Here is a 144,179-nt window from a genome sequence, read left to right on the forward strand (position 1 = left end):
AAGCAAAAAGGAGTCAAAGTTTTCAAAATCATTCCTTTCGAGTAGATCATCAAACTTTTCTCTGAAACTAAGGTTTTTAAGTCTTCAAAACAGATGTGGGATCTGAACTTAAAACATTATATATAATTAATTGTAATGATTAGGAAGAATGAAAGTTGTTGTGAGAACCTCCAAAATATGCGATCCCCTATGTAGTGCAAGCCTCTTACATATGCAAGCCTAGATAATATGTATAAACACACGAGCCTAGGAAATATATATGTACATGCGAACTTAGGTAATTGTTTATGCAAACTATAATTATTTAATATGTGAACCATCCATGTTTAGTTAGGCGAACCCCCTTAAAGGTATGTGAACCCCTAGTAATACTAGGCAAACCTATAAGAGGATTGTATGTGCGAACCCTAGGCAAATGTATCCTTATAAGCGAACATGTATGTGCGAACCTTAGGTGAGTGAACCCCTATGGGCGAACCCTAAGTGAGCGAACCCCTATGTGTGAACCATAGGTGTGCGAACTCTTAGGTGCAAACTTACATGTGCAAACCCCAGGTTACGACATGCAAACTTATTACATGCGAACCCTAGGATTATGCTATGTGAACCTTATGGATTGTAGTATGTGAACACTGTATGTGTTAGAAGCAAACCACGATATGTGAACTCTGTAGGTGTCATATCCAGACCATGTTAAGTAAACCCTATGAATTATAGTATTATGAGAACCATACATGCATTAAATATGCGAACGCTAGATGCTATACTTGTGAATCCTGAAAAAATATGATGCGAACCTGAGAAAAATTTTATGCAAACCATATATGTTTGAACCTTACATATGAACTGGTTATGTATATGTTAGCCACACTAAGTTTGTTAAATTGCATGAAGAAGTTGTACACGAAATACTATTTTGATATGCACAAATTATGTGTATGTGTAATTGATGTGAATAAATAAATGAAAACATGCAATGAAATACTAGTATATGGTAATAAATGTGCTTGTTAAGCATGGTATCAAATGTTGATAATGAGTACGATATGATGAGTATATGTGCATAATACATTAACTCAGGACCGGAGGACGGAGGAGTTTCATAGGAGACAATGGCAATTTAAGTCTACATCGAAAGTCAATACTGCATGAAGTACGCAGGAATTTCATCCATAATGGATAAGCCGGGATGGTAGGTTAATAAACCACCAAATCGGGTCTACCGAGATGATAGTTATTCCACTAAAAAGTCCTCTAAATTGGACAAGATGATATGGTAGGTTAAAAACACCATCAAAACTGGACCAAACCGGGGTGGTAAGTTATTGTAGTAAAAGTCATCGTCATAGATGACAAGTGAATGACCATCGTCATTGGGAATTAAACTTGAGATGGTCAGTATTGTAGTGGGTTTTTGTGTGTCGAGCAATGCTTGAGGGCTGGTATGATGGACAAGTGGGTAATTAAAACATTAATTTGCATTTGCATTTACATTTACATTTGCGTTTGCATTTCATCATATAAATAAATTTCATATATGCATTGAGTTATTATTTGTTCCATATATTATTCTTAAAGTTTTATTATGCTATAAATTAATTGCCGTACTATTTGATGATTATATATAATGGTTTAAGATTAGTCTCACACTGCGATATTGTAAGTTCATTCCCCCTTTTCCTTACCTTTCAGGTAGCACAACAATAAAGGATTCGGAATGGCATAGGAAGAACCTCAGATTTACAGCTTGTTTTACTTAAAAGTTTCCACTAAATATTTCTTTAATCGTTTTGGGGTTGTAATTATAAATTATTTCTTGCTAGGAATTTTTTAGCTTATTTGTTTTAAGCATGATATTTAGTTAAACCCTGATATTTGCATGCTGTAACACCCCAAACCCGACCTAGATGTTATGGCCGAATTTGGTGATGTCACATGGAAAGATTTTGAAAACAGGTTGATTTAATTAACTGATCATTTATAAAACCCACATTCCTTCGTGTTTCATACAAAAGACATTATTTTAACAATTTATTTGCCAATTACTTATACAGCGGAAGCTTTAATCATTTATGTTTGAAAACGCAGTCGTGTTTTTAGGAAAATCATTGTTTGCATAAAACCGTTGTTTTTAATAAAATGTTTTACCAAAGTAATTAAATCAGAAATAACCAGTTAATAATCAAACAGCCCAGAGAGTCCCCAAAAATTACCACTCTCAAAACAATTACCAAATCATAGATAAACCATAAATACAATTACCAAATCATAGATAAACCATAAATAAATTATCTTAAACAGTTTTACGAATATGTGGTCACTGCTGAGTCCCTGCAGCACCGGTCTGCCTAAGACTATGGATTACCTGACAGAATAAACAAACAGACGTGAGTTTACGTAAACTCAGTTTGTAACCCAGCAGAATTAAGCATGCAAACATACAGAATTATAATCGCAGACAGAAACTGATACAGATCCGGATTCAGATATCAGATTCAGATATACAAAATCCTACCCTCATCCTCTACACACCATCTCTGACCATCCCATCACACCATATGGGGTTAAAAACACCTATCCATCCCTACACACCAGGTTGTGCCATAAAGACATATATATCAAAAAATATGCAATCAAGCTACAAGAATATGGGCGATTAACACTGTACAAAATATTTCCTCCACATATATCAATCCCACCCTAGCAGTTACAGAGCATACATACAGAATTAACAGATAAATCATGCTTAACATGCTTATATAAACAGATAACATATATTCATAACATAGACATGCTCAGAACTGTATTTTAGTCTAACAGATCACATAGTTTTAGGGTTTAGTTAGCCTTTACTGACCCTATGGTAGGCCCACAGTCGATTAGGACTACCCATGCGACCCTACAGAATATTTCAGTATAATGGGCCCACACACCCAGATTGGCCATGCCCATATGGCCCACACGGCCTGGCCCTAATTCCACATGCCCGTCTGGCCCACACGCCCAACACTCGAGCCATCACATGGTCATGCCTTCGTCAACCACACGGCCATGTACTCGTACACGGTCTACCACAAAGGTGACCACACGCCCATGTGGCGTCTACAGATTCATTTTTCGGCTTTTACTGAATCTCATTTTTCTGTGTTTTGAGTACACACCTTTTACAATTGTGATGCAAAAGTAATCCCGAGCCCTCCGAAACCTAAAAATAGAATACCCAGAACAAAATTAGCAATCGATTAACAAAATCCTCTAATCTAAACCGAATAAGGCAGACTTACTTACCGACTACACCTCCGTTTACTTGCACAAGTTCAATCTTTGCAAAAAAACTGTTGTTTCCACCGCTTCTCCTACATAAAAAGTACAGCAATGATTTAACCCTCAGAAATCAAATGACGAAAGAATGCAAACGCAAACCCACTTTCCCAATACACTAAAACCAAATGTTCAGATCGCACGAGAACAAGGATTAGGGGCAAAGTCAAGGAAATTAATTAAAAATTAACCCTTTGACAAAGAGTAAAGGAGACAAAACAAGATTGGGGATTTTTCTTTGTTTTGGAAGATGAGTAATGTCAAGAAGAAACCAGAATTTTGGGGAAAAATAAAAATAAAATCAAATATAACAGCCTATCCCCAGATTCTCTCCATCAAAACTACCCACTATTCAGAATTCTAATTCAACCGAAACTCAACCACTAAACTGAGCAAAATAATACCCACGCTCGCACAGGGATTCAAACATAGGACCTCCAACACACCAACACCCTTACCACTCAAACCAATAGGCTCATTCTGATTTGGTTTTACAGATAATTAAATATAAGCCCACTGAACAAAAGTAAGGCTTGGATCAAAAAGTAACAAAATTGAGACCTGAAACCAAGACCTCTCAGATACTCCCAAAACACTTAACCACTGAAGCAGATACATTATTGTGTCACATTTTCATAGAAACAGACATAAAATATTCAAGGCGTTACACATGCTTTTCGAATTAGAAAACCTTTACTTTAAATGTTTTTTTACTACTTTACAAAATAATATTCACATTAATAATATTGTAATTGAATGGTTAAGTGAAGCCAATTTAAGCGAATAAATGTTTTCCTAAAAACAAAAAGTGATCTTGAGTGAAAAGAACGACTTTACAGGACCACTTCAGTGATAAATGTAACGCCTTCAACTTAGCCGAAACTCCTAAGCCGGGTTGGGGTTTACATATTTAATCAATATTTTTCCTAACTAGATTTTCATGTTGCCCCATTTTCAAATTCTAATATAATATGCTCCCCATCTTCTATTTCTTTTCTTTTTCCTCTTCTTTTCTCTCATTCTTGCCCTGTAATTCCATCTTTTGTGCTGCCAAATTTTTCCCTTCATGAATCACTCACTGTTCATTGATTTCTACCTTAATTTAGATTATCGTTAGTAGAATTTGCCAAGAATCTGTAAGTACACTTTATTTCAATAACTAGATCCCATATATCCATTGTGCCAATCCCTGATATTAATCTTTTCGATTCGTTTAATCGATTTCTTTTGAATTTCTTCAAAATCCTTACTGTTGAATTTAACATATGAATTTAACATATGCAATCATTTAATCTAGGTTAATTGGATCAAAATCGATCGCGAGAAACGTTAATCGAACCCGTGGTGAAAGGCGTGTGTTCTTTACCAAGTGAATAGGAGCAAACTATGTGTAGGTTTAGGGCCACACGACCATGTGCACCTATAAATCATAAAGTACTTCATGAACCGCGCAGATTCAACCTGTTACATAGTCGTGTCCTTACTATAGGATATTTTATCATTTTCCACACAACATCAACCTACTACATGGGCTGGCCCCATAATTGTGTAACTCTTCCACACAGCCTCAAGACTTTTACATGGCCGTGTAACCTCTATTTTACAATTTTTCCTAGAAATTTATGAATTGTTCAATTTAGTCCATAGATTGTTTTTAGAAATTTTTTACACTTAATTGAGTCCCTGATATTATGTATATTTTGGAATCTGCAAACTGATTGACTGAATTATTACTGTAATATGCATGATATGTGAACGATACATGCCTACTGTCGTTGTATTTTTGATAAACTACTACTGTCACTACTGCTTCTGTCTTACTGATTGCATGTTAAGCCTGTCTGCTACTACTGTTCAACCGAATACATGTCAAAGCATATCTTTTGTCTCTGTAATGTTCTTTTTCAAGCATGACATATTACATTGCATGAGGTGGGACAATATAAATAAAGGAAGTTCTAGCAGTTTAATAATCTGGAAACACTGGTGGTTCATCTACAACTTACTGGTAGCTTACTTGCAAACTTTTTATCTGAAAATAATGGTGGTTTACCCACAACTTTTACTGGTAGTTTATCTGCAAATTACTGGTGGTTTATCCACAACTCGAAGTGTATGGATGGATGCGTTATGGGGAACTCTTACTGTAGAGTGTAAAGGTGTTGGGTAGGATCTTTTTTGATAAACTAAAATTGCATTGTCAATCATAAGCATGCATAAGCAAACTGAAAACTCTAAAATGCTATATTGATGTTGATCTGAAAAACTGATATTATGTATTGCAATAATATCATTTTTGTTCAGAGAACTGTCATTTGGTATGCTTTGTCTATTGTTTTGTACTGATTTTCTTATGATTGGACTCACAATGAACTCTTTAAGCTCACCCCCTTTAATTTTCATCTTTACAGATAACCCACAAGGTTAGAACGAGGACTCGACATTCAGAGGGCTTGTCTCGAAAATTTTCATTAAAAGTATTTAGACTTTATTTTTATAATTTTTGATATTTTGGACTGTAATGTTTTATATAAACCGTGGCATGGGATTTTAATTTGGGTTATTTGGCATGCATAACGTTTAAATTGATTTTAGGCCATTGAAGCCCGGATTTTGATTTAAATATGCGTGAAATTCTGGCTTTACATAAAAATTAAGTTTACTATTATTTAGTTTTTATTCAACATGAAAATGACCCTAACCATATGATGATTATTCCCATTATCCATTGATTGATGTGATATCATGTGTTCAATATGATTTTATGAGCTTAAATGGCTTTTTTTAATATTTTTTATGTTTTTATAATATTTTTTATAATTCATTAAAATTCATTATATTATTTATAAGAATTTTTTTAAAAATTAAAATATATTTTATTAATTTTCTAATTTTAATAATTAATTAAAATTTTATAAATTTTATAATATTTATAAGTTTTTTATTATTTTTATAATTTTTATAATTTTATATCAATTTCAATATTTTTTTAATTGTCAATGATTTTTTTCTTATTTTTAATGCTTTTTTTATAAGTTTTAAAGAATTTTTATATGGTTTTATAGAATTTTAAATATTTTTATTCACTTTAAAAATAATTTTTTCTAATTTATTATATATTTTAAATTTTTTATAATATTTAAGTTATTTTTTTAAATTTTTATAAGTTTCTATAAATTTTAATATTTTTATTATTTAATAATTTTTATAATTTCTTCTGATTTTTTTATAATTGTAATGATATATTTTTTTTATATTTTTTATGATTTTTAGTAATTTTTATGAGAAGATATTATATTAAACCAAAAGCTGCCAATTACTATTAACGTGATCAACCATTGATTTTGTTAACAAAGGGGCTTAGTTAATTATTTTTTATTAATAGTAAAAGCTCAATTAAGTGTGAGTTTAATACAGGAACTTAATTGATTTTACATATTTTCTTAAAAAATTAACATATAAGCCTTATTTAAAAGTATATCTAATAAAAGCACCATCTATCCCATCAAAATGAGCAAAAGTCAAAAAAAGTCCAATTCCGAAGCTTGAGTGTCGCAGTATCCAACTTAAAAAATATTTTTAAAACAAAAAAAATGTAGTATTGAAAAAATCCCTTAAGAAAATGTAAAAAATGTTTTTGTATTAAATTCACACCAATTGAGCTCCAATTTCAAAGCTTAAGTGTCGAAGTATTCAACTTAAAAAATGTTCTTTAAAAAGAAAAAAAATTTAGTTGTGAAAAAAGCCTTTAAGAAAATGTAAAAAAAGTCTTTATATTAAATTCACACCCAATTGAGCTCCAATTTCAAAGCTTGAGTGTCGCAGTATCCAACTTACAAAATGTTATTTTAAAAGAAAAAAATGTAATTTAAAAAAAACCCTTAAGAAAATGTCAAAAAAGTCTTTATATTAAATTCACACAAAATTCAACTCCAATTCCAAAACTTAAATATAGTAGTATCCAACTTAAAAAATATCTTTTTAAAAGAATAATATTTAATTGTTAAAAAAATCCTTATGAAAATGTAAAAAAAAATATATTTTGTATTAAATTCACACTCAATTGAGCTCTAATTTCAAAACTTAAGTGCCACGGTATCCAACTTAAAAGATGTTTTTAAAAGAAAATAATGTAATTGTGAAAAAAGCCCTTAAAAATATGTCAAAAAAATCTTTGTAATAAATTCACACCTATTTGAGCTCCAATTCCAAAAGTTGAGTGTCATAATATCCAACTTAGAAAATATTTTTTTTAAAGAAAAAAATTTAATTGTGAAAAAAACCTTTAAGAAAATGTCAAAAAAAAATCTTTGTATTAAATTTTCACCTAATTGAGCTATTGTAGTTAATTAAAATAATCAATTAAGCCCCTTCGTTAATGGAAATCGTGATTGGCTATGTTGACTATAAAAATAAATTGATAGACCAATCAAACGATGACACGTGACAATTTATCATTTAATATAATATTTTCCCATAAAAATAAATAAAAATAAAAATATATAATTATTAAAATATAAAAAAATATTTAAATTGGTAGAAACTTATAAATATTATAAAAATCAAATTAACTCTAATAAATTATAGAAAATTTTATAAAATTAATAAAACATTTTTAAAAATTTATAAAATGTATAAAAATTATAAAAAATTATAAAAATTCATAAAAATATTAAAATTGGTAGAAACTTATAAAATTATAAAAAAAATCATAAAAACTTGAATTGGATCAAAATAGTAAGTTGAACTGGTTAATGATGCCCACGAAACCAACTAAAAATCTGATTAAGGCAAGTGCACCTATCAATTAATAGTATAGCTACGGTGAACAAAGATATCATTCCCATGAGGACTAAAAGTACTAGTAATTACCGCCTTTCTATTATTTAACCGACAAATTGGGATAATTGATTAAAACTAAAATTAACTAAATTAATTAACTAAAGAACACAAAAAGAGCAAATCAGGAAAATAAACAATTAACAACCAAGAAGCGAGACAATACCTAGGAAAGAATTCACCTAGACCTCATTTGTCATTATCAATCTATATTACGCAATTTTTTGATTTAGCATCTTGATCCGTAGAAATTCCTAAATTATGCTAATATCTCTCTTCAAGACTAAGAGCAATTGAATCTAGGTTGATTAATTGAAATTCTTTCTAATTAAAACTTCTATTGTCGTATTAACTCAATCTTGAATTCCCCTATTAGATTTTACTCTAATTCAGTAGATTTATGTCGACCTATTTTTAAGATTGCATGCAACTCTACTCAATTACGTTAGATATACTCTTAAACAGGGTCTATTTCTCATATTATTTAATCAGACATGGAAATATCAAACCAAGAATTAAGCACATATAGTTGAGAACAAAATCCAAGTATTTATGTCGTAAAAATATAAATCAAATTACAGAATCCATCCTAGGGTTCATCTCCCTAGGTATTTGGAAAATTAGTTCATGATAGCAAATAAAAACATCTCAAAGACAGTATAACCACAAGAAACAAAGAAACTCATAATAAACTTCAAAGAAATCAAAAGGAGATCTTCAATTTTGATGGAAGTCTGTTTCAGAGTCGGCTTCAATGGTGTTTTTTGAGTTTTTTTCAAGATTATTCTATGGCGGCTCTCTCCTATCTTCTTATTATTGTCATATACAAGTCTCAAAATGCCCAAAAAAACCTAAAAATTGCATTTCTTCGCTGTTTCGAGTGCAAATTGCAATTTTGACACGGTCTCACACATGCCCATGTGATAGCCCGTGTGGCTCACACGACCGTGTGTCCAGCCTGTGTGGCCCTTATACCTTGATCTGATTTTTGCTTCTTTTGCTTCCAAATGTTCTCCTAAGTATAAAATCATGAATTTAAAGGATTAAGAGCATAAAATTCACCATTTTACATCGAATAATCATCCAAAAATGCATTAAGAATGAGATTAAAGCATGTTACTTTTAGCACTTATCAGTTAGATCGAAATCGACAAGGGTACCGATATGCGAATGCTTGGATAATGAAAATTTAGTTTGATAGTATCTAACTGTACCAAAAATACTTTATATCATACAATACTTAACAAAAAAAATTCAACTTTTTAAGGTCCAAACTACTATACTGTACTTAAAAAATTGAAGATAAAAATTTTAAAAATAAAAATAATAATTTATCAATATTTGAGTTGATAACACTACCATGAAATTGGTGGAATATTCAGATCTGTCATCTTGATCATTAATCGATTTACTCTTCTAATATCACAATACAAACCACTTTTGTCTATAGTTTCTACCATATCGTAACATTTAACCAATCTATATCGAGAATAATATCAAAATTTTAAAAAATGTATCGATAATAACATCAGGAACAACAATCTCCTCATGAACTCGAATAACATAAGCCTTGGTAGTAGTCTGAGCTTCAAATCTGATAGTCATATCTTTAATCTCCACTTTGCTATTCCCCACATTATCATTATATTTTGATTGTCTAGTTTTCTAAAGAGTGGTCACAACCTTTATATTCTGTTTCTCGTTTCAGTTTGTCCAGTTCAGACAATCTCGTTCTTAATTTTCCTAATAACCATATAAATACAAGCCTCGTTATTTAGCCAACACTCACCTCGACGAGTTTTCCACTGTGAATACAAACCGATCTGTCCATGTTGCGAACACAGCCAACACTGGCTACTAGCATAATCGGATATCTCAATTTACTCTATTTCGACTTATTTTTTTCCCAAAAATCCTGATGAAGAAGTGAAACGAATATAAACATCTTTTGATTTCTTCGATGGAGGAGTCGAAAACAATCTAATCGTACTCTGTTTACTGGAATCATAGAGTCTCAACTAAGTCTATTTCCTTTCACTGCATACGCCTTTGATTTTTGTGATTGTTCAAATAAAATTACACTCTTTCAATTTCGGAGCTCTTACTAACATCTGTATGTCTTCATTTAAACCCCATTTAAAACAAGTACACATTTCAGCTTCTGCCGGTACAATATCTCTGGTATATTTATTGAGTTTGATAAATTCTCGTTCACTCTCTACTATAGACATAATTCTCTATTTCAGCTCTAGAAATTCTCTGTGCTTCTTTTCTAGGTACAATCTACTAATGCATTTCTTTTTGAACTCTGATTGAAAGAAATTACAATTTACTCAATCATTAGGAACAACTGTTGTCAAAGTTATTCATCTCCGATAAGCTTCAACTTTCAAAGTGACATAGTGCTTGAAATTGTCTTCAGAAGAACATACTATTTAATCAAAACTCATTGAGTATTTTTCCAGCAATATTCAATTCTAACCGGATCATCATCAGTTTTATCCCTGAATTATTCGATCCCACGTTTCCGAATCTTATCAATAAGAGGTCTGTGAACACTTACCGAATTTTGAGGAAAAGAGAGTATTGTGGAAGGCACAATCAGAGGTGGAGTTCGCAAATCCATAATATTAGCTCACATAACTTTGAGAACCATTAGTTAATCTTTAAAAGAAAACACCTCTTATTTCACTATCTGGCCTTTACGAAACGACACACTAAAACTAGCTCCCTGATTGGAAACAAAAACATTACCATTTATCTCATCAGATACTGCACGATTTAAACTCAATTGACATAATATATCTAAAAGAAAGCAAAGCAAGATTGGATCATATTGCATCACATTATCCTAGATTAATGTGGCATATATTTCTAGGCTCAACACATGCTACGTTTAGTCCTAGAATCGATTGAATTGTAGCACTGATATCACTAAATGTAACACCCCTCACCTAGTCCAGTCACTGAACCCGAGCTTTAGAGTGCTACAATCAGAGCCGAAACAAAACACATTCAACTCACATTGATTAATTCAAATAAACATAGAATTATTTTATAAATACACAATTAACATTCAGATTAAGCATAAGTCACACAATGATAGTCAACTCAATGCATAATAATCAAATATAACTTTTCTCGGGCCTTATACGTGGTTACGTATGCTCTCATATTAACCTAGAATTTAACTAAGACTAATTTGCAACATTTTCAAAATTTCAAATCAATTAAATCATAAATAAATTCTTCAAATAATAAATCATGTCATAAATATTCAAATATTATTGTATACTATTAAATTTAAGTCTTATTCGAGCTTACGAAAGCTCTTAAGTTGACTCGAACATAGATAAGGATCAAATTGAAACATTTTCAAAAGATAAAGGTAATCATGTAAAACAAAGGTTACACGTCGTGTACCCAGGCTGTGTAACACACTGTGACCGTGTGATTCAAAATACCAATTTCATCAGAAGATACACGGTCGTGTAGCTACGCCGTGTAACAAATAGGAATCGTGTGGCTCAAAAGACTCCTACATTATAATGGTCACACTACTGTGTCACCAGCCCGTGATTGACACACGGTCATGTAGTACAAAATGTGCCATTTAACTACCCAATTCTTATCAAGACAACCCAATGGCTCAAATGGTGCATATTTGGCCATTCAAACCTGCACAAAACCAACTAATACTTATACCAATACATGCATTTAGCCAACTACAAGACCATTGAACCATACCACATGAAATGATAACATGGCCAAGCTTAACAACTTAGGTATTCATCAACTACTAAAACAAGAAACTTTCATCATCTTAACATTTCAAACTTAACCAATACATGTCATATATTAAATTCCTAATCACCTAGCCAATATGTCTTATTGGCACTATTACACAACAATGTTATAAGCATAACAAACCATTTAACTAATTTGGTACAAATCTATACCATTCCTCTCACATTAATCCAACTCTTTTTCACCTTCAAATTAACCATTAGAGAGTTTCAAATATAATATATCACAATGCCAACAAACATATTTCAAACATCATAATAAATAATCCAAAATCTATCACACCCTTAGTTCAAACATATGAATACCTCAGTTACTTAACATATATAATTGAAGCTTTAAATACTTATCATATATATATATATATCCAAAATATGCATATTATATAGACTATATCATCACCATTCAAAATAAACACATTTCACATCAAAACCTATACACATGCCACATAACCGAGTCTAGAACGAATTAAAAGTCTACCGAGACTAAAGCTAGATAGCTTGAGCCTTGGAGATGAACTGATAGACACATTTCGCAAAATGCCAACAACAGAAAATAGAAAATGAAACAGAGTAAGCATTAAATATGCTTAGTAGGTTCATAGGTTCAAAATAATGTAACTTACCTTAATTCTCATATTACAAGCAAAACTAATCTTTTTTCCTATTACCACAATTCATAGCAATAGATGAGATCATCGGAAGCAAGTCTCAAAGCAATTTAATTTATACAGTGTCATTCAAATCAATTCAATGTCATTTAATCAATATTGTCAAATATTTATATACTTCAGTTACATTATTCAATCACCATATAACATATCAATTCGGAACACATATCATCATTTCAATCATTTAATATTTTCAATTTTTACTCTTCAACCCAAATCAATATTATTCTATCAAAACCTTTAAGCAGAAACAATACTTCCAACATTTCAATTTCAAATAACCAATTCCAATCACAATGTACAACATCAAACAACTAGTTTCTTTTAATTTTAACCATTTAGCCTGATGAACCATAATGAATAGATATGGATAGGTGGGTAGCCACCCAAAACACACCTGATTGCTCAAACGAGCTATATCATCCATATACACACCAAGGCACTAAGTGTCAAGCCCGTAGGCTACACATCTTTCCTAAAGCACACCTAAATCTTCATAAAGATAAACTCGGTAATCCGCAACAAATGTTGGATTCTGGTACCATCAGTGAATTTCCCGTACATCTATGTCACAGTTCATATAAATCTCATACAGCGTGCGAATAACCCAATTGGCATGTCAAATATATCATTTCCAATCGTTCATCCAGGCACGATTTACACATCCATATCATTTATTACAATTCATACCCTTCCTCACATTTTGTACCGTTCCAACCACAATTCAAAATATAATCATATATTATCAATTTAATCCACTTGATATCAAAATAACATATATTCACTTTTTAACAATATAATATACCATGGATATAACATACACTCGTATAATAAATTTTACATTCATTCAACACTATATATCTATCCGCATTTTTTTCACAAATCTCACATTTTCCGATATAGTCCTATTTATGCCTTAAGTTATTGAAATTACATTTATATACATATAATCAATAAATACAATCACACAATTCAAGCATAATAAGAAAATACTTTTCATATGAACTTACCTGGAAAACGACAACTACTAAGTGTCAGGGACTAATCTTCAATTTCTCCTATTTCTCAATTAACTTCTGATTGATAATTATCAGTGTCAATTACCTTATAACATCTTATTTAATGCATATGACTAAACCTGCCCAAAAAGTGAGAGGGTTTGGGTAAAAATATAGGCCCGAAAAATAGGCTTGGGTAAAAAAACAAGGCCTATTTAAAAATCGGGTTGAGCCTTAGGTAATGCTTTTTCGGCCCGGGCATGGGCCGAATATGTAAAAAAAAAACTGCACTTTTTTTTTGTTTTTTACCCTTTTTTTATATTTTCTTGTTTTTTTTTACTATTTTGCTATCATTTCACCGATCTTAATGTTATTTAAGTATACATATGTTTTTAATTTATTTTCAATTTGTTGGGAAACATTTATTTTAATATTTTTAAATTTCTTGTGTATTACATTTTTCTAAAAAATTATATAAAAAAATTAATACGAGCCAGGTCGGGTCAAGCTCGGGTTTTAACGTTTTTACCCGGGTCGGGCTTGGGCAAAAATTTAAGCCTATTTTTCAGGTCGGGCAGGGCAGGGCAGGGCCTTGCAAATAGGCCTAAAATTTCGGTTGGGCTTGGCCCGGCCCATGTCACCTCTACATATGATAACTTAATTTTGTTTTACACAATTTCCCTAAAATTTTATAATTTATTCAATTTAGTCTCTAAAACTGAAACTATAATAACTTTTACGTTTAAGACTCATTTTTCATTTTGGTTTCAATTTCATCCCTGTTCAGTCCTCTAAATTCAATAATTACAAAAATTTTGTGTCAATTCCAAAATATTTTCATTTTGGTCCCTAAGCTCAAAACTAACAATATTCACTTTACAAATTAGTCATTAATCAATTCTAAACTTTCAAGCCATTTAATAAAAAGAAAACATCAAAAATCATCAATGACAATATTCCAAAACTTTAACAATTTTACTATTTAATTCTCGAGTTAACTAGATTAAGTTACAACGATATCAAAAACATAAAATTCATGAAAAATAGATTTAAAATTAATTACCATGCAAAGATAAGAGTTGACCGAATAAGGAAGCTTCAAAAATGGCTTCAAGTTTGTTTTTGTGCAAAACGGTGGAAAAAAGACACATTAATGAAGATGACAACTTTGTTTTATATTTTAACATATTTTATTAATAAATTAACTTTTTTTTTAATCAACCATTAAGCCACCCGTCCACTACATTCTTATAACGTCTAATTTTCCATTTAAAGTCTTGATTTATTTAGAGAAGGAATCTTTTAACAAGTAAAATTTATAAAATTTATAGTGTTTAATTTTTGCAATTTTTATAATTTAGTTATTAAAATTTAATTAATTACTAAATTGATAAATTATCTATTTAAAATTCAATTCACTTATACAATAATTCTATAAATATTTAATAAAAATATTTATGAGTTCGATTTATAAAAACAATATTGTAACGCCCCAATTTTCAGGAATTCTGTGAATGTTGGCATAGGTTTAATTATGTTAGTGAGCCTCTAGAAGGCCCAAGCTTAAGATAGAACCCGGCAATTTTAGTTAATTTTTGTTTCATAAGAAAAATAGGGTAAAATTATGAAATAGAACCTATATGAAAATGTTTGAAAATGCTATAGGCTAAATTGAAGTGGCCAAATAAATAGGAGTGCAAAATAGGAGGATTTGCATGACAAACCTCCCATTTTACATAAAGTGGCCAGCCATCATGTTGTTGTAGACAATATGAGCACTTGATATCCATAATTCATGGTACAAATTGATAATGGATTAGGTAAATGTTCCATGATAATGGATTAGGTAAATATTCCATGATAATGGGTTAGGTAAATATTCCATGATAATGGTTTAGGTAAATGTTCCATGATGGGCATTTCATGTCTTTTGTAATAAAAAATTAAATGGATGAAATATGAAATTTTATTAAAAAAAAAGGGGTGAAAAAAACAAAGTTTTGTCCATCTTTGTTCATCATAGCCTAAAGTTAGAGAAGAGAAAGGAGAGGAGAAAGCTCTTGAATGTTCGGTCACTTGGGGAAGAAAATTGAAGGTAAGTTCATGGTAGTTTGCTTCTATCTTGATGTTCATGAGTTCTTCTTGATTCTACCTTAACTCTTGAAGCATATTTTGGTTTTTGGTTGTATTGTGAGCATTTGGTCATGAATTAAAATGAAGGAAATGGTAATTGTTTCATGTTCTTTTGATGAAAAATGGAAGATAGGTGAAGTTGAGCCAAACAAATGAGCATGCATGTGCCTTAGATGCTAAGGGGAAAAAATCGGCTAACATGTTGTGCTTTAAAATGATGAAATGGAGACTATACTTAAGTAAACTCATAGATATGTGATGATTGATTGGTGATATACATGTTTAAATAACATGCATGCAAGTTATGTGTGAAAGAGTGATTTGGTAATAAATCTGCTTGGGACAGCAGCAGTAACGTGACTTTGGAAAATCACCATAAATTGTGGGAGATGAGTTAGAAGCTGCATAAATTATGTAATTAAAGCTTAATGAGTCTAGTTTCAAATGGAATAAACGAGAACATATTTTGAATTCTGTACAATGAGAAATTTGATTCGTAATGAAGAGTGGTCAGATTAGTCAAACAGTGAAACATGGGAAACTTTGAGAAAAATCTGGTATTTATTGGCTAGACCAAAAATTCTGAAAATTTTATGAATATAAGATATATGAGTCTATTTTCAAGGAAAATTAACGGAACTTGATTTGGAGTTTCGTAGCTCCAGTTATAAATGATTTAGTGACTGTTGCTCAGGAAGACAGCTTGCAGTGAAATTATGATTATGTGGTAAACATTGACAAAAAATTGTTAATGAGTTGCTTATTGTCTTCTTATAAGCTTACTATGATCTGTAGGTGTGGTTGGCCGAATATTGTAAGGGGTTAATACGTAGTTTGTATTTGAATAGTTAGATTAACGTGTTAGTAATCCAATTGTAGGCGGTTCGTGTGTGGATTTCATCAACATATCGTCGCAAACAGGTGTGTAACTAACACTCTCTTTCTTAGTCTAGATCGGCAAAAGTCGAAAAGTCGAAATGCCAAAAACCGGTATTTTGTAGATTTGCGAGTGTGCGAATGCTCGTAAGGTAAATCGATTAATGTTTTTGGTAAGCTGCAATGTTTGGACTGCAAAGTGCATGATTTCTGTGCCCTCGATATTTTTGGGCTTAATGGGCCAAAACTGGAATGATGGGCCAACGGGCCCAGTTCGGTAAGAACCCTCGGTAGTGATTCTGTTAGTACGTGAAAGGTAGGAATATGCATGAAAAACCTTAAAATAGATAAATTACTGAAATACCTTTAAAAGTGAAAATTTTACAGTTTTACCTCTAGGAGATAAATTACCGAAATACCCATAGGGTTAAATTGACCTAAATGCATGTTTGACTGTTGTTATTTACTGCATGCCATGTTGTTATTATCTGATGCATGGGACTGGGATATTGACGGAGGAAGTACTGAAAGTGGCTTGTCCACGTACTGGAGGCTTTGCCTCAATTTACTGTTAACTGAGCAGCAAGGCTGCAACTGTGGAGTGTTGGGCTGGGTGGGTTGAGCTATTCCCCACATGGAGTGTATGGCTGGTACGGGTGGAGTGTAGTGGTTGGTGGGTTGAGTAGTCTCCCCAAATGGGCTTGCATATGTTTACTGATGTTGCATGTATTTTGAAATGGGCCTATGGGCCATACTGTTATCTGAATAAGGGCTAAGGCCCAGTTTATTGTAATCTGAAAAGGGCTCTGGCCCAGTACCACTGTTACCTGAATGGGCTTAGGCCCAATGGGCTTGAGCTGACTTGAGCTTTGAATGGGTTTTCCTTACACACTGAGTTTCCCTAAACTCACCCCTTCTTTAACCTTGCAGGTGAGCCTTGATGTGGGTGACTTGGAGCCGGAGGGGATTCAGAGTGGCCATGGTGAATACTTTTGGGTTTGAAAAAGAGACTGGTTTTCTTAAGTTATTTTTAATTGCTATTTAATTTTTGAGTTGTAATAAGGTCATTTTAACTTTATTTTCTTCTTTGATTTTTCTGGGATTATATTATTAAAAACAACTTTAAATTGATGGATACTAATTCAAATGGGCTAGACTTAGGGTGTGATTTCAAAACGATACTTGTTTTTTTTAAAAATAACACGACGTCACGAATATTCGGTTTACCAAAGATAATCACTCAAAGAAATTTCAACTTGTTATAACCAAGTGTGACAATGGATGTAGGCATGTCTAGGATTGGATCCAATCGGAGAGCTTGGTACTTAAGCAGCTTTCATGACTCACCTCCTCTATTATGGATACCTACCTAGTGCCCAGCTTCCATTCACTTGGTTAGTTTGTGAAAAGTCGGCATTTTTTTAAACACTAAAAAGGGAACACGGGTTTTTGACTTCAAAGTGGCACGTCGGATTCGGCCTTAACGACTTAACGACTGGGCCGAGTTTGGGGTGCTACAAATATCCCGATATTTCATTTTTCACCATCACTGCTTTTAGAGTTGTTGCACTTGTATCTTAAATAACTATTCATTCAATAAAATTAATGGACTAAAAAGTCAACATAATACTATCGTAGACTCGTAAATATTAATTAATAATATTTATTGACACGATTATCAGAGAACGAATTTTTGAACCACTGAAAATCGAATTGTTACAATCAAAATTTAAACTATTTAAAAAATAAGAGGATTATTGGAACATATTCAAAATACTTATAATATTTTAATAATTATAATTGAAAAATAACTAATGAATTCCTATAAATAGGAGTGGAAAGAAATGTAACTCAAAGTGTTGGCTTGAGGGAAAAGATAAGATGATTCTTAGTAAACAAATTAGTAACTCCAGCACAGATACTAAGGTAGACCTTCTAATTGATTCATTGAACAAAACCAAAACAAGGCAGCCTCTACTGATCTCTTGTCCGTATGCTATATATGCATCAAACCTGGTAAACACATCTCCACAATAATCATAACAGCCACAAACCCTCCTTTTCTTTAAATATGACCCACAAAACTCAAAAGACATACTTGAAGCTTGCATGATCTTGCTTTAACCTTTGCTTTTTTGTTGTGGGAGAAAGAGAGTGGTTGGCATGTAAAAGTCCAATTCAGAATTTGACACAATTAAACAGTTTGATATCACATTCCCAATATTTGAATCAAGCCAATCTTCAGTTTATATATATTCCCTTTAAATAGAAGCTTAATTTTTGTAGCTGTTACTCTGTTTTTGCTTGTAGAACAGTTGCTTCCATGGGGGTTTCCTCCTTGTTCCTCCATGACCTGTTTCTTCATTAAAATTCAAAAGGATATTGCATGAGATCTAACTCTAAAATGACTGCTTGATGTAAACTCTGAAATTTGCTTTACTACTAATATATGGTAGGTAAATGTCAGTGTCATGTTTGGGGCTAATGATATATGATACTATCAAATGTTACAGAATTGTTTCGTTGGTTCCAAGTTTCACCCATGAAGATAATGTGGGTTTTGTGCTATTAACATAGAAATAAGCTCAGAATCACGTCCATTATGGGACATAGAATAGCATTCATGTAGTATAAACTTCTTTGTTTAAATATAAAGTTTTGACTTATCTTTGACACCACTCTAAAGTTGCTCTAACAACTGTGTCTGCATCATACTGAAGTCTAAAATGAAGCTATGGTTTCTTTATATATATATATATTAAACTGAGATAGTTTCCATCATCTAATTAAAAAAAAAAAGTACACACCAAACACTTTGCCTTTCACTATATATACACTCTTTTGTATTCTTCAATGAATACATACTCAAGGAGTAGTTCATAAGTTCACTCAAACGGAAGAGAAATCAGACCAAAAAAAAAAGAAATGGGAGTTTTTCTTCTTTCATCACCAGCATTTCTGGTTTTCTTCACATTTTTCACTTTCTGTCTACTTGTTGACCCTGTATTTGGGATCACCAGGCACTACAAGTTTGATGTATGTACTAATTTGATAGGATTATCAACCAAATATCTGTTTGATTGTGACTTGGTGTATCTTAACCATTTTGTAGGTCAAGTTGCATAATGTGACACGTTTGTGCCATACAAGGAGCATTGTTTCGGTGAATGGACAATTTCCAGGGCCTCGCATTGTAGCAAGGGAGGGTGATCAGCTTCTCGTAGAAGTGGTCAACCATGTGCCTAACAATGTTTCTATCCACTGGTATTGAAGTTTACTTTGAAAATGACATTATGCAGATATTACATTTACATGCTGAATAAATTATCTATGCTCAATGGGGGAAGGTCTAAAGTTACATGCTATATATGGTGATGTCTTTTCGCAACAGGCATGGCATTCGACAGCTTCGAAGCGGTTGGGCAGATGGGCCAGAATATGTGACTCAGTGTCCCATACAAACCGGCCAAAGCTACGTTTACAACTTCACCATTATAGGCCAAAGAGGGACTCTCTTCTGGCATGCCCATATATCATGGCTAAGAGCCACTCTTTATGGTCCCATTATCATTCTTCCCAAGCGTGGCGTACCTTACCCTTTTGCTAAGCCTTACAAGGAAGTTCCCATTGTCTTCGGTAATGAAATCATCAATGAACCGATCCATTAAGATTCTACATTTACTTTGCAAACTCAAATTGACATGAAGCCCTTTATGATAAAATTGCAGGAGAGTGGTTCAATGCAGATCCTGAGGCTGTTATTAGCCAGGCACTCCAGACTGGTGGAGGTCCAAATGTCTCTGATGCTTACACCATCAATGGTCTCCCTGGACCACTTTATAACTGCTCAGCCAAAGGTAACAAATAGCTAAAATTTTGTTTTAAGCTTTAGACATACACACACATGTACACATACATTATAGAGCTATGGGATTCACTTGTGGACTAACAATTTTGACAGATACATTCAAGCTGAAGGTGAAGCCTGGCAAAACTTACCTTCTTCGTTTAGTCAATGCGGCACTCAATGATGAGCTCTTCTTCAGCATAGCAAATCACACACTAACTGTTGTTGATGTTGATGCCGTTCATGTTAAACCATTTGAGACCGAAACATTTCTCATCACCCCTGGTCAAACTACAAATGTGATCCTTAAGACTAAACCAAGCTACCCAAATGCCACTTTCTTCATGACTGCTAGACCATATGTGACAGGCCAAGGAACATTCGATAATTCAACTGTTGCCGGTATTTTAGAATACGAGTCACCACCCAATAGCCTTCATTCAAGCATAATGTTGCCCTTGTTTAAACCAATTCTACCTGCTTTGAACGACACCCAATAGCTTGGCCAGTGCACAATATCCTGCCAATGTGCCTCAGAAGGTTGATAAGCATTTTTTCTTCACTGTTGGTCTCGGAACCAGCCCATGCCAGCATAACCAAACCTGCCAAGGACCTAATGGAACCAAGTTTGCAGCTTCGGTGAATAATGTATCATTTGCAATGCCGACTACAGCATTACTCCAGGCTCATTTCTTCGGCCAATCTAACGGAGTTTACATCCCTGATTTTCCTAGCACTGCTATGACTCCATTTAACTATACAGGCTCACCACCTAACAATACTATGGTAAGCAACGGAACAAAGGTAGTAGTGCTTCCTTTTAACACTTCCGTGGAGCTAGTTATGCAGGACACGAGCATTCTTGGAGCTGAAAGCCACCCTCTTCATCTACATGGCTTCAATTTCTTTATTGTCGGCCAAGGTTTCGGTAACTTCGATCCAAATAAGGACCCTGCAAAGTTCAATCTGATTGACCCCGTTGAAAGGAACACTGTTGGTGTGCCATCAGGAGGTTGGGTTGCAATTCGTTTTCTAGCTGACAATCCAGGTAAGTGACATGTTAAACACCAATTAGATTCATCAAATGCTTGCTTTGAGTTGACTATGATTATCAATGACAACAAGAACCACATGTTTGCAGGGGTATGGTTCATGCATTGCCATCTAGAAGTGCACACCAGCTGGGGCTTGAAGATGGCTTGGATTGTCTTGGACGGTGAACTTCCTACTCAGAAATTGTTGCCTCCACCAACAGATCTTCCTAAATGTTGATCGATATGACACTTCTTGTGTTTATTTTGACCAAAAAGCTGCCTCAAATTTTTGCTTCAATTTCTACCATTTTGATTTATTGACTTCGTTTTTTTTTCTTTTTGGCATTGGCCTATCAATGGTCCAAATTTGTTTTCTTGATTCTCGAGGACATAAACCAGTAAGCGAGCAATTTATTTTAAAATAAGATCTGCAATTGTCAATACAAAGAAATCACAATAACATACTGGCAATCCTTTTGTTGATTCAATCTTAGCCTATGAAGCATATCTGTACAATTTTCAACTCTTTCACAGTAAATTTATTGCTTCTTTTTTTTTTCATTAAAATACCATTGCCCTTATTAATCAGCTCAACCTGAATCATACCAACTTAGCTAGTTAACTATAATCATATTTCAGAAGCTTCGTTAATAATAATATGATCTAGTCTCATATAAAGACCCACTTTATTATAGAATTTATTAGTGTTCATTAAAGCATTCAACTTGGCTGAAGTTGTATAACTCTTTCTCTTAACTTCGCATGAAAAATTCACATTCCAAGGACTTTAATGTCGGCTTTATCTTATCATGAAAGGTCAATATTGAAATTTTGAACTTCGTGGTGAGGTGTGCTAGAAGCTGTGAGTATACACAAACATGCAAATACAGAAAGAACGAAAATTCTGAAGATAGAAAGTTACAATTTTTAAATATAGAAAATTGTTAATGTAATTCCAAATTAACGTAGGATTTCATTACACCATTTTAATCTAGTGAGTTAGGCAAGGTGTTTTTAGCTGTAAGACTTTACTCTCCAAGAAAATGTTGGAACATTTTTAAGTATTTATAGTGTTCCAATAACTATAAATGAATGGGTGTAATTAATCAAAAGATTATATTGTTTGATTTTTTGAAAAAGAATTATAACTATTTAAATAATTTTATTTGAATAGTTATAATTAAATGAATAATTATGTGTTTATTTTAAAGACATTATTATTCAGAAAGACACCTATTGATGAAAGATGTCTCTATGAAGAGACATGAAAATTCCTATAAATAGGAATGAGATTTCATTTGGAAATCATACCATTAAATTCTAATATTCTTTCTTTCCTTCCTTCGTTTTCTAATATTATTAGATTATTCCATAAAGTATTACTGCAGAAATCTTTTATAGAAATTGTGTTTCCTGTCATACAATTGCTCAGTGTATAGTGAGCTATTCTCGTCAGTGCAAAACGCGAATAGTCATTAGCTTCATTGTATCCTCGAGGTTAATTTGCTTGGAACTCGTTTGCACACCGAAGATAGGTGAGGGCGAATATAACCTTAAAGATAGTGGCTTGATACACGCCTTGGAGCCTTGTCATATTTCTTCTTCTATTCGAGTTTCGTTCGCGTGTTCGAGATTTTCCTCACCGAAGATTTGTACTAACAATTTTAAGGTTATATTTCATGATGACTACCACAACTCATGATAGTGGAACACTAAGGGAGTTGGCTTCCAATTTTGTCAAACTTGATCGGTTTGATGGTGGCAATTTTCGACGATAGCAGAAAAAGATACACTTCTTGTTATCAACTTTGAAGATTGCTTATGTTTTGGATACTCCAAGACCTGACGAGACTGAAAACGAATCTGCTGCTGCAACCCGAGAAAGACAAAAAATGGGACAATGCTGATTACATGTGCATGGGCCACATATTGAATGGTTTATCTGATGGTTTGTTCGACACCTACCAAAATGAGGTCACTGCTAAAGAATTATGGGACAAATTGGAGACAAGATACATGATCGAGAATGTTACAAGTAAGAAATTTCTTGTCAGTCGTTTCAATAATTATCAAATGGTTGATGGTCATTCTATTATGGAACAATTCCGTGATATTGAAAAGATGCTAAATCAATTCAAGCAATATGATATGAAAATGGATGAAATGATTGTTGTATCTTCCATAATAGACAAACTTCCTCCATCTTGGAAAGACTTTAAAAGAAGTCTAAAACATAAGAAAGAGGAAATATCTCTTGAGGCTTTGGCAAATCATCTTCGTATTGAAGAAGAATATCGAAAGCAAGATCAGAATCTAAATTCTGAAAATGCCAAAGTGCATGTTACGGAGGAAGTACAAACTACTAAACCATTCAAGAGAAAGTTCAAACAGACTGATAGAGCATCTAAGTTCAAAAAGAAACAAAAGGGCTCATGCTATCATTGTGGTAAGCCGGGACATTTCAAGAATGAATGTCGATTTTTAAAGAAGAAATCATCTTCTGAGGCTGATAATAACGAAAAGTTCGCTGCAATGATATCTGAAATTAATATGGCTCAAGATGATAATACATGGTGGATTGATACCGGAGCAACCAAACATGTGTGCAAAGACAAAAGCATGTTCACAAAGTTCACACAATGTGAAAATGACAATGTCTTATACATGGGAAATTCTTCCACCACAGAAATCAAAGGCAAAGGGTCTGTTGAACTACAATTCACTTCTGCAAAGGTTTTAACCTTAAATGATGTATATTATGTACCAGAAGTTAGGAAGAATTTATTGTCTGGAAGTCTGTTAAATAAGTTTGGTTTCAAACTTGTTTTTGAGGCAGATAAGTTTATTTTGTCTAAGGGAGGATTTTTTATAGGGAAAGGGTATATGTATAAGAGTATGTTCAAACTAAATATTATTAATAAGAATAAAAATACTATTTCTACTTATATGGTTCAGTCCTTTTGTTTATGGCATTATAGATTAGGTCATTTGAATTATAGGAAATTGAATGACATGTATAAGTTAGATTTAATTCCTATTTTTAATAATAATATTGGAAAAATACAATACATATATGTTGACTAAAATTACAAGAAACCCTTTCCCTAAGGTTAAAAGAAAAACAAAATTGCTTGATTTGATACATAGTGATTTATGTAACATGCATAATACTCCTACATTAGGTGGAAAGAAATATTTTGTCACTTTTATTGATGATTGTTCTACATATTGTTATGTATATTTATTGCATTCAAAAGATGAAGCGCTTGATAGATTTATAAACTTTAAATTTATCAAGTGCTTAAGATCGAATAGAGGTGGAGAATACTATAATCCAAGTTATTTTGAATCCACTGGGATTATCCATCAAGTTTTAGCCCCCTACACACCACAACAAAATGGTGTAGCTGAAAGGAAAAATAAAGTCTTGACTGAAATGGTAAATTCAATGTTATCATATTCAAGTCTTGGACAAGGTTTTTGGGGAGAAGCTGTTCTAACAGCTTGTCATATATTGAATAGAGTTCCTAATAAGAAAACTAAAATAATCCCCTATGAACAATGGAAAAAAAGAAAACCAAACCTTAATTATTTGAAGGTTTGGGGTTGTAGAGCTATTGTCAAAGTTCTAACACCTAAACGTAAAAAGTTAGGTGAAAGAAGAATTGAATGCATATTTATAGGATATGCACATAATAGCAAGGCATATAGGTTCATGGTAATTGAACCAAATGATTCAATTTCAATTAATACTGTTATTGAATCAAGAGATGTTATTTTTTATGAAAATAGATTTAATTCTATATGAAGACAATTACAGCCACAAAAATTGATTCATTCTTCAAATGAGAATGAGATTCCATTGAAACAAATTGATAATAATGATGAATCTTGTCAAGATTTAAGAAGAAGTAAGAGGATTAAAAAGGTCAAAGATTTTGGACCAGATTTCATTATGTTTCTTGTAGAAGGAAAAGGTGAAAGTATATGCAATAAGATACCTTATTGTTATAATACGGAATCTGATCCTATTACATTTGAAGGCAATGAAATCTCAAGACTCTGCTTTTTGGAAAGAAGCAATAAATGATGAGATAGATTCAATAATGGGAAATCAAACTTGGATCTTAGTTGGTCTTCCATCGGGGTCCAAACCAATAAGTTGTAAATGGATCTTCAAAAAGAAAATGAAGGTCGATGGAACCATTGATAAGTTTAAAGCAAGGTTGGTAGCCAAAGGTTTTACACAAAAACAATGTATTGATTACTTTGATACCTATGCTCCAGTAGCAAGAATTGCTACAATTAGACTCTTAATATCACTTACCTCTATATATAATTTGGTTGTTCACCAAATGGATGTTAAAACTGCATGTTTAAATGGTGAATTGGAAGAGGAAGTGTACATGGAACAACCAGAAGGATTTGTTGTTCCAAGACAAGAGCATAAGGTTTGTAAGCTTGTTAAATCTTTATATGGACTTAAACAAGCACCAAAACAGTGGCACCAAAAGTTTGACAATGTTGTTTTAGCTAATGGCTATAAAATAAATGAATCCGATAAGTGTATATATAGCAAATTTGAAAATGGAAAAGGTGTCATAATTTGCTTATATGTAGATGACATGCTCATTTTTGGCACAGATTTGGAACAAATAGAAAACACAAAGAAATTCTTGTCAAGTAACTTTTCTATGAAGGATATAGATGTAGCAGGTGTTATTCTTGGGATTAAAATAACACAAGATAAAAGCACTATAGCTTTATCACAATCACATTACATTGAAAAGGTGCTTAAAAAGTTTGATCTTTTCAACTATATATCTGCATCTACACCCATGGATCCTCAAATAAAATTAGTATCTAATGCTGGTAGGAAAACTGATCAATTGAAATATGCAAGTCTAGGTTTACATACAACTACATTGATCTTAATTGGTTGTCTTATGTACATAATGACTTGTACAAGACCAGATATTGCATATGCTGTTGGGAAATTGAGTAGGTACACAAGTAATCCAAGTAGCTTGCATTGGCAAGCTTTGAATAGAGTACTTAGGTACTTAAAGAAAATTATTAACTATGGATTGTGTTATGATGGATATCCTCCAATTTTAGAAGGGTATTCGGATGCTAGTTGGATTACAAGTTTGGAAAATCATGCATCTACTAGTGGATGGATTTTCATTCTTGGTGAAGGAGCCATTTCTTGGGGTTCCAAGAAACAAACTTGTATTACTGATTTCACCATGGCAGCAGAATTTATTGCATTAGCCGCTGCATCTAAAGAAGCAGAATGGTTAAGAAATTTGCTTTATGATGTACCTTTATGGCCTAAGCCAATTTCACCTATTTCTATTCGTTGTGATAGTGAGGCTACTCTAGCAAAGGCATATAGCCAAGTATATAATGGAAAGTCTAGACGCATTGGATTAAGTCATAGTTATGTCCGACAATTAATTTTTGATGGAGTGATCACTATTAATTATGTGAGATCAAGTGAAAATTTGGCGGATCCTTTGACAAAAAGTCTTGCTAGAGACACAGTAAAAAGGACTTCAAAAGGGATGGGACTCAAGCCCATTAATTAGAGTCACCCATGATGGAAACTCGACTCAATGCTTGGTATAATGTCAAGTCTTGAGTTCAATGAGACAAAGTACATCATTAGTATGTGATTGTTAGCATTGTAAATAAATCCATCCTAAGATTAAAGTGCTAGATACCCTAAATGATAAGGGAATGATGAGTAATGTACTCTTAATGGACCCATAACATAAAAATGTTAGAGTGTTATAATTACAGGAACACTCTTGATGGGATCTACCTATGTAAGTGGAAGTATGGCCGCTTCTAGGAGCTCAAGGGTTTGGTTCTGACAGCACTCATGGAAAGAGGACACAGACACATGGCCATAATAGTGTCCCTAGATACTATGCATTGACCGATGTTGAAATTATTGTGTGAGATGTGTTCGGTTAATCAAATGAAATAGTTGGTTCAAAGCTTAGTCTACCATGCAATTTCGATTAACTTTAAAATATTTTCACTAAGTGAAGGTTCAATCGTAAGATACCTTTCATTTATGCAAATTGATTTCCAAGAATATCAAAATCTAAAATATTTTGAAAATGGTGGGGAGTTTGTTGGAACATTTTCAAATATTTATAGTGTTCCAATAACTATAAATGAATGGGTATAATTAATCAAAAGATTATATTGTTTGATTTTTTGAAAAAGAATTATAACTATTTAAATAATTTTATTTGAATAGTTATAATTAAATGAATAATTATGTGTTTATTTTAAAGACATTATTATTCAGAAAGGCACCTATTGCTGAAAGATGTCTCCATGAAAAGACATGAAAATTCCTATAAATAGGAATGAGATTTCATTTGGAAATCATACCAACAAATTCTAATATTCTTTCTTTCCTTCTTTCGTTTTCTAATATTATTAGATTATTCTATAAAGTATTACTGTAGAAATCCTTTATAGAAATTGAGTTTCTTATCATACAATTGCTCAGTGTGTAGTGGGCTATTCTCGTCAGTGCAAAACGCGAATAGTCATTGGCTTCATTGTATCCTCGAGGTTAATTTGCTTGGAACTCGTTTGCACACCCAAGATAGGTGAGGGCAAATATAACCTTAAAGATAGTGGCTTGATACACGCCTTTGAGCCTTATCCTATTTCTTCTTCTGTTCGAGTTCCGTTCGTGTGTTCGAGATTTTCTTCACCGAAGATTTGTACTAACAGAAAATTAGCAAATCGACGAGGTATTTGTACAATTCCCATGTATCTATCATAGTGTTCTCTACCTCTATTCGATCACAATATTATTTGTTTTTCACGTTGTCTTATTTATAATCCTTTTTACTAAGACCTGCAATCCAAGAAGATATGTGTTAGCATTATCCTTATAACACCCATATCCAAGCCGATCGTCGGGTTTAAGCTACGAGATGCTACAACTACTGATTGAGTAAATTCTAATCATTATGCAACATTCAATCATGAATATTTATCACATAAAAGTCTTTATAAATTAGTCTTCCAATTACTCAGAAATTCTATTAAATAAATATGATATTTATCTCTAAAAATAACATTTTAATCACTAAAAGATAATAAGACTTTCATGCTTATCTAATCACTTTAAGCAATTCAGTAGGGAATCCTAGTACCCTAGTCAACTCAGCTTCTAATTTTTTCAAATATGTCACATTCAAGTGAATTGAACTCAACATAAAAGAAACATATTCAAGGCTCAAGTGGAGAAACAATTTCGTTATAATAGGACATGTAATAGCCAATTTTGGCCCAGGTAAATAAACAAAAAATAAAACCCAAATAACCAAATAAAAAATCTAAATTTTAAGTCCATTTACAACATATGTATAACCCTAGCCCAACTACACAAAACATTTCAGCAAAACCCTAGCCCTTCCAAGCTTCAACCGCCACATGCCTTGGCCACCACGCCCCTAATCGGCTCCTCTTCCACGTGTCGCACGACACCTGTAACAAAATCAAGTAGAACAGCAAAAAAGGCACGCGAATGACAAAGAAGTAATTAGCAAAAGAACAAAAACCATGAAACCAACTGTTGGTAGATTGGCTTTAAAAGCCAAGATCTATTCTTTGTAAACGGTTACGAACACTTACAAACATCAGAAAATAAAAACAAAAGAAAACTTCGAAAGGTCATTTTAATCTTCACTTCCGTTTCAGATTCTTGCTTGGTTCTTTTATTTTATTTTTTTCTTCATTTTTTTGTTCATAAATATTAAGTAATAATAATAAAAAAGGGGAAAAGCCCATCTTCGCACACCGTCGGCCACCGAGTACGGTGGTGGTACGGCGGGCGGTGATGGAATCCGATTCGTCGGAGAAACAAAGGGGGAGAGAGTGTTTTGTGTTTTTTTCTTTGGAAAATAAAAGAAGAAACGGCAGATTGAAAAAAGAAGGAAATTTTATGGTTTTAAATCATTTGAAACGGCGCCGTTTGGTGAGTAGGGGTTTGTGCATTCTCCCTAAATGGGAGATTTGTGCGATTGGTCCTTCTCCTTCGCAACCACATTCAATCAGGCCCCATTTTCTGTTTTCTTTTGTTTTTAAAATTTAGCCCTCAGATCTTGTTTGGTTTTCGTTTTGATCCCTAATTAACCTTTTAGTATTTATACTTTTATACCCCGAATTTTAATTCGTTTTTAGCCGTATCCTAAATCTATTTAATTCATTTATTAACCTTTTTTTTATGTTTCATTTATATGTTATTTCAAATATTTTATATGTTATTTATTTACATCTATTCTAATTTTATTTAATGTACTGTTTGTTCAAATTCTTATTATTTATTTTAACTTGCTTTATGTATATATGTTATCTTAATCTATTTTATATGTATTATTTATTTTTTATTCCTTACCTATTATATATATATGTATACATATAGTTTATTTCAAGCTTTTTTATATATTTATAATTCTTTAAAAATCGTGTTGTTATATATTTATTTCAAATTATTTAATATTTTAAGTTATTGTATATTATGTATTTGAAATAACTCTCTTTATATTACCCTTGAACTGTTACTATTGTAAAATATATTTATATTGTCTATTTTTAATTTTTTTACGTATTATATATTTTAAACTTCTTATTTATTATTTTTAAATTAACTTATATATTATTTATTTTGAAATTATTTTATATACCTTATTTTAAACCCGTTCTACTTATTCCATATTATTTATTTTACATTTTTATTTATACATATTATCTATTTTAAAATTATTCATATATCATTTTTAATTTGCTTTATGTATTATAGATTTTAAAATTCTTCTTTTACATTATTTTGAAACTCATTTATTACCATTCTTGAAGTCTTTTTACATTTTATTTATTTTAATTTACTTTATACTTTATTTTATTTTTAAGATTGTTATATATTATTTAATTCATTGGTCTTTATTTATCGATGTTATTATTTAAGTGATGTATCCCCATTATGTGTATTTTAATTCGTTTATTTTGTGTAATTGTTATTCATTCGTATAATGTTGTGTTCATGTATCATTATTCTAGGCTCATTACTATATTTTATATCACATCATCGCCTTATGAATCAAGCCTCGTTGCATTTATCCAATAAATCGTTTTATTTTAATCCAAACAAAATAACGTGCGTCGTTTAAGTATCGTATTCGCTATTATCCAAAACAAAAATTTTAAAATAAGGTAATGTTTCGCGTTTTGGAACATCGAGAAATTGTGCCCTAACTTACAGGGTTTCGACTTTTTTGTTGGTTTTAAATAGCCAAATATCCTTTTGAGTTTTAAAATACACGGAATTCCAATTAAAATTAAAGATAAACCTGCGATCGAGAGTTCATGGTATTGTGTCCTAACTTACGGGATGTGATACTCCGATATCTAGAGACGAGGAAATCTTTAACAATCGTTTAGAGCTAATTCAACCTTTTTTTTTTAAATCGACGCTAATAAAAAAGGATTGTATTTTAAATCCATTCCCGATTTTCAACTTTCGACATTAAGACACTAACTAATCAATTCGGTACCAATTTTTGGGCGTGTCTAGGGTGCTAATCCTTCCTCGCACATAACCGATTCCCGAACTTGTTCTCTTGAATTTCGTAGACCAAAAACACCGTTTTAGTAAACTAAACTTGTTTTATTAAAATAAAGGTGATCCGATCACACCTAATAAAGATCGGTGGCGACTCCCGTTTTAATTTTTATTTTCAAACAAAGTTGAAGCCCGTTTTAAAAAAAATGGTTTCGACAGGACATAGAATGAGCAAGAACAACTTTCCCAACAATTATTATTAAATAAATTTTTTTCGTCATTTATAAGTTAAATTTAATTAATACAAAATATATAAAACCATAAAAAGTAAAACCTTTTTCAATAGATGAAGATGTTAATTATTGTTATTTACATTATTTTCAATATATAAGACAATGCTTAGAATTATTTATAATTCTTATTTACATTATTTTCAATATATAAGACAATGCTTAGAATTATTTATAACTCCTCTCCAACCTTTAAATAAAAGAATAGTGACTTTTAGCGCACTCGAGCCCACGTGCTCCTGCACTAACAACAATATCCATGTTAATTGAGCTAAGACTCAATCGGCAAGTTTTTTAGGATTTTTAAATAAATTATAAAATATTTTAAGTCAATTTAAATCAAAATCAAAAGTTTTTTTTTGTAATTTTGCATTGTATTTCAATGATTTTTCTTCACTTATTAATTTTACTTTAGAATATTTTTATTAAGTATTTATAATTTTTGGAATTTTCCATCAAGATTGTATAATATAAGCCAAAATTGTATATTTTATGATAATAGAGAATGATAATTACATTTATAAGTTATAACTAAATAAAAAAATAATATTATAATTATAAGTGTTATGTTTATTAACTTTTCAAAAAATATTGTACTTAATTTAAATTCAGGTCACTTCGAGTTATTTGTTTTGATTATTTCAAATCTAAGTTGGATGGGTTCAAGTTGTTGACTTCTCCTTATAAAATTGAGTTGATCGTATCAAATTTTTAAGTTTAAGTCAAAATTGACATATATATATGTCATTAGTAAATTAATCTTATGTAAATAGTAATCCATTTGTAATTAGAAGAAATAACAAATTAAAATAATATTTATAATTTTATTTGATGGGACAACTTTTTTTTCACTTTTGGCAAATGGGTGGAAAAATATTGTTTTTGGATATAGCCATGGGGACTACGTTGGTGTGGATATATGTTTAATCTTTGCCTTTTTGTGGGAGAAAGAGAGAGTGGTTGGCATGTAAAAGTCCAATTCAGTAATTGACACAATTAAGCAGTTTGTATATTTGACTCAAGCTAATCTTCAGTTTCTATATATATCTCTTAAAAGAGAAGTTTAATTTTTGTAGCTATTAGTCTGCTCTTGCTTGAAGAACAGTTGCTTCCATGGGGGTTTCCTCCTTTTACCACCATGACCTGTTTCTTCATTAAAATTTAAAAGGATATTGCATGAGATCCAACTCTGAAATGACTGCTTGATGTAAACTCTGAAATTTACATGGTAGGTAAATGTCAGTGTCATGTTTGGGGCAAATGATATACGATACTATCAAATGTTACAGAATTGCTTAGTTGGGTCCAAGTTTCACCCATGAAGATAATGAGGGTTTTGTACTATTAACATAGAAATAAGCTCAGAGTCACGTCCATTATGGGACATAGAATAGCATTCATGTAGTATAGATTTCTTTGTTTAAATATAAAGCTTTGACTTATCTTTGACACCACTCTAAAGTTGCTCTAACAACTGGGTCTGCATCATACTGAAGTCTAAAATGAAGCTATGGGTTTCTTTATATATATATATATATAACTGAGATAGTTTCCATCATCGAATTAAAAAAAAAAAAAGTACACACCAAACACCCCTTTGCCTTTCACTATATATACACTCTTTTGTATTCTTCAATGAATACATACTCAAGGAGTAGTTCATAAGTTCACTCAATCGGAAGAGAAATCAGACCAAGAAAAAAGAAATGGGAGATTTTCTTCTTTCATCACCAGCATTTCTGGTTTTCTTCTCATTTTTCACTTTCTGTCTGTCGAGACCATTTTTAAATCGAGTTTTGAAAAATGGGAATCGACTTTAAGAAAAACAAAAACGAGAGTCGCCACCAATATTTTTAGGTGTGATTGAATCACCTTATAAAATGTTTTGTTTTAAAACATTAATTTTGGTCTACGAAAGTTGAGAAGACGGATTCGGGAGTCGGTTACGTACGAGGAAGGGTTAGCACCCTCGTAACGCCCAAAAATTGGTACCTAATTGATTATCAAGTGTCTTTAATGTCGGAAATTTGAAAGTTTTAAGATGCAAACCTCTTTTAATTAGAATGTCTCAATTTTGAAAATTAAGGCTCATTTATTTTAAACGAGTCAAAACATCACATCCAGTAAGTTAGGACGCAACATTTTAAAACCTTTGAAACTAAGCTCGTCTTTCGAAAATTTCTATCTCGAAACAACAAAACGCCATATCCAGTAAGTTAGGACACTATGTTTTGAAATCTCGAAATAATTGTTTAAGTTTTGAAAACTCAAAATCACTTAGAAGGGTGCTTGACTATTCGAATTCAACGAGAAAAGTCGCAACCCAGTAAGTTAGGGCACTACCTTTCTCGAAGTTTCCAAACATCAAGCATTGCCTCTTTTTTTAAAAAAAAAAACCTTGGAATATTATTTTAAATGACGTTTTAGGATGACATATTAATGCATCATGAAGCATAGATGTACAAAATATTCTAACATTTCCATACAAACATAAATAATATCATTAAGACAAAACTAAATAACATGAACATACGTTTAATGAAAAAAATCATACTAGGATAAATATAAGATAATAAACAAATAAAAATCTGAGTAAACTAAAAGAAAAACATAATACATGCAAAAATTGTACAACAATATATATCATAAAATAGCATATAAAAGAAATAATTAAACATAGCATATAAAAAAATGAAACTATGCATAAATAAGATAAATGACATACACTAAAAAATGAATAAATAGAACATTTACAAATTATAAAAATATAATGCAATAGTTCAAAATACATGAAATGATAATATAATATATATACATGCATAGAAAATATATATTTGAAAATAAACTATATAAAAAGGTTAAATATTATAATATATAAAATACATAATCAAATGTATAAAAGATAGGAATAAATATACATATTTGAAAAATGAAGAAATTAAAATAAAAAAAGGGTTGAAAAACTAAGATAGACGAAGAATAAAATAAGAACAAACCACAAAAAGTAAGAACGCAAGAGGGAGAGAAATTTGAGTGAATGCTCTCAAGAATTCTTATTGCTTCCCAAAACTCAAGTGATTTACAATGAAGGGAGAGGCCTCTATTTATAGTTGAGCCTCCCCAAATCCAACGGTACAGATCAATTACATCAACGGTTAACATTAAAGGATATCTACAAATTAAATCTCCAAGATTACAAGATCATATCTTCAAGATTGCATATCATATCTAAGATTGGATATCATATCTAAGATTGCATATCATATCTAAGATTGTATCATATCTAAGATTGCATATCCTTAAAGATTATATTTCTATATGAGTCAAGCTCATAGTGGACCTTCAATCTTTTCAAGTAATGGGCCATTTCGATTGGGCCAAATTATATGTTTGTAATTTTGTACTAGACTTGGACTTTATTTTTTGGGGGGGGATTTATTGTTTTAAATACTGAAATGGGCCGGGCAAAAATGGGCCATTACACTGTCTACCTGTTGACCCTGTATTTGGGATCACCAGGCACTACAAGTTTGACGTATGTATTAATTTGATAGGATTATCAACCAAATATCTGTTTGATTGTGACTTGGTGTACCTTACCCATTTTGTAGGTCAAGTTGCATAATGTGACACGTTTGTGCCATACAAGAAGCATTGTTTCGGTGAATGGACAATTTCCAAGGCCTCGCATTGTAGCAAGGGAGGGTGATCAGCTTCTCATCAAAGTGGTCAACCATGTGCCTAACAATATTTCTATCCACTGGTATTGAAGTTTACATTGAAAATGACATCATGCGGATATTACATTTACATGTTGAATAAATTATCTATGCTTAATGAGGGAAGGTCTAAAGTTTCATTATATGGTGATGTCTTTTTGAAACAGGCATGGCATTCGACAGCTTCGAAGTGGATGGGCCAGCATATGTGACTCAGTGTCCCATACAAATCGGCCAAAGCTGCATTCATAACTTCACCATTATAGGCCAAAGAGGGACTCTATTCAGGCATGCCCATATATCATGGCTAAGAGCCACTCTTTATGGTCCCATTATCATTCTTCCTAAGCGAGGCGTACCTTACCCTTTTGCTAAGCCTTACAAAGAAGTTCCCATTGTCTTCGGTAATGAAATCATCAATGAACCGATCTATTAAGATTCTACATTTATTTTGCTAACTCAAATTGACATAAAGCCTTTTATGATAAAATTGCAGGAGAGTGGTTCAATGCAGATCCTGAGGCTGTTATTAGCCAGGCACTCCAGGCTGGTGGAAGTCCAAATGTCTCTGATGTTTATACCATCAATGGTCTCTCCGGACCACTTTATAACTGCTCAGCCAAAGGTAATAAAAGCTTTAGACATACCCACACATGTACACATACATTATAAAGCTATGGGATTCACTTGTGGACTAACAACTTTGACAGATACATTCAAGTTGAAGATGAAGCCTGGCAAAACTTACCTTCTGCATTTAGTCAATGCGGCACTCAATGATGAACTCTTCTTCAGCATAGCAAATCACACACTAACTGTTGTTGATGTTGATGCCGTTTATGTTAAACCATTTGAGATTGAAACTCTTCTCATCACCCCTGGTCAGACCACAAATGTGATCCTTAAGACTAAACCAAGCTATCCAAATGCCACTTTCTTCATGACGGCTAGACCATATGTGACAGGCCAAGGAACATTCGATAATTCAACTGTTGCTGGTATTTTAGAATACGAGTCACCACCAAATAGCCTTCATTCAAACATAATGTTGCCATTGTTAAACCAATTCTACCTGCTTTGAACGACAATTCCTTTGCTACAAAATTCGGGAGTAAAGTTCGTAGCTTAGCCAGCATACAATATCTTGCCAATGTGCCTCAGAAGGTTGAAAAGCATTTTTGCTTCACTGTTGGTCTCGGAACCAGCCCATGCCAGCATAACCAAACTTGCCAAGGACTTAATGGAACCAAGTTTGTAGCTTCAGTGAATAATGTATCGTTTGCAATGCCGACTACAGCATTACTCCAGGCTCATTTCTTCAGCCAATCTAACGGAGTTTACACCCCTGATTTTCCTAGCACCCCTATAACTTCATTTAACTATACAGGCTCACCACCTAACAATACTATGGTAAGCAACGGAACAAAGGTAGTAGTATTTCTTTTTAACACTTTCATGGAGCTAGTTATGCAGGACACGAGCATTCTTGGAGCCGAAAGCACCCTCTTCATCTACATTGCTTCAATTTCTTTATTATCAGCCAAGGTTTTGGAAACTTTGATCCAAATAAAGACCCTGCAAAGTTCAATCTAATTGACCCTGTTGAAAGGAACACTGTTGGTGTGCCATCAGGAGGTTGGGTTGCAATTCATTTTCTAGCCAACAATCCAAGCAAGTGACATGTTAAACACCAATTAGATTCATCAAATGCTTGCTTTGAGTTGATGATAACCACTGACAACAAGAATCACATGTTTGCAGGGGTATGGTTCATGCATTGCCATCTTGTTGATTTAGCAAAGAACTAATTGAAGTATAGAACAAAATATGAATGAAGGGATAATTTAATTGATTAACAAAGCAGCCCTTATATACAAGTCCCAAGTAACAACCTTAACAATAAATAAATTCAAATTGCTACTAACAAGCTAACAACTCCTCCTCCTACTAACAAGCTAACAAATCCCCCTAAGACTTAGTCTTATTATTTTAAAAATAGCTGCAGCCTTGAGATACTAACATTCTCCTCCTAACTCAAGTACTGCAGACACCAAATTTATTCTTAAGAAATTCAAAATGACTAATATGAAAAATGTAGTAAAATATCCGTCATCTGATCTCTGAAAACCAGTTTCTTCAATATTCGCTTTTTATGAATTCCTTCTCGACTAGTGCAGCTTCAAGAGTTGCCTCTAATTGTTTCCAAGCATGCAATGCCATCTAAATCAAAATTCCATAATTCAAAATCATCACAAGTTGCTCTAGAAAAGTCATGAGAGTGGCCAGAGTGCTTTCCCTTCTTCTAAGATCTTGTGTTGTCACTATACTTGCGATTAATATGATTTATAGTTTGATTAACCAATCTTCTCGTAACTAATAATTCATTTTTCAATTTTGTATTTTGCATTGAAAGCTTAATCACCTTACCAACTAAATTCTTAAACTCAACAACATCTACAGATGTCAATTCTTTCACATATGAAGCTTCTTTAGTCGGCTTTTAATTTTGGAAACATAACCCACTATTCTCTTCTAAAGTTGCACATTACGCTTGATCTCCTGAGATAAATTCTTTTTTCGTGGCTCCTCAGCATGTTCTTCAGATATTTCATGTGCAAAAGATGATAGTTTATCAGAGAGAGATGTCACCTGCTACTCCAAAAGAGTTACATTTGCATGCAACTCCTCATTCTCAAAACACTTGATTTGCAGTTGTTCTTGCACGATAGGATTATCTTCCTGACACTTGGATGCCACTTGCTCCTCCTCTAATGGATTCAATGAGAACCTCTTCTTCTGTATCTTGATCCTAAACAATTCATTGCCACTAGAGTCAAGGATCAGACACGTTCCCTCTTCGAACATCACATTAAATCTCTTCTCTACCAATTGCCCCACACTCAACAAGTTTTGATCAATCTCAGGTACAAACAGAACATCTGAAATCAACTTAGTTCCAGCACAGCTCTCTATTGCTACTGTGCCTCTTCCCTTTACTTCTAGGTATTATCCATTTCCTATCCTTACTTTCGATTTAAATGACCTGTCAAGATCTTTAAACAACTTCCCATCATAAGTCATGTGGTTGGTACAACCACTATCAACTAACCAACTGTCACATAAAATGCTTGATGAGAAGCAAGAGACGACAAACAAATGGTCATCCTCTTCTTTAACTACAGCATGTGCTCCACTTTGCTGCTGATTTTTTAATTCCTTACAGAACCTCTCAATGTGCCCCATCGAGTTACACTTTTTGCATTTTACATATGGCATTCTCCAACACCTGAAATGAGGATGATTCTCTTTTCCACAAAACTTACATGAAGAATATTTGTGAAAATTTCCAGTACCATTACCTTTTGCAGCAGTTTCTGAACGACTACCACTATTGCAATCACTATTCTTCCAATTCCACTTCTGTTCCTCTCCTTTTTCGCCTTGCTACATCTTAGCCTTTAATGCTCCTTCTATGCTTCTTTCTATGCTTCCTTCCTGCCTCATTAGCCTCATTTGCTCTTGTGCTTGTAAAGCACTAATCAACTCCACTACTCTCAATTGAGTCAAGTCCTTAGTGTTCTCAAAAGAGGCAATTGTTGCTTCATATTTCTCAGGCACGGAGACAAGTATCTTATGCATCAGTCTAGAATCAGAGAGATCAGCCCCAAGAACTCTTACCTTGTTAGAAATATCTATCAACTTGTCTGAGTATTCTTTGATTGACTCAGACTCCTTCATTTGTAGCCTCTCGAATTCTCTGATCAAGTTCAACACCTTCATGCTCTTGATCCTCTCAGCTTTGAAGTAGTCTCATATTTCCTTCGCTGATCCAAAAGCCATAATTCTATTGAATATGGCTGGCGAAACTGAAGCATAAAGACAAAACCTTGCCTTAGCCTTCCTGGTGGTTCTCTCCTTATGCATTTTGATCTGATTCATAGTTGGATTATTAGAAAGTGGAGTCACCTCATAGTCTTCCTCAATAGCTTCCCAATAATCACAACCCTCTATGTATGCTTGCATTCTCACGGCCCATGCTTGATAATTCTCTCCATAAAACACAGGTGGGGCTAAGATGGACAGGTTACTCGATCCCGATTCCATTTTCCTCAAAAAAAAAACCTCACAAGTGTATCTCTCAAAATTTTTTTCTCAGAACTCTCACAAAACTTTTCTCACAAGTCCTTCAAGAAAAATGGCTCTAAGACCACTGTTGATTTAGCAAAGAACTAATTGAAGTATAGAACAAAATATAAATGAAGGGATAATTTAATTGATTAACAAAGCAGCCCTTATATACAAGTCCCAAGTAACAACCTCAACAAGAAATAAATTCAAATTGCTACTAACAAGCTAACAACTCCTTCTCCTACTAACAAGCTAACAAATCCCCTTAAGACTTAGTCTTATTATTTTAAAAATAGTTGCAGCCTTGAGATACTAACACATCTAGAAGTGCACACCAGCTGGGGCTTGAAGATGGCTTGGATTGTCTTGGATGGTGAACTTCCTACTTAGAAATTGTTGCCTCCACCAATAGATCTTCCTAAATGTTGATCGATATGACACTTCTTGTGTTCATTTTGGCCAAAAACCTGCCTGAACTTTTTTTTTAATTTTAGCCGTTTTGATTTGTTGACTTTTTTTTTCTTTTTTTTTTTTGGCATTAGCCTATCAATGGTCCAAATTTGTTTTCTTGATTCTTGCGAAGTTAGGACAATAAGCAAGCAATTTATTTTGTAACAAGCCTCTGAAGCATATTTGTACAATTTGCAACTTCTCCATACTAAATTTATTGCTTTATTTTCATTAAAATACCATTTCCCTAACTGATCAGCTCAACCTGAATCATACCAACTTAGCTAGATAGCTATAATCATCTTTTAGAATCTTGGTTAATAACAATAATATGTTGTGGTCTCATAAAAAAACCATTTCATTATAGAATTTTTCCATGCATTTTTACAGGTTTCCAAGTAATCTCATATATTGATTACATTAAAATTTAATAATGTTCAGTGAAGCGTTCAACTTAGCTGAAGTTGTTAACACTTTTTCCAAGCTTTGCAAGAATTCTGAACATAGGAAGTTGTAATGAAATTCAAAATTAATCTATCTCAGCGTAGCCTTACTTGATTCCACTATTAAATCTCACAATATAATAATTTAAGTCTAATTTATTCTAATCCATGTATAATTGCAGCATTTTTCAAGTGTTCGGAACATTTTCAAAATATATATAAGGTTTCAATAGTTGTAAATAAAAAGTTATATAACAAAAGTTGTCACTATTTATAGTGATTAGTTATGTCTCTGAAATTCAAAAATTATGTCACTTTATTATTAACAAATAGTCATAATTATTCAAGTAAACATCTCGAAGTTCGTTTGCAAGTAATTCTTTTACACACCATAATATAACTGGACGCGAATAGAACCTTAAAGAAAGTGACATTAATACACGCATTAAAAGTTTCGTTAATTTCTCATAAGTTTATTTTATCTCTATACACCAACATTAAATACGCTTAGAACGAACTCTTCCTTAATATAAAAAACCAATTCCTACGAAAAGTTGAAAAAAATCACTCAAAGATGAAAGATAAAACATATAAAATGTTTTTCACAAAATGAACTCAATTGTGTGCTCTAAGCTTTACACAAATCCCATGAATGGTAATTTATAAGCTTACAAGACTTAACTCTAACTAAAAGATAAGTAGGATAATAATATAACTTACTTATTGGTTTTTCACTATTTCAATTACCAATAAGATGACCTTCAATTATCATCAAAATAATTTATTATAATAATGAATAATCTTCACTAATCTTGGAAAGCCACAAAAAATTTAGAAAGCCACAAAAAAAGTAATGCACACAATGTGTTTGAATAAATGCTCACAAATATATTCTTTATCTCAACAATAAAGTACAATAGGATGATTACAAATGAGGGGGGGCTTTATTTAAAGTTAAGCTCCCCCAGATCCTACGGTACAAATTGAATTATATCAATGGCTAAGGCTAGTGCCTATCTACAATATAAAAGTTCTAAGGGATTTAAACTCTATACAATATTATCTTTTAGGATTTACAATAATTATTCCGGTAATCTTAGTTTTACTAGAGTGTTTCATAGGGCCACACAGGCTTCAAGTAGATGGGTTTCTCTTTGGGTTCCATGAATTGGGCCAATTCAAGCGGGTCAAATAAGCCTCATTTAATTAGTTGACCTCTATTGGACGCTCTTTGTACACTAGTCACAGGCTTTTAGTCACAGGCTTTGATTTGCGGCCCCTAACATTCTCCCCTAATCATTCTTACAAAACCCTCGTCGTGTTCACAGGATGACATTAGTTCCCAACTAGTCTTTCTGTCATGTAGTTCCTTCCCTCGAAACATTTACCTCAGCTTTTGTCTCATCTGTCGCCTAATTCAAACAGTTTCTCTTTTTGGTACATCTTATTCACAAGATCCTACCACTCTTACTTGCCCTAATTATGACTTGCTTCGATCGAAATCCTCTTTATCCTTACAAATAAGCTTAAGCTTACCCACATTGAACATTGAGTTAACCTTAAGTATTCCCACCAACTCTAGTTTGTATGCCTCTCGGTTTACCTGCTTTAAAACTCTGAAAAAGCCCCTGTGTCTTTGCCAAACCAATGATAAATTATAATATAAAACACTAGATAAGTGTTTGAGATTTACCTTACTCGTAGAATTTACTTGATCTGACTGTCTAGTTTGCATCATTACTTTTTCCCATAAAGTCTGATGCACAACCCACTTCCCTCATAAGTGGTAGCCCCACTAATAAATTAACAAGTTTCACATTGATTTGTCACTCCTCTAGTATTTCTAAATGGGTCTCCTTAGCATTCCAATATAAAAAGTCAACATTCTTACCATAATGAACATCACCGGCTAGTTGGATTGCCGATAATACATTGATTCCACCTTTCATGTCTCGACTCACCAGCATAACGCACTATTGTTTTTGAGTATCCAAGATGCATATACAACTGACAAAAGAAGCCAACAGATCATTAATCTTGTCAAGGAAACTCAAGCCAAGAACAAATTCTTAGTTATCCAAATGAATTACCTCAAAGTCTTCCTTGCATTTTCATTAATCGATCTGTAGTTCGACTTCTTATACCACTTTAGTGGGGTTTGTAACGTGAACATGGATGGGATCAAACTCAGTGCTAGAAGGATCAGTGTTACATGGATGCGACATGCTCGTCCACACTCACCGCACTAATGGTTAACCAATGAGGTAAACAAAGGGAAGAAGATGGTGGTAGAATGGAAGAGAATGAAGTGAAGGTTAGGAATGGCTTCAATTTTTGAAAGAGTTAAGAAATCATAAAGGAGTGCCTACGTAAGTGTGTATGAGTTATTTGCATAGCCCTTTTATAGTGGCGGACAAGCTTGGATACATGTCTTAAGGTTACTGATGCAGAAATCTGATTTGATGCTGTTGGAAGTGACAATGATGTTACATCCTAAGATGAGACGTTTTAGGATGATTAACAATCAATTACTTTGAGCCTCCACATGGCCCTCACATGGTCTTAGAGGAGTTGTCTCTTTCTAAATTTCATTGAGTTGAGGTTCGCAAACTAAACCCCAAGTTTGCAGTGTAGTTAATTCTATTAAGAGACACATGTTTAACTCACTATGAATGCACTTTGAGGTTCACAAGCTACACTGTAAGATCTATGAGACTCGTTACACAAGGTATAACAATATGTAATGCTTGTAAATAAATTTTCATAAAATAAAGATTTTTTATTTTTTTATTTTTTTATTTTGAGTGATATCATAAAAATATATTAATTATTAATTCCTATTATGACTATTCAATTACAAATTTTGATTTTCAGGGCTTAGGTCAGATTTATCTTGAGCTCGGTCTAGATCGATCTCAGACTTGAGCTTGGGTTCTGTCGAGTTCGGATTTTCTCGGGCTTGAAATTTTTCAAACTCAGATCGTTACGGCCTTGGATCGGCACTAGCGAGCTTTCGAACTCGGGCTTGTTTTGCCAGCTCTAGTGAAACTAAAAGAAGGATTTCAAAAATTTTAATGTATTTTTTTAATTAATTTTTATTTTTTAATATAATTTAGACAACTTTTAAAATTCGTTCATAAAGTTTTTTTTAATTCCAGAATAATTATTTTTTGTGGCCAAAACAAGCAAAAAAGTTTGTAAACTAAGTGGTCCACTTCCAAGATATTTGGAAGATCCTTGCATTTATACTGTCCATTTATTTCACCACACTCCGTTCTTCCATGGATACCACCAACTGCATGACTTCATCCTCTTCCCTCACACTCAAAGCCCACATAAAAAATGCAACCATAATCTCCAAGTCTCCAAATCTTCACCAAAAAAGAGAGATATTTTGCCTCAATATCAAGATGTATGTATGACATTAACTTTCTTTTTGGTACCTTTTCATTTAAAGTTTCCTATATATATGATCATCTGTTTCCTTATCCATGTTTTGGGGGTTGGTTTTAGCAGCACGAAACATCCATATGGTTGTCAATATCTGCAAAAGAAGAAAAACCCATGGAGGACTCACAAAATTTATGTGACAAAAGAGGGAGAAAGTGTTATCAATGAAGCTGGAAAAAAAGGAACCATAGCAGGAGCTGTTGCTCTTATTGTTGGCACTAGTATTGGTTCTGGGATTCTTGCACTCCCACAGAAGGCCTCTCCTGCTGTAAATTGCTTTCAATAGATATTGAGTTTTTTTTTACCTTTTGGTGACTGGGTAATTAATGAAGTTTTAAACTTCTTTTTACACTGCAGGGTGTGGTTCCAAGTTCAATATCCTTGGTAGTTTGCTGGGCGTTTTTGCTAATTGAAGCACTTTTACTCATTGAAATAAATGTTGGTTTACAAAGGAAGAGGAAGAAGGAGGAGGAGGAAGAAGAGGGTGAATTGGAGGTCATTTCCATAAGGACAATGGCACAAGAGACACTTGGTGATTGGGGTGGAAATTTGGCCACTGTTAGCTATGTTTTCTTGGGTTACACTTCAATGATTGCCTATAGTTCCAAGTCTGGAGAGATCCTTTTCCATTTGATCAATTTTCCTGAACCAGCTTCCGGTTTCCTATTCACTGCACTTTTCACATTTCTCATCTCTGTTGGTGGAACACAAGTCACTGATCAAGTGAACCAATGGCTCACTGTTTCCATGATAGGTATAATTTTGGACAAGTTATTTACACCCGAGTCTGAGTATCATAGATAAATTCTATCTCGATTAACCATGGGTGGTTTTATGTGAACAGGCTTATTAATGGCAATTGAAGTTGTAGCAGTTATGTTAGGAGGATGGTCAGGCCTGGAGGGAAATGGTGATTGGGGGAAAGTTCCAGCAACCATTCCTGTCATGATATTTTCATTGGTATACCATGATGTTGCACCGGGTAAAAGAAACACACTATTGTTTTCAATATGAAGCTTCATATTTTTCTAATCATGGGGTTATGATATCTCTTGGTTATTGCAGTCCTTTGTGCTTATTTAGGTAGTGACCTTATTCGATTAAGGGCTTCGGTTTTGCTTGGCAGCCTTGTTCCCTTGTTGGCATTGCTTGTTTGGGATGCTATTGCACTTGGCATTTCAACACAAACTGACCAAGTTGTTGATCCTGTTGAGCTGCTTATGGGGTATGTCAAATACATAGATTCTACATGTCACATTTGCAAAATCCCCTCGGTAGAAGAACATTATGTTAGGTACATTTTTTACATCTCGAAATGTGGCATCGTAACTCTGTAAATATAAGGAAAAACTTCAACACTAGAACCCAAGTTTTACCCATTTGTAGAGGCAGCTTCAATATCAGGTAGGCCTAGAAGGAAATGAGCATTACCCTCACGCATAACTTACATACCAAGGTTTGGGCAGTTAATAATAGTAGCCTAGGTATAATGAACGATCCAACGAGCATATAGTTATATTCAACACTCCTCCAAAAAATAGAATTGGAGCTGAAACCAAAGCCTATTTGTTGTAAAACCTAAAACTTGAGCATAGATGTTGAACTTTCTCCAATGGGATTCATATAGGATTATTGGGGGATGATTCATATAGTCAGATAAGTTAACATGAGTTGGTACCCTGAATTTAATGTTTTCCCCCCTTGTTTCAGGGTAAAATGGAATGGAGTTTCATTTATGGTAGAAGCATTTTCACTTCTGGCCGTGGGAACATCAATGATTGGCACTCTCCTCAGTTTTTCAGAGTTCTTTAAGGAGCAGCTTAAGAACCTGTCATGGCATTCTTCTTCGGTACAGGTTGCCCCAACTCTTCATATTTCTGAAAGCAAATACCCTGTATCCGACACTTACGCTGTAAAGACTCTCCCTCTCCCTCTCCCTCCAGCTCTTTTATTTGAACCGAGAGATGAGCAGACGAGAGGTGAAGGGAGAGGTAAACCTCCCCCTCTTAGTTTACAACCTGTTTATCACATTCAACTTACTGTATAATTGTTAAAACCATGCAGATAAAGGCATTGGCATTGGATGACCTACAGCAGGAACCAGACAAACTGACAAATTGGTGGGGAAGAAATAAAACCGGGTTCACAGCAATGGCAATGGTGGTAACTCCAACACTAATAGTTTCAACAACAGTTCCAGAAGCATTCTCTGCTGCTACAGATATTGCAGTAAGTTAAAAGCGAAGCCATAAATGAATTAAAGGTGTTAAGGATGTAGAACTTGAAGCACTAAATTTTCATAACTTTGATGCAGGGGGGTTATTGCATGACTATGCTTTATGGAGTTCTTCCACCAGCGATGGCTTGGGCCATGGGGAACAGAGAAGGTGAGGGTTCTAACCAGAAGGGATTAACAATGGCTTGGCCTGCAATTTGTGGAGTTGGATTATTTGCCTGTGGCTTAGTGGTGGAGCAAATTTTACAGGATTTATTGGCATTGCAATTCTGAGAAAAAGGATAAACATGTCTGTATTTAACTATTATTCCAGAAACTAAATTAGCAAAAGTTGAGGTTGAGATTAGGAGAGAGACAAAATGAATCCATTAAACAATATTGAGCTGAGATCAAGACTCATCAAGAATTCAAATCAAGTTCCAAGAAATACTAAGAGAAACCATTTCTAGAAGGCACACATTGGAGTTTATTTCAGAACAGGAACATGGCACAAACAAAAATAACAACAAATCATAAAATAATGACATAAAATTGTTCCTAAGCATGAGCTCTGAGTTTTGGGAATTGATAGAATGTTGTAGAAAATTAAACCATCAGTCTTCATGGAAGACCCCCTAGTTCCTCACAGTTGTCACATTCTTCAAAAGCATCTGTACAACATCATGAGATATCCTTGCAGCTTCGTTTTTCAAGTGATTGATCTTTGCATCTGTTTCAGTCTCGAGCCGCTTCACATTAGCCCCCGAGTATCCGCTACTCTGATAATCCACAAACATGGTTAATGGTTTAGCTCATATTATAATCAAGGATAACTGGGTCTCGAAGCAAGTCTATCGCCTACAGTTCAATCACATGATAAGATTTCAGATACCATGGAAATGGCAAAATAGCATCTCACTAAATAAGAACATGAATTCCAGAAAACTTGCAGAAACTATTTAACCGTCTGAGAGATTCAGTAAATGGAAGCCAAGAAAGGGACAGTTGCTCATATCTAAGATTTTCAGCATACTGCAGTTATTGCAACAGGAAAAAGAAATTATGAATTCATACCTCCGCCACCTTCTTCTTGAACTCATACTCTACTTGAGCACGATATTCAGCAATCTCTTTCTCTGCCTGTTCCTTGGCCTGTTTCAGTCTAGCCATTTTTGCTGAAAAAAAGAAACATATGTGAATTGACATCTAGTCCTTCCAAAAAAAAAGGCAACAACTACCTCTTAGAACAGCAACCATGAAAGTCAAATCAAGTTCTCTTCCACGTTTCCACAAGTCCACACATGCGCTTGCATGTTTACATAATTAAATTGTTTAACCAAGTCTCCTTATCAAGTGAAATCAAGTACGCAAAAAATGTTCTATAAATCTTCAATATATCATCTAAACAAATAAAGGGAATCAACATAGAAACTAACATCTTATTATTCTTGACCTATTTACAAGCCAAGGTGTGAGAAAAATAAAAATGAGACTAGTGCTAACCATTTCTTGCAGCATTGACAATGTGCTGAGCATCTTGTTCTGCAGCTAGCAGCTGTTGAATACCGTTCTGGCCCCTGTTGGCTTCCATATTTGCTGAATTTTGTTACAGTTACTCTAAAATTAAGATTCCTTTTCTTTAGTACTCTAGTAATTGAATACATTGGAATAAAAACCAGTCACACAATAAACAGAACAAAATCCATCGGAACACTAGAAGGCCAAGCAATAACTTTAGTTCAATAGTGGTCAACCATGATACGATAATGTTAAGTTTAATTTGCATCAATTAACATATAGCATGTAGTAAGACAAACTCAAGATCAGTATATTTACTACAAGTAAGATCAACAAGCATTCATTGAATCAATTTTACTACATTAACATTCACAAGGATTTTAAACCATTCCTCCCCAGTCCCCATTGATATCCCCAGCTCAAAAGTCATCAAAACTTCAATTTCCCCTTTCTAGATCCATAGTAAAATTAAAACTCAAAGAGACTACTAAGAATACAAGGACCTCATTTTCATGTCTAGCATACATTTCAGTCTAAGCCAAGTTCAACATCCAAATCCTTTGGTACATCAAACTTTTATGGCTAACATGATTTGATCACCAAGATAATTTACAACAATGCCACCAACTATGAAAGCCAACTCTATAACTCAATATCAGCAATCTCCTTCAAAAATTCTCAAAAACCCATGAAATCTAGGTCCATAAAAAGGCAGACAACAATGTACCACAAAAAAAAAATCTAAATCTAAGTGAATTACAACTATCGATAAACAGAATAGTCAGATCAGAGCGGAAAAAATAAAGGTAGAGCATTTAGATTTATATAATTTTCAAATTAAATAAAGATCTTATTTTTAATAATACAATTAAATTGTTTGAGTTAAAAAAAGTAGTGATCTGGACAGTTAAACAATATTAATTATGGAAATAGAGAAAAAATTATTGAAAATATGAAGAAAATGTAAGGAAAAGTAAAGAGAAAGATTGAGAGATTAAGAGAAGACGTACCAGGAGAATAGGTGTTTTTGTGATTTGAGATTTAAGGAGAAAATTTAGGCACCAACAATTGCTGCTTATTTAAAAGAGTTTCAAGGGAAAAAAATTGAAATAATTGAATTCCTCAAATGACCACTCTACCCTTATTTGTCTTTATAAAAAATATATATATCATTAAAATAATAAATATTATATTATATTTATTAAATTTATTTTTAGAATTTTAAAAATGAGTATATCTATAATTCATCATACATTGCATTTACAGATAAGCTGTAGTTTTCAGGTGATCCCTCTTGAAGAGAATGCACTCGGGTGGCCTAATAGAGAGTCCAATCAAGTGGTTTAAGACGAACGATCCCTTCTATAGTGATATAAGGCATGCGGATAATCGATCACCGAATGATCATTCTGACAGTATAAGACAAAGAGTCATCCGTATGTGCTTTTCTAATTACTTCTCATATTGTCACGTGTCTCAATCGAAGTAGAATTATATCAGTGATAAACCATAAAAAATTTTGTGCATGTATATGTTTGATCATATTTATATTTGTTTAGTTGTACTCATCTATTTTTTAACAAATTAAAATAATTATTTTTTAAATTAATTTTTAAAAGAATTTAAGCATCATAGAAAATAAAATTTTTAGATAATATATCCAGTCAATTTAAAACATTGCAAGCAGGACGAGGGTTATTGACTAATTAAATCCAATTATTTGTATATTAAAACATCAATAACACTCAAACTTAGAGACATATTTAAATGAAATAATTATTTATTTGACTCTTCAATTTTACAAAAAAGATTATTTTAGTCCTATATTTATTTTTTTCTCTTTTAACCTCTAAACTTGTTTTGTTTGTCAAACCACCTCAAAATAGATGAAAAAATTAACGTATATTAACATTGTTGATGTATACACGAGTATTGACATATCATCAATTAATTAAATTTTTAAATTTAAAATTTATAAAAATATTTTTTGATGTTTTTTATATTTAAATAACTAATTTATTGTTAACATAACATACATATGGATGTCACGTCACTAAAATTAACAGGCATTAACTTTTCTATCTATTTTAGAACGATTGGACAAACAATGTAAGTTTAACAACTAAAAAAACGAAAAATTAAATAAATGACTAAAATATTTCCTTTATAAAATTGAAGGACCAAATAAATTATTATACCTATTTAAATATAGATATATGATACGTGTACCATAGAACAAATTCGATGTCTTCTTGCACGGGACACCCGCAAGAAGTTTCATACTGCAAAAAGTTTAAATGACTATTTTGTCATTTTCTAAAATAAAATAATAAATAAATAAATAACCGTATAACAGGGACTATTGTGACTTTTGAACTCATTCAAGATATAAGAAAAAATTAAGTGAAAATAATATTTATAAAAAATTGTATTATAAATAAATGAAGTTTTGTTTGGAAAAAGAAATTCCTTTTTATTGTTTTATAAATTGTAATTGATTTTAATAAATTTATATAAAAATATAAAAAATAATACAATTTTATTTTGTAAATTAAATAAACTTTTAATTATTTTTCAACTTAATTGAACCAACCAATTAAACCCGTTTTTAATATAATAACTAATTTAATCCTCCAACTTTAAAAAAAATTACTTTTTCATCCCTTTCAATTCTTAAACTAAATGAAAAAATATAATCTCTATTCACTTTGTTGACGTGACATATCCATTTTTCCAATTCATTTTCTGGTTTTTCTTGGTTTTTTACTGGTTCAAACCAATTCTTAAACAATTGAATGATTCCCAATTCAGACCGATTTCTGGTTCAACCGGTTGGTCCGGTCTAATTTTACAACACCGTTTTTAACAATAAATCCCAGCAAGAAGCTTAGCTTCCACCAGCTATGGAAGGCATTCCTAATTGAATCAACAAAAGGTGACAGTTTCTACAAACATTAACATAAAATAGATTATACAACAAATCATTCACTACATCAATGACTTGATATCATGAGCAACAACATCAATCCTATTCCTATAACAATCAAATATATAGTTTTTGCCACAATACAGTTATTAGAATTCGATTCTTGCAAAATATTATTCAATTTTACTTCTTTGTATTTCATTTTTGTACAATTCTGCGGTCAAGGTACACGGATTCGGCGCCTAAAACAAATGCCATCAGTAATCTTCTTCATCGACACAAGCTGAAAGGGGGTAATTCATATTAGGCGATGATAATAACGAATTACGCAATGCAAAAACAAGTATATAAAACAAACAGGTATAACAAGAGCTACGAATGTCTCAAAAGCAATTCCAGAAACCATTGAAGATTGAAAGAATAGCTGATATAGTAAGAATGTATGACAAAGGTCATCACTAGAAGTCGGTTGTGCTTAAACGGAAGCAAAACTATGGTGTCTTTTGGGTTTCTTGTCTTTTGGGTTTCTTGTTTTTTAAGGCAAATATAAAACGGCTTCACTTGTGTGTGCTCAGTTTGACAAGTGTACTGAAAGAAGAAACGGGTGGCTTTTTCCAGTATCTTTGCTTCTTGGCTAAGCTCACTAAACAAAAAACACAAAGGAAAAACGAACATGGGAACTTGAAAAGTTCAATTCTTCAAAGTTCAAAAAGCTTATATTTGTTCTACATTAGCCTTTAAAAGGTGGGAATAAAAGGGTTTGCTGTGCATGCATATATGTCCATGGCAAGCATCAACTCCGGAAGAGGATTGGAAAGAAAAAAAAATTGAAAGCTTCGCTAGAAATTCCATCCTCCAAAGGCTCAAAAGTCAAGTAGAACAACTCCCAAGAGAAACATCAAAAGAAAAATAAAGATAGTTGTTAAGAACATCACAATCCCAAGTGTTTTCCAATTCATATATTTTCAGAAAATGAAGAGAGCTACCAGATTACCATCATAGATAAATATCCTCTTGAACTTTTTATCATCAAATCTCATTATAAACATCACCAGTCAAGACTTCATCTAAATTTCAAAAACTAAAGAAGTGGCATTTTGTCCTATACTACATGTCAGATTCCATCCCCCCCCCTTCCACTAAAAAAATAGGCAAATTAATCGTTGTATATTAGACCAAAGAGCAAACTGATGCTTTCTGTTGAAAAGTTCACCCATTTCTACTGTTAAAAATTGGCATGGTGGACAGAATAACCAAACAGTGACAAATGGCGTGCCACGTGTACTTTATGCTAACGTAAATATTAACTTTTCACCTCTAAACTTCATTATCCTTTGCAAATTTGTTTATCTGTATATCAAAGACATTAGAGCTCTTAGACTTCTAAATACTAACTTTATATCTCCGATTTTAGGATGAAAATAGGGGTCTCGTTGTCTGTTCAATTCAGTCATCTTTTTTAATCAATAATTCAAGCTTGATGTTTGAACCAAACACGACTCAAATTTCACCTGTTCGATCATACAAGGCTTGCACTATTATGATGCTAAATCAAACAACCAAAGCCATCTTGCTTTCGCAGAATCACTAAAACATGAACACAGAGATTATTTAACACACTCATCCAGGAATTAAGCTGACAAAATATGATCCATCAATCTATTTGAGTGACTGAGCGATTTAATCAAGTAATATGTCAAGAAATTGAGGTAAATTTGTTAAGCATTACTCAAATCAATTTGTGCTGAATTGCTAAGTTGGAATTATTAAATGAATAACCTCATAAAGCACAACCTAACTTTTCAAAACCACTCAAGCAAAGCACAAAAATAAAAGCTTGACCATTCAACATATAAACTTAAAAAAAAAAAATCAAGCAAAAAAGTGAAATGCTCTGAATTCAAAGACCCCATTTCCAATGAACTAAATGAAACACTAAAATTACATAAAATTAAAAATTCACGTAAAGAAACAAAAATAAACCACAAAATTGCAACAAGGAGATATCAAAATCGAGTAAACACAAAAAACCCAAGTCTATAAACACCATAAACCAACATAAAATCAAAAACTCACACCAAAAAACCTAATCTTTCAACAATTTTTTACTGGAAAAAGAAAGTCAAAAGGGAGAATTTAGAGTTACCTCCACAGCAGAAGCAACAGTAGCAGCAAGAAAGGACCATGAAAATCTCTCTACAGATCAAAATGAAGCTAGCACAACACTTGGAAGGAGCAGATTTCGAGTGGGCAGCTTCTTGATCCTCATTTAAGAGATTTTGTTGGTTGCTTGGAATCCTCGGGGAAGAAGAAGAAGATTGTTTCTCTGATTTCATTCGATGGAGGTTCCATTCTAGTTTTCTTAAATAAGCGATTTTGAATGAATCCCTTAGTCTAACTGATGGCCATAGATGCATCTCTCACTGCTTCTTTGTTCTTTTGATTGAAGCTTCTGACAATGAAACAAGAAGAGGAAGAGGAACGGAAAAAAGCGAGTATAGCTTTTAGGTGAAAAATCGATAAGATATTTTTCTTTTTTTTGGGTAAACTACACCTAATGCCACTAAACTATTAGTATATTTAAGTTTTGATCACTTAACTTTAAAAAATTACAAAATTTTCATAAAACTAAGTTTTCATTTAATTCACTTAACTGTTAAATTCCTTGTTATATGATCTTCTTTGTTTGCATCACATGTACCAACTGAAAACTCTCATTTCCCTTCTCTTTTGCAATTTATTTTTTTTATAAAACAACTTTAAACGTCATGAATTTACAAAATGCACCAACAGCAAGCATTCATTTCCCTTCTTTTTGTAATTTGTTTGTTTTATAAAACAACTTGAATGTCATGAATCTACAAACCAAAGTTCAAATAATTTTTATTCTGCAATCTCTGAAACTAATAATCAAATTGACATAGATTTAAGGTATATTTTTTTACTCTTCGATAGATACTAGTTCACCATACCAATCATTGAACCTTGTTTGGAACTCGTTAGACAGACTTTTCTAATAAATAAAAAAACATAATAGCCTAATAACTTAAATAAAAACTTTTAAATAATTCATTGATTATTTTGTAACTTATTGAAGTTGAATGATTAAAATGTAAATATACTAATTGTTTATTGATCTAAGATGTAATTTATTTTTCTTTCTTCTTTTTTTTATTTGCTTTCGTTTTAATTTTAGTGCGTTGGAAAATTTCTATCGAAAATTCTCATTTTGCTAGAGTTAAAATTAACTTAGTCAAACTTAAAACCAAAAAATTGCATAAGGTCACATAGCTTACTCTTACCAAACTAAAAGTCTACCAACGTGACCTAAAATAAAGGCTGATTCCATAGCAAAAGTTGGGGTGATCAAAATCAATTTTTTAAGGCTTGGTGGTAGGCTTCTTACAGTCGTGTCAAGCTTCTATATTCCTCATGCTTGATGTAGTGTTCGATTCTTTTTTGACATTTGCTGGTGATTACGATTTACTGTTTTTTGTCTTTGGTTTTGTTTTGCTTCATGATTGGACTTTGTTTTCTTATACTAAACATTTGGCTGGGCTTTTTGCTTGGTTATTATTAATTAAATTTATTTGTTGAAAAAATATTTATGTAACTCTAATACCAATTAAATTAGATTATTTTTTTCTGCGGATATTAGTTTAAATATATATTAAATTGTAATGGGAGTAAATGACTACTAGTGGAATAAATAAAAATGGACATCAAAAGTTTATATACACAATTTGGAAACTCTTTATGTAAACGGAGTCTTACTCAAAAAGTAAAACATTATTTAAGTATAACTCATTCACTAAGATACAATCTCACTCAAAGCTTAATTGCAAGCTGAATAACAAATCTAACTTATAACAAATTTGAACAGAAATAACTTCCTAACTAAACAAAATAAGCACTCTCTTCATCTCATCTTAAAAAGTCGAAAATACAAGTATTCAAATAGGTATTGTGTACTTTGTAGAAAAGCAAGTATGACCCGAATAAATCTTTGCAGAATTCTTTGAAAACTTCTTTTTGCTTGATCTAATCTTTTCTTTGATCATAATCTTGTGATTTGCTGATCAAAATGTAAACAAATAAGTCAATTTATAATGTTTTGTCAATTTTTCTTATAATTAACATTAACAAATGTTTCAAGCAGAGGCAAAGCTAGGGGGCTAGCAGGGGTCCTGGGCTTTGGCCCCTAAAATGAAAATTTATTATTTAGACCTTTCAAAATTTTTTAAAATTTTAATTTAATAAATATAAAATTATATTTTGACCCCTTAAAATTATAAAAATTCGATTTAATTTTTTAAAAATTATAAAAAGATAAACTATAAATAAAATAAAATTTTATTCGACCCCTACAAAGTTGTTCTGACTTCACCCTTATTTTAAGGTAAAATACAATTTTAAATAAAACTTATAGCGAAAGATTTTAGCCAACAGATCCGAATTAATTATAAAGATACCTCTCTGGCAGCTCATATTTGGTGTCTTTACACGCAACTCGTAATGGTGGCACGTTTTAAGGAATATAGATGATGAAGTTTATGGCCAAAAACAAGAAAAGCACAAATAGCTATTTACACATCAAATTGCATACAAGAAACTGCGTGTAAGATCTGCAGTATTTCTTAAATCAGAGCTAAAACGAAAAATGTACAATAAAATATACATCAATGATGAAACAGAGAAGGATTATTCATCAAAACCAATATATTTTACATTATGGAACTTTTTGATTTGAAAACCCTTTTCTCTCCCCTGTAAAACCCCCAAAAAAAAAGTGTGATTCAACTATTGAAAGATTGAATTACCTCTCATGAAATTGCGTATCCGATTTGTAACAGTTGAAAGGTTGAGAAATGGGGATTGAAGGAATCGAATCCGAGCATCAACAACATAGCCGGCGAGTTGGGAGAAGAAGAAGAGACACTTAAAGAAGTTGCAGGGCTTAGAAGGGAAGAGAAAGCGTCGAGGAAGAAGATGATGATGGTGCTGATAGGTACCATGTTTTCAAACTTGGGTATAGTAATATGGTATGATCAACGAAATTATTTATATTATCTCTAGATTGCACTTTATCTTTCTAAGTTCTTGGAATTACGATAACACTCAAATTATGTTTTGCATTTTCTATTAAAAGTCATTCTTTTTTATTGTTAACAATTAGTTACTATATGTCAAAATGAAGCACACGTGACATGTCACGTGTACCTGCTTAGTTATTTTATTAGTAACGCTAATTTTTAACAGTAAAATAGATGGAATTGTTAATAAAAATAATTAGTTTACTTTTTAATCTAACATATAGAGATTAATTTTTTTTATTTTTTAAATAAAAGAAGTAAAATGTAATATGACTCTTAATATATGAATCTCCATAATATTTTTACCTAAAAAATGATAGTTTTGCAAAATTATAAAATTGTCTAGATTATATGTGACAAATATGACTAATCAAATAATTTTTTTCGGAGTAACTTAAAAGAATTTCAATAATTAAGGTAATTCCTAAATTACAATAGCTATCTAAATATGTTTGTTTTAATATATATTTTATTCTTTACATGTCACAAAATATTATCTATTATACATATTAAGTTTTTTATTAAGTTAATATCGTTTATTAACTGAGTCTTAACTTAATTTAAAAATTACTAAAAAAACCTATTACTTTTATAAAGTAATAAATATTAATATACGAGTATTTTATTAAAAGCCCAAAATTTTTATAAAGTAACAAATATTAATATGAGGATATTTTTATCTTTTTATATTTTTTAATAAAACGATATTATGGTAGGATTTGAACTTAATACATATGATATTTTTTCCCTCTTTTGAAAATTGATTTTAAGATAAAGTTTTTATAAATATAATCTAACTATATTATAAATATTTTGTTTTTATTATCACATCAACAATCACATCAATTAAATTGAAAATGATAAAAATTAATCAAATAAAATTATTTAAAATTTTAAAATTAAAGAGAGAATTGTTTATTCACCATTAAAAAAATACCTATATATAATCTTTTTATTTTTTAAAAAAATTACAATTTTCATATATATTCTTTAACTTAGACATAATTTAGTATGCATATAAATTTATCTTTAAAAAATCCATATAAACTAAAGTTTTCAATATGAATATGAATAGGTTTTTTTTTTTTAAAATTCACAAAATAAAAATATTACATTGCTTGTAGGAATAGCAAACATGATGCAAGTCTAGTGGCCTAAAACATTATGCAGAGGGGACAAATTTTGTTGGGAGGATAAGTTGGAAACAATAATGTAATGTGCAATTTAAGTTATGATTCAAATTTAACTTTAGTGACATTGATATGGCAAAAATTCTTTTCTATTATCTCGATTGAGTCTTAATTGGTATGAATATTGTTATTAATACAAGAGAACGTGGTTCAAGTGGACTAAAGCGATTATCTTTTTATTTATAGGTTGGGAGGGATTATGGATAATTCTAAGTATTATTTTAAAAATAGCAGTTATGATTAGAACATATATTAAGATTATTCAAAAAAAAAACCTCCTATCCACAATTATTAATTAAAATTAGGTAAATTACACCAAGAATCACTTAACTTTGGGGTAAATTATTAGTCACTCAGGTTTCAATTTAGTGACTCAGCTTTCAAAAAATAACAAAACAATCACCACTAACCATTTTTCGTTACATCTATAACAGAGTTATCGTTTTCTGTTATTGACTTAACAGAAATGTCATTTTTCATCTCTGTCTTATCCCCCTCCCTCTTCCCCACCATCATTCTCCCTATCACAAGCCCTTTCACTTTTTTTGCAGACCTCCCCACCATTGCCCTCTCCCTCTCTTCCCTTTCTTCCTTCTTCACCAGAATCCCCAAGAAAAATGAACCCCAAGAAGGCAACAACATAAAGTGTAGCCACAAAGATACTTAAGGGCTTGAACTTGGCCACAAAAACCAAACCTTTACACCATATGCACCATGTTCGCACGCCGAATGTTACCACATTTCCAAATAAAGCCTGAAACGAAATTGGTCTCAGTTACAAAGCTTCGATTTGCCAAAATGACAAAGCTAACTTGGGGAGTTGCAGTTTGCTTACTGAGTAGATCATAGAAATGAGCTCGATATCAGGACTCAACATCAAAGCGTTTAGGTATCTTTTAAAATCAAAGTAACCAATGCAGATTGAATGGACCCAAAGAGGCAATAGAAGGAAACCAACGTTATCTCCAATGGATACCCTTTCAAAATTGTAGCTTTCAAATTTACAAATGGCATAGCAACAGAGACGAACTTAAAGATAACAACAAGCAAAAAAGTGAAAGCTGATATTAAGTTGGCAAGAGCAGAAGCAAGGGTTGGAGAGTTGTATCTTACACCAATTATTACAAAGTTCAGCATCAAAGTGATCTTGCAAAAAACCTAGTTTTATAACCCAATTTTTTCACCAATAAAGGAATTATTGAACTCTGTTTAGATTTAATTGCATACCCAGCAATGCTTAAGCAAAAAATTTTGCACAAAAAAGATAGAGTAATTGGTGGCCGCTTTTTCTTGCATATAAGGAAGTTCCAAAATAGATAAATAAGAACCTTGTAAAGAAAAAAGCTGCTAGAAAAAGAATGAGTGAAGCCAAAGCATTTAAGTAGATGACAATGACAAAGTGGCTCATTCTTTTGGACATGGCAGCTTTGCTGAGGATGAGAGGAATGATGGTGAATAAGGAAGAGGGGGAAGAGGGGGAGAGGGCAATGGTGGAGAGGTTTGCAAAAAAGTAAAGGAGCTTGTGATAGGGGAGGGATGGTGGGGAAGAGAGAGGGGGTGGGAGAGGGATGAGAAATGGCATTTCTGTTAAGTCAATAATAGAAAACGATAGCTCCATTACAAACGTAACGAAAAACAGTTAGTAGTGACTGTTTTGTTATTTTTTGAAAGTTGAGTGACTGAATTGAAATCTGAGTAACTGTTTTGTCAGCTACCCCAAAGTTGAGTGGCTGTTGGTGTAATTTACCCTTAAAATTTTGGTGAAAAAAAGTTCTATTAAATTTATTTTTTTAAACTGTGCTAATTTCATTGATGTGAAATATAATTATTACGTGAATAGAACTATAAGTATCTTAATTATTACTTAATTATTATTAGAGTTATATACCAATTAAAATTTAAGATTATCTTTATAAATAGCATTCAGTAGTTAGACATATTCAATCGAGTAGTATCTAAGAAAAATTATTAGTAGAAAATTGAAGATTGCATTAATAAGTTAGAATTGTATAAAAAATAAGCATTAAAGCACTGCTCTTCGAAGAAGCAAAAACTCTTAAAACTATTTTTTTTATCTATGTGTTGTTTGTTTAGCGTAAGTGAAAAATATTTTGTGGGTTTGTTTTGAAAAAAAAGTCAAATTTCAACAATTAATTTTTAATCACTATTATTAAATGTGTTTATTAATTTAATATAAATATATTTCTTATTTATCATAAATTATTATAATTGATGTATGTTGTTTTACCTAATTTTTTTTCAAATTAGTGATATAGTTTACTTTCTTATATAGTTCAAATTTTGTATATTATTTAAAACTAAAAAATATTGTCTTTATCAATGATAGTTAACAATAATTTAAAATACATTATTGTAAAATTATTTAAAAATTAATCATATAAAGTCACATGCAATATATGTCATATTAGAAACTAGTATTATAAAATGGGGCAATAATTCAATTAATTAGAGTCATAAATACAATATTTTTTTTGAACAATCTCATTATAAGCTCTGATCATATTTGCTCTTTTTGACACAATGCCGAAAACTACCAATAGCCTCTCCCAACCAATAAATAAGAAGATAATGTGCTTTAACGCACTCGAACCCATGTCTTCTTGTATTGACAACAATGTCCATATCAATAGATCTAAGACTTAATCCACCCATAAGTACAAGATTTAGACTCACTTAACATTCAAACTCTACTCAATAATAATCTAATTTAATTTATTTTTTAATCTAATCATAATAACTTATTAATACAAGAGTGTGACATGCATCATAACTTGTTAATACAAGTGTGACATGCATCAAACCTTTTAGCTCATCGGTTGGTGAATGCATTTTCATATGGTATAATAATTTATTTTGCCTTAAAATTTTAAAATTAACTCTTCATTTATTTTTTTTGGTTTTTTTATTATTTAAATTTGCATTATTTATCAAATCACCTTAAAATAGATGAAAAAATTAACCTATGTTAATTTTATTGATATAGCATCCACGTGTATATCACATCAGCAATATTAATAAACGTTAATTTTTCCATCTATTTTAAGGTGTAATATGACAAACAACATAAATTTAAATATTAAAAAAATAAAAATAAAAAAGAGAATTAAAATAATTTTTTTATAAAATTAGAAGGTTAAAAAAATAATTATCTCATTTTATCATAAAAGGTTGGGCTTGAACCGTCCTTAGTGGATCCAACACGATTTCATTCGCTTAATTCTAGTTTTATTTTTTTGGTTATGATAAAATTTATTTATAAATCGATTTAAATGAATTTATTAGTCAATTTGTAGTTTTTTTTCAATTTTTTTTAAATGCTAGGTGCCAACACAATAAAATCGAGACTTGTCAGCATGACTACCACATGATAATGACACAAAAGTAATAGGTATTATCCATTACGGGGCATTTCTTTAATCTCATATTTCCTTTCGTAATTATCTTTATTTTTTTTAGTTGAGTAACTTTTAACTCGATTAGTATCGAAGGATGTAAGGTCGAGTATGTTTTAAGTACATTATTCTCTTATTTAAGAGTTGGGAGGAGTTATGGGTAATTTTATGCATTATACCAAAAAGTACAGATATGATCAATAACATATAATGAGATTAATGTTTAAAAAAAATCATTTCAATCTTCTATTTAATTTCTAGTTTCTTCTACTTATTGAATTTATTTTGTTTGTTAAATCACTTCAAAATAGATAAAAAAATTAACGTTTGTTAACTTTTTTGACATGTATGCCACGTGGCAGTCTATATGTACGCCACATTAACAATTGATTTTTAAAAAATTAAAAAATATTTATACTTTTTATACTTTTTTTAATTATTCTAATTTTTTTATAATTTTTAATTTTTTTTAAAAATTAATTTATTGTTTGTGACACACACATGACAATTCAGTATATGTCACGTCAGTAAAGTTAATAGATATTAATTTTTCTATCTATTTGAGAGTGATCTGATAAATAGTACAAGTTTAAGGATTAAAAGAGAATAATTTTTTTATAAAAATTAGAGGATCAAATAAATTATTATGTTAATTACAAAACCAAAGATAAGATTAAAGAAACTATATTATAAAGTGTTTAAAAAAAATCTTAGGTGGCATATTTAAAATGATGGCAAGTGGATAATGTCTTTGCTCTGACACATTAACAGTTTATATATTCAATGTAGGCCCACAATTTAAAATACATTTTTGAATTTATACAATTATTTAAAAAATATGTTTTCTAACTAAAAAGAATTAAAACACTTAATAAAATATAAATATTGTTTTTAACATTTTAAAAATTGATTATAATATGTTTATCATATGATAAAAACATATTTAAGTTGTTAAATAATATAATTAAAATTAGTTTTTTTTCAATTAGAATTAAAATAGTCAATTTAAATCATAAAAAATAAGATAATGAATTTAGAATATGTTTAAAAAATGTATATCGTTAATATGAAATTTAAAATAAAAATAATAAAGACTACTTTAAAAATATTGCAAAAATTAAATTTGTTTAAAACTTGTTTAAACATTATATAAAATTAGGGAATAAATTGTATCAGAATCATCTTAAAAATCATAGTTTTTAAGCACTAATAAAATAATATCACGTTATTAAATTTTAAAAATAACAAAATATTATTATACACTCAACTATATCTAATATTTTCTCCCATTTAATTTAAATTTAATTAAACTATTTAAAATAATTAATTTTTTAAATTATAAACAAACATATTTTCTTCTTTTTACAAATTTTAATCATTTTGTTTTTTTTCATAAGTTTTTTTTTGCAACTAAATTTAAAATAAAACAGTAACTTTTGTGCAATTTTTTCCATGTCGACACATAATTTTGATAATTAGTTTACCCTAAATCTTAAACCTTAAATCTCAAATCTTGTTATTTAGGGTTTGAATTTGGGATTTAAGGTTTTGGGTTTGAGTTTGGGTTTTGGGTTCGAGGTTTAAGGTTCATGTTTAGGGTTTAAGGTTTTAAGGTTACGGGTTATGAGTTTGGAATTCATGGTTCGTGTTCAATGTTACATGTTTGAGGTTTGGGGTTATGGTTTAGTGTTTTAGGTTTTGTATTTAGGGTTCGACATTTTAAATTTAGGATTCAAGGTAAAAAAATTACTAAAATTATGTTTTTAATGACATTAAAAAAATTGTTGAAATGTCATTAAATAATTGAAAAAGAATCGTGAGTAATGTGATGGGAAGGATCCATAAAATAATTTCTCTATAGATAAGTGTATAATAATAATTTCATGTCTAGAAAATTTGATGATGCCTAAAAATTTTAATTTTTAAGATCATTTGAACGTATGTTATTCTTGTAAGATTACTAAAAATTGTTTATAATTATAATTTTTTTTTTTGCAAAAACGTGTATATATACTTTGACCTAAAGAATACTTTTATAAATATATGTATGTTTAATTGGTACATACTCTTATTTTCGAAAAAATATTTAAAAATTTTCTAAATATTTGAAAGAATTACAAGTTTATAATTTGTTTAAATTTTATTAATACTAGTCTTATATATGAGGATGATGGTCTATATAGTATAGGTAAAAGTCATGAACCCTGATTCATTACATTACATGTGGAATTATGGATTACATGGGAGTTTTACACAGTGGGCAATGGACATCATTTTAAAATGTTCCATCATTCAAGGGGAAATTGATCTGGGGATGATAATATCTCCAATGTTGTTGTGCCATGGATCAGCCAAGTGAGTTGCCAAGTTCTCCAATGGTCCAGTTCCAGGGTAAGCTGATTGTTGAACACAAAATCCCACAAACGCCAACAATGCCAGACGACCTGCAAACAACAAAATCAATCGGATTTTCTTGGATGGGTAGCTCAACTCTCAAACAATTCTCATCAAACATATAAAAAAAGGGATTGAAGTTCTTTACCGTTCTTGATCTCTTTGACTTTGTATTCCTCGAACTTTTTAGGGTCCTTGGAGTATCCCAAGGGGTCGAAAGCACCGCCGGGGTACTTCTTTTTCTCGGTATCTTTCTCCATGCTGCGTTGGTGCTCGACGAAGGCGATGGCAAGGAACTCGATGACCAAGATTGTTGGGAGAGTTCCCCATGGAACAGGGTTGCCTAAGTAAGTGGCTTGCCCACCAGGAACGGCTGCCCATTCTTGTGCCTTTACCCAGTTTCCATACCCCAATGCCTCTGGCACCAATATACCAGGCTGCAAATTATAGTTTTATTAGACTCAATTTGAGGATTTAGTTAATTTTTTATTTAAATATTAAACCTTTTATTGATTTTAGTGTTACGAGTGAATCCAACACCAACACAATTGAATGATAATGAATATATTCTTACTTTATAAAATAAATTATATTATTTTAAAACTTATTTTTATCATTTTATATCTTTTATATAAAGAAATAAATATATAAATATACATAATAAAATTTGGACCAAAGTCTCTATAGCTTTCAATATTTATACTTTGTCGTTCAACCAAAATCTCATTTGTTATACATATATTTTTATATAAATATAACATAATTTTGCTTTTTCTTTCTTATAATGAGTGTGGTATTTTAATATATATATAAAATAATAAAATATAATTATTGTGATAATTCACTTTTAAAATGGGCTTATTTAAAGAGAAACATTTGCCGTTATAGTGATTTAAGGTAAGTAAGAGGACTAAATTAGACTAAATTAAAATATAGAGACTAAAACCATAATTTGAGGGAAGAAAACACTTACAACAGCAAGCATAGCCCATCTGCAGTGAATCAACTCAGATTCCTTGTATCTCTCAAGGTTCTCCGGCACCTCACCAAGTCTAAGTGGATCAAATCCAAAGTCACTGAAAAACCAAATATATATATACACACATTCATAAGAAATACTTAAAAATTGCTACAAAAAGAAAAGAAAGATGGAATTTTTTTGTTTGAAACTTTACCCAGGTGCTGAACCATCAAGATAAGGAGGCCTAGGCTGACCAGGCATCCAGTCAGCCGACATGCTAACACGGTGACCAACATTGGCGCCAAAGCTAGGCAACGGCGTAGCGGTGGAGAACTTGGACTTTGAAGAGGAAAGCACTGAAGGGAAAGCGGTGGCGATGCCACAGCTCATCAATGTGTTGGTGGCGGCCATGGGAGGAAAATGGGTTTTCGTTTGGGGGGACGTAATTGAAAAGAAAAGAAAGTTGGGGGAATTTGAAGCTTAAAGAGAAAAGGAAGTGGATATGGAGGTAATCTAAAAGTGGATTTTAATTGGCTAAGTGATGGTAACAAATGCTTTGTTATTGCGCCACGTAGCATTTGCCAATCTTAGTTGAGCCGATATGTGGGGAAGGAGACAATTCGACATTTGTGTTCTTCTGCATAAGGCGGAGGTTAACGGAAAAAGATTGTATAAAATAGTGAGGTGATGTTATTTGTATTTAATTTTTAATAGTTTAATGTTATATTAATATTTTTATTTAAAAAAATTTAAATAAAAATATTAAAATTTAAAATAAAATTACTGATGTAATATTAAATTATTGAAAATAGATAATATTTCTATTTTATATAACCCTCTCGAAGGTTGACTTATCATTTTAGATAATATACGAAAATAATATGTATTATTTGATACATAAAGCACAAGTTAAAATTCAATAATTTTTTTTCAAAAAAATCATATGTAAAACATGGGTAACAAAAATTGTTATATATTAGTTTATTACATTATTCGTGCTTTATGTATCTCAGGTTGCTTGTGTATCTGATTATATTATTTTTTATGAAATTTATCAATAATAGCAAAAAGAAATGTAATTTGTCTTGTATTTTTTTAAAAGGTTTTCTAATATATGATTTTATTATAAAAGTATATTTTAATAAGTAATTGAAGAAACTAATTTGGAAGGAAATATAATTTATTATAAATTGAATTTAATAGATATTAATTAAAACTATTTTTAGACATAAGTTTAATTGATTATTTAAACTTAATATTATAAATTTGAATATTAATTATCAATAATTATTTTTAATTTAATTTAAAACATTTTTAAAATCTATATTTATTTTAAAACATTTAAATTATTATTTGTATATTATTAATAGCGCTTAAGTTAAAATAATAAAAATTTATAGAGTAACGTATAAAAAAGTTATACATAATAATTCTGACTAAGTCTTAATTTAGTTGGCATCAACATTATTTTCATTTTTGGAGAATGAAGTGTTTTTCTTTTAATTTTTTGAATATGGGAATATTTTTTCCATTATCGGGCTTGGGCAAAACATGAGGCCCGTTTTCAACACGGGTCAAACCTCAGGTAAGATTTTTTGGTTTGGACCCAACCTAACCCAAATTTGCAAAAAAAAAAAAACTTGTTGCTTTCACTGTTGTTTTGTAACTGTTTTAGTGTTGTTTCGCTATTATATTGATACCATTTTGTTGTTATTATTTGGATATCATATAACTATTATTTTATTGTTAATTTTACTACTATTTTAAAGGTATTTGCTTGTTAAGTTGTACTTATATTAGTGTTATTTAAGTATAAATATTTTTTAATTTATTTTTAATTTATTTAAAAATATTTATTTTAATGCTTTTAGTGTATTTGGTGTATTATATTTTTAAAATTTATTTTTATATAAAAATAATAATATTAAAAAATTATTATAGACGGGTCAGACTCGAGTTTTAACATTTTTGTCCAGGTCGAGCTTGGACAAAATTTTAAGCCTAGTTTTAAGTTAGGCTCGAGCCTAAGAAACTGACATAAAATGTTATTGAGGCCCGAGCGGCCCATGATCACCTTTAGGTTTCTTTATGTTGTTTCCTATTTGATTTATATAGTTTACCCATAAATTTTTATAAATAAATATATAATAACACTTTATAACATATAAATTATTTTTTATAATAAACTTATTTATGATAATTTTAGAAAATTTTTAAGATTTAAATAATATAATTTTTTGTTATAATTTTATAAAATTCACAAATTTATCTTTATAATATATTTTTTAAGATTTATAAGATAAAAAAGTTTTTTGCCATAATCATCTTAAACACTCGTATATATTTATACTTATAATATAAATTATATAATTTATATAAAAACAATTTTTTTAAAAATTAGATTTAAATGTAATTACTCAAATTATCTTTTTTTTTTAGAATTGAAAAAGCAAATGAGTTCTCCAGTTACACTCAATTCGATGACACCTATCAATTATAATGACTATCAAATGTACAATTTTATATAATTATATATAATTACACCTAAATCTAATTATTCAAGAGCTTTTAAACCCGACATTAATATTTTCTTTTTTTAGAAAGATGATATAATAAATATGATAACAAGAACATTTATTGATATTAATTTTGCCCGCATTGCCAAAATTATGACAACAGCGTTTTTACATCTAATGATTAATGTAGTCGTACTCTCTACATTAATCCTCACATATATCCTTACATATATATATGTATATATATATGAAGTACATCTCTGCTATTCCTCCCCCACTAAGAATCCCATTCACTGCTACAATTCACTCTCTTCACCATGGGCTCTCCGGTAATATAATCTTCACCAAGTTGACATTCTAAAAAGAAAACGAAAATTAAATACACCCCAAAGTTCAAAATTCATTTTTTTTTCTAAAATTTTGTTGAATTTGAGTTTATAGGGAAGTGAAATATTCAATGAATTTACCAAGCTATGTAAAGGACTAGTACTGATACTAGTCGGTGTTCACATTGTGGTTCAGCTTATTCCTTCTTCGCTTACTTACTTTGCTCTTATTCCCGCCAGGTTCTTTCTCCCATTTTTTCCCCGCTTTTAATTGAAGTTACATCTTTTTCATGTGAGAAAGTTTGGATTTTTCTTTACTTGGTTTTTTGTTTTGGTTGTTGATTTTGGTGAATTACCCATATAGGATTTTAGTCAAACTTCATTTTTATTTGAACAAAGTCTTAGGATCATTACACTGGAACTTTTGTATTCCGTTTTTGGTAATCCTGTCCAATGTATATTTATAGATGAATTGGTTCTAGTTTTAATCAAATAGTTGATGTTTCTATTTTGTTATTTGGATGTTTAGATCTGGATTTTGGAATTTGATTGGCTATTTACCATTACAGGGTTTTTTTTTCCCTTCTGGTTAAGTGGAATATTTAATCTTTTTTTACATTTTTTAATTTGATTGCTTAGATCTGGACTTAGGAACTTGATTGAACTATTTACAACTATATGGAGTTTTTTGTAGCTATTTTTAGTTAATTAGAATATTCATTGCTTTTATCCAAGGGTTAACAGAATGGCTTATGATTTCAACATTTATATGCCGAGATTTTGATTCTAATGCTTGAACAAACTTATAGAGATCATTGTTTTGATCATCTTCCTTCACATGGCTACTTACTGTTTGATCAGTTGAATTATTATGTTTTACACTTGGCAGAAGGGAGTGGTTTTCAGGGTTTTGTTTAGGTTTTAGATATGGGTTTTGAAACTTGAAGGTGGATCTTGGTTTAGAAACCACTGCCTTCTGGTATTGGTTCAGTGATTAAAGCTGTAACAATGGTTTGGAGGACTTGGGAAAATTAATATGAGATCCTGCCCTGTCAGAAGAATGGATTTTCCATTTTTGGATCGTGATCTGGTTGTATACCATGTACCTATAGCTTTACATCTTTATCTGTGGTTGGTGTTGGATTCCTTGAGATGCAAGCTATGTTGCTTGGGCTCTTGTCCAACAGATAGATATGAGGATATGAATTCAGAGGGTCCTCCAAATACATGAAAAAAACTTGGAAAAATCTAACCATACCCATGGCAGATACATATCCACATGCAACACTGACAACCGAGTCCAAGTAACATTAGATGCAAGAGAGTGATGCATTTGTTTCCTAGTTAATTTCCTAAAACTTATTTTTTCAGGACGATTCCTTTTGGTTGGAACCTCATAACTGCCAGTTACGTTGAACAATCTATTCAAGGGGTATGAACATGTATTATACTCTTTATTTTGCCTCATTTTCCTTTAGCTTTTTCTTTCAACCATATAGTTGTATTGAAGCTTACTGATTTCTGCAGCTGGTGGTCAGCACTCTTGGTCTTCTTTTCATGGGGAAGTTGCTTGAGCCGATATGGGGTTCTAAGGAGTTCTTGAAGTTCATCTTTGCAGTTAACTTTCTAACTTCTGTCTGTGTTTTCATTACTGCTATTGCCTTGTACGGCGTAACAAGGCAGGAAAATTACCTGTGAGTGCTATGATCTCCCTATGCGTTTAAGAAGCATTTATATTTGGTTACTTCTCTCCTTATGCCATTTCCTCTTTTGCTTGTTCTTTCTCCACCTTTCTTCTCAATTGAATGTTTGAGAAGCGAAGAGAATAAATTTATAAAAACCGAAGCACACTTCTTTCCTCTTCTTCTCTGACTGATCTGTATGACAATGGTGTGTGTATTTTGAAGTTGATGAAACACATTCTGCAAAATTTAGCCTAATCTTTTTTCCCATCATGTTTACATTTTTTATGCCTCTTATTCTTGTTTGGTCTTTGTGCTAGTTACATGCCACTTTCTGGCTTCCATGGGGTGCTAGCAGGCTTCTTGGTTGGCATCAATCAAATGGTACCCGACCAAGAGTTGCCTCGGCTGAAAATAAAAGCAAAGGTAAAATTTTATATTACTAGCAACATTAAATTCAGTTTGACATAAAAAGATTTTCTAGCTGACTCTTTATGATGCTATCCTTTGCAGTGGCTTCCATCTCTTATGCTGTTGCTTTCCATGGCCATAAGTTTCTTCACTCCAGAGTCAGCAACATATCTTTCAATTTTGATATTTGGAACATATATGGGCTGGATTTACCTCAGGTACCTCCAGAGAAAACCAGAATCGAAGCATAGGGGTGATCCGAATGAAGATTTTGCATTCTCGACGTTCTTCCCTGAATTTCTCAGGTATTATTTTCCTTTCCTTTTAGTTTATGATATGATAAGATAATTCACTTTAAGCTCTTTCACAAGTGTTTGCATGCGATTTGGTCCAGACCAATCATTGATCTCATTGCATCAAAATTTCACCGGAATCTTTGTGGAAAGTCTGAAGCTTTCATAGATACTCTGGGTTATAGCTTGGGAAGTGCACCATTACCTGGTTCTGACCCCATTGAAGCATCAAGAAGAAGGTACATATATATGTTAATCCTGCTATACTCATTGGAAAGTTCAATGTCTCATCATCCCTATTGTAATGAATATCTAATGAATCTAACATCCGATATGAACACCATAAACTTTTTCATGAACATTTTATCTTTTAATATATTGAAAAATGGTCAAACCTTGTTGGAAGAAATAAGATGAACAAATTGGAAGATGTTTAAGAAAGGAAAGTTATGAAGGCAAAAGCCGGAACTTCTGTAGAAATATGCAGCAGTTGTCGCATAAGATGTCTGTTGTTGAAGACTGTAATGGACTTCTTTCATTATGACGGATTGCAGAGAAAAAGGGGCCAGAGCATTGGAGGAGAGATTGGCAGCTGAGAGTTTGATTGCTGCTGGAAAGAAATCAGAAGAGTTGCAGATAAACGGCACCAACAATGTTTGATTGCACAGAAACTCCGCTCCGTCAACAATTATAGAGGTTACATGAATCTCAATACTACAAAAATTACTTTCATTTTTTTCCCCTTTTTGTGACACACACGCATACGTATACGAGAAATCTTCTTACATTTGTGTAAAACTAATTTAGTTTTACATAACGATGAGTTGAAATAAGAAATTTTAGATTATCTTTGTTACCCTTGCAATAAAAATAGATACGGGCAAGTAGCAATGATTGGACAGAGTTTAATCGGGCTAATACTTTATCATTTTACAACTTATTATTATTTTTTATTTCCGCAACCCGATTTATGAACTAGTCTAAAACTCTTTCCACTTATTCACGGCGGATAATGAATACAAGTAACTTGGCATTGACTTGTTCTCCAAGAATGATCTGAAAAGAATGAAAGCTTGACGAGGACGATGCAGTGGAACCTCATGACCTGCTCCGGTTACTGTCACAAATGTCAGCCCTTTGTATTCTTGGCTCCACCCACCAACCTTAATTCAAAAAAATAAATAAACCGGAGTGTTACTCAGACCAAGTGTTAGATATTGATATGTGCTTAATACAGGTATGTTCAATTCTTTTAGGTTTTGCTCACATATTTGGAGTCCTATAACGTCATATCTCCATGATCATGTTTAGTAATGTCAGACACAAGTACTTCAAGAAAAATAGAGTCGGAAGAACAGTTTTTTAACCCTATTTTTTGAGAAAAACATGCAATGAGGCTGCAATAGGATTAAAGTTTGAAGAATGTGTGGGTTTATAAGGACTCACCTTGCCATTTTCATACCAAGGATGCCACTTGTTAATGGTAGGTAGTTTCAGGGCATCAATGGAGTATCGAGTTGCAGTCACCGGAACCACTGCGTCAGTGTCTCCACTGCACAAAAGTGTTAATCACACAAAGAAAAACCCGGACCAGCTATCGAAACTGAAAAAAGGAAAAGTACAATAAACAAAACAAAGGACCGATTTTACTGATAGTTTGAGACCAGGGACCCTTGGCGAAGGTACCCTAATTCGGATATGAAAGTTTGAACAATTTCCAGGTTAGAATATGATCATCTTAGGGGCCCTCCCGAATCCTCAGAACTCTCACAATACCAGACAGCCGGTTTAAGGCAATCCCGACAAATTTAGTCAAACAAACATAGGTGAGGAACATCGAATGGGGCATACATCCTAAAGAGTCTAACCATAACATGGACTAGTTGACTAACATTCATAAAGCTCATGCCTGGAGTTGGTCGATTTTGGCTATGTTAGATTCTTCAACATTTGCCAATAAATTCCCAATGGCAACAGTCCTAGTGACTTCTTCAGCAACAAAAAACAAACAATATACAACCCTCTGGTTAACATAAAATGCGATTTGTGGAGACAAGGAGAAAGAAAGAGAGCTAACGTACCTGTATACCCATATCCGGATACCAGCAGCAATTAGTTCTTGGTATATAGGAAGCATAGAGAGAGGAGAGTCCGTCCAGTTATATCCAATAACATCACTGTAAAATCGAACATCTTTGTAAACAACGTTTACTGGATGTCTAAAACGAAATCATCCAAAATCAATATTTAATCGCCCACCTGCAAGTTTCCCATTGATAAGGAATACCAGTTACATTTGCATGAAGTGCCTTCTGAACTTCGGGGCGATTAAAATACTCTTTCGAGTACCTCTCAGTGCATGGATCAAAAGCTCTTGACATCCATGGCTGCAGTTTAAGTAACAAACAAGGTCAATTGCAGGGTCGGAATGGATAATTCCAGGATCAGTAACCAGGGCATGGAGGAAAACAAAACAAACAAGCTTAATCAAAATTAAAGGGGTTCAAACATTCTTGTTCGGAACTCGATGATTTAGAGACTACATGCATAGCAAATTAGGTTCATGAACTATATCAGTAAGTCTAGCTGTCAAATGTCCGAACCCCATAAGCAAAAACGCACCAAATTAGTAGAGAAAACAGCAAGGACAACTAAAAACTATGCAACAACCAAATAAAGACATATGAAATTGTCTAATCACAATTGCCATCATCTTATGACTAAACTCGATCGTCATAACATATTGAATGCGAAGATATTTGCCTTTTTTTTTATCTTTTGTCTCTTTATTGAGTGCAGCAACTTTAACGGGAGAGTACTTTATGGTCCACAACTGTTAAACTAATTAAATGGCTTCTGACAGGCTTTCATAAAATTCAACAATGGCATATAACTGAGATGATCCCACAGATTTACTGCCGAGTCCCACCTGAAAACCAGTCATAGTTCAAAAGTTCTCGGAGTTTTTGGAAAGATACAAATTCTACTTAATGTGTTTGCTTCGCATAATGAATCAAAAAATATCTTAGAACATCACATGTAGCATACATAGCCTGTTTTCCAGACAAATGATTCAGCTTTACTGCATGTTAATACGATCATAGTCTGTGATAAGCATGAATTTACGGACAGGAAAGATAACAGTCATCCAAACTCAAATCAAATCAAACTATCTTCTCAACATTCCATATATACATACATACATATGTGTATATACATATGTATCAATTCCATGATTTAAAGCTATATTAGTGACATAAACATATGGATTATATGTAAAACCCTGTCAGTTTACAGATAAGTGGAAAGTTCTATAATTGTGTTCATAAGGGGGGAGAAAGAGATTGATGGAAACTTACGTAATGACCCCTTAAGTTGCGTCTTAACGATGTGGTATCTGCACAAGGTTGTGTGAAGATGCTATATGGATCGATGTTTCCTTGCTCCGCTTCGGCAACTTCAAGAGCAGTTGTGCATTCTGAGGAGGGATGTGTAGCTGATCCCATGTCACAGGCAACTTGCAGGTTTCGATAGGTGGAATCAGATATCAAACCATGAGTCCACCAGTACTCGAATGTGCCAACAAAATCATGGTAGTCATCGGTAACAGCATTTCCAACCTATACAATCCGATGACAGTAACTCATTTTCCCATAAAACAAAAGAGCCGATTACCATTAAGGATTGAAATTCCAACAACCCATTCTTACCATAAATCCTTTGAAATTGATAACAGGAATCTGAACCCCTTTGTTTCTTTCATAAACAATTTGAGCCAATTGAGGAACATAATGACCTGAAAGTGAATCCCAAAAACATAAAAATCTTATATGAACCTAGTAAAATCTTAAAGCCGAAAACCGGGATCGAAGTAACACCTGCATAACTTTCTCCTGCAATATAGAAATCTCTGTACTTGTACTGTGGAAACCTTTCAAGCCAATTAACCAGAAAAACATATGCATCTTCAGCTGCGAATTTACAACACCAAGATCCCAAAAAAACATGAACTAATTGCATTACAAATACCAAATTATCCATATAGAAGCAAACAAGTTTTACCAGTTCTCTTATCACCAGAAGTGTATAAATCTGATGTTGTGTTTGTGTATGAGAAACCAACACCAGCTGGAGATTCAAGGAATAGTGTATTTGCCACTGAAAAAAACAATTGAAACAAAGCAAGTCTTAAATGAAATTCAGACAGAACATAATACAAGACAAAGATCATTGAAGACTTACACTTGTTCCAAGCATAAGGATTGAAGTAAAGTGTCTTGCCATCTGGTCTAATACGAAAAGGACCAATCTCTTCAGCTGCTCCATAAGCAACTGAAGAGCAACCAGGTCCTCCATTAAGCCATAAAATAAGTGGCCTTGTCTCAGGTCTACGGTTCAATGGTGACTCAATAAACCAGTAAAATAATGCCCTCCCAGCTTCTTCATTTACAGTCACATACCCTGAATATTGATTAAAGTCAACATTCTTTGGCTGTCCAGGTAGCTCAGTGATTTTATCCAAATTTTGATCTCCAAAAGAAGAAGAAAAACAAGTAAAGCAAGTCAAAAGCACAAAGAGAAAATCAATGAACCTTGACTGACCCATGAAACAACCAATGAAGAACTTACAAAAACAAGCAATACCCAAATTCACAAGTTCATAAATATTTCTGGGTTTTCAAAGATGGAACCTTTGGATATTCTAGAAAATGGGGTTTAACAAGAGAAAGCTAATAGTCACCAAAAAAAAAACAAGAGAAAGCTAAATAGACTAGTCAAAAAAGACAATGAAAGTACAAAACAGACCAATACACACACACACACAAAACAAAGAAAATAACCATCATATTTAAAGTTTGATTAACTATCAGGGCCAAATTAAAAAATAAAACAACTCAAAATACCCAAATCCCAAAATATCTCCAGAATTTCCCAATGGCATTTAAATTTTTAATTTTTCACAATCTTCCAATGATATTGATTGGTTGTCATGAGGTGTAAAAACAGACATAAACCTAATTAAACAATGAGGGTTATGTTTTTTTCCTTTTGGCTTTTACGTTCTTATTTGTCTGTTGATTAGATTCAAAGGAAAGCTTTGAATTTTCTTTTCTTTGGTTTTCTAACTTTGTCATTAGATTTCATCCCAATAGTTAAAGGGTTACACATGGGATTGTTCCAAGTTTCAAATTTTCATTTTCCTTTTTATTCCAAAGTTCCAATATTTAATTTGAACTTTGCGGGAAAAATATGCCCTTATCAAATTTGGAAACAAATTATATGGACTATAAAGTTCTAAATTGAATATGAAGGAACTGCATTTTTGGCTCTTGAGAGTGAAAAGCATTAGCATTGAGATTAAGAGCAGCTTTAGAATATTCTAAAGCATGCAAATGATGCAACATTTGTAGTTGTTTAGCCGTTTTTGGTTCAACTTTTTCTTCTTTTCTATTTTTTGATAAATACTTGCTATTGGTTGTTCTATTGGCCCATGAAAATTAACTCTTTGAAGCTAGGAATCCATATTTCTCTCTTTTTAGACTTTCCAATTTTTAAAGTTGAAATAACAATTAATATATGAATATAACAACAATCAAAATCAATCTAATTTTTATTTTTTAAATTTAAAATTACAATCAATACCAGAATCAATATCAATCAATACAATGCACAAACAAAATTATCACTTCAATCAATACATATGTATAACTATGATCATAATTAACTATTACAACATGTAGCATCATTCACAATAGTATGTAGCTTGAGTTTAAATAGATAAGAAATTAAAAGTTGGTGCATTGGGTGTATGACTTTTACAGTATGTAGCATCATTTACGACAGTAGAATTCATAACCTGAGATATGGGTAAATAATATCCTCTCATGGGTATTACATGATGAAAAGTAAATATGGTCATGGGTTATTCGTATTTGTAATGAATGACTTGATTACTATTTTGATCGTGATTGACTTTTCATGAAAGAAGACGTAATGGTTGTCATGAGATAAAATAGGATCGTATTGGGAAAGCAGATTTATCCTAAAGAGATTAATGATATTTTATGAGGATAACACACTTATAATAAGGTCAACACTAATCAAGTTGCTTTCGTAATGGCATGTCATTAGGGAAAGCTCAGTCATGATACTATAGTTTAATCGGTCTCTCCACTAGCTCATTGAAACAAAAAATGAATTGTATGATGAATCAAATGAATAAAAACGGATAGAAATAGTAAAGTTTGAGAAATGAAATACATTTTGAAATGAATGCAGCTTTCTCTAAATGAAAATGACTTGAAAATTAATTTATAGTTTTTCAAATTATTAATTAATTAATTAATTGAAGTTCGAAAATAAAAATAAATTAATTGGTCATAGTGAATTCGTTAAATGTAGAAATATTAAATATATTTTCTCATAAATTTTTTTTTATAATAAAGACGTTATGATTTTAATAGAATTAGAATTAGATTGAGAAAATTATTTAATTGAGAAATTAATTAAATTATTTAAATTAATTTATGATGTTTATTTTGGGAAATAAAAAAACAAATATTGGATTGGATTGAATTGAATTGAATTAAAAAGTATTAAGTTGAAAGTCTAAGAAGTATTTATAATTGGACCTGATACAATAAAGGCTCAAACTCCTCTTATGATGATACATAAGACGACAAGCACTAATTTATTTAACTAGGGTTGTTGCCCCCCTAATCCTAGTTAGATTAGGATTTAGTTTTTCTATTGAAATAGACTTTTACAATTCAATAAGGGTTTCACTTCTCCTCCCTATAAATAGATAAACTAAATACACAACTTTTAGATATTGTTATTTTGCCCGAAAATAGTGAAAATTTATTTTCTACTTATAAATTATATTTTCCGGAATAACAATTTTATTGGTTTCTAATAAAAAGATATTTGTTTTCCCACTGAAAGTAAAGTAAATAATTTATGGTTCTATGCTTTATTCGAATTCGTTCAAACCCACACTCGAAGCAGTTTGTGGTACAAGAATAGCGGAGAAGGTCGTTCAGTTGAAAGTCGAGGACGACAATGACTCGTCTAGCCAAAAATGCATGTGTGATTTAGGTAAAGGGTTTATTACTATAAATATAACAAATTGGCTCAATTTTTAAAATTTAAAATTTAAAATTTTTGTTGTACAAGAAAATCGTTTTCGAACTGAACTTTTTCCAACAATGACGCCCTTGGGGCTTTCTGTTTGATTGTATCGAAAGGCCTAATGAATTAGGATTTTCCTATTGAACTGGATCATTTCAGGGCAAGCAGATCATTTACGATGAAAAAGATGAGCTTTAAAAGAATGATTCAATGTTCTTACAAAGTGGAACCATGCATTACTAGACACGAGATAGCTCTTCCAAAGAACAAAACTTTTTCTAAATAAGCCAATTCATTTGGGATATGCACTGATATTAAGTAGCAATAAAAAATTTATATCCATTTTTCTTGATATTATGTATGGATCAGATATATGATGGCAAATTCTTCAAAAAAATAATTGTGTCTTCCTTAATGAAATCTAATAAGAGAGATTTTGAATAAATGTTTACATAATTTTTTTTATCCAAAGAAATGATTCATCGAAATAATGAGTCATTAGTGATATCAATACATCGGAGATTACCAAATGTTCAGATCTGAATAACGAATGCGGAGTCGATATTGGACAAGTAATGATATTAAATTCAAATTCAAATTTGGATAATTTGCAGAAATCCTATTGCTGCCATCCCAAGTCTCCCCATGACCCTACGACTGACCATACAAGACAGATGACTAGTACGAAAAGAGCCTGCACTAAGCCCTTCCTCTGTATAAGTTACCTGATCTCCGATAGCAGGTAAGTTCGTCCAAACTACAGCTCCACTTAAGTTCCACCATAACTCTACAAACCTTCGAACCAGTCAACGTCCTCTAGTAGCTCTCAGCACATAGTGTGAACCATGCCCTATCATCATTCCAATATCTTCTAATGCCTCTCTACAAATCAATGTGAACCACACCCAACTGCTATCTCCAAACCTTAGATCAATAAACAATATTCTCATTCATTTGAATAAGTTAAAAAAAAATACATTTTCACTATTTTTTACCATCATGATATAATTACCGATTTATTTTTTTAATTGGAGCTTAGCATGTGTATAGGAAAATTTGTAATGATGAAGGGACAAACATAAAAACAAGAGAAAAGGACCCTACCATGTTAGCCGAAATTCTACTGGGCTTTTGTAGGAAAAAGCTTAGGAGAAGCTTGTAGGTGGCCGATTATCAAAAAGGTTTTGAAGGGTTTTCTTTGAATATTCTTAAATGTTTTTGTTGTATGAATCAAATTATTTATATGATATGGTTATTGTTTATAAAATTGACGTTCTAAGTAGACTCCATACATGCCTGACACGTATGCTAACTCTAGACTTAACATGTGTTCGTCAGTCTAGGTGCTCGTTGGTTCATTCATTTGGCTTTGTACTCTGTGCTCGCGAACACGTAGGGATGTGTGAACTGAGCTCACAAGTTCACCTCGCGAACTCTCTTCGAGAGCCCCTTAAAGACTCGACCTGGTAGGGTCCAAACTCGGGTCGTAGGTTAATAGTGTGGGTTATATTCAAGTTTTAGGTTGGGGATTGGATATCTCATACCAGATATTTTGGTAAAATATTAGAATTTTTAGTAAATCAATAAAAATATTAGTAAATCATCATTATAAATATTTGTAAGGTATTAGATATTTTGATAAATTCATAGAAATATTGGTAATATCTTAGATTTAAATTTTGGTAATAACTTTAAAATATAGGAAAAGTTAAGAGTAATTTTGGTCATTTTTTAGACTTTTTGTATAGGATAGAAATATTGGTAAATTTTTAGAATTTTTGGTAAATCGTTAAATATTTTGATATAAGTTTAGAAATTTTGGTAAATCATTAGAAATATTAGTAAAATTTTAGAAATATCGTAAATCTATTGAAATTATGATAAATTGTTAGAATTTTTTATAATTGTGGTATAATGCGGTAAAGTTACTGTTTGGCAATTTTAAGACTTTTTGTATAGGCTTAAAAATTTTGGTAAATCATTAGAATTATTGGTAGAATTAAGGGGTGATGCTAGAATTTCCCCATTTTAGGCAACTTTGGAATGTAAAAGAATGAAAATAAAATAAAACAAATATTTGGTTTTGGCATGACCTCTGTATATATATATATTATAAACACCCCTTATCTTCATTTATTATCTCTAATAATAGATGGCTCTGTTATGGGCAAAACATCTTTCATACAAAGAGCATCAAATCTTTCATTCATGTCAGCCTTTTTGTTTTGATAAAATAAAATAAAATTTTGGTTTTGGCATATGACCATATATATAAACCCCTTATCTCCTTTTATTATCTCTAATAATAGAGAGAGAAAAACTAAGGAAACTTAAATTAGGCATCAACATAAGTAAACATTTAAGAAGAAATTGATTTGGTCGACTGATTCTCAATTTGATTGGTATGTGTATTATTATAAATGTAGAAGGATGTAGGTTCGAGTACGCTAAAAGGTATTATCATCCTATTTATGGGTTAGGGAGGGACTATAAGCAGTTCTAGTCATTATATCAATAAGAATATATATGATCAGAACATGTAATTAAATTGTTCAACAAAATTGATTTGATTAATGAGGTCTAGCTTACCAAGAAAGAAGTGGTTACAATTTTGAGTTTTATGCTGGAGTTTAGATATATTTTAATTTATTATATGATTGATTGTAATTATAATTTTTTTTAAAAATATATTTGAATTACTATTAACTTGATAGAATTATTTTATTTATCTTTAATTATAAAAATATGGGTAATTTTTTAATCATTTTAATCAATAAATACAAAATATATTTTTTTGAGTTATTTAAAAAAACTGATTTTGTTTTCTTAAATATTCCCAAAGCTAAAGCATGTTTTCTTAAATATGTCGATTGAGTTTTAATTTGATTAGTATTGATATTGTTAGAAGTACATGAAGATGTAGGTTCGAGTACACTAAAGTGTATTATCCTCCTTTTTAAGGGTTGGGAAGAGATTATGAGTAGTTATAGTCATTGTTTAACAAAAAAAAGATATGATAAAAACTTATAATGAGATTAATATTCAGATATATATATAAGTGAAATTAAGTAATGATTATTTATATATTTATAAAAATAAAAATAAATAATTAAAATAGAAAAAGGTTTTTAAAAGAAAGAAGTAAGAAAAAAAAACTAAAGTAATTTTATTTTTTATTAAGTCAAATTAATAATATAATTTTATTAATATATTGTGTATGTCTTATTATTAGGTTTTTTGGTAATTTTATTAGTAGATTGAACTGCCAACTTCCAGGGCAATCCAAGCTTATTGGGTCTTCTTCTTATTAACTACTGGGCAATGTCATTAATTGGGCTCAAATAACAAGGCCCAGATAAAAGTATCATAACAGTGTCTGTACTGAGTTAATTGCGCTAAACATCCCTAGACTGTGATATTAATTTTAAATTAGTTCTCAAACTTTAAAATATTCTAATTACATTTTTAAATTGTCGGTGTTATATTAATAAGGTCATTTTATTATTAAAATTTTTAATTTAATCATTAAATGAAGTATCAAATCATATATTACTGAATTTAAAATGAAAAATGAATACTGTAAAAATATTCTTTTTGAGGTCTTCAAAGTTTTTATAGAAACTATTGTTCTCTCTCTTTCGGTTTGACTTTATTTTTAGTTTTTAATTTTAAAATTTATGTGGCAACTTTTTTTCTTTTCTTTATTTTTTTTAAAATTGTGTCACATAAGATTTTACTTATTATTTAATGATTAAATAAATAGTTTTAATAATGAAAAGACCTGATTGATATAATATCGATAATTTAGGGGTATAACTAATGTTTTAAAGTTTGAAGATCAATTTAAAATAAAAATCATAATTTGAGGATATATGATGAAATTTAACTCTAAATTAAATGGGCAAAATGAACTTTGCATTTTCTATATTTTGTTTTTTTTTTGTATAAATGAAGTGGATAATTGATTAGAAAAATATAATTTTTTGGGTAAACTTTAAAAATAGTTACTTTTATTTGTTTTAATTTACATTTTAGTCTTTTGTGTTTGAAATGTTACATTTTAGTCATTTACGTTATTGTTTTGTTACGAAGTGGTCACTCTACCCATTAATTTCATTTTGCTCATCGAATTTCCAGAAATTCTTTGTATTTGATACTACTGAGATGAAGGCAAAATCTTATATTTTGGTGAATTATTCAGAGGAAATTAATCTTATTTACATTGATCATTGAATATGAATTTTTTAATTTTAGATCCAATATCTGGAGTATAATAAATTAATTTAACATATAAATATTAATTTATTTATTCTTAAATTATATAAGAGCAATCGTGATACTTTTACCGACAACATTTGAATGCTAGCCATCACTAGAGAAAAGCTCTCTGCATAATTTAAGGTTACTTACCTTATTGAACTTCGCTTTCTAAAAGTTGAAGTTATAAAAGTTTGACTAATTGGTACATTGGATAGTGGAAATTTGGGGAAACACATTGTTTTTTATTATTACTATTGGGAGATTTTTTTACAAAAATACCCTTTTCAAAATACTTCATAAAAAATCATATATTTGAAAAAAAATTGAGGAAATATATCGTATATTTAATTTGCAAAGGGTAAATATGTATATTTAATTATTTAAGTCTAGGAATCAACATTTTTGCCGAAAGTGTCGACTTAGACATGCCATGTCAGCCATCGATTTTTCACACGCACCGTATTGGCGTGTGCAAGGTGAGTACGTAAAGAACAAAGGATGGTCATCTAGAGACGAAATCCGATATTTTTTAACTTTTGCAATATTTATTTATGTTAGAGATAATTCCATATTTGACCCCTCAATTTGATCAAATATTCTAATATGGTATCTCTATTTTGAAAATATTTTTCTTGGTACTTAAAAGTTTGATTTCGTCTATAATGTGTCACGTGTTATTTTTCTTTGGAATTATTTTTAATTTAGATAATCAAAAGAACCTTAAAATAAAAAAAATTTTATTTTAATCGAGCTGGATTTGTCGATAGGATCACAAATCATTTGAGGTAATGGTCCAAAAAAGGGCTTTCAGTCAGTTGACCTAGGAACTGGTAGGACCAGTTGAACCGATTTTCCTTTTTTTTTAATTTTTAATATTTTTTAGCCGATCCGATTGAACTGATCAGACCAAAAAATTAATGGTCGTTTCGAACATCAGTTCGCTTTAAAAAAACATTGGTAAATGATCCAAAAGTTATTTTAATTGAGCAATTATTCCAAAAATCTTTTTTTCTTCTAAATTTAAACTAACAAGTTATTAATTTTTTTTCTAATTTCTTATTCTTTTCTTTCTTCTTTCCTCAACCTTAGCCATTGCCACGCCACCATAATCTTCATCTCCCTCACTAGACCTGTTCATGGGCCAAGCTACATGTCCGAAATTTAGGAGGGTTTTGGCAAAAATATTAGGCCCGAAAAATGAGCCTGAGCAAAAAATTAGACTCGTTTAAAATATGGGTCGACCTCAGGCTTGAACATTTAAAGCTCAAGCTCGACCTGACCCAACCCAACCCATTTTTAAATTTATAATACTTTATATTATGTTATTTTTATATATTATGTAATTTAGAACACATTAAAAAATAAATCTATACTAAATATATAATACTATTCTAATGTACACATTAAAATAATGTTAAAATGACTATATAAAGACTTTCAATAAATAAAAATGTATAAAATTATTAAATATTAAAATAATATAATATAATTTTTTTAAAAAAAATAATATGGACGGGCCTAAAATGAGCTTGGGTTAGCCTTTTGCAAAAATAGGCACGTTTGGACAAAATTTTAAACCCATATTTCGAGTCGAGACGGGCTTGAACAAATATAAAATATGTTAATATCATGTTTAGGCTTGACTCGACTCATGAGCACCTCTATCCTTCACCCACTGAACATTCCAACAACCCCCTCAACACTACACAGAACCGACCACATTCATCACCATCAAACCACTCAAAGTCTAACCTATACAAACCAACTACTACAACCTCCCAATCACCACTATAGAACTTCAAGTTTGCTCTCCATACTTCAATTTTCTCACTCCTTCAACTCTATCTTTTGGATTAATTATTCTTTCCTTTCTTATAATTAAAGCCCTCTCCCATTTTTTTATTTGGGTAAATCACTTCCAAAGTCACTAATGATACGTGAACGGATGGGGTGATATTTATTAAATTCCATTCATCGAAACTATCAATTTTCAAGTTTGGAAAATCATTCAACTTGTGGCAACTTTTTAGATGGGATCTAGGCATTTTGGGGTTGATATGTCTTCATGGCATTTGAATATCTATCTCTTAACTTTGAAACACACTTTGAAACACACTTTGAATCACACGATTTCGAGTTCAAGAGCTCAAGTTATGAACATTTTAGTGAATGTTGTAGGAGCAGAATTACTAGACGGAATTATTACAAAAATTACAAGTTTCGGGCTTTCAATTTGGGTTTAAATTATATTGGGTTCGATTTTTAGGCTTAATTTTTTTTATATATGAGCCCAATATCGTATTGATCATGTTTGTTTATTTTATTATTTATTTATTCTAAAATTTGGATTTTTTAAAGTATTTTAAGTTATTTAAGAGTTTAATATTTCTTAGCCAAATAAGAAAGTTTCGTTTAAAACTATTTATTTTTTAGATTAATTAGAATTTCATTATACTTGATAGTTTTATTTGGATGTACTTAGCTAGCCTATATAAAGGCCTCTTCATTGCTTTTTAGAGGCACAATTGTTTTTATTAATAGAATTTTCAACTATGAGAGTTAGTTTCTTTGTGTAAAAGTTCTTTCTTATGATTTTTAGAAGTAGTTTTATTCTCGATTTTCTTTAAAGAGTCGTGAGAATTCATTCTTCATCCTAGAATTTGCCAAGGATTATTTCTTAGAAGGTTGGTTAAGAGTCTTTAATTGAGTTTGATGGGATTTATATATCAAAGGGTTCAATTGAACACTTATCCATCTATCATCATATCCATCGATTTATTCGATCCATCTTCGACTTTTAGATTTTTTTGTTTATTTATTTATTATTTTGAATATTTAAGTGACTAATCTATTAGAAAGTTTTTATTTAAGTCACTCAGTTGTTGTTGTTGTTGTTTTTTAAATCTGACTAGCAAGCTACAAGTGATGATTCAACAATTATCCATTGAGTAGAAGAACATATCTTAGATCTAAGTTAATATAAAAAATAGTGTCAAATATCGGAGAATAAAACTGTTTGAATTTTGGTTCGTTGATTCATGACGTTTAAAGCTATTTCTATTAGAAAAATTAGCTTAAAAAACAGTGTTTGTTGCACAACAAAATTTAAAAATAAAAATAAAAAATCGAGCCTTATGGTATTTATAGTGTAAACCCTAGATCGAATTAGTACTTATACTTTGAGCAAGGCGATGTAGGTCATTTTCTAACTTTCTACCAAACAATCTTCTCCGTTATCCTTGAACACCGACTTACTAAAATGTGGGCTCTAACATCACAAATTGATCACACAGAATACAAATCTTAATTAATTTTTAATGGGAAAATTAATTCTCTCAATGAGAAACCCAAAATATAGGCTTTCAAGAAAATATAATTTATTCTCTAAATAAATTGTCATTATTTTTTGACAGAGTAATGACACTCAAGATATGAGTAACTAGTGCCATTTTCACTTAACTCATAATTCCTATTTATAGGAAAAAGTTACAAAAGCTTTACTTGAACAATAGGTAATTAAATAATAATATTTTAATAAAAAATTACAATTCCCTACTTGGGAATATTAAAGGGGCGACGACAACCCTTACTAAGACTAGGATTTGTCACCCTTTGTATGCTAGATAGGCCTATTAGGCCTGTTTCTGGTATTAGGTACAATTACATATTTTATCTAGCCAACTTGTATAATTTAATCAACCCAGTAACTACTTTCCTATTTTCCAAAATATTAATTAATTTAATTAATTAATTTACCTAATTAAATCATTTTCTTAATCTAATTCTAATTCCGTTAAAGTCATGACAACTTTACTGTATTAGGATTTATGAGGAAATATATTTACTTGCAACATTCTATAAAACTGTGATGACTAATTAATTTAATTTCCACTTCGAATTTTAATTATTTAATTACAATCAATTAAATAATAACTATAATAAATTAATTTAATTTTAAGTTATCTTTTATACTTTGTGAAAAAATGCATTTACTGCAAATAGTGATGTATGCGACCTATTTCTCTCACTTATCATTTTCATTCATTCCATAATATTGATTCCACGTGCAAATCGTTTTGGTTATGTCGAGCTAGCAGAGGGACCGATTGGACATATATAGTTAGGGCTCAAATAAATAGTAATTAAGTTTCGAATATTTGTTTATTAATTATAACATCATTTAATCATGGAGTCATTCCACTAAAGTACCATGATTGAGCTCTTGTAACAGCCCGATTTTCAGTGGTGTTGGAAATAGTGATTTTGTGACCACAATTTCGAAGAGCAAGTTAGCATTTTAATATTTATTTAATGTTTATGAGTATTTAATATGATTATATTAAAATTTGGTTTAGAAATTTTAATGTTTAAATAGCTAATTAGATAAAAAGGACTAAATAGAAAAAGATGTAAAAGTTTATTTCTATTGTTAAAATGGTCAAAAGGCTATGAAATTTTAAACTAATATGTACTTGGATGGTAATTATACCATATGACACATTAGTGGATAGTTATGGACAAGGTTTAGTTGAAATGTCATCATCGCGTATCGTTAGCTACCAAGTTCTGTAAGCTCGTATTATTATTATTCATATGTTTATAATGATTTTTACTTATTACACATTTTATTATAATTAGATTTAATGTTATTATTATCTATTGATTGATTAGAAAATAAATAATATAGGAATATAATAGTTACAATATATTGTTCGTTTAGCAGACCTTGAGCCAGTGATTATTTAGTAGACCTTGAGCCGGTGTTTATTTAACCGACTTTGAGCCGGTGATTATTTGTGATTATTTAGTAGGCTTTGAGTCGGTGATGGTTTGGAGGTATTACGTATTAGTGAAATAGACCGTAACGATAGCTTGAGATCCTGCGTGTGTTGCAGATACTCTGAAGCTTGTGTGAGCAGCATCGTGAGTCGATTAGAGTTTTAAATTTGACTCAAATAAATATTATTCTTTTGACTATATGAAATAAGATGTTAAAATAATGATGATTTGATTTATAATCATTTATCATATGGTATATTTATGATTTAAATTATCCAGGTTTAAAGGTTTCAGAAAGTTGAAACGATGGTATATTACTAAGAATTGTTAAATACATTCTTTGTATGTTTTATAATTGAGTAAAAGAAATACGATGTTTGTTTTACGAACTTACTAACCTATATGAAAGATTACTTTATTTTTGTTGTATTTCCTTGTAGGTTGTCAGACTTTTGTTGTTGATTGGAAGTTTTGGAAATCACACTATCCGGTATTTTATTTGGTAGTTATTTGCTAATTTTGGCCTGGTTATAAATGGCATCTATATAGGATGATGTTATGTTAAGGTTGTTAATGTCTTGGTATTTTGGTCATAAATGTTTTTAGGTGTAAAGTTGTATATGTTTTGATGAAGGTGACCTTTTGGTAATGTATATTAATAGTCATCTTTGTAATGGTACTTTGGCTGGTATACGATGTTAAGCTTTGTTGTTAATGTTGTTGGTTCATGATACCTAAATGAATGAAATGAATGGATTTGAGAACTTTGTATGTAGAGTAATTTGGTATGAAATGCAAATGTTGGGCTTGGTAATTGCATTGTGGTGTCATTGCGAGCACATTGGTTTAACACTTAGGTTGTATGTTTTGCTATGTTCTGGACTTGTTTGAATGCATTTGAAAGTACAAAAATGTTTGGTATTAGGTTTAGTTTGTTACTCAAGTAATATGTGAAAGTTATCTTGATTTTTTATTTTTAAGTCATTTTTAGATACATACGGCCTAGGACACGGGCTATTACACGGCCTACTCACACGGCTGTGTGTCTTGTTATCTTCTATTATAGGGTGGTTCACACGGATACAGTGAGTTACATGCTTTAGAGGCACAGCCGTGTGTAATTTTGAAGGGCATGGGCACAGTTAGTTACACGGTTTGAGCACACGAACGTGTGGGGTGGCCACACACTCATGTTTGAGGCCACACGAGCTGACCTTTTTCACACAGTCGTGTGACCCTTATTTTCACTTTTCACTTAAAATTTCGTAGAAGTTTCAATTTAATCCAGATTTGATCCTAGATTGTTTTAAATGTTTTGCAAGCTCGATTTAGGTCTCAAACTATTTGAAATGCATGTAAATGATTGGTGATGAATTATTTTGATTATGTTGGATTTACATTATGAATTATTTAAAGTTTTATAGTTGTAATATCTTATAGCTCGGGACGGTGACCAAATCGGGTATAGAGTGTTACAGCTCTTCCTTATTATATACAATTATGAAAGCAACTTTATAGATGCTTGTCCAATGACCTTGTCATAAGTGTATTACCCTCATAGGGTACCATTTAACTATTTAGGTTAAATCCATTCAGTCAATATGATCCAATTTCATCTTATAGTAACCATTACATCTTCGTTCATAAAAAAAATCAATAACTAACAAATAGTAATTAAATCATTTGTCCTAGACAATGACCCGTGACCCGTGACCACGTTATTCTTCCACTTATCATATAATGTTAATGAGAGGACACCATTAACTTTTTATTGGGCTATGAATTCCACTATTGTAAATGAAGCTATGTCATATAGAAGTAGTATACCAATCGTACTAGCTTTCGATTTTTTAATTATTTAAACTCAAGCTTTTAATATATCAAAGTATACGAGTCACACATACATAGTTGATCACTTACTCAAGATTGAGGTAAGTCACACTATGAAGTCACAAGTAAATTAGTTTATAAACGGATTTAGGATTAATTCAACTTAGGTCCTATCTGATGTATTGTCAATCTTGACAATCCCATTTATCTCTCTATCCTTTGGAAGTCAACCACTTTGTGATACCCAATATAAGGTATCTCCCTAGTTGAATTTGATAAATCGCATAATAGTCCTTTAATTAATTTGCTTTTAGATCACCTTACTAACATGAATTGTATTATGGTATTATGATCCAGCCACATAAAGCAACTTATTATTAATTAAACGTTAGGTAATCAATCAGCCAATATTTGCTTACATTTTACTTTGCGTGCAAAAACTGTTAAGAAAAAAAATAGTTAATGATATTAATGTGAATGGAAATTTTTATTAAACCAAATTGTTCAAAAAATTACAAGTACAAATGACAAAAAAACTACACTTAAGACACTAGATTCTAACAGTTTCATTAAAAAAATTTGTAGAAGAGAAAGGAAAGAAAAGCTTTTACTTAGTGCAAATGGTGCGAATAGAGAATGTCATACATCACTGATTTTAATAGTTTGATAACTTAAATGAAAACTTTCCAATAGTTCAATGACCATTCTGTAACTTTTTGAAGTTAAGTGATCAAAACATAAACTATTAATAATTTAGTGACTTTGAGCATAATTTACCCTTTTTATTTTTAAACCCTTGCTCTCTCAGCCTTTGTCTAAAGATTATTCCTTGAGTGGCTAGATTATAGCTTATGAGATAGCTCGTTTGTTGTTAGCTTTCTTCATTTTCATTTGCTATACTTATTTTCGCTCATTTCTCTATAACTAGATGAAGATAGTATGTGTTCTCTTTTTCTGTATTTGTTATTCCGTTTTAGTTTTCTGCAATTTGGGTTTCGCAATTTTGAAATTCTTGTTTTAAATGGAATGAAAATGAAATAGCAGATAAACAAGATAGCATTGTTTTGGGTTTATGTCTAAAAAAACATAGTTTTGGGATTTTTTAAAAGGTTTAATTTATAATTTGGTACTTAAAATTATATTATTTTTTCTACATTGGTACCTTTTTTTTTGTCAAAAGTAGTACATAAATTATTATTTTGTTACCTACTTTAACCCAAAATGTTAATTTCGTATAAAAAAACTCAACCAATAATAAGTTGACATGTCGCCTACACTTAAAAAAATATTTGATCATAACGAGTTCGAATAAATGTTTTAAGAAAAAAATACACATTAGTATTTTCAATGTTATTTTTATTATTACATGAATTAATATTTTTTTAATTTCAAAATGTCACAACAGTGGATTTTATAGAAGCCGAGTTTTTAAATTAGAAAAGTAAGGGAACTAAATTCTAAATATATGAATTGTATAGAATCTTAGAGTATATTTGAATCTTCAAATTTTTACTTGTTTTCTTTCTTTTTTCTTTGCATTATAGAAAAATGATTAAATTTTAAATTTGGTCCATCTATTTTTTAAATTTTAAAATTTAATCATAATACTTTAATTCCTAACATATAATGTTATTAATTAGTCCACATAGTTAATATTCAATTAATACGTTTCGTGGTTATATATAATTTGAAAGCAAATTTTAGATCCAAAAAATAATTTTTATACTTTTAAAATAATTAGTTCGTTTCTTTCACAAAATATTTTCTATTATTATTATTATTATTTTTGAAAAATAATTTTCACTTTCTATTTTGAAATTTTGAAAAATACGTTTAATAAAAACAAAATTTTATTTCTTATATGAATTCATTATTCTTTTATTTCTTTGCTATTTACATTAATCAATTTGTTTAACATTAAAACCTTCTATAAGTTTTATTAATTAGTTTTAAATAAAAATAATTTTATAAATTCACCTCAAATTTAATATATAATTAAATTTAAATATAAGTTTAAAATATTTAATTTTACTTAAAGTCAAATATATTTTACCTAGAATTTAACAATAATTTCATTATTTTGTAATTAAAATGTAGGAAATTGAATAAAATAAATAGATAAATAATAACAAATATACAATTAATTTTTTAATTAAAAATTACTTATTAAATATTTCCTAAAGGTTTATGCAATTTTCTTCGAACCGAAGGAGGGATAAATGCAATTCTTTTTTACCCTAAATGAAAAAAGAGTTAATTGCACTATATATCCTCGAACTATAGCTTTTATTTTAAATTAATTTCTAAAGTTTAAAATATTATAATTATATTCCAAACTATAAATGTTATATTAATTTATAAACTTTTTTAAAAATAAAATTTGTTAGCTTTGGTTTATCAAGCTTAAATTTTACATATTTATTCCTTAAGCCATTCTCATGGATTAAATTAAAATTATTGAAAAAACAATTTGAAGTGTTATAAAATAGCAAAAAAATGTTGTTAAATGCTTTGACATGTATAAATTGTTTTTGAGTTAATCTAAAATTGTTTTGAAGTTTTTCGAAACTCATTTTTAACATTTTCGAATGATGGGTGACTAGGATTTTATCAATCTCTAAGATCGATTCCCACTTAGACAGGGTTGATCTCCCTTCACGGGGATAGATTTTTATGTATATCAATACTTGAATTTTATCTATCCCTCTTTAAAGAAGATCAATCTTTTTAATGGCTAGTTTTTCTATGTGATTTTTTCACTCTTCAACAACTATAAACGAGCACAGATTCATTTCTTGATGTAAATGGACTTTAAGAACACTCCAAGAAGCAAGAGACACGCTTCGAAGCATCAAAATGAAGAGAAAAGTTTCTTGTTCTTCGTTGCTTCAATTTTCTTTTTTACATATTCTCTAGGGACTTATTGTAAAATCCTTAGTCTCTACTCATTTGTTTTGTGAGCTTAATTTTGCAAACACGCACCTATTAGAAATTTATCGTTACCTTTCTTAGTATTGGGAAAAAAGATATACGAATTGTAAATGTTATACATTTTCCTTTAAAGGTAATGATTCTTATAATGAAGTAAGTAATCCAAAACCCTTAGTTGAAGTATATTAAAAAAGTGGAGGTAAACAGTTAGGAACGAACTATTATAAGTTTAAGAGTCCAAGATTTTTTCCTTTGCTATTTTATCTTGGAATAAATTTTAGATTAAATAAAAATTAATTTAAAATATTAAAAAGTAAGAATTGATTAATGTAATAGATTTGAATGGATAGAATTTGGTTGTTATTTTTCACATTCAATTTAATTTCGGGTTTTTTAAATCAGATTGGTGGTCAAATCAGTCAGGTCGCGAATTCGTTGGTCTAATTAAAAATTATTAAAAATTCAATTCAATTGTTAATTCAATCAATTTTTTAGTCGTTTCAATTTATCTGTATCGACTCTAATTTGATTCAAACAACATTTATTTCAATTTAATATTTTAAAAATTATAATAAGATAAGATAACCATAATTTTTAAAAAACTGAACGAATCGAACCATTAACCGTCTAGGTTTCTTTAAACCAACTGCAAAAAAAATTCTTTAATTAAAGGGCTTAATTGTAAAAACAAAAGAGAAAAGGCTTTCACTAAAAAATAAGTTTCGAATGGAATCCAAAATTAAATAATTTATAATAAAGTCTTTAAACAATATTTAAATTTAATTATAAAAGAAAAAGAAGTTTTTTTTAATATAGCGGACGTGAAAGTAGAATGAAATGTGGTTTAATAACGCCGTTGAGATACGGATGCCTATCTCTCTCCTCCCTTTCTCTCCCAAACCCTTTCTCCCTTGTCGGCTTCACGTTCTCACTTTTTCGCCTTCGCAGATTTTCTTCCCAAACAAACAGAATACCCTTAGAAAATCCGATAAATTCCAAGAAAATTCTCTGTTCTTTTTTTTCTCTCTTCAATTCCCCATTTTAAACAAAGATAACCTTTCAGAAGCTGAAGATCCCCGCCGTTGCCGCTGCAGTTGGATCCGGTTCACTAAGTTCGCATAATCCGGTTCGGTAAGTTTCTATTCTCGAAGGACGCCACAGTTATATTCGGTCACGGTGCCGTTTTGGTTTCTGGAACTAAGAAACCCTAGTAAGAACCGGTTTTTTTGTTTGTTTTCTTTTCGGTTTAGAGTAGAAGCACTTATGTTTCCTTAGAGCTGGGTAATTTGGGGGGAAAAAGGAAGGAAAACGGTGGCGTTTTGTTGGGGGTGGTATTGCCTCGTACGATTTGATGCCGCAAGAACCGTTGCCTTGGGATCGGAAGGATATTTACAAGGACAGGAAGCACGAGAGGGCGGAGTTGCAGCCACCGCCTCTGTCGGCAGCTCGATGGAGAGAGGCGTCTTCTATGTCGTCTTATCAGCACGGGTCCTTTAGAGAATTCGCCCGTTGGGGATCCGCTGACTTTCGTCGTCCTCCGGGTAAGCTATTTCCTCAATTAGATTTAGTTTGTATCATCATGAGATTTCCCGTATGATATTTTTTTTGGGCGTGGGGGGAGTAAGATAGGGTTGATCCATGGGTCTTCTATTTGATTTAATTTCTTTTGAGCATTTTGATTTTTTGTTGTTCTTTTGTTTCATTCAAGGATATATGTTCATTATTACAGTTGAGGGAAAATCTTTTCCCTTTTTGAGTAACTTTTGCTTTTCTCGTTTTGCCGTATCAAAATCAACGCTCCTGGGTTTTCTGGGCAAATTTTTATTTTCTTTTCATCACGGACATGAATATTAAGTTTCCTTTTTCTTGGGTTTATGGAAAAATGTATTTGATTTTGATGAGTGGGGAACTTTAATATATTTTTTAACATTCTTCCTTCCGCTTTGTTGATGGTAATATTTTGACTTTTTTTTTTTTTGTTCTGGTAATAGTAGGAAAGATCAATTTGAGACTTTTAGTATTCGTTTTTTCCTACTAATTAAATTATTTTTTGGGCTAAGAGTTGAGAGATTGATGAAGGTCTTTTGTTTTTTTTCCCTGGGATTTCTAAGAAATACATAAATATTGCATTTTTTTTGTGAATTTTCTTTTATTGTTTAAATATTTTATGAAGGTCATGGTAAGCAGGGCAATTGGCACCTGTTTCCCGAAGACATTGGTGGTCATGGATATGTGCCATGGCGGTCAAGTGACAAGATCTTGGATGGTGAGACCTACCGTCAGTCAGTTTCTCGTGGAGATGGGAAATATGGTCGTAGCTACAGTAGAGACAACAACAGAGGGTCCTATAACCAGAGAGATTGGAGAGGTCATTCTTTGGAAACTAGCAACGGGTCACCAAACACTTCTGTGAGGCCTCATGATGTGAATAATGAACAGAGGTCTGTCGATGATATGTTTACCTACCCGTCTCGTACTCATTCTGACTTTGTAAACACATGGAATCAACTTCAAAAAGACCAGCATGATAATAGGACATGTGGTGTCAATGGGTTAGGGACAGGACAAAGATGTGAGAGAGAGAACTCTTTAGGCTCGGTGGATTGGAAGCCTCTTAAGTGGAGCCGTTCTGGAAGCTTGTCTTCATGGGGGTCGGGCTTTAGCCATTCAAGTAGCTCAAAGAGCTTAGGAGGTGTTGATTCTGGCGAAGCCAAGCTTGAGTTACATCAGAAAAATTTAGCCCCAGTTCAGTCCCCTTCTGGGGATGCAGCAGCCTGTGTCACATCTGCTCCACCTTCTGACGAGACAACTTCAAGGAAGAAGCCACGCCTTGGATGGGGTGAGGGTCTAGCTAAATTCGAGAAAAAGAAGGATGAAGGCCCTGATACAAGCATTAATAGTGGTGGGGCTGCAATTTCTCTTTGTAATACTGAACCTAATACTTCTCTGAATTCTAACTTGGTAGATAAGAGCCCAAGAGTTCTTGGATTCTCTGACTGTTCTTCTCCTGCTACTCCTTCATCTGTTGCTTGCAGCTCCTCACCAGGTATATATTATATCTTCTTATATGTTTTTCAGTGTTAAGCATACATGTTTAAAACTTGTGTAATATCATTGAAAACCTTCCTTGGGAACCGTATTGTTGTTTACGAGGGCACTGGGGAAAATAATCCTTGTGCTTTTTTTTACTGTTCTCTTCATTTACCATTTTTTTACTGTTCTCTTCATTTACCAGCTTTAGTTTGACAGTGATGTGACTTTTATATCGGTATGACCCTTTGTCTGCTCATATGTTATTGATCTTCACTTCTTGCTCCTCCCTGCCATTCACTTAATAACTTGAATATCAAAATATGATAGGTTGGATGGTTTGATATCTATCTTGATGATACTGTAGGCCTACATGACAATTTAAATTGATGTTTTAATATGTTCTTGGTATTCTGCATTCGTAACTTTTTTAGTTGTGATATTTATTTACTGGCTTTAGTTTGATAGTTACGTGACTCTTGTCGCTACCATGACCATTCAATGGCTTCTTATGCTTTAAGAACTGTTTATATATATGGTTATACACCGTTATACACAGACATTCTCGACTCTCTACTTCCTCCTTAAGCTAATTCTTTATTGTCTTAATGACTATGAGGTGTTTGCTCTTTTCCTTCTATCATTTCTAGATTTCAGATTTTGATGGTATCCATGTGGAACCCGGGCTTTACTTTGAAGGAGGGAAAGTGTTAAATATTTGGCAAGATTAGTTGTTCTTTGCTAGGAATTTACCTTTGTCCCAAAATGTATTAATGTTGAACTTCGTTTTCTTCGTTTTTGACTCACTTATTCTCAAGTTATTTTCTTCTAGCTTCAAAAGCCTGTCCAAATTAGGTTACTTTTTAGTTCCCTTTAAATGGAAATTATCTAACTGCTGGATTTCAAATAATAACCCTGCTATCTGTGCCCTTTTCCTTGTGTTGAGTAGTTTTTGTCTCATTGATTACCAAAACATGTTCCTGGTTATTGCAGGCGTGGAAGAGAAATCATTTGGTAAAGCTGCAAATATTGATAACGATGTTAATAATTTGTGTGGTTCTCCAAGCTTTGGGTCTCAAAATCAGCTGGAAGGGTCATCTTTTAGCCTAGAGAAATTGGATATTAACTCGATTATTAATATGGGCTCTTCACTTATTGATTTGCTTCAGTCTGATGAGCCTAGTACAATGGATTCTAGTTTTGTTCAATCTACCGCTATAAATAAATTGCTACTATGGAAGGGTGACATTTTGAAAGCATTGGAGATGACTGAATCTGAAATTGATTCTCTTGAAACTGAACTTAAGTCATCGAAAGATGACCCTGGAAGGAGATGCCAATGCCCAGCAACATCCAGTTCTTTTCCTGTTCAGGAAAATGGAAAATCTTGTGAAGAACAGGAGGCTGCATCTAGTATGATTCCTCAACCTGCCTCTTTGAAAATTGATCCTTCCAATGATGTTCTTGAGGTCCTGCAAGAAGCTAATGCTGATATAAAGGATGGGGTCATTGATAGTCCTGGAACAGCTACATCTGATTTTATGGTATCGTCATCTTTGGAGAAAGCAGAGTCTCTGTGTGATGTTGTGAAGGTTCAGGATTGTTCTGGTAATTCTAGCTCTGCTCAATTGACAACAATGGAACAGGTGATTTTAGCTACTGATTCTTGTAATGAAGAGGCTGCTGCAGTCGTTTCTGGGGAAGGCAGTGTACTTGTAAAGATTGATAATGAAGCTCATGTTCCAGAATCTTCAAACTCTGATGCTGCTGGAGAAAATATGACATGTGATGTAATATTGACCACGAATAAGGAATTGGCAAACAGAGCTTCTCTTGTATTTAAGAAATTATTGCCAAAGGATCAATATAGCATTGAGATTTCTGAAATTTCCAATGCTGTATGGGGGCAGATTAGTTCTTTGATCAGGGAAAAAATTGCGATGCGGAAGCGGCACTTAAGATTTAAGGAGAGGGTTTTAACGCTCAAGTTTAAGGCCTTTCAGTATGCTTGGAAGGAAGATATGCTTTCGCCAGCAATGAGAAAATATTGGGCAAAGTCTCAGAAGAAGTATGAGCTAAGCTTACGTTCAACCTATGGTGGCTACCAAAAGCATCGGTCCTCGTATCGTTCTCGAGTTACTTCTTCTGGTAACTGTTTGAGACTCCTGCTTCAGAATTTTTTTTGTGTTGTTCTGGTATGATTTTGCATATGGTTGATTGGCATTACTTTAATTTAAGTACATGTTGCAGTTGATTTTCCTCTTGCCTATCTATTTGATTATTCATCTACTTGAATGCATTTAAGGAAAGTGTTTGATGATTATTTCATATAAAATTAAAGTGTGGTTCATATTAGTTCCTCTTGAATGCAATTATCATAAAGTGTTGCTGATGATCGGTATGCGAAATAAAAGTGAATCTTGAATGGAGAAAAGGAGAAGACTTACCCCTCTTTTTTTAATAATATACACGTGGATAATCTAGCTTCAGTTCTCTGAGGCCTGGAGAATATTTGTTAAAGAACTCTATGGTACATCAAAGCAATTCAAGAGAAGAATTTTGTTGCTTGATTTTAATTCAGATAATAGTAATCAACAATATGAAGGTTAGCAAAGCTCCTATGAAAAATCATTATATTTGGATGCTAGGGTCCTCTGAAGAGATGGTTGTTCTAGCTGAATCTTGTAAGGGAAGATGCAGTATTAGACATGTTATGGATTGAAATATACCTTTTATTTGCACAGTGTGTCTATATACAAGTTTTTTAAATGTTCTTTCATTCATGGTATTAGAGATACTGGGTTATTCATTAATAAGTGGAATACATAGAAGGTAAATAGTACATCATAAGCTAAACCTGTGCTGACGAAAGGCAACCCACGATGAATAGGGAAGGTATAGTAGTACTGCAAGTAAAAGACTAACTATGATTTCTTGGAATTTTGTTACCAAAACTAGTCTACCTCATTCCTCTCCTAAGTTATATTTTGTGCATGTAGGGGTGGGTGCATTATTCTCAATATGCCTCATGTGTTATATATGTGAGCTGGTAATACTGATTGCTTGGCAAGACTATTTTTAGTTGAATGCTTTGTTGTTGGGTCCTATTCTGGAAGATGTGATAATCATATCTGATTTGACAATTGCATGTTGCTGCAAATGTTGGACTGTCAAATGAGATAGCTATGATCTATATTCTCAAACTTTCTGAAGAACCGTGATCTCAAGAAATTTTGCATCATGTCAAACAACTTTGGATTTGCATGGTTGTGTCATTGAACTAGGATTTGCTCGACTGGATGGATTTGGGTTCACCTAGTGTGTTTTATGGTTGGAAATTTAAGTATTATGAAGAGTCAAAATGCACATGGAACTTATGGCATCTTTTCACTTCTGTAGGTAGTTTAACGTCTGATGCATTTAATGCAACATAATGTTTGCCTCACTGCAATTGCATTAAAATGCAATTTTTGCTGTAGTGCTGTTTTTTCATATGCTTGTGGCAAAGTAAGTTTAAAAAATAAATGTTTCCCTATATTTTGTTTCGCTTAAATGACTTTTTCCTGTGCTAACTGTATATCTAATGCTAGCTGTTTTATTTTATTTAATTTTATTGTTCCATATGGATGTATTGCTTGTCAATTTTTAACTAGTTCTGCTGCATTGTGTACCACTAATCGATTGATAATTTCTGTTCCTTTACTTTATGTTCTTTGAGATTGTTTATTTAAGGATTTAGCATTTATCAGCATGTTCTCAATGAATTTTGGGTTTGTTTTTTCAGCAGGAAATCTGGTCTTAGAACCTACTGCTGAGATGATAAATTTTACAAGCAAATTGCTTTTAGATTCCCATGTCAAGCTTTACAGGAATGCCTTGAAGATGCCAGCATTAATTTTAGATGAGCAAGAGCAGCTGTCGAGGTTTATCTCTAGTAATGGATTGGTTGAAGATCCATGTGCCATTGAAAAGGAAAGAGCTTTGATCAATCCTTGGACATCAGAAGAGAAGGAAATTTTTATGGATAAGTTGGCTGCGTTCGGGAAGGACTTCCGAAAAATTGCCACCTTTCTGGATCACAAGACGACTGCAGACTGTGTTGAGTTCTATTACAAAAATCACAAGTCTGAATGTTTCAAGAAAACAAAGAAGAAGCTTGATCTGACTAAGCAGGGGAAGTCCTCCGCGAATACCTACTTGTTGACATCGGGAAAAAAGTGGAGCAAGGAATTCAATGCTGCATCCATTGACGTTCTTGGTGCAGCTTCAGTCATAGCTACTCATGCAGAAAGTGGCATGCAAAAGCATCAAACATCTTCTAGTAGGATCTTTTTCGGAGGGCACTATTCTAAAATATCTCGAGCTGATGATAGGATTGCTAATAGGTCGAGCAGTTTTGATATTATTGGGAATGATAGAGAAACTACAGCAGCTGATGTCTTAGCAGGTATATGTGGTTCGTTGTCTTCAGAAGCCATGAGTTCTTGTATCACTAGTTCTGTTGATCCAGGAGAGAGTTTCCACCGTGACTGGAAGTGCCACAAAGTTGATTCTCTTTTCAAAAGGCGTTCAACATCCAATGTTGCTCAGAATGTTGATGATGGTACTTGTTCAGATGAGAGTTGTGGGGAAATGGATCCTGCTGATTGGACAGATGAGGAGAAGTCTGTCTTTATACAGGCTGTCTCGTCTTATGGTAAAGATTTTGCAATGATCTCGCGATGCGTTCGAACAAGATCCAGGGATCAATGCAAGGTTTTCTTTAGCAAGGCTCGCAAATGCCTTGGACTGGACTTGATAGATCCAAGAACTAGAAACTTGGGAACACCAATGAGTGATGATGCCAATGGTGGTGGGAGTGATACAGAAAATGCTTGTGTACTTGAGTGCCTGGTTGTTTCCAGTGATAAGTTGGGATCTAAACCGGAGGATTTGCCTTCCAATATAGTGTGCACGAATATGGATGAACGTAATCCTACCAGCAAAATAATTTTGCCAACTGACCTGAATGTACCAGACGAAAACGATCGGAAGCTAGTAGATCATAGAGATTCTGAGGCAGTGCAAACTGTGGATTCTGATGCGGGCCGGGCTGAGCTGATTACTGAATGTAGTGTGGATATGAATATTGATAGCAAGGCTGGGTCACTGCAGGTTCAGAAAAGTGTTGTTGCTTTGGGGAACCTAAATGCAGGAAGGGATGTTACTGAACAGGGTGTTTCTGTTGCAGTATCAGCATTTCTTGGGGCAGCAGCTTATCCTTGCATTCCTAGTTTAGATTCTGTGGCTGAGTCCAAACCTGCTACTAGTTTGTATGAACATGATACAAAATGCAGTGCAGAGACTAGCAGCCAAAGTATATGTAGGATGGATTCGAATAAAGCCACGGATGAATCTGTTGGTAAAAACTCTTGTTCAAGTTTTAGCTTGAGTGCCAAAGGTTTGCATCAGATTCCTCCTGATTTGGATTCTGCCAAGAAGCCTTCCGTTAGTAATAACTCTTCTGCTAATGGTTCTGCATTGCATGATTCGGATGCACTTCGATGTGAGAAAATTTGCAACCTAGATAGGCTGTCATCAACACTTGATTACGAGGAGAATGAAACCAAACAAGCCCAAAAATCTGTCCGTGAAGATGAGTCTGGTCGTCTATCCGGAAAGACCTCTGTGAATATTACCGAACCCCGCCAGATCTTAAGGGGTTATCCCTTGCAAGTTTCAACTTTGAAAGAAATGAACGGTGATGTTAAAGGCCTTGCAACATCCAAGACGGGCTCTGCTGGTCCGTGTTTGGCTCAAGAATGTTATCTTCAGAAGTGCAATAGCTCAAAATCAGCTGCTGAGCTTCCACTCCTAGTGGAGAATTTAGAACAAGCCAAGGATCGTCTGAAATCCCATTCTAGGATATCAGATACAGAAAACCCTGGCAGGAATGGTAATGTCAAGCTTTTTGGTCAGATACTAAATTCTAGTTCCCGGGATGATAAGGTATCCCATTTTTCGAAACAGAACACAAAACCATCAAATTTGAAACTCATTGGTAATAATGTTGATGGAAACTCAAAGTTCGATGCAAATAATCATGTAGCAGAAAATGTTCCGAAGAGGAGTTATGGTTTCTGGGATGGGAAAAGGATTCAAACGGGGTTGTCATCTTTGCCCGACTCGTCCATTTTAATGGCTAAGTACCCCTCTGCATTTGCCAATTATCCTCCCACATCCTCATCTCAGATGGAGCAGCAGGCATTGCAGACTGTGGTCCACAGTACTGATCGAACCTTGAATGGTGTCAGTTTCCCCCTCAAGGGAAATAAGCAGCAACAACGGTGAGGCCCTCATTGTACCAAGGTTATGCCATTTAGTCTATCCTGTCCTAATCATTTCGATCTGTTAGTATATAGATTTTGGTATGTTAGTATATTCGTGTTGTATTTGTAATCTTTTTGATATTATGTCGTGTTTTTAGGTTGTTTTTTTTCGTCTGGGCTCAAAATAAGGTTGAGCTTGTTTGAACTTTGTTGATGGTTTTTTAATAAAAAAAAAGATCTTCTTTCATGCAAAGACGGTATGTGGGATATCTGGCGTCCTTTGTAAAAATAACACCCAAATTGACAAAAATAATTGACATTGAAAATGTCAATAAAATGTGGCTGGCAGTAGCCACCTTTTATTAATTTATTCCCATGAAGTGTTGCAATTGTATATGTTTATCAAGTCAATCTTTCAAGAGCGAAATATGCATTAAAAGTGTCTGGTACAAATAAAGAAACACTTCAAAACATGTAAGATCAACATACAATTGGGGGAGAAAATGATTAGCAGAACATGTCTGTTGATGAAGAAGGCGTTGCCACCTGAAGAGAAACTGGATTCCATTCGTCTTTCCTGCAATAACCATCCTTAAAACCGACGACATCCAAATGATTTGCAGCACCAACAGAAACAGAGGATTCCCTGATATGTAATTGTTTTGCTGGTACTGCTCTCAATCGATACCGTTCAGCCCTAGAGCCGATAACCTGTCCTAATATGGATGCTGCAATTGTGAAAGCCATAGCTGTCTTTGGCATCAAAACAGATTTCCGGAGCATGGCTATGAATGGAACAGCCGCATGGACAGCCACAAACCAAGATGGTGAGAACTTTTTGGTATGCTCTCTCCATATCCCCAACGGAACATTTGCCGCCATGCCTAACATCCCTATCACCAGTACTTTGGTGGGCAAGGATTGAAGGCGGAGGCTCTTGGCAAAAGCAGTTTTTGCCAGTGCTGCCCGGGCTGCTACCACTGCAGGCGGGCACTTGAATTTCATTCCTGGAGGTGGCTGAAAAACTTTAGCAACAAGTGGCAAAACACCCGTGACTGCCCTATATGATTTTGCTATTGGACAGTTACCATTTTGCAGCCATTCATTGCCCGATGCTTCGTGATTGGAATATCTGCCCTGAAACATGAAAAGATTTTGATGATGATTGGTTTTAGGTCTCAACTCTAAACTACCATCAGTGAAGAAATGGGTACATTCTGCGAATCCAAGTTTGATTACCTTTGAAGAAGATTCTTTCTTTGATGGTTTTGATTTTCCATTTTGATTCTTCCACTTATTAGAGAACGCGTCGAAACTGAAAGGCCCTCCTAATCCAAATGATGAGAGACTAATGGTGGCTGCCTTCGCAGCCAAAGGATTGAACTCGGGTGGGGCTGTTTCAGGCTCTGCTTTCTTAACATGCAAGGAAGATTGTTCCGACAGTGGAACTACTCCATCCTGACCATGAAAAAGCCTGAACGCCACGTCAAAATTGGGCCCATCTTCAAAAATCGGGCCTTTGGCTCCTCGTACCTAAGGCATAGAAGTGAAAAGCTAATGAGATCACGAACCAAAGACATGATGCAAGAAGCGTAGAGCTCTCATGATAGACATGAAACTTCAAATCTTACCGGCAAGGGAAAGGGCAAGGCCGACGAGAACGAAAAGTTAGTCGGCTCATTAATGTTGCTCAAAAATGGACATCTAAGGATTTCCATTTGGGAAGTTGCAGAATCCTCATTTAAGCTTCTAAAGTTAAAATTCATTTCAGATAACCTCTACAAAGAAACATAATTACTATTAAACAAAGTCGCTAAAAGCACGAAAACACCTCATTGATACTAAGCAAAAACATTAACATGTTAACAGTTTGCGTAAAAACCGATCGAACTCTAAGCATATCGAAATCCTGAAACAACTATACATTACAAAAAACAGAAAAACAATTTGGTTATGTATTGCCATAACAACATGTAGACAAAGACTAGGATTCAAAGAGCCATATTTATATGAATAAATCAAAGCTCATATACATCAACATTGTTGATCAAATTAAAGCAGTCTAATCCAGAAGATTGTGAACTTGTTACTCGGACTCTTCGATATAACCTATAAAGATGCTCTAAATATATGCAAAAAACATAGAAAAATCTATGGAATACATGGAATTTACTAAAATCATTCTTGAATGAATGTAAAGCTAAAGAAATTGACGAGTCATGCTAACAAATTACACTAAAAAATAACCTGAATACAATACATGTTCTTCATAGACAAGTAAATGGTAAACTAAAAAACAGTAGAAAACAGGGGGAAAAAAGATGAACCATTAAATAAAAATCTGAAACAAACCCATCAAAGATTAAGAAACTGATAAACAATTAGAATCAAAAGGAAGGTAAAAAGAAAAAGGCATTACAAGCAACGAATAAGGCAAAATCTATCCAAAAAAACCCAGAAAAAAATAACTGAAAATTTTGTACCTTTCGGCAGATAGAACAGGAAAAAAAAATGAGGGTATTGGACTTTTGAGAGAAAAATGAAAAGAATGAGAACAAAGAAAGGAATCAATGGAGTTAGGTGGCAATAAAGAGCATTTAGAAAATTTATGAGACGTTCACAATAGTTTGAGAGAGTGGAAACGACGCCGTGGTCAGACTTCTTTTTGGAATGGTCATCGTTGGCGTGTGGCGGCCATTATTGTTTCTTTCCGAATTAATGGAGTATTTTAAAGATTATTGGGTAAACTTCTATGAGTAAGTTTACGTTTTATTTATTTAATTTTTAAAAATTACGAAATTATCATTAAATTATTCAAAAATTTTTATTTAAGTCATTGGGATATTAAAATCATTGTTATATAGCAGTTTCTGTTTACACTGTCTGTACTAATTGGAAACTTTTTTTTTCCTTTCTCTTCTATAATTCAGTTTTTTTCATGAAACATTTTTTAATGTCACGAATTACGAATCAAAATCCAAACAGCTTTTTTATCTGATCTTCGACATAGATAGTCAGATTGATTTGGATTTAAGGTATGTTCTTCTACTTGTTGATGGGTACTAATCCATTGTATTGATAGTCACTTGAAGCTCGCTAGCTAGACTTTTTTTTAAGAAATAAAAAACTTAACAGTCCAATGACGTAAATAAAAACTTTCGAATAGTTCAGTGACTTGATTAAAAATTTTCAAATAATTTATTGATTATTTTGTAACTTTTTGATGTTGAGTGACTAAAATATAATTTTACTAATAGTTTAATGATCTTGAGTGTAATCGTCCCTAATATTTTCATTAATATTAAAAATTTATTCAAATCATAATACTGCTACAATTTATCAGTAAGTTATTGATAGTTTGAACAAAACATATCACAACTAACTAATTTACGCACGACCCAATCCGGCCCATAAAGAAATCAATCATCCACCAAAAATTTCATATATTATTGAACTATCATGTGGTTGAAAAAAATTTGTACTTTTCAGCCACAAAATAATTCAAAGGTACAAAGATTTTCTTGGGGTGTGAGTCATGGATAAATAAGTTGAGTATGATATATTTTATTTAAATTATCAATAATTTAACAAGAAATTATAGCAGTATCATGATTCAAATAAAATTTTAATTTACAAGGATTATTTGGAGTAATTTTTAGTAAGAAGAATAGTAGTACAGGGACTCCAGGTAGAATTTAACCTTTTTTATGCCTAAATGAAACATGCGCCCTCAACTTTTCCTTTTTTAGAATCTAAATCAATCATTGTACTTTAAAAAATTATATAAATCATTACATTGTTACAATTTATCGTTAAATTACTAATAATTTAGATAAAATATATCATATCTAACTTATTTACCCAATACCCGATCTACTTGATAAAAAACCCAACTATCCCTGCACAAAATCCATGTATTTTTGAACTATTTTTATAGCTGAAAAGATCCATTAAGTATATTATTTTCAGCTACAAGATAGTTCAAAAATATATAATTTTTTTAGGATAATTAGATTTTTTTATGAGTTGAGTTATGAGTAAATTAATTAGTTATGATATATTTTGTTCAAATTATCGATAACTTAACAAGAAATTGTAATAGTGCCATGGTTTGAATAAAATTTTAATTTACAAGGACTAATTTAAAACAATTTTTAATAGAGAAACTAAAATGAACTTTACATAGAATATGTAAGCTCAGGGTCAATATTAACCTTTTTTGCACCTAAATAAAACATGTACCACCGACATTATTTATAGAATCTAAAAACTTCACCGTATCAAGTGATTTTCCATAGTAAAAGGATACAAAATATATAATTCACAATATTGTTGACTTGGGTATTTAAATAGTACAAAATATTTAGGGGCTTGGGATCTTTGGCTGTATAAGCTTGAAGTTACATATCAATTATTGGACCTCACATTATTCAAATATCAATACATACTCCAATTTAATATTTTATATAATTAATATTTTAATAATTCAGTCGATAATTTACTATGATATTTGTTTTTGTTATGTATGTAAAATTTTAAATCGGTTTGATATTTCTATCATATCGATCTAAAATATTATCTATATTAATATATTTTTAAAAATTATTTTTTTTATAAAACAAATAATTAGAAAATTTTAAGAGTAAACTACCTATCTAGTTAGATAAATTGTTATTTTAGTAACTCTTGTTAGATAAATTGTTAATTTTAGTCACTCCCTGTAGATGAGTTGTCAGTTTTAGTTACTCTACCGTTAAAATGGATTTTATCATCAAACAGAATGTTGACGTGTCTTGGTATATTAACAAAATTAACCCTCAATATTTACCCATTTTATTAATTTAATCCTAATTTTTTTTAAAAATAACCTTTAATATTTACACATTATATCACTTTAGTCATGGTCCTCAATATGAGTTCTCCAAGCAATACAATTTTCATAAGCGGGTTAGATACCTTCTAAATTAACAATTCAACCCACTTACGTGTTCAATAAATTGCCAATACTCAAATATGAAAACTGCCATTACATAGCTCTAGTGTTGGGGAAATGGACACTTCCCAAACACTTAAAAACTAGTTTCATATTTTTCAACTGCGTGACTTAACCTATCAAGTCACTGATTCATTTGGTTTATGAAAATCAATTTGCTTAAAACTTAAAATTTGATATTCATTATTCAAATTTAATTTAATTTTTTTTAATAATTAATAGAGTCAAATGTTACATAACTATTTTTTTCTTAAATTGTGTTATTTATGTTCTTAAATAGATTATTTATACTTATATTTTATTTATTATTGATTTAGGTGAATAATTGGATAAAAATGTTTAAAGTTTGTCGTTGATAAAAATTTTACGGAGCGAACTTTCAACATAACATTACTTCAGTATTTTGACCATAATTTGAACTACAAAACTTCATTTTGGGCTTATAATATTTCAATTCGAAGGAAATTGAGAGATCCAATCTAAATCGTGATAACTTGAGCCCAAAAAACATCAAGAAAGTGCTCAAAATAGGCCTGAAAGTTTGATGCGAAAATTGTCAAGAAACCTAGAATAGCTCTACTTTATTTAACTAAGGTTATTTTTGTATTTTCTCCAATATATTAATTATTTTTCCTATAAATAGATATTATTAGGTTAAGATTAAAACATATCTAGACATCGCCGCCTAGTATTATTTTTACTTTTTGTGTTTTGCTTTCTTTATGAATTTCTAAACTTCATTTTCTAGTTAAAGGATTATCGAAGTTTGATTCTATAAATTCGTGAGTCTTAATTTGTGTTTAATGTTTATTTGTTCTTTAGTATTTACACATCTTCTGTTTAAATCATAATTGTGTAGGTTTTTTAAATATGTGACCAATATTTGAAAACTTAGAATGATTACCTTGCCAATTAGAATAATTAAATTTATTCTAATACTTATGAAGAACTAAATAATTGTGTATGTCATAGTTTATGATTTTGTGGTGTGAACTGTGAATGTTTGATCTAGCTTAAATAAACCTCGTTGAGGTGAGTTTGTTGGTTAGAATTAAGTTTATCTTGTTCTTAATGTTGCTGATAAGTTAAATCTTAGACATTGAGTTGAAAGATTATTTATTGGTTAGGGAAATAATTTCAAACGAGTTGTCTCTTAGTTACCAAATAGGTAATGAGAGATTGGTTGCCTGGCATTGAGTTAACAACTAGAATTAATTTATTAAAGATATTTAAAATATCATTTTGTCTATGATTGGATTTACGAATTTAATGAAGATTTTAACTTTGACTAGAGTTTTTTCTCATTGATTTTTCCATACAATTAATTACTGCTTTCTTCGTTAAGTTTTTAATTTAATTTTAGTTTTGATTTTCCAAAAAACCCCATCACATTTACTTTATTTATTTTTGTTCAAGAAATAAAATTGTTATCGATCTCTATGGATACAACCCTATATGCTGTTATCTATTAATATTATATTTTTAAGTAGATTTTTATTTTTATAGGTCTCGACAGTTTAACATACTTGAATTTATTTATTTATATGAATATGAATTTAAATATTTCGGATCATAAAATTTCAAATAAATTAAACAAACTCAATTTATAGTATTTAAAAAGTACTAATATCCTTTTTTTTTCTTTACTAACAAAAATTGTTATTTTAAAAAAAAATGTAATGAAACTAAAATGTGAAATAACTATATTCAACGGTTTAATAAATATAGACTTATGTACTAGAAAAACTCATTGAAAATTGCAATCAATTGACCCATTGATTGAAAGTTAGCAATCAATTGAGCTTGTAATATGATTTTTCGTTGAAGCCTCTGATGAGCTGTTAAGTGTTAACATGGTAGTTGATGTGCCGATTGATATGAGAAAGATGATGATGTAACTCTTAATGTGACATTTGACGTCAAAAATGCTGGTGTGAAAAGCTTAATTTTTTACAAGGGCTTAATTGACTTTTTGATTATTTAAATTAAAACCTCACAAAATATCTAGCAAATCAATCAAGCCATCCATGTTAGATATATTTTCTCGTCCACTGCCATGTTAGCTGCCACATCATCATATTTCCACGTCAGTTGTTGCGACGTTAGTCACCACGTCAACACTTAATAGTTCGTCAAAGGATTTGATCGAAAATCATATAACATAAGTTCAATTGATTGCTAACTTTTGATTAATTGATTATATTTTTTGGTTGAGGATCCGATTATTTTTAATTATTTTACAAGAAATTTTTTAGTACTTAAGTCATAGAAATAAAACAATTTGATATAGTCAATTATAAATAATTCAAATTGAATCTTGGATTCAATTGTTGTAACAAAAAAAATAAATTCGAACATATTTAAATATATTTTTTCCTCAAATTTACAAGTGAACAAATTTATAGGTAGATTAAACATTGTATCGAAAAAATTAGTTCAAAACGGTTATCGTAGATTGTAGATGCCCTGATAACAAATAATTATAGAAGCTGTCCCCATTGGAAAATAATTCAGCTCCATAATAGCAAGCATAGATTTATTTTTGTCTAGTAACCTAATTTGTAATTCCCCCTTTCTTTAATTTCTTTCAAGTTTCAACAATGGTGGAACAATAGAAGCTTATTTCTATTAAATGCTAATCTCTCTCCATAACAGGAAAATGGGACAAACCAGTTATTAAATTGTCGAGAAACAAGCAAAAGATGTCTTCCGTTGAGCAATCCCAATTCCCAAGGTGTTTTTGAAGATAAAGAGAAGCAATTGGTGTTGGCTTTGACAGGGACTCTCACTCGGGTTGTTTCCTCATTATTGAGCCAAAACCAAGATAGACTCACTGCGGAAATTTTCCAAACATTGGGTGGGTTATTGTCATAAATGGAATACCACCCTGCGGTGAATGCTGCACCCTCTCTCTCGACCTTACAAAGCATCTTTGAGACATAAAGTTTTAACCTCTATAGGCACAGCCATAGGGTCGAATCGATTCACTCTGCATAACGAATAGAGTGGTACACTTAAAATAATCGGTTAAAAATTCCATCCATATGTGCGGTTAAATAATAATTTGATTTTTTATTTTTTTATTTCCTTAAGTGATATGGAAATAAATGATGAGTAGTATTAAGTAAAGCATCATGGAACCTCTGTATAAGGAGTCGAGTTGTATATTATTATTTTATTCAAAAAAAGATAAATTGATTCTTTATGTTAGATTAAAGAGTAAATTAGTAATTTTGTTAAAAAATTCTTCTATTTTTACCGTTAAATGTTGATGTGATTGATGAAGAAACCATGCACTACGACGTGACGTGCCATATGTAAATCATGCTAATGTGACAATATTTTAAAATTTTAAAAATCTTAAAAAAATAAAAATATATAATTATTTAGAAAATCACATCCAATATAAACATAGGCAGATGGTTATCCTAATTCATTTTTCTTGGACATGTTTTTCAAAAAAAACTTATAAAAACATAGAGGATTATTTAATAAATTTTTAAGAATTATAAAAAAATTTAAAATTATTAAACACAACATCCAGAATGATCCTCAACAAATGGTTGTCCAAGCTCAAATGAACTTGGAGAATCATTTGTCTAAGCTCCTTCTAAAGCAATTTCTTAAATAATTATTAAACAATTATAGAAAATTACTAATAATTACAAGAAATTAAAAATAATGTTTAAAATTTTTAAATTATAAAAATTACATATATATACACACAAACAATAATTTTTAAAGAATTCAAATATACCCATACTGTAGCGACGTAAAAATTTTAGCTTAGCTTGGTCGCTAATTGTGGCGATTTATTGAAAAAAAGTTTGAAATTTGACGTTTGATTTTTGAAATAAACAGGGAGTCGCCACCGATCTTTTTTCCTAGGTGTGATCGGACACCTATTAGATCTCTTATTAAAACAAATAAAAGGCTAAGTTTAGGTCTACGTTAAAATCCAGAGAAAATTTAGGGTTCGGGAGTCGATTACGCGCGAGGAAGGTATTAGCACCCTCGCGACGCCCAAAATTGGTATCTTATTAAACACATGTTGTCTTGATTTTCAAAAATACGAATTCAATTTGACATTTAAGTGTGATCCGATTGAAGGAAATGAGAAGTTGCAAGTTTTTTTGTTTTTTGGAAGGAGGTCCCGTTTTTAACACGAGCCGATTAATTTCACCCAACATAGCGATGAAATCGATGACTTAATGTTAAAATCGGTACATTGCCTTATTCTTAAAATTAAAATGTAAAATTTTTTTAAAATGATAGTAAAAAAATTCAAGAATATTATTGTCAAAAAAATGCGAATAATGATGTGAATAATAAAATATAAAAAATAAAATATTAAAATATCAAAATATTAGAATAATAATAATTAATATTGACAAATAAAAAATAAAATAGAAATAACAAAAATGTACATAATATATATATATTAGAAATAATAATGATGTTTAAAAATCAATACTATTAATAATACTACATCAATATGTACATATATATATAAAAAATAAATACGTAATAATATTAAAAATATGTACATAATATAGTGTTAAAAATATACATAATATAGTTAAGATATATACATAAGATAACATGTAAAAATATATATAAATAATATAATATTAAAGATATATACATAAAATAGTATAATATATATACGTAATCTAGAATTTAAAATATACCTAATATATTAAAAGAATATATATAATATAATATTAAGAAATATAATAATAACAAAAAAGGAGAGAGAGGGAGAGGGTGGATGATTTTCGGCCACAAGGTCGGCCATCGTCCGGTCGCCGGACCGCCGCCGGCGCCACCGTACACGGCAGCCGGACCTCAAAAAAACTTTTTCGGTAAAAATGGGTAAGCTTCCTCCTTTTATTTTTTTTACTTTCGTATAAAAGAAACAAAATAAGATTGAAAGGAAAACAATAAGTAAACAAAGAACTTAAAATGAGAATAGACAAAGAAACCTCTTTTGCTTTGATCTTTGATTAATCTTAAAAAAAAACTAGCTTCTCCAAAAACTAGCCTTCACAATAACTCTTCTCATTGATTACTTTAAAAAGAAACCTCTCCAAAAATCCTTTACAATAACTTTCTCTCCCAAAAACTCTCCAAAAAAAAATCCCCTCATTTATACAAAATATGAGAAGGCTTATATAGCCATTTACAAAATATTTTTTTTATTGTTTATGTCTTCATTTGTAGGTACAAGTGGTGGAGGAGCAAGTGTGGTTAGTGGAGTAGGTAATGGAGCAAGTGTGGCTAGTGGATTTGGTGGTGGAGAAGGTGTGGCTAGTGGAGTTGGTGGTGGAAAAGGAGTGGCTAATGGAGTTGGTGGTGGAAAAGGTGTGGCTAGTTGAGAAAAGTTTAAGTTGTGGGCTAGGATTTTTATTTTGATTTGGGCTTAGGGTTTGGGCCATTGGGGTTTTGATGTAAATTGGGCTTTGGGTAGTTAAGATTTTGGGTTTTGGGTTTAATTTTGGTGGGTTAGGTAAGGCTAAATTGGGTTTTGATGTAAATGGGCTAAAATTGGCCTACAACAGCTGCCCCTCTTTGCTTATTATCGTGTAACGAGAATAGAGCAAAGATATAAAGAAGGGCCAATTTTGCCCGGTCTTGCTAAGTATGGACTTCTTTGGTGCTCTTCTCATCCAGGTAGTCTCTTTCCAGTCCATCGCATCTTGTAGCTTTGGTTCAATCCACTGCAAATTCGGAGATATGCCTTGTAGCTTCAATCTATTCCAATATAATTCAATATGCTCTTCTATCGCTTAAGTGAGATAAGGTTTTGGGTCTTCTCTTCTGCCACTTTAGAAAGGCAAGATCTGATATCCTCGATTAACTCCACTGCAACTTCAGGGAGACAAAATCTGGTGTCTTCAATCAGCTCTAATATTGATTCTTTACTCGGCATGTGATCCTGAGCTCAACTCATTTCTCGCAATATGAATTGAATCTGTAAAACTCTCGCAATATGAGTTAATTTTTGACAAACAGAAATTGAAATTACCTCAACGTGTCCCGAGGCTCAACTCACCTTTTGCAATATGAGTTGATTTTTTGAAAAACAGAAATTTAAAAATACCTCAGCGTGTCCTGAGGCTCAACTCACCTCTCGTAATATGAGTTGATTTTTTTTTACGAACAGAGATTGAAGAACAGAAATTGAAAAGACCTCAGCATGTGAGCCGAGGCTCAACTCACCTCTCGCAATATGAGTTAATTTTTGACAAACAGAAATTGAAATTACCTCAGCATGTCCCGAGGCTCAACTCACCTCTCGCAATATGAGTTGATTTTTGAAAAACAGAAATTTAAAAATACCTCAGCGTGTCCTGAGGCTCAACTCACCTCTCGCAATATGAGTTGATTTTTTTTTTACGAACAGAAATTGAAAAATAGAAATTGAAAAGACCTCAGCATGTGAGCCGAGGCTCAACTCACCTCTCGCAATATGAGTTAATTTTTGACAAACAGAAATTGAAATTACCTCAGCGTGTCCCGAGGCTCAACTCACCTCTCGCAATATGAGTTGATTTTTGAAAAACAGAAATTTAAAAATACCTCAGCGTGTCCTGAGGCTCAACTCACCTCTCGCAATATGAGTTGATTTTTTTTTACGAATAGAAATTGAAGAACAGAAATTGAAAAGACCTCAGCATGTGAGCCGAGGCTCAACTCACCTCTCGCAATATGAGTTAATTTTTTACAAACAGAAATTGAAATTACCTCAGCGTGTCCCGAGGCTCAACTCACCTCTCGCAATATGAGTTGATTTTTGACAAACAGAAATTGAAATTACCTCAGCGTGTCCTGAGGCTCAACTCACCTCTAGCAATATGAGTTGATTTTGAAAAAAAAATTAAAAGTACCTTAATGTGTCTTGAGGCTCAACTCATCTCTCGCAATATGAGTTGATTTTCCTTGAAAAGCATGAATTAAAAACATCAAAAATACCCAAAACCTGTCCTTTGGTAGAACTCGGGTGTCTTTTCCTTTGATTCAGTGCGACTCTCATTCAAGATTTCTTGCTCTGCTGGAGTACCTGTAGATGCTATGTATGATGTTATCATGATATGCACATGTTTGTCTTAAATGCTTTTATGCCTACATGATTATGCAGTGCTCCTTAAGCATGTTTGTCGTATGTCCATTTATCCACGATTGTTGAGGATCTGTGTTCATTGCTTTGATTCTCGACTTTCTCTTCAAGCCTTATACCTGCCTTCAAGCTTCACGAGTAATCGACGTTCCTCAGATATCACTCTTCTGCCCCCGATTGAACTTCGTTCTTACTTTGAGACTCTTGTGCTTATCAAATTTTCATCCAGGTAATGCTTAACATTTCTTTTGTTTAGAGTATGTCATTTCTCCATTTATCATGTAAATAAACGCATAATAAGATGCATGAAAAAGGTCAGGTAGGGAAAAAATGATATTTCATATTCATCTATTTCAAATGTGGCAAACAAAGCAAGTTAACCAATGAGAGTAAAAAATGTCAAAAAGAAAGAAAGGATCGTATTCAACGGATACAAATACTTTAGATATTCGACACATGAACTCTTCCACGTTCCTTAATCAAGAATCTTTTCGAGTCTGGCTCTTTGCGTAGAAGATTTCGAGCTTTCAGAAATGCTTCAAATACTGTAGTCTCACTGTTTGACCCGCTGTTAAAACGCCACGCTCTTTAAGCCAGATTTACCTCATTAGGACGCCCTCTCGGGTTTTCATCCTAATCTTTTGTGCTAATCAAGACGCCCTTTGCGGGTTTTCGCCTTGATCCCTCTTTTTTATTTTTTTATTATTTTTTTTGGATGCCCTTTTCAGGTTTTCATCTCAAGCATAATATTTCTTCACAGCATCTGAGTTCACTGGATTCGGTAGCTCCTTGCCATCTATCTCGGTAAGGATCAAAGCTCCTCTTGAAAATGCCTTCTTTACGACGTATGGTCCTTCCCAATTTGGTGCCCATTTTCCTCGCAGGTCCTTTTGTATTAGGAGAATCTTCCTCAGTACGAGTTCTCCTTCTTGGAATTTTCTTGGCCATACTTTCTTGTCATGGGCCGCGATCATTCTCTTCTGGTACATCTGCCCGTGACAAATTGCTCTTCGACATTTTTCTTCGATGAGGTTCAACTGATCATATCGAGCTCGAACCCATTCTGCTTCTTCTAACTTTAATTCCATTAAGACTCGCAGGGAGGGGATCTCAACCTCAATAGGTAGTACAGCTTCCATTCCATAGACTAGAGAGAAGGGGGTTGCCCCCGTAGATGTCCGCACAGATGTGCGATATGCATACAAAGCAAATGGTAGCTTCCCGTGCCAGTCTTTATATGTCTCGGTCATTTTCCCAATGATCTTCTTAATGTTCTTGTTCGCCGCTTCAACAGCTCCGTTCATCTTTGGGCGATAGGGCGAGGAGCAATGATGCTTTACTTGAAATTGCTCACACACTTCTTTCATCATCTTGTTGTCTAGATTCAAGGCGTTATCTGAAATGATTCTTTCAGGCAAACCATATTGACAAATGATTTCCTTTTTCAAAAACCTGCAAACTGCAGTCTTCGTCATGTTGGCAAACGAAGCGGCTTCTATCCATTTTGTGAAGTAATCAATAACCACAAAAATGAATCGGTGTCCATTAGAAGCTTTTGGGGAAATTGGCCCTATAACATCCATGCCCCACATAGAAAAAGGCCACGGAGAAGTCATGACGTGAAGAGGCAAAGGGGCTACATGAATTTTATCCCCATAAATTTGACATTTGTGGCATTTTCGTGCGAAATTAATGCAGTCGCTTTCCATCGACAACCAGTAATATCCGAGTCTCATAATCTTCCTGGCCATAGTGAAACCATTGACATGTATTCCACAAATTCCTTCATGGACATTTTCAAGTATTTTTCTGGTTTCAACTGTATCCACGCATCTCAAGAGCACCTGATCTTTTCCTCTTTTGTATAGGATGTCCCCATCAAGAATGAATCCCGTTGCGATTCTTCTGATTGTTCTTTTGTCGTTCTTGTTTGCTTGTTCGGGATACTTTTGATTCTTGATATATTCTAAGACATCATGGAACCATGGCCATCCATCTAGCTCTTTTTCAATGCTGAAACAATGTGCAGGGACTTCATATATGCTCATCTGAAGAGGCATTATTTCTGTTTCTCTGTTCGCTTTGAACATTAAAGCCAAAGTGGCCAGGGCATCAGCCAATTCGTTTTCTTCTTGTTGGAGGTAATTAAAAGTTATTTCTTCGAATTATTTAATCAACCCTGCCACGAGATCACTATATTTGACTAATTTTGAATCCCTCACTTCCCAATCTCCACGGATCTGATAAATCACTAATGCTGAGTCTCCGTATACCTCTAAAGTTTGGATGTTTCGTTCAATTGCTGCACGAAGTCCCATGATACAAGCTTCATATCCTGCTATGTTATTGGTACAGAAGAAATTCAGCCTGGTAGTGAACGGATAATGGTTCCCTTCTGGTGATACTAAGACTGCTCCAATCCCATGCCCCAATGCATTCGATGCACCATCAAAGCTCATCCTCCATGACTTTTCTTTTGATGACTCACATTCTTCATCTGGGAAATCAAATTTCAATGGCTCGTATTCCTCCGTTGTTCGAGTTGCTAAGAAGTCAGCTATTGCACTCCCTTTTATCGACTTTTGGCTCACATAGACGATGTCATATTCTGATAGTAAGATCTGCCATCGTGCCATTCTTCCTGAGAGTGCGGGTGATTCCATCATGTACTTTATTGGGTCCAACTTTGAAATTAGCCATGTCGTATGATACAACATATATTGCCTGAGTCTCCGAGCTACCCAAACCAGAGCGCAACAGTATTTTTCTATGGACAAATACTTTGCCTCATATTCAGTAAACTTTTTGCTGAGGTAGTAGATCGCCTTTTCTTTCTTTCCTGACTCGTCGTGTTGCCCCAGTACACAACCCATTGAATTCTCGAACACAGTCAAATACAATATCAATGGTCTTCCCGGCATTGGCGGTACTAGCACTGGAGGATTAGACAAATACTGTTTTATCTTTTCAAAAGCCACTTGGCACTCCTCGTTCCATTCTCCGGGATTATGTTTTCGAAGGAGTCGAAAGATTGGGTCGCATTGGTTGGTAAGTTGAGCGATAAATCAGGCGATGTAGTTTAATCTCCCTAAAAATCCTCTGACTTCTTTTTGCGTGCGCGGGGGTGGTAACTCTTGAATGGCTTTTATTTTATCTGGATCAACTTCAATGCCTCTCTTGCTGACAATGAAGCCAAGCAATTTTCCTAAGGTAGCCCCAAACGTACATTTGGACGGATTGAGCTTTAGCTGAAACTTTCTCAGTCTGTCGAACAACTTCTTCAGGTTCGCTACATGCTCTTCTTCCCCTCGGGACTTAGCAATCATATCATCGACGTAGACCTCTATTTCTTTATGCATCATGTCATGGAATAACGTCACCATAGCCCTCTGATATGTTGCCCCAGCATTCTTTAACCCAAATGGCATCACCTTGTAGCAGAATGTTCCCCACATTGTTACGAAGGTAGTTTTTTCCATATCCTCAGTGGCCATCTTGATCTGATTATACCCCGAGAATCCGTCCATGAAAGAAAACAATGAATGTTTTGCTGTGTTATCCACCAACGTATCAATGTGTGGTAAGGGAAAATTATCTTTAGGACTTGCTCGATTCAGGTCACGATAATCCACGCACATTCGTACTTTGCCGTCTTTCTTTGGCACCGGGACTATGTTAGCCACCCATTCTGGATATTTAGAGGCTTGTAGGAAACCAGCATCAAATTGTTTCTTGACTTCCTCTTTTATCTTCAACAACATCTCAGGCCTCATCCGTCTTAGCTTTTGTTGAATGGGCTTGCATTCTGGCTTTAATGGGAGCTTATGGACCGCTACATCTTCATCCAATCCTGGCATGTCCTGATATGACCATGCGAACACATCTTTGTACTCGCGGAGCAAAGTAATCAAATTATGCCTGGTGCCCCCTGAAATAGAAGTCCCAATCTTCACTTCTTGTTTCCTTTCTTCAGTTCCCATATTTATTGTTTCAACGGATTCTTGATGAGGCAAAATCTGTTTATCCTCTTGTTCCACCATTCTTAGTAAGTCAGGAGACGAGACATAGTCTTCAGTATTTTCTTCGGCTTTGAATTCTCCTAAACAAACAGCCTTCTCAAAATCGATTTCAGGACTCGTAACGGGTTTGTTTATGCTGTTGACATCTGAGCACCTGAAAGTTGAATGAAAAAAGGAGACTATAGAGGGGTATCCAAGTATTGGAACCAAGAAACGAAATGTTATGGCATGGCATGAGGCAAATGTAAGGACAGGCTATGAAATGAGAAAATAATTATGAAATTAGTGATAATACGAAAGATCATGACAAAATGCATCTTCATTGATATTCATTTGAATGATAAAGAGCGAATGCAAGCTCTTACAAAAGAATTCTATTATATCTAAGGACACAATAGAATGTTAATGTTTGAGCATTACTCTGAAGACTTATAAACTACAAGAAGGTCCTCGGCAGTCAAATCGTTCAACATGAAACCAGGGGGACAAAGGCGTATCCTTGAGACATCTTTACTTGTGTCAGCTCCTTTGTCAATGACATTTATACTGATGTTCTGAAAACCCTTTTCGATCATTAACATTGTGCCTTGTGCATTGTCCTGCCTCAGGTATATCATTCCCGCAGACGTAAATGTTCTTGACAAATGAGGGAATTCCATAGGCTCCCATTCTGGTTCTCGGCCTAAGGTTCTCGCGATCCTTTTTTCTTGATCTTTCTTCCACTGTCTTCTTCTTTGATGCATGTCCGGCTGGAACCCCAAGCCGTATCGGGCCTTATGATGCACTGGTTTTAGAGCCCTGACTATTCCTTGCAGATATCTCCCTAAACCTCTTCTTACTCGAGCTCCCCTTCCTACAGTCAACTTGACACCCATTCTAGTATTTCTCGACAATTTAGGCACGGGAATTTTGTTTCCCTCAGTGAAGAATGTGGCATTGACGAATTCAAGGGATCGGAATGAGCATTCCACTACGTCCTTGCTCACTTCAAGGTATGGCGCATCAGCAGAGATAGATGCGACAATGTCTTCTTCTCCCTCTACAGTGACCAAACAACCATCCATGATAAATTTCACCTTTTGATGGAGGGATGATGGGACCGCTCCAGCAGAATGGATCCAGGGTCTTCCCAAAAGGCAGTTATATGAGGATGTAATGTCCATGACTTGAAACTCGACATCATATATGTAGGGACCCACTTCTAGAGGGATCTCAATTTTTTCCATGACTTCACTCCTTGTCCTGTCGAATGCCATTACCGTAGAATGACAGGGCCTTAAATGGGACAGATCCATCGAAATTCTGGAAAGCGTGGCCAAAGGCATAACGTTGAGTGCCGAACCATTATCGATGAGCACGTTCGGTATTATGTAGCCCTTGCAACGGGTTGTGATATGCAATACTTTCACTGAGCCTCTACCATTGGGCAGTATTTCATCATCACTAAAAGAAATGAAATTATCCGCATTCAAGTTGTTCATCCACCTATCCAGTTTTTCAACGGATACATTGTTTGCCACATAAGCTTAATTTAACACTTTCAGCAGAGCGTTTCGGTGTGGTTCTGAATTCAACAGCAGAGATAATATCGAGATTCGCGCTGGCTGCTTACTCAATTGTTCTACCACGTTGTACTCACTGTGCTTGATAAATTTTAAGAATTCCTGTGCTTCCTCCTCATCCACAGGATTTTTAGCTTCTTGTTCAGGCGCAGTTTCATGCTCATCATCGGTCACATGCATCGGTGCTTTTCCTTTCTGTTTCAAGTCACTGTTCTTCTTTATCTCCTTCGAATAACATCTTCCACTACGAGTGAAATGACCTAATTCCCCGACACTTCCAGTCATGGCTTTGGGTTTTTCATCTTCAGGTGTGACGATATTAACGTCATATTTCCATGGTACTGCTTTATTGTCCTTGTAAGGGAAAGAAGATGGTACTTCGATTATCATTTTTGGTTTCACCGGCTCTTTCGTCGCATCGTAATAAATTACTAACGGTTGATCAGCGCTATAAGGGGGACCTGATGACTGGCTATCAGAGGCGCATACTTCTCTTTCATTGGTCTCTTCCCTTTTGTTAAGGATCTTAATCTCCTTATTATCCATCCGGTCTTGAAGCAACCTTTTAAATTCCTCACACGACTGAATGTCGTGTCCCACAATTCCATGGAAATTGCAAAAACTTTGACCTTCTTCTCCGAGAATTCTATCGGGGTGACAAAGCAATCCTTTCTTAACCAGTAACTCCCAGATTTTCTGCAGAGGCGTCCTTATTTCCGAAACACATCTTCTGACTTTTCATTCGTCCACTTTCCCCACTGTGCTCACATCACTTTCGGTATGGTTAGGGAATGGGTTCCCAGTTGCATTACTGGCACTATCGAATTGTAGGATACCTGCATCAATGAGTCCTTGAACTCTTCTCTTAAAGGCTAGGCAGTTTTTCGTGGAATGTCCCTAGTTTCCCGTATGGTATGCACAACTAGCGAATTGTATGTTTTAACCTCAGCGAACGAGTATGGAATATGCAATGAATGAATGAATGCATGAATGTCAAATGACTGTTAGTCATGAAAGAAATGCAAGAAATTGGTGTTAATTTCAAGATAGCCCCTATTTAGGCATTTCCTTAATCAAAAGAGTCTATTACACAACGTTTCGGTCACTCGTGTAATTGACTCCTCTATCAGAAACCCCTTTTTGGCAACCAATCTCTAATCAACCCTTTCCTAACAAGATGTCTATGATGCATGATGAAAAATAGAAATACAGACAAACAACATTGGTTAGCAAAACACATATGATCAGAGAAAAATTGTGGAAAATCTAACAAATTAAGCTACTTGGTCCAATGGACTCGATTCCCTTGCATAGAAAGCGAAAGTGCAAAAGGTAAGAGGCGTTCCTCCCGTGCACTTATTTTGGTGACTACTAAACGGACGGAGGTTCAGCATGGCTCTAGTTGGATGGCTCGTATGGTTCACTATATGCGGTTTTGGTTCTAGATGGGTACTCGAATCATCTGTACTGTCATCTACTAAGATTAGTACAGAGCCTCGGTCATGGCCCATCATAGGCTTACGAGATCAATTCGAGGGATTACATTTACTTATGCCTATGCGGAGGGACAAGTTAACTCACGAAAGCATAAGTCATATGTAACCCGAAAGTATTCACTAGCCTGTGCGGAGGGACGAGTTAACTCACGAAGGCGTAGCGTTTACTTTCACTTAAACGGACGGAGCCCGGGTATAGAGCTCATGTTATGCAAAGATGTATGTGCACGGTGTGTGGGGAGAAACTCACAAACCTTTACGTTTTATTTAAAAACTAAACCAAAACTAAAATCACAAAAATTTAAAGCTGAAAAACAACCGAATAAAACAAGTTAGAATATATACAACACGATGCAAATGCATGATTTTTTGAAAACAAAAAATTTGAGGATCACGACTAAATGTTAATTTGAACAAGGAACTTTGAAAATTTTGACAACGCGAGTTTAATTCCAGACACGGCTCTCAAAAAGGGTTCCCAGTGGAGTCGCCAGCTGTAGCGACGTAAAAATTTTAGCTTAGCTTGGTCGCTAATTGTGGTGATTTATTGAAAAAAAGTTTGAAATTTGACGTTTGATTTTTGAAATAAACAGGGAGTCGCCACCGATCCTTTTTCCTAGGTGTGATCGGACACCTATTAGATCTCTTATTAAAACAAATAAAAGGCTAAGTTTAGGTCTACGTTAAAATCCAGAGAAAATTTAGGGTTTGGGAGTCGATTACGCGCGAGGAAGGTATTAGCACCCTCGCGACGCCCAAAATTGGTATCTTATTAAACACATGTTGTCTTGATTTTCAAAAAATACGAATTCAATTTGACATTTAAGTGTGATCTGATTGAAGGAAATGAGAAGTTGCAAGTTTTTTTATTTTTTAGAAGGAGGTCCCGTTTTTAACACGAGCCGATTAATTTCACCCAACATAGTGATGAAATCGATGACTTAATGTTAAAATCGGTACATTGCCTTATTCTTAAAATTAAAATGTAAAAAGTTTTTAAAATGATAGTAAAAAAATCCAAGAATATTATTGTCAAAAAAATGCGAATAATGATGTGAATAATAAAATATATAAAATATAAAATATTAAAATATCAAAACATTAGAATAATAATAATTAATATTGACAAATAAAAATAAAATAGAAATAACAAAAATGTACATAATATATATATTAGAAATAATAATGATGTTTAAAAATCAATACTATTAATAATACTACATCAATATGTACATATATATATAAAATAAATACGTGATAATATTAAAAATATGTACATAATATAGTGTTAAAAATATACATAGTATAGTTAAGATATATACATAAGATAACATGTAAAAATATATATATAAATAATATAATATTAAAGATATATACATAAAATAATATAATATATATACGTAATCTAGAATTTAAAATATACCTAATATATTAAAAGAATATATATAATATAATATTAAGAAATATAATAATAACAAAAAAGGAGAGAGAGGGAGAGGGTGGATGATTTTCGGCCAAAAGGTCGGCCATCGTCCGGTCGCCGGACCACCGCCGGTGCCACCGTACACGGCAACCGGACCTCAAAAAAACTTTTTCGGTAAAAATGGGTAAGCTTCCTCCTTTTATTTTTTTTTACTTTCGTATAAAAGAAACAAAATAAGATTGAAAGGAAAACAATAAGTAAACAAAGAACTTAAAATGAGAATAAACAAAGAAACCTCTTTTGCTTTGATCTTTGATTAATCTTAAAAAAAAACTAGCTTCTCCAAAAACTAGCCTTCACAATAACTCTTCTCCTTGATTACTTTAAAAAGAAACCTCTCCAAAAATCCTTTATAATAACTTTCTCTCCCAAAAACTCTCAAAAAAAAAATCCCCTCCTTTATATAAAATATGAGAAGGCTTATATAGCCATTTACAAAATATTTTTTTATTGTTTATGTCTTCATTTGTAGGTACAAGTGGTGGTGGAGCAAGTGTGGTTAGTGGAGTAGGTAATGGAGCAAGTGTGGCTAGTGGATTTGGTGGTGGAGAAGGTGTGGCTAGTGGAGTTGGTGGTGGAAAAGGAGTGGCTAGTAGAGTTGGTGGTGGAAAAGGTGTGGCTAGTTGAGAAAAGTTTAAGTTGTGGGCTAGGTTTTTTATTTTGATTTGGGTTTAGGGTTTGGGCCATTGGGGTTTTGATGTAAATTGGGCTTTGGGTAGTTAAGATTTTGGGTTTTGGGTTTAATTTTGGTGGGTTAGGTAAGGCTAAATTGGGTTTTGATGTAAATAGGCTAAAATTGGTCTACAACACATACACATATGTATCTTCTTAATCGAGTTGATATTTTTAGTTAATTAAGTTGACAAGTCCTATGTTATTAATTTTTTTATAATTCTTAATAAATATTAAATAATTTTCTATAATTTTGTATAATCATTTAAGAAGCAACTACATAATGAATCTAAATAAACAGTTGTCTAAGTTCATTATAGACATTATTTTTAATAATTTTTAAATAATTTCAAATTTTTTAATTTCTTATAAAATTTTAAAAAATTCTATAATTTTTTATAATTATTTAAAAAATCACTCCAAGATTAACAATTTATCTAGATTCAACTTGGTCTTTTAAATAATTATTAAAATTTTTGAGATATATTTACACAAATATAAAATGTGCATTAATAAGATTAATTTGCATGTGCAAGCAGGAAAAACATCACACGCGTGAAATACATCCTAAGGAGGCCTTTGCCAATGCGCTAAAGAGATTAGGTCTACATCTCAAATGCTTCAACCAGCTCCAACGATGGCCTCTCTTGCCATCAACATTTCGACCGTTACCGACGTCCACCATCGCAATATCATCGGTGGCCACCGGAGGAAACATGGGTAATGGGTGGTTTCTTCTACTTTGTCTTTTCTTCATATCATTTAACTCCATCTTTGGTTCTATCTTTGATATCCCTATCAAAACCTTGTGCTTTCCTAAAGAAGAACAGCTTTGAGACCTAAAACCTTTGGTTGATAAAGAAGAATTCGCCTTCGAATTCAATAAATAAATAGAACCCAAATCATTTTTGTTGTTGTTGAATTGCTTGGCTGAAGATAAACGGAAAAGATACCTACTTTGATCACCATCACCATCAACAAACCCTTGATCCTTGATGAGTTTACCACAAAAGACGACGACATTTTCTTTGTTGTTGTTTAAGGGAGTTTTTGGAATGAAGGGAAACTCAAAAATATCATGATCATAAGAAGGAGAGTTTGGTGAGTGGTGAGAAATATCATCAAGGTCTTGGTCATCTTCAAGAGAAAGATCACAAAAGGAGAGAGTTTCTTCAAGCTCTTCTTGGTTGATGTTATAAGTATTGTTTCTATCCATTTTTTCTTTGGTGGGGGGGGGTTTGAGAAGAAATATGGGTGGTATACTTTTGTAGAGTTTGGTAGGACAATTTAGGTTTATAGTATGGTTTGGGGTTCTAGAGAGTGATGTGGGATATACATAGTTAAATATAATTGCTTCGAAAGGAAGACTTCTAGAGGGAGAAATGGTCAAGTATAGACAAATTAGTGAGAGGAGACTTACTAGAATGAATGATAATAAACAATGAGAAGGAGAAGCATTGATTAAGAACAATAATAATATAAAATCAAAACTTATATAGAAAGAAAGAAGAAGAGGAGATTTTATAATCCATACCATATCTTTAGGATCTTGTTTCCATATCAAAACTTATATAGAAAGAATTTTGTGGGTCTGCAGCACATTGTATACGGTTGAATTATATATATATAAGTTGGTTTATGGTGATTAGACTGGGTAAATTAAATATGGCTGCCAAAAACACTCTGCACAGTACTGCTATATCTTTAAATCCTTACAAGGTTAACAGATACAATATCCTCAAGATTTCTCCATTTCTCACTTGTGGCTAGCCCTTCGCTCATCCAAACCATTACTCGGTTGTGGGTGAGCGAAACCATTACTCGGTTCTGGGGCGAGGTTCCTTCGACGAATTTTAAGATTGGATGAGTGGGAACTTTGTTTTCGTTGGCTAGTTAGACCAGGAATCAATCAATGTATTATTGTGAAATAAGGGTTGAATTCGGTGACTTGTGAACTAATTGAATCGACTTTCTCTTTTTAATTTTTTGATTTAATAAAATAATTTATTCAATTAAACTGGACAAATCAGTTAGACCAAGAATTGATGGTATTAGGGAAAGACGAAGTGTTCAGTATTGAAGCGAGATTAATGTTAAAAGGGCTATGTTTATTATGGGATAATAGATTTTGTCAGGTTGGACTTGAATGTGATAATGTCCTTATGGTGGAAATAATTTTGGCTGGAGAAGCTTTTGATAGTTATTTTATAGAACTACGAGCTATTCATAAGTTAAAACAAAAGAATTGGAGGATTCGTATCTGTCATATTCCTAAAACAACGCAATTGCAGATTTCATGGCCAAGCATGCTGCTACAGGTTTCACAGGTATCTAAGCGTTTATAGAATCTCCACATTTTGTGCGGGAGCTAGTGCAGAAGGATATTATGGATTTTGATTTCCTTATTTCCTTAATGCTGTTTTATTTTTTTAAAAAAAAAACCTTTGCGAAACAGTGAGAGATTCTTCCATTTAGGTCTAATTATGGTTTTAATCCCTCTACTATGTTGAAATTTGCACACAAATCTTTCTACTTTAATTTGATAAAATTTTAATCTCTATTTTTATAATCTAGTTCATTTATGCTTTTACATTTTTTAATTCATTAAAAGTTAAATTTATTGGCGTAATGACAAATTTAGCCATTAATATTTATATCTTTTGTCAATTTGATCCTTATTCTTTTTTGAGTTAAACTTGAACCTTAATCTTTTGAAAAGAACCAAATTTGACCATCAACCTTTTTTAGTCAAATAACTTCAACAAAAATATTGACTAAAACATTAGATTTTTATACATGGCAATTCACATGTATTTCATGCTCATTTTTTAAAATTTTTATCAACTTAATATTATTATTTTGAATTTTTTTAATTTTTTAAAAGTATTTATTGATATAGTGACATGTCAACATGAAGTACATGTAAACTATCATACGGGTTATCACGACAACATCATTAAAAAATTAATGTTTTAGTCAACATTTTTGTTAAAAAAATGATATGACTCTTTTTGAAAGGCTAATGGTCAAATTTATCTAAAAAAAAAAAGATCAAATTGGCAAAAAATACAAACATCAAAAGTTAAATTATACCTTTTCTATTTTACATACAATCAATATAAAGTAATATTATTCAAAATTGTTAAATATAATTAAATGTATTAATTATTTTGAAATTACAACAACAAAAAAGTATACTCCATACCATGATTAAACTCTAAATGAAAATAATAATGAATTTTTTTTTGTGATATTTTTCTAGTATAATTTTCTTTCCTTAATTCAAACATTAAGAAGACTAATTAAAGCTAAATTCCAGTGATTAATTTCTATCTGGTTGGGTTTACAAGTCTATAAAATTAGAGGATTTAATTTTTTTAAATAATTACTATTATTTAATAAAATAATTATTTTTATTCAAAAAATTAGAAACCCAGTGTATGCCGGGTCAATTTTGGTGGTCTCCCTACTATGTTTACATTTATGATTTAGTATCTATACTTTAATTTGATATAATTTAATTCTTCTATGTGATATTATTAATTAATTAAAATAGCCAACACCCTTAATTGTTTCGATTAAAATATTAAGTCCAAAGTTTTTCTTGAAAAAATACCCTTAATTTTTTGTGTGTGCGGTAGAATGGTTTTTAATAAAAATTTACATCATCATTTTAGCCATAATAGTTAATGATATAAACTATTCGGATTGATTAATGCCATTATAAAAGTAGAGAGAGAATTAAATTATGTCAAATTAAAATATAAAGACTAAATTATAAGTGTGAGCATAGTAGAGGGGATCAAAATTAAAAATTTATCATTACCTTATAGTGACTAAAAGGAAAAAAAAAAGAGTTATTTAAGTAGTTAGTCCAAAAAATTAACATTCTTAATAATTTATATAACTGACATGATTTTTTTAAAATATTTATGCCACTTCATTATGCTAAATTTTTTTTCTGTAGAATAGTATTTTTTAGAAAAAATTATGTCAACAATTTAATGAAATATTGACCAATTTTAGCTATTTGGTTTAATTAATAACATTATAATTTTTTTTTTGTGTTAGAATGGTTTTTAAGACAATTCACTATTCATTTTACGAAATAGTTAAGGATATAGACTATTTGAATTAACTAATGTTATTGTAAAAATAAATGACCAAACTATGCCAAATTAAAATATAAAGCCTACATCTTAAATGTGAGCATAATAAAGGGATCAAAATTACAATTTTACCGTAAGACAAAAATGGAAATGATTGCGTCATTAATTAGCCGAAGAAGTGGAAAAATTAATTTTTTACTTAATTATATACTATTATAATTGTTATTATTTTACATCGATTTTTATAAATTATTGTTCTTTTAGTCACGTGAACAGAGAGAGTGAAATAATTCAAATTTGGTGTGCGAAATTGCAAAGACTTGGTGTTTAAGTAATTAGTAAATAAAATTAAAAAGAATAATAATATTTATTATTTAAATAACAGATTAGATACAATAAATGCAAATAATAATAAATATACTTTCAGAAAAATAAAAATATAAAATGTACATTAATAAGATTAATTTGCTCATGCGAGTTGAAAAACAGCTTCATACTCGTGGAATACATCCCAAGGAGGCCTTTGTCGCTGTGCTGAAGAGATTGGGTCTACATCTCAAAGGCTTTAACAGGCTCCAACGATGACCTCTCTTGCCACCGGCATTGCAACCGTCACCGGTGTCCACCACCACCATATCACCGTTGGCCATGGGTGGAAACATGGGTAATGGGTGGTTTCTTCTGCTTTGTCTTTTCTTCATATCACTTAACTCCATCTTTGGTTCTATCTTTGTTATCCCTATTAAAGCCTTGTGTTTTCTTAAACAAGAATAGCTTTGAGACCTAAAACCTTTGGTTGGTAAACAAGGATTTGGCTTTGAATTCAATAAATAAAAAGAGCCCAAATCATTTTTGTTGTTGAATTTCTTGGTTGAAGATAAATGGAAAGGATACCTACTTTGATCACCATCACCATCAACAAACTCCTCCTCCTTGATCAGTTTACCACCAAAAACTATGTCGTTTGCTTTTTTGTTGTTGTTTAAGGGAGTGTTTGGGATGAAGGGAAACTCAAAAATATCTTGACCATAAGAAGGATATTTTGGTGAGTGGTGAGAAGTATCATCAAGGTCTTGATCATTTTCAAGTGAAAGATCACAAAAGGAGAGAGTTTCTTCAAGCTCTTCTTCGTCGATGTTATAAGTATTCTTCCTATCCATTTTTCTTTGGGGAGGGGGGGGGTTGAGAGGAAAATGATGGGTTTTTCTTTGAGAAAGAAATATGGGTGGTATACTTTTGTAGAGTTTGGTAGGACAATTTAGGTTTATATACATGTATAGTTTGGCATCTAGATGGGGTGAGGTGGATAAAAATAAGAGGTACATAGTTTATTATAATTGCTTTCAAAGGAAGGCTTCTAGAGGGACAAAAGATCAAATCTAGACGTAGTAGTGGCAGAAGGCTTCCTAGATTGAATGATAATAAGCAATGAAAAGGAGAGTATTGACTAAAAGTTACTAGAATATAACCATACAAATTACAAATAATATTATAAAATCATGGTGACTAAACTATTACTAAATTTATGTTTTTATCACTTAACTTTAAAAAGTTATAAAATGGTAACTAAACTATTCAAAAGTTTTCATTTAAGTTACTGGGATGTTAAAATCGACATTATATGACCTTCTTTATTCTCATCTTCGACACCAAGCAAAAGGGTAAACTTTCCCTCCTATTCTACAATTTAGTTTTTTTATGAAACAACTTCAAACGTCATGAATCTGTAAACTAAAATTTGAATAGCTTTCTTCTTCGATCTCCGACACTGAGCATCGGATCAAACTTGGATCTGAGATATGTTCTTCTATTCGTCTATGGGTATTGTCCATCGTACTGATCGTAGAATCATCGCTCAAAGCTCGCTGACCGAATACTAAAAAAAGACTTGACAGTCTAATGATTTAAATGAAAACTTTCAAATAGTTCAGTTACTATTTTGAAATTTTTTGAAGTTGAGTGACCAAAATATAAACTTACTAATAATTTATTGACATTGGGTGTAGCTTACCTAAATCAAAACTTATTTAGGAAGAAAGATAAAAGTAAGGATGACAATGGAGTGGGATGGCGACAAATATTGCTAAAATCCAACACCGCTCCATCTGCCCCTCTCAACTACGGATGTTTAATTTTGAAAACTACTACCACCTCAATAGATGTTAGGTCTTTGCCCCATCCTGCTCCGCTTCAATTTAAATTTTGCTACTTATTTTTAATATTGAAAAATATATGGATTTTTTTCCATACTATGTCATTACAGTTTTTATCATTTTAATAGTTTATGCATACAAAGGTAAAATAGTAATTTCATATAATGAAACGAGTTAAGGTAAGACAAATAATTACTATAACCGCTCAACATTTACCATCTAAAACAAAAAAATTTAACCCTTTTCCTTCTCATCTACTTTTTAAAACAAAAAATCAGTTCAAAATGGAGGGATTCAAATCATTAGACACCTACAGCAGCCAAATAAGAAGTCAACAAAATGATCGCATACGCCTATGTCACATTCGATCTATACTAAAATTTTCTGGGTCTGCAGCAGATTCTTGTGGTTGAATTAAATGTATAGCAGGAATTAAATACCGCTAGCCTTTTTGCTAGTAGAAACCATTTGGATAAATATATATATAAAGTTTTATTTTCATCCAATTAAGTCTTTGAATTTAGTTTTAAGATTTAATTTAGTATTTGAATTTGATTTATTGATTTAAAATTGATACTTGAACTAGATTTTTTAGTCCAATTTAATATTTAGGTAACTTATTTAAATTATAAAGTTAAGTTCAAGTACTAATTTAAATTAAAAAAATTAAGTTTAAATATTAAATTAGACAAAAAAATCTTAAATATTAATTTAGACCTTGAAGACAAATTCAGGTACAAAAATATATATTTACCCAAACTATTATTCAGGTACAAAAACTTTTATTTTAGTCGCCGAATTATTCAAAAATTTTTATTTAAGTAACTGAGTTGCTTTCTTTTTTATAAAAAAATAGTCCGAGAATTCCAATACGACGATTTAACGATTAATACAATAAATTAATATTCATTGATAAGTAAATTGATCATGTGAAGGAGAGTGAAATAATTCAAATTTGGTGTGCAAAATTGCAAAGACGATTAGTAAAAAAATTAAAAATTAAAAATATCTAGATATTAATTACAGTAACTACAAATAATAAAACATACACATAAAAAATGTGAGTTTGCTCGTACGAGCAAGAAGACAACTTCACACGCCTGGCATGCATCTCAAGGAGGTCTTTGCCAATGCACTGAAGAGATTAGGTGTACCCCTCAAACACCTTAACAGACTCCAACGACGGCCTCTTTTCTCTCCGGAATCGGAAACGTCATTGGCTTCCACCATCGCCATATCACCGGTGGCCATCGGAGGAAACATGGGTAATGGGTGGTTTCTTCTACTTTGTCTTTTCTTCATATCACCTAACTCCATCTTTGGTTCTATCTTTGTTATCCCTATTAAAGCCTTGTGTTTTCTTAAACAAGAATAGCTTTGAGACCTAAAACCTTTGGTTGATAAACAAGAATTTGGCTTCGAATTCAATAAATAAAAAGAACCCAAACCATTTTCCTTGTTGTTGAATTGCCTGACTGAAGATAAACGGAAAACAGACCTGCTTTGATCCCCATCACCATCAACAAACCCTTGATCATTGATGAGTTTACCGCAAAAAACGAAGCCGTTTGCTTTGTTGTTGTTTAAGGGAGTGTTTGGAACGATGGGAAACTCAAAATGTTGATGATCAGGAGAAGGAGAATTTAATGAGTGGTGAGAAATATCATCAATGTCTTGGTAATTTTCAAGTGAAAGATCACAAAAGGAGAGAGTTTCTTCAAGATCCTCATGACTGATCTTGTAAGTATTCTTTGTATCCATTTTTCTTTTTTGAGAGTAAAAAAATGGGTTTTTTGAGAAAGAAATATGGGAGGGTATGGTTTTGAAAAGTTCGGTAAGGTAATTTTGGTTTATATACATGTATGGTTTGGGGTTCTAGAGGGTGACATGGCTAAAATTAAGGGGCATACATATAGTTAAATATAAATTGCTTTGAAAGGAAGGCTTGCGGTGAGGGAGAGGGACAGAAGGTCAAATATAGATAAAAGTAGTGGGAGAAGACTTACTAGAATCAATGTTTATTCATGAAGACTTACTAGGAAACAGGTACTTTTGACTAATTGTAACTAGGAATGCAAATATAAGCTTGCACGTATTTGAGGAGCCCCCTGAGTTGGTGCGGTCTGTCATCCTTCTAGATATCACTGGAGCCCATCTCCAAGCTGATGGTGTTACATAAGTTCTTTTATTTCCAAATAAAAAAATCAAAATTAATCTAGAAAGAAAGATGAAGAGGAGATTCCATTCTTCATATCTTCACCATTATTGAAAGTAAAAACCCTTTCATTAACAGTATGTTGCTTCCGTGTATATATATTTGGGTTGCATCATCTGACACCAACAGCAACCATATGCATATGCATATGCCTATGTCACACTCAATCTATAATCAATTTTTTTTGTCTACAATACACATCCTATCCGCCATATGGCCGAGACGTGTAAGAATTTGTATAATCAAAAGAATCCACATGTCAAACATATATTTTGATGGGAAACAATGGAAGTACTTAAATATTCATCTGCAAAACCAGTAGTAGTTTACAGATAACCAAGCACTGTCTTCCACACTAAAACCCCTTTTAGTTTTGAAGGTATTAGAGTAGAAACTAAAAAGATGCAGTCAATGAGTCAATGATGGAAGCAGCAGCCGATGCGGGGAAGGCCTCCATACAGGACAAGGTTCATAATCATTTCATGCCATTTTGCATTGATCATATATTAAGATTTTTCTTTCTCTAAAATGCATGATTAGTAACTAGTATGTTGCTTATTAAAACATGATGTAAATTTATAAAGTGGAAATGGTTATTTAATTAGGTGAAGAAGAGGCAGAAGAGCAGAGAACCTACTGAGAAAGAGATGGGGAGAGAGAGGAAAGAAGAGGCTCTCAATCAAAAGGCAATTGCTTGGCAAGCGGGTTTTGCTGCAGGTGGTCTCGACGGAGGCGACGTCAACCGTGACAAGACTGGGTAAATTCACGGTTATCACAGTTAATCTATAATCAAATTTTGTGGTCAATTAATCTACTGTTTTTTATATAATATCTAAAATTATTCATAGCTCCTTCTTAATAATGAATCATGAATAAAAAGATAATGAGTTTTAGCGAATTCAAATATAATTATTTTTGCATTCGCAACAATACCGAATCTAGTAAATTGAAGGATAAATAATAGTTTTCATTATCAATTGAGTCTTAGCTCCAATGTAGGAGGACGTAAGTTTGAGTGTGCTAAAACGTATTATTTTTTTATTTTTGGGCTTGGGAGGGGTTATGGATAATTCTAGGCATTGTGTTAAAAAGAGCTGATATGATCAAAACCTATAATGAGATTATTAAAAAAAAAAAGAGAATGGATTCCAATCCTTGAAGAAAATCAAGAAAAAAAAGTTGTATCTAAAAATTATATGAAATAAATCTTGTACAAACGAAATTAATTTTCAAAGTTAAAAACTTTATTAATGAATGAATCAATTGATGCCTTTAGTAAACAATAAAGAGACGGCTGACCAATTATATCTAAATAAAACTTTCAATTATAACGAAACCCTAATTAATTTAAACAAGCATAGTTTTAGTAAAACTAAACTTTCTTGTTGACTAAGAAACATAAAACTCTTAAAACAACTTTAAATACTTAAAACTATCTTAAAATTCAAAATAAATAAATAATAAGTATAACCTAATAAGTACAATATTGGACTCATATGTGTTTAAATCATTGGTTACCCTATTAATTGTCTCAGACAGAGTCATATATAGTTGACATGCCATAGGATTAGTGTACGAGAATTACTTTGGATTGTATAGATGAGGCCCATAGCACAATTTATACTTTGGACGTTCCAATGAGGTGTGGAGTACACATTACTTCGGTTTATACCGATGAGGCACGAAACACAATTTATACTTCAAACATTCTAATGAGGCATTGGGTACCAAATATATTGGTGTGTTGGTTGGATAATCCGCGTATCCGTCTTGTGTTTGTGTCCAATTAATAGGGCTAATAAAACATAAACTTTGCCTAATGACATACGATATGTGAAACTAATAGTCAATGGTGAGATTTATATCTATGTGACAAAAGATAGCATGTGAAAGATCATGCGAACCGATTTAAAACGAGCTTTGAAGGTTGATATGGATATGAAACAAATCAATAAATTCGAGAAAAAAATGAGATAATTAAAGAAATGAATAGGTGATACGTTATGAAATAAAAGTGAATGTGATAGAAAACAGAGTCTGATATATTCATATGTGGTCATCAAATTAGATATGGCATGAATTTTGGTGCATGAGACATGAATGGTAATTTGAATTGTTGAAAGCTAATCATATTTTGATTGTATTTGTGACATGCTATGTTTATTATATTATTAATTTAAATCATGAAAGTACCATTGAGTCCTATTGCTCATCGTACAATTTGTTTATCTCGTGCGTAGGTGTCAATAGATCTCGAGGATTTGAAGAGTGAATCAATATCCAGAACTAAACTTTCGACTTAGCAAACTTAAGCATTTTGTTATGTTATTAGTAGATAGCATTTACCTACGGTTTAGTTAGAATTTTAAGCTTAGAGTGTTATTTGATATATATGATGAAATGGTTATATTTTGGGTGTGACCAAATATGTTGATGATAAGTATCTAGGAACATTTACTGAGTAATGTCCAATTGCCATTAAGCCTGGTTGCATTCATGATTTAGTTGTTTCTTGTTAACTAAGTAAATTAATAACATGTTCTTGAAATCATATATAGATAGATGTTTGATTCATTGGGAATGTTAATACGACTTCTGAACTAATGCCTAAATTGCATTGCTATTGAGTTTCTAGGTCACTTAGACCATTTGGTATTACGATCTGGCAGGTTGAATTGATTGACGAAAAGATTAGGGAAAATTGCTTTCGAATTCGCAGAACTACCCCTTTTAATGTCGCGACATTGAGTGTAATACTCCCTACCCGTATTCATTTCCGGAATAGGGTACGAGGTATTACTGGAGTTTACGAATTAAATTTTTTATTTTTTTAACTCAATATAACCCCTTTATAGATATCTAACCTTCCTTGCAATTTTAAACCAAAAACAATCCACATCAACCAATCCAATTCAACATATTTTCAAGATAGGTTAACGCATATAGATTCACGCATATTTATAAGATAATATCATCACATACCAAAACCAGGTTTGTTAACCATACCAATGACTAAATTTACGTTCATTTTACGTTAACATTTACTTTATGAGCTTATACATGCCATTGATTTTCAAAATAAAGTTTCTTGATATACCAAAATCTTGAAGTTGATAGTGTGATATGTCTCCGAACAAATCCGACCTCCGAGCTCTTAACACTACAAACAGGGAAAAAGGAAATAGGGTAAGCACTTTGTGCTTAGTAAGCTCATGTAACAAGAATTATATTTACCTAATATTTTCAATACAATGCAATAAACATTCATATATCCACTCAATGCATTATTACCCTAACATGCAGAAACTCAACATTCAAGTTAGTACAATAATTTCCATGTGTCAATAATATATATACCATGATTGAAGAACTCATCAATACCATGATTTTCATTCCCTTATTATTTTTTCATATTTATCCCATTGAATTTCTCAAAATTTTCGATGGATTTTCAGAGGTACACTTTTAGTGTATATTTTCGGGTCCATCAATTCATATTCATGTGCGCATATTTCCATTTCAGAGAGCACACTCCCGCGAACCTCATCCTTCAAGCGGGATTACCAGTCCAGGCTAAATCTTCTGTAATATAAACTCATAGAGTATTGTCGGGATTACCAATCCAGGTTAAATCCCCTGCAACGATAATTACTCTAATGAGCTTGGATCGGAATTACCAGTCCAGGCTAAATTCAGACCCTGATTCAGATTACCCGTCCAGGCTAATTCCATTTTACACATATTCTTCGGGAGGGCTATATCAAGATAGGATCACCCGTCTGGGCTAGATCCTTTTTACCGTCAATTCCTTTTCAGAGATCCATCGAAATTTCCTTTTATTCAACCGGGATTTCTTTCTTTTTTATCAAATATATCAATATTTCAATTTTCATACAATGAGCATTCAAATCATATTCACATAAATAACATACATTTCAAGAATTTAAGAATATAATTCCAGTTACACGAACTTACCTCAATACTTGTTTGTAAACAAAAATCTATTAATCCCGAAGTTTTTCCTTTCCTCGATCTAGCTTCGTATTTGAATCTTCTGGATTTGGTGCAAAAATTATGAAATACCAGCTTAGAGAACCCCTCCTATGGCGTTTTGGCTGATCAGAATGAACAAAAATGAAGAGAAATCTAGATATTTCCTATTTAGTCCTATATTTATTTAGTTAATTATGCATTAATCCTATTTTGCCCTTAAATCATCAATTTTCCTGCTGATTTCATGCCCTTGCGGTCCAGCCCAAATAAATTTTGGGTCTAATTTCCTTTTAAATCCTTTCTCATTAGCAACTTAAGCTATTTAATCATCCTAGCAACTTTTACACCTTTTACAATTTAGTCCTTTTCATTTAATTGACTACCCAAACATTAAAATTTCCTAACAAAATTTTAATACCACATCACTAACATTTCATAAATATTTATAAAAAATATTTCCGACTTGGTTTTATGAGATCAAGATCTCGATACTTTGTTTTTACCCAATTTCTTCAATAATTTCTTTTTCTAACTAACCACTAAATCGGTAAAATTTTTTTATCGATATTTTCATACGATTTTCCTATTATATAAATATTCATGCAAAAATATTAAAATAAATTTCTCTTTAAATCGGATTTGTGGTTACGAAACCACTGTTCTGATAACCTTGAATTTAGGCCATTACATTGAGCTTTTGTCTTTATAATCGCGATTCTCCCATGCTGCGGTCGTGCATTAAATCCCCCGGTACTCCAAGTCTCAGTGTCCCCTATTGGAGTCTCGATGTCAATCTCTTGTCTTCAAGGTCACGACTCATCTTGATCGAAGTCGCGATGTCGAGCTTCTAACTTCAATGTCGCAACATGATTTCTCTCATGGTCGCAACGTCAACGTGGTATCTTGCAAAATTTACAGTTTAGTCCCTCAATCATTATCATATTTGTATGATAACTTTTATAAGCTTTTTTAAAGCTGAACTTTCGTAAAATATTAAAACAAAATCGAAGTTACTTCGGCAACGAATGTGGCATCTCACATTTCGGGTATGACGACCGTGTAAGGTGTGGGGTCTTACACCCTCCATTGTCGATTGAAAATAGCTATATAAGTTCTAAACAATCCATTCAGGTAACGGTAAGGAAAAGAAAAGAAAACAAACCTCATGGGGAACAATTATGTATCGAATTCTCTTTAGAAAGTAATACTCTCGTTACATTAGCCTATTCTCCCATGAAACCCCACATTGAGCGCAGTGACTTCCCTCTGTCATCCCATGCTGTTGTTGCTCACCATTAATTAGTTAGTAATTTATCATGATTAAGAAACCAAAGAATCTGGTGAACTTTCTACGTTGCATTAGCTTTCTACACTGAATTCTAGTTCGGGCTATTATCACCCATCTATCCAGGACATATAGCTTTATAAGTTTCTAAAGCAGAGAACATTCCACTTTTTGACCACTACCAAGTGCACATATCCATACTCGCATTATCCGAAGGAAGTAGTATACCTTCAATCATGCGTAAGAGGTTAAGAGGAAATACTTCGCCTCTAAACAGTTAAGAAGACGATTATTTTAGGTTTAACGAAAATTTAAATTTTTTTCTAAATCGAGTTGTTGTGTTATTAATAGCGCTAGCTTGACTGAAATAGTACTTGTTTTGTATGAAGTGGTTAACTCAAACTTGGCTTTTAACCGATTGACTTTTTTCTTTATCCTTGAATCCCAAATTGCCTCAAGTGTAGGCTCGAACAATACAAATCAAATTACATAATGAAAACTTTTAATTAAATTCAGTAGAAAAGTTAATTTCTCTCTATAACTAGTAATTACATGTTTTTTTTCTAAAAATAGAATTTACTCTGTGAAATAAATTTTCATTACATTCTAACAGAATAACAACGTTTATCAAGTGTTCTAAATTGTTTAACTGATAGTTTCTATTTATAGAGAAAAAGTACAAGAGTTCTTTTTGAATATTTTTGTAGAACCCATATTTTGCCCGGGCCTTAAAATAAATAAACCAAATTTTGAAAAAAAATAAATCAAAATGCCCATTAAAAGTCCATTTACAAACAAAGCTACCAACCCAATTACAACCCAAAAATTAAAACCTAAAAGAAGCCCAAAAGCTTAGAAACCCTAGCCCACAACCTATTTTCGGAAATTAGAAACTCTAGCCGCAAGCCTCAACCACCCACTTCCAACCACTACCAAGTGGCACATGCCTCCACCACCGTTTGCCTGCCATACAAGAAGAAGAAAAGATAACAAATATATATAATAAAGTTTGTAAATGGCTATAAAGGCCATACTAGAGCGGATTGTAAGGGGGGATCGATGGTATTTTTAGGAAGAATCGATTGTATTTTGGGGAGAGAAGAGATTGTATTAGAGGGGGTTGTATTACAGAGACTTTTGGGAGAAATCAAAAGGAGAAAACAAGTTCAAAAGGTGTTTGTCCTTATTTTTATTTTTTTGATCTTCTTTCTATTCGTTCGTTTTATCTATTTTACAAATATTTTTAACAAAGAAAAAAACTTGTAAAAAATATAAAAAAAAAGAGAAAGAGGGAAGGATCTTACCGGTGTTCAGTTTTTCAACATCGTGGACGACTGAGGAAGCCACCGCCGAGGATCGGTGGCCGGAAACCGAATGGATTCTTGAGTTCTAGGGTGCTTCTCATTAATTTTTGAAGGTTTTTGGGTCATTTTAACCCCAAATCCGGGCTCTACTCGAGAAGAGAAGCGAAAAAGGGCCTCGAAAGATTTTCCGGTCACCGTGGACGGCGGTGCCGCTATCGGTGGCCAGTGACCGGCGTGACGGTTGATGGCCGGTCCGATGACCGGAGGAGGGGAAGGGTTGAGAGAGTTGAGAGCCTTCTCTTTATTTTGAAAAATGAATATATGGTGGTAAGGTGGTGTTTTAACTCTTTTTTTTGTTGTTTTTTTCTTAAAAAAAGAAGGTTTTTTTTATGATAAAAAAAGAGAAAATAAAGTATGGTTTTAATTAATAATAAAAACAAAATAGTATGAGGGAATAGTTTTAATTAATAATAAAAACAAAATAGTATGGGGGAATAGTTTTAATTAATAATAAAATAAAATAGTATGGGGGAGTAGTTTTAATTAATAATAAACCAAAGTAGTATGGGGGGAGTGGAATCAACTTTTTTGCTTGGGACCATGCATGTTACCTTTAATTGGGTAATTTGCGCAATTGGTCCCCTCTTTTGTGCTAGCCTTCAATCGGGCCATATTTAAGTTTTATATTATTTTAAATTGGCCCTGCAGTCTGTGTGCTATTTCAATTTTCTCTCTTTGCGTGGTATTTTAAGATTTTGGGCATTTTTAATTTTAGATCTCGGACATTTATACGCAATTAATTTTAGCCCAAAATTCTATTTCAATAATTTGTTTTACTTGTAAGTTATCTCTTGGATTTTGTTTCTTCTCTCAATTAAGTTTCAGTTATTCTTTTTAGAATAAACATGTTTCTACATATTATTTTGATTTCATACTTTTGTAATTATTATTTTTCTCTTTTTTTTTTTTTTTCACGTGCATACCTATTTATATGAAATACCTTTATATTATTATTACTACTATATGTATATATTTATAATATTACTAATAGTTTATTTTTTACATTATTATGTGTATACCATGTAAATATTTTAATATTATATTATGTATACATTATATATATATATCTTTTAATATTGTATTTTTATTTTTTGCATATGCCCTAATATTATATCGTTTATATTTTTTTTTATTTCCCATATTATCTTACTTTATATATTTTTTAACTATATCATGTATATGCTACTACTATATATCTATTTATGTAGTATTATTAATAGTTGTTTCTAATAGTATGATTATTTCTAATATGTATATATTATGTATTTACCTTCAATATTATATATCGTATATTTCTAATACTATTACGTTATTACTACTATTACACTATTATTATATTTTTACCCATTACTCTTTAAATACACTTGTTTTACCTTTTACTCTTCACTCACTATATATATTGTTTACTTATCTATATATTCACATACATATATATAATTTCACACATCATTCCAAAATTTTTATTTGTATTATTACTATTAATATTATTATTATCTTCACTATACTATCATTCTTTAGTCTTACATAATGATTGTTTATTTATTACTAGTTTTTTTAATCTCGAATATTTCCTAGCTTATTTGTTATTATCTTTTTATTCGTTTTATTCATTTATTTGTTACCTCGAAATAAGATTTTTTGCAAATAAGGCAATGCTTGGTGTTTGGAAATTTCGAGAAAGCAGTGCCCTAACTTATTGGGTTGCCACTTTTCTCGTTGAATTCGAATAATTAAGTACTCTTCTAAGTTTTTAGAGGTTTTCTAAATGCAAGCCACTATCTTGGAATTTCAAAGCAATATGTCCTAACTTATTGGATATAGCTTTTTGCTGTTTCGAGATAGGAATTTCAAAAAAGGGATAACTTAATGTCAATACTTTGACGCTAGTGAATCCCAATTTTCAAAGTTAAAATATTTTAAAGAGGACTACATCTTAATTTTTTTTTCTTTCGACATTAAAGACATTTGATAATCAATTAGGTACCAATTTTTGGGCGTTACGAGGGTGCTAATCCTTCCTCGTACGTAACCGACTCCCGAACCCGTTCTTTTATTTCGTGGACCAAAACTAATGATTTTAAAACAAAATATTTTAAAGGTGATCCAATCACACCAAAAAAGATTGGTGGCGACTCCCGTTTTCATTTTTTAAAATCGATTCCTATTTTCCAAAACTCGATCTGATAATGGTTTCGACAATTTTAATAGAAAATACAATTCTATAGTTCTACTATAGCATAGGGGGCAACGACACTTCTAGTAAAACACTAGGGTTTTTCATCCCTTACATGGTATAATGTCAAGTTAAACATTTCTTATATTGAATCTAATTATATATGTTTCCTAGACTTTAATTCAGCACTTTTATCCAACCTAATATTTATTTTTTATTACCTTAAATATTATTTATTTAATTTAATTAATAAAATTAAATTATTTTTCAATCAATTTCTCATTTTGTTAAAATCATTGTAACTTTGCCATATTAGAATTTATGAGGAAATATATTTAATTGCCTTATTCAAGAAACCCATAATGACTAATTGATTTGATTTCTATTCCGAACTTCAATTATTTAATTATAATTAATAATAATAATTTGGAATCATATATTAATTCTTAAGCCATTTTATACTTGTAAGAAAACACATTCATTACGGATAGTGATACATGCGGTGTATTCTTCTTACTTTATCATTTTCATTCATTCAATATTATTTGGTTGTAATGCAGTTTGTTTCTAGTTATCTCGAGCTAGTAAAGGGATCGACTGGACATGTATAATTAGGGCTGAAATAATTTGTAATTTAGTCATGAAATCATTCTACTAAAGTATTATGATTGAGTTCTCCCTTATTATATACCATTACAAAAGTCACTCGTTGAGTACTCGTCCAATGGTCATGTCATAAGGGTATTACCCTTATTAGATATTCTTAATCTCTTTAAGATAAATCTGTTCTTTTAATATGATCTTATTTTATCTCACACAAATAATTATATCTTTTTTCATGAAAACTTAATTACTAACGAACAGTAATTAATGATATGTGGCAACATTATTTTTTATCTATCATGTAATGCCAAAGAGATGATTTCATTTACTCTATAATTGGACTATTAATTTTATTGTTGTGGAATGATGCTATATATTGCAGAAGTCATATAACCAAGACATCAATTTTCGGTTCATTATCTATTTGAACTTAAATTTTCATTTTTATTAAATTATAGTTCATTATCCACTCAGGATTGGGATATGTCACACTTTGAACATGATAAGTGAATGGATCCATAAACATATGTAAATCTATTCTACTTGGATCTAGTCTGATGTATTGTAAATCCAGTCAGTCACATCTATATCTCTATCTCTAGAAGCCATCTGTTTCGATATTTAAGATAAGATATCTCCCTAATTGGATTTGATAGATGACATATTAGATTTTCGATTAATTTATTTAATTTCGATTAGACTAAGAACATGTTTAGATTATAAATTATCTTTCTTTATTACGATCCGATCACGTTATATAGCTTCGCATGCAAAAACCATATTAAAAATATATTATTTAATAAATTTAAAATACTCTTATTCTACGTGATATAAGAAGTAATTATACTAAACAGTGAAACCAATGAATTATCGTTGTACTTGATATTAAAGATCCCTTTGGATATTTGCCTCCAGTGCGGGCCCTAAACCGATCAACATTTTCGTATCTCGAAGGATTGGCATTGAGTAAAAGGGATTCAACAGTCTGCAGGTAATTATTACATCATACTAGTCATACCCATCAAGGTCCAGCCATGGCACAGCTGTTTGACGTTGCAATCCAACCGTATTACGTAGACATTCATTCTTGGAATATCATATCTCGAAGGCACAACAATCAGGGACCATTTACAACCATATCCCAATCTTTTTCTTTTTTACTCTTTCAAATTGACCATAACAAAATCTAACAATTTAAACTCATTAAACTTAAAAGATAACTAAACAAAAAAATAGTTCAATTCAAAAAAATTACTAACAAATTTAAAGATAGCCCAGCCCAAAGGTCTGCCGAAAAGTAGGAGAGTTTAGGTAGAAATATAAGTCCAAAAAATAGGCTTAGACAAAAAAAATGTTTGTTTAGAAAATGGGTCAAGCCTCGGGTAAGGCTTTTTGGCCCGAGCCCGGCGTAGCCTGAATCTACAAAAAAAACTGCTACTTTTTCTTTTTACTGTTCTTGCTTTTTTTTTTTGCTATTTTATTGTTGTTGTTTTTCACTATTTTGCTACTATTTCACTACTATGTTGCTACTATTTTGTTGCTATTGTTTGTATATTGTATAACTTTTGTTTTATTGTTAATTTTGTTACTATTTTAGAAACATTTTCTTGTTAAGTTGCACTTATCTTAGTGTTATTAAGTGTACATATTATTTTTAAATTTATTTTCAATTTGTTGGAAAACATCTATTTTAATGTTTTTAGTATTTTTGATATATTATATTTTTTAAAAAAAATTATATAAAAAAATTAATACTGCTGGGCCAGACTGGGCCCGGGTTTCAACATTTTTATTCGAGCTGGGCTTAGATAAAATTTTAGGCCTATTTTTCGGGCAGGGCCCAGGCCTAACAAAAGGGCCTAAATTTTTGGTTGGGCTCGAACCATGGACACCTCTACTCAAATCCCTAAACTTATAATTAAACATAAGTAAAAAATTAGGGTAAACTATACCATTAGTCACTAAACTATGGGTAAATTTCGTTTTGGTCACTCAACTAAAAAAGCTACAATTTGGTCACTAAACTATTTAAAAATTTTCATTTATGTCAGTGGACTGTTAAAATCTATAATATTGTTTAGACTGACAATACATTGGATAAGACCCAAATTGAATTAATCTTAGATTTGTTTTTTAATTTACTCACTTGTGACATTCATAGTGTGACTTATCTAAATCCCAAGTACCAAAATGACCATGTTTGTACAACTCATGTGCTTTGATATAATTAAAATATACGCTCATGATAGTGGGCTAGAAGTTGGTACGTTGGGTACATGACTTATGCATGATATAGATTCCCTCACAATAGTGGAATCATAACTTGTTAAATGAGTAAATAATATACTCTCACTAGTATTGTATGAATTATGAAAATAGAACCTAGCATAGGTCATTTGTTTAGGACACATAATTTCTTTATTAATAAATTGAGTAATGGTCATTTTTATTGTGAAAGATACAATGGTGACCATATGGGTGTAACTATGTGCTTTGGTATATTTAAAACATGTGCTCTAATGATAGTGGACCGGAAGTTGGTATGTTGGGTATATGACTTATACATGATATGGTTTCACTCACCATAGTGGAATCATAGCTCGATAAAAGAGTAAATGGTATCGTCTTACTGAAATTTTATGGATTATGAAAATAGAACCTAGTTAAGGGTCATTTATTTGGGACAAATAATTTCATCATTACTAATTTGAGTAATGACCATTTTCTTTGTAGAAGATACAATGGTGACCATGAGATAACGCTAACCGAATTAAGTGAAAAGATTTAACTTAATGGGATCATGGATATTCTATAAAGGTAACACACATATAATGAGGTCATTGGAATAAAGCTTGAATTCAGTAGCTTTCGTAATGATATATAATAAGAAGTTTAGTTGTGGTGTTATAATGGAACGTCTCTATGAATAAATAACTTTGTAATTAATAGACAAAGTGTCAAAATTTAATCACAAATTATTTAAACCCCAATTATATATGTCCAATCAATTCTTTCACTAGCTCAACAAAACTCCTTAAACAATTGCATTTTATATTAATACTTGCATAGAACCACAAACGATTGAACAAGCAGAAATAGTACATTGGGTTTACTCATTAGGGTAACACGCGTTTTTTCAATTTAATGATTAGAATGATATAAGGTTAAATTAATCATTTGGGATATCTATTTAATTAGATTAAATGAAGAATCTAAAGTGGAGCTAACTTAAGTGATCATGTTATATAATTATTTTGAATGGAACAAAATTAATTAAATAAATTTATACATACTTTTTAATATGGTAAAATTATCATGATTTTAACATGATTAAAATAGAGTTTATGTAAATTATTTAATTGGGTAACTAATTTTTGTTTCTTTACTGAAAATAATTAAGAGTCCAAAATATGTATTTGGGTCTGAAGGTGACCCAACTAGGGTCGAAGTAAGGTCGATGCATATGAGGAATATCCTTGTCGCACAAGCAAGGTGAATGGCATAGAGAGTCCATGATAGACTCCGTTTGTAGCCCATATAGTTGTTTCAGCCTAAGACTCTTTTTTTTTTTAATTTGTAGTTCCAAGTAATTAGATTTCTAGTAAGTTCTTTATAAATATCACACATTTTCTAAAGAGAAATGATTGATGAAAATCAACAAATTGATGAGAACTAGAAAACCTTAGTTATCAATTCGCTTATTCGACTAAAAAGAGAGTGTTTGTTTGGAATCATTTTTCTTTATGGAGTTCTAAGTTTTTACTTATGTTTGTGTTTTGAAAATACATGAGTTAGAGAATAGTGGAGAAGATCTGATTAGTTGAAAAAAAATATTGAAGTTATGTTAGAATAAAAAACCAATCTTGTAGGATGCCATAGGGTCAACTCTAACTAGACATTTCTCGATGGTCCAACTAATTTTTGGGATGATTTTAGTGCCTAAATCATAGATCGTTTAGTTAGCCTTGAGGTATTTTATGAATCACCTAATTTCGTGTCCTGTATCTGAAGAAATGGTTGTTTTTGTAAAATAATGCAATTTCTAAAGGAATTTCGAGATTAATTGTTGGGTTTCACAAGGGTAAATTGGACTAGACCTTCTAACCATCTTTTGAAGCAGTTCTACTGTCCAAATACTATATCTTCAAGTTCTCTTCATAATGATTTTTGAATAATTAAAGTTTGAGTGCTACCGCCCAAGATATGGTTATTTTCGTAAAGCAATGCAAATCACTACGAGAAGTTCGAGATTGATCGTGGGGTTTCACAAGGGTAACTTCAACTAGACTTTATTAGACCTTCTAGGCACCTTCGAGGGCAACTCTTGTGCCCAAATTGTAGATACTTGAGTCATTTTTGCATCAATTTTTGAATCACCAAAGTTTGAGTTATAAAGTTTGCGATATGGACGTTTCCGTAAAAGGGTACAATTCTTGTTGAATATTGGCAATATCCCACATTAGGAAAAGATAGAAATGGAGGGGGTTTGGTTTGTTATATATAGAACCCCTCCCCCTTTGGTTGTATTATCCCAAAATCTTCTCCTTTGTAATATTTCTAGAAGAAATATTGATTTGGTAGTGTCCGAGGACGTAAGCTAAATTGGTCGAACCTCGTTAAATCTCTGGTATTTTATTTCTTATTTGTTTGCTTATATTTAATAGCTTTATGTTGGTTATATTTATTTAGTTATTATTGCTATAAATATCTAAGTGAGTTCTGTCTAGTTGTTGGGTTTTAAGCGGGACCATTTGTGACCCCTCCAATTTAACTGGGAATTTTCTTAGTATAATTATTGGCATAATAATTATCTAAATATTTCTGATAATATTGTTATTAATATTATCGTCGCTTCCGCAACAATTGGTATCCGAGCCAAGGTTTTGTAGTATGCTCTGTGTTTGCAGCTTAGTCTGATCTTACACATCAGAAACATTTCCTAAAGCTTGTGGGTATTCTGCATTTGGTGGCTATTAAGTAGAAGCTATGGCAAAAATGACAGAAGAAAAACCATCCATATCAACAACTTCCACTTCGTACATTTTGCCGAGGATTGGAACTGCAAATACGAGATTTGTAGTGGAAATTTTTGATGGAACAGGTCATTTCGGCATGTGGCAAAGTGAGCTTCTAGATGCCCTCTTTCAACAGGGTCTAGATATTGCCATTGAGGAAGAAAAACCAGAAGGGGTTGATGATAAAGAATGGAAGACCATCAACCGATTGGCATGTGGTACAATTCGATCATGTCTTTCCAGAGAGCAGAAGTATACATTCAGTAAAGAGACTTCTGCAAGTAAATTGTGGAAAGCATTGGAGGAGAAATTTCTGAAGAAGAACAGTCAAAATAAGTTACATATGAAGAAAAGACTGTTTCGTTTCAGTTATGTTCCTGGTACCACGATGAACGAGCACATTACCAATTTTAATCAGCTGGTGGCTGATTTGTTGAATTTGGATGTGACTTTTGAAGACGAAGACTTGGCGTTAATGTTGTTGGGATCGCTTCCTGAGGAGTTTGAGTACCTTGAAACTACTCTACTTCATGGAAAATCGGAAGTAACTTTCAATGAAGTAACTGCTGCATTGTATAGCTATGAACTACGCCGAAAGGATAAGTTGAAAGGTTCAGGTGAAGCAGCAGTGGAAGCATTGGTAACAAGAGGTCGTCAGCAAAGTCAGTCTAAGGGGAAGAGAAGAAAGTCCAAAGGTCGAGCTATTGCCAAAGATGAATGTTCTTTTTGCAAAGAAAAAGGACATTGGAAGAAAGATTGTCCAAAATTGAAGAAAAAAGGGAAGACTCCGCAAGATGCAAATGTTGCAGAATGCAATAGTGAAGCAGAGTCAGACTTTTCTCTTAGTATGACATCTTCAACATTATATGCAGATGAGTGGATCATGGATTCTGGTTGTTCCTATCATATGTGTCCCATTCGGGAATGGTTCTTTGAATTTCAAAAACTAGATGAAGGGGTTGTTTACATGGGTAATGATAACACATGTAAAATAGCCGGGATAGGTTCAATTAAACTGAGGAGTCATGATGGATCTACTAGAATTTTGCGGGATGTACGATATGTCCCAAAGTTGAAGAAGAATCTCATCTCTTTGGGGTCGTTAGAATCTAAAGGC

The 144,179-nt window shown here is 32.1% G+C and overlaps 7 protein-coding genes, 2 long non-coding RNA genes and 2 pseudogenes across 23 annotated transcripts; 5 read left to right on the forward strand and 6 right to left on the reverse strand.

The window, feature by feature from the left end:
• Positions 1-19,482: 19,482 nt before the first annotated feature.
• LOC107913469 (laccase-17-like) lies at positions 19,483-22,005 on the forward strand (annotated as a pseudogene).
• A 6,795-nt stretch (positions 22,006-28,800) lies between these two features.
• On the reverse strand, positions 28,801-29,570 carry LOC107911416 (uncharacterized). The gene is made up of 2 exons (XR_001687877.2): positions 29,194-29,570; positions 28,801-29,046 (listed from the first exon to the last, which is right to left on the reverse strand). It is a non-coding gene; the product is annotated as an uncharacterized lncRNA (long non-coding RNA).
• A 5,321-nt stretch (positions 29,571-34,891) lies between these two features.
• On the forward strand, positions 34,892-39,686 carry LOC107911159 (laccase-17-like; annotated as a pseudogene).
• A 3,708-nt stretch (positions 39,687-43,394) lies between these two features.
• Positions 43,395-46,291, forward strand: LOC107913470 (tyrosine-specific transport protein). 6 transcript variants are annotated; one of them, XM_016842064.2, is made up of 8 exons: positions 43,395-43,562; positions 43,664-43,868; positions 43,958-44,354; positions 44,445-44,582; positions 44,666-44,894; positions 45,311-45,455; positions 45,665-45,829; positions 45,915-46,291. In XM_016842064.2, exons 1-8 carry the CDS (start codon positions 43,432-43,434, stop codon positions 46,107-46,109), a joined length of 1,605 nt encoding a protein of 534 aa, XP_016697553.1. In that variant the 5' UTR covers positions 43,395-43,431; the 3' UTR covers positions 46,110-46,291. The 6 variants fall into 6 exon arrangements, with proteins under 6 accessions (XP_016697553.1, XP_016697555.1, XP_016697556.1 ...); XM_016842066.2 differs by having other exon boundaries at positions 45,311-45,449; XM_016842067.2 differs by having other exon boundaries at positions 44,666-44,825.
• Positions 46,188-48,566, reverse strand: LOC107913471 (V-type proton ATPase subunit G1). 2 transcript variants are annotated; one of them, XM_016842068.2, is made up of 4 exons: positions 48,344-48,566; positions 47,319-47,432; positions 46,890-46,990; positions 46,188-46,594 (listed from the first exon to the last, which is right to left on the reverse strand). In XM_016842068.2, exons 2-4 carry the CDS (start codon positions 47,404-47,406, stop codon positions 46,451-46,453), a joined length of 333 nt encoding a protein of 110 aa, XP_016697557.1. In that variant the 5' UTR covers positions 47,407-47,432; positions 48,344-48,566; the 3' UTR covers positions 46,188-46,450. The 2 variants fall into 2 exon arrangements, with proteins under 2 accessions (XP_016697557.1, XP_016697559.1); XM_016842070.2 differs by having other exon boundaries at positions 47,319-47,411; positions 48,344-48,462.
• Positions 48,567-52,623: 4,057 nt separating this feature from the next.
• LOC107913472 (uncharacterized) lies at positions 52,624-55,563 on the reverse strand. The gene is made up of 2 exons (XR_001688531.2): positions 55,080-55,563; positions 52,624-54,334 (listed from the first exon to the last, which is right to left on the reverse strand). It is a non-coding gene; the product is annotated as an uncharacterized lncRNA (long non-coding RNA).
• Positions 55,564-62,140: 6,577 nt separating this feature from the next.
• On the reverse strand, positions 62,141-63,979 carry LOC107913474 (chlorophyll a-b binding protein 6, chloroplastic). Its single transcript, XM_016842071.2, has 4 exons — positions 63,525-63,979; positions 63,323-63,425; positions 62,498-62,786; positions 62,141-62,399 (listed from the first exon to the last, which is right to left on the reverse strand). Exons 1-4 carry the CDS (start codon positions 63,719-63,721, stop codon positions 62,248-62,250), a joined length of 741 nt encoding a protein of 246 aa, XP_016697560.1. The 5' UTR covers positions 63,722-63,979; the 3' UTR covers positions 62,141-62,247.
• A 2,044-nt stretch (positions 63,980-66,023) lies between these two features.
• Positions 66,024-69,382, forward strand: LOC107913476 (rhomboid-like protein 19). The gene is made up of 8 exons (XM_016842073.2): positions 66,024-66,155; positions 66,268-66,392; positions 67,524-67,584; positions 67,680-67,846; positions 68,155-68,260; positions 68,348-68,550; positions 68,640-68,777; positions 69,093-69,382. The coding sequence occupies exons 1-8, from the start codon at positions 66,144-66,146 to the stop codon at positions 69,196-69,198; spliced, it is 918 nt and encodes a 305-aa protein (XP_016697562.1). The 5' UTR covers positions 66,024-66,143; the 3' UTR covers positions 69,199-69,382.
• LOC107913475 (serine carboxypeptidase-like 27) lies at positions 69,307-73,454 on the reverse strand. Its single transcript, XM_016842072.2, has 9 exons — positions 72,781-73,454; positions 72,601-72,696; positions 72,417-72,509; positions 72,249-72,334; positions 71,898-72,158; positions 70,798-70,925; positions 70,620-70,715; positions 69,985-70,090; positions 69,307-69,701 (listed from the first exon to the last, which is right to left on the reverse strand). The coding sequence occupies exons 1-9, from the start codon at positions 73,142-73,144 to the stop codon at positions 69,519-69,521; spliced, it is 1,413 nt and encodes a 470-aa protein (XP_016697561.1). The 5' UTR covers positions 73,145-73,454; the 3' UTR covers positions 69,307-69,518.
• Positions 73,455-90,286: 16,832 nt separating this feature from the next.
• On the forward strand, positions 90,287-99,060 carry LOC107913477 (uncharacterized). Of its 7 annotated transcripts, none has more exons than XM_041084472.1 (6): positions 90,293-90,600; positions 90,720-91,010; positions 91,643-92,308; positions 92,435-92,515; positions 93,493-94,647; positions 96,284-99,060. In XM_041084472.1, exons 2-6 carry the CDS (start codon positions 90,821-90,823, stop codon positions 98,827-98,829), a joined length of 4,638 nt encoding a protein of 1,545 aa, XP_040940406.1. In that variant the 5' UTR covers positions 90,293-90,600; positions 90,720-90,820; the 3' UTR covers positions 98,830-99,060. The 7 variants fall into 7 exon arrangements, with proteins under 7 accessions (XP_016697564.2, XP_040940404.1, XP_040940406.1 ...); XM_041084473.1 differs by having other exon boundaries at positions 90,725-91,010; XM_016842075.2 differs by having other exon boundaries at positions 90,287-90,600; positions 91,643-92,515.
• Positions 99,061-99,107: 47 nt separating this feature from the next.
• LOC107913478 (uncharacterized) lies at positions 99,108-101,504 on the reverse strand. 3 transcript variants are annotated; one of them, XM_016842081.2, is made up of 5 exons: positions 101,291-101,473; positions 100,439-100,585; positions 100,047-100,340; positions 99,896-99,944; positions 99,108-99,814 (listed from the first exon to the last, which is right to left on the reverse strand). In XM_016842081.2, exons 2-5 carry the CDS (start codon positions 100,571-100,573, stop codon positions 99,315-99,317), a joined length of 978 nt encoding a protein of 325 aa, XP_016697570.1. In that variant the 5' UTR covers positions 100,574-100,585; positions 101,291-101,473; the 3' UTR covers positions 99,108-99,314. The 3 variants fall into 3 exon arrangements, with proteins under 3 accessions (XP_016697570.1, XP_016697568.1, XP_016697569.1); XM_016842079.2 differs by having other exon boundaries at positions 99,108-99,944; positions 101,291-101,504; XM_016842080.2 differs by having other exon boundaries at positions 99,108-99,944; positions 100,439-100,556; positions 101,291-101,468.
• Between the last annotated feature and the right edge of the window lie 42,675 nt (positions 101,505-144,179).

Source organism: Gossypium hirsutum, chromosome A13 (assembly GCF_007990345.1).
Source record: "Gossypium hirsutum isolate 1008001.06 chromosome A13, Gossypium_hirsutum_v2.1, whole genome shotgun sequence".
Classification (NCBI taxonomy): Eukaryota; Viridiplantae; Streptophyta; class Magnoliopsida; order Malvales; family Malvaceae; genus Gossypium; species Gossypium hirsutum.

What these genes read in the sequence shown, in the direction of transcription:
- LOC107913476 (XM_016842073.2), top strand. An exon ending in GGCTGAAAATAAAAGCAAAG is followed by an intron (nt 68,261 to 68,347) that starts GTAAAATTTTAT and finishes TATCCTTTGCAG; the next exon opens with TGGCTTCCATCTCTTATGCT. An exon ending in TTCTTCCCTGAATTTCTCAG is followed by an intron (nt 68,551 to 68,639) that starts GTATTATTTTCC and finishes GATTTGGTCCAG; the next exon opens with ACCAATCATTGATCTCATTG.
- LOC107913470 (XM_016842064.2), top strand. Translation starts at nt 43,432, where the DNA reads ATGGATACCACCAACTGCATGACTTCATCCTCTTCCCTCACACTCAAA. An exon ending in TTTTGCCTCAATATCAAGAT is followed by an intron (nt 43,563 to 43,663) that starts GTATGTATGACA and finishes GGTTGGTTTTAG; the next exon opens with CAGCACGAAACATCCATATG. An exon ending in ATACCATGATGTTGCACCGG is followed by an intron (nt 44,583 to 44,665) that starts GTAAAAGAAACA and finishes TGGTTATTGCAG; the next exon opens with TCCTTTGTGCTTATTTAGGT.
- LOC107913475 (XM_016842072.2), bottom strand. Translation starts at nt 73,144, where the DNA reads ATGGGTCAGTCAAGGTTCATTGATTTTCTCTTTGTGCTTTTGACTTGC. An exon ending in TTCTGGTGATAAGAGAACTG is followed by an intron (nt 72,510 to 72,600) that starts GTAAAACTTGTT and finishes GTAAATTCGCAG; the next exon opens with CTGAAGATGCATATGTTTTT. An exon ending in CTTGGTATGAAAATGGCAAG is followed by an intron (nt 69,702 to 69,984) that starts GTGAGTCCTTAT and finishes TTTTGAATTAAG; the next exon opens with GTTGGTGGGTGGAGCCAAGA.
- LOC107913471 (XM_016842068.2), bottom strand. Translation starts at nt 47,406, where the DNA reads ATGGAAGCCAACAGGGGCCAGAACGGTATTCAACAGCTGCTAGCTGCA. An exon ending in TGTCAATGCTGCAAGAAATG is followed by an intron (nt 46,991 to 47,318) that starts GTTAGCACTAGT and finishes TCTTTTTTTCAG; the next exon opens with CAAAAATGGCTAGACTGAAA. An exon ending in TCAAGAAGAAGGTGGCGGAG is followed by an intron (nt 46,595 to 46,889) that starts GTATGAATTCAT and finishes GTGGATTATCAG; the next exon opens with AGTAGCGGATACTCGGGGGC.
- LOC107913478 (XM_016842079.2), bottom strand. Translation starts at nt 100,573, where the DNA reads ATGAATTTTAACTTTAGAAGCTTAAATGAGGATTCTGCAACTTCCCAA. An exon ending in CCTTGCCCTTTCCCTTGCCG is followed by an intron (nt 100,341 to 100,438) that starts GTAAGATTTGAA and finishes TCTATGCCTTAG; the next exon opens with GTACGAGGAGCCAAAGGCCC. An exon ending in AGAAAGAATCTTCTTCAAAG is followed by an intron (nt 99,945 to 100,046) that starts GTAATCAAACTT and finishes TTCATGTTTCAG; the next exon opens with GGCAGATATTCCAATCACGA.
- LOC107913477 (XM_041084470.1), top strand. Translation starts at nt 90,821, where the DNA reads ATGCCGCAAGAACCGTTGCCTTGGGATCGGAAGGATATTTACAAGGAC. An exon ending in TGACTTTCGTCGTCCTCCGG is followed by an intron (nt 91,011 to 91,642) that starts GTAAGCTATTTC and finishes TATTTTATGAAG; the next exon opens with GTCATGGTAAGCAGGGCAAT. An exon ending in TGCTTGCAGCTCCTCACCAG is followed by an intron (nt 92,516 to 93,492) that starts GTATATATTATA and finishes TGGTTATTGCAG; the next exon opens with GCGTGGAAGAGAAATCATTT.
- LOC107913474 (XM_016842071.2), bottom strand. Translation starts at nt 63,721, where the DNA reads ATGGCCGCCACCAACACATTGATGAGCTGTGGCATCGCCACCGCTTTC. An exon ending in CTTGATGGTTCAGCACCTGG is followed by an intron (nt 63,426 to 63,524) that starts GTAAAGTTTCAA and finishes TTGGTTTTTCAG; the next exon opens with TGACTTTGGATTTGATCCAC. An exon ending in GATGGGCTATGCTTGCTGTT is followed by an intron (nt 62,787 to 63,322) that starts GTAAGTGTTTTC and finishes TATAATTTGCAG; the next exon opens with CCTGGTATATTGGTGCCAGA.